Source organism: Notothenia rossii, assembly GCF_949606895.1.
Source record: "Notothenia rossii genome assembly, chromosome: 2".
NCBI lineage: Eukaryota > Metazoa > Chordata > Actinopteri > Perciformes > Nototheniidae > Notothenia > Notothenia rossii.
In genome coordinates, this window is record NC_136904.1 from 15,566,097 (window position 1) to 15,710,275 (window position 144,179).

General features: G+C 41.2%; 2 protein-coding genes across 4 annotated transcripts in view; one reads left to right on the forward strand and one right to left on the reverse strand.

Annotated features, from left to right (window-relative positions):
- The window catches only part of LOC307027978 (E3 SUMO-protein ligase PIAS1-like), a gene marked incomplete at its 3' end in the record, with an annotated part of 3,763 nt that extends 3,149 nt beyond the window's left edge, over nucleotides 1–614 (reverse strand). The window contains exon 1 of the mRNA XM_079662671.1: nucleotides 1–614. This exon is cut by the window's left edge and continues 3,149 nt beyond it.
- Nucleotides 615–25,126: 24,512 nt separating this feature from the next.
- Nucleotides 25,127–99,066, forward strand: mafa (MAF bZIP transcription factor a). Of its 3 annotated transcripts, none has more exons than XM_079666155.1 (3): nucleotides 25,127–26,498; nucleotides 34,095–34,160; nucleotides 91,883–91,912. In XM_079666155.1, the coding sequence occupies exons 1-2, from the start codon at nucleotides 25,531–25,533 to the stop codon at nucleotides 34,120–34,122; spliced, it is 996 nt and encodes a 331-aa protein (XP_079522281.1). In that variant the 5' UTR covers nucleotides 25,127–25,530; the 3' UTR covers nucleotides 34,123–34,160; nucleotides 91,883–91,912. The 3 variants fall into 3 exon arrangements, with proteins under 3 accessions (XP_079522281.1, XP_079522282.1, XP_079522280.1); XM_079666156.1 differs by lacking the exon at nucleotides 91,883–91,912 and adding an exon at nucleotides 44,318–44,334; XM_079666154.1 differs by lacking the exon at nucleotides 91,883–91,912 and adding an exon at nucleotides 96,514–99,066 and having other exon boundaries at nucleotides 25,128–26,498.
- Nucleotides 99,067–144,179: the final 45,113 nt, after the last annotated feature.

The window sequence follows — 144,179 nt, forward strand, 5'->3', positions numbered from 1 at the left end:
GGACTCTTAGCCACGTTGTAGCTAACTCAGCTGGCGTCATTGGCTTCAGTTCGGGGTTTTTCGGCATGAAAACCCTGAAGACCTTTATCAGTTTTGCTGCAAATTGGTGACAGTGAGGAGTTTTGGACAATACCAGAGAGCACGCCGTCGCTGGACACCTTCCCGCCACCGTTGATCGCCATCTGAGACTCAGGGATTTGTACAGCTGCAGTTTGGAGTTGAAGATGTGAGGTATCGCTCTGGCTTTATTGCTCATTTGAGTGAAGAAGACAAGTAGTTTTGACTTTCAACGCTCTCAAGCATCACATCAGGCCTGCAACGTGAGGGGTTTTATTTCATTTATTTGCCGGCTTGTGTGTGTGTGTGTGTTGAGTGAGTGTGGGCCCACTGAGTTAAGTGTGAAATTGTATTCAAAGGTGACCTTATAATATTTTGATATGATTAATAATTTCCAGTTAAAGGGATTATTAATCAGACATTATTGAAGGTACATTCTGACTGTGTATTTCCTGTTTGTTCACAAGTATACAGTAAAATAATTGAGATCTCTATTTCTAAAACTGATTCCAGTGTGATATTTGGTGATTTATATCAAGAGGTATTTAAACTAATGTGTTTAAGGTAAGTGTCATTGCGCTCAACACATTTAAATATACATTTATTTTCACTCAGCTAAATTGTTCAGTGTGTATATGTTATAGTAGACATAATCTAATACTAGCAAAGTTACAGTGCTTAAAGGTGCTTAAAGGGACTCAAGATAACACAAAGGGTACATTGGTAAAATATAAAATGGATAATTTAAGAGAAATAAGACAACATTACCTTATGTATTCTTCATTGTAAATTAGATTTATTGAGTTAACGAACTCAGGGCCCTTCCCTGATTAAATTAGGGAATAACTGGGCTACATAAACATCATTTTTTATTTTAGCCCAATCAGTAAAATAACCAACTAAGTTGTAAAATACACTGCACAGTTTGTGTATTCTTAGGAAAATGTATTTTACACCTCATCCAACTAGAGAGCAAACATTTTGAAGTTATATGTACTTTAATGTCATAAGTCTGTTTATCCAGCTTTGGGTATTTCAATACAAGCTTATAACCAAATAATAGCACAACATTTGAGGCAGTGTTTTTCGTGGTGTTACAGCATATTACAGTAAAACCTGTACGAGTCAAAATTACAGGAACATACAAGTGTCATAGCAAGCTAATGACTCCTGACTTCTGTGACCTTGTACGCTGTGTTTTCTGCCCCAGAACAGAATGTGCCACAGAGGATTGTCGAAGTGTAGGTGCTTATGCTCTGAGAGTGAAGGATATGTGTGCCTGTGGGAGGGGAGAAATCTGCAATGGGATGCAGAAGTGTCCAAATGTGACCCTCTCAGCAGAACCATCCAACTCTAAAGGCTATCTAATTGACTGGCTGGTGTTCTCCTGCCTGCCTCCATCCACCCCCAGTCCCTCTGGAAAGCCATCAGATGGATTGTGTGAACTTGCCCCTAATCAAGACCCATTCTCCACTAATGAGAATACGCTTAATGACCACATAGTGTGTGTGTCTGCATTCGTAGGTCAGTGTGTCAGTAAACCGAGGAACACATACATATTTGGATAAACTTCACTTAACTAAAATATACTAACAGGTAAAAGGCAGATTTCGAAAACAAATCATAATGTTGTTGGAAAGTTCTATAAACGCTAAACCAACACCAATGAGTGTGGTTTTGATAAAACAAACTCCATTGCTAGCATTAGTAGTATCAAGTAATGTGGCTGAACTCAACCAACTGATACATTGATGCATAATGTGTTTTTAACTTCTTGTTCACTCTGATGGATCACATGGAGCCTGATTGAAACCTCTAATGGGTTAGTTTTTTATAGAAACACAATGGGAATGAAAGAAGAAAACATCAACTGGTTGAAACCTGAAACACGTTGTATTCCCAGGTTAAATGGTATGGGAAGTAGTGCCGCCAATATGTAAAAGTTAAGGACGTTTATTTTTCATTTATTTTTTGTGGCTGGTAGAAGCGCAAACCATAGTCCCATAAAGATATCATTAGTGCAAACACAAATGGCCCAATTCTGAAATATTTAACTCATGACAGTTTCAACATACAAATGTTAATGAGCTCGAATGTCTGTGCATGTCTTAAAAAAAAAGGGAGTAAAGGATATCAATCTCTGAACTCAGTCTCCCTTTTCAACACTCCACATCTTCATCTCATTCCAAGACGATCTTTTCCGATCAGTTTGGAAATGTGGAAGTCAGTCTTTGACCAAAACTAGGATAGACTCCCAGGAAGCATCATCTCCGACTCGTCAGTGTGCTAGGTGTCCCCACGAGAGGATGAAACTAGACACCCATTAAAAAGGCCCTGGACGACCATTTGCCATTCTCCGATACCCCTTAAAGAGCACAGGATAGTGTTTTATATGGGCTCCTTCCTGGCTCATGGCATGTCATCTCTGAAGCAGATTAGACAGCAGGCAGTAGGGTCTTTGGTGGAGCAGCATGCTCCCTTCTGCCACAGGAGACACGACTGAGAGGAGTCATCCATCACTGCTTTTGGGAAGCCCTTTCGCAAGGGGATGAGCGGCTAATGACTGCTTTACTGGGGCTGTGGATTGAGCACTGGGGTATATATCTGGGTCTTCTTTTGAGGTACAGACTTAGATTTGGGGACTGGATTTGAATTTGACTGTGATTGGAACTTTAGCTAAATGTTAAGTATTTGGAAACAAAGGGTATCCAAAGATAATATTTGAAAAGTGTGTGAATTGATGAGATCCTTAAGTTTTAGTGACTGTTACTTGTCCAGCAGCACACTACACGGTTAGGCAGAGAGCTGCTCCGGCTGGATTACATTCTCTGCCTCCACACTGCGGGGCCAGGGAGGGGGGGAAGGGAAACAGGAGATTTATGTCCTTCTGTGACACACGCTGCTCTAGGTCTCATGTTAATGGAAAATGAGATGTTTAAGAGTCTGGCAGAGAAATACAGCTCTCTTTAAATCCTCTGCTTGTCAGCCGGTGTAACAGCATTATAACTATAGTCCAGCATAATAATGCTGTTAATGACAGTAATATGTCAGGTTTTCAGCAGACTTTCATACTTCTTTTACTCTGCATCCCAGCGCAGTCTTTAGCTGTTTCTAACGCAGCTTACATGACGCTGCATGGATGGTTTATGTCAGGCCACCGGCTGCATTCATATGGAGGAATTTAGTATGGCCTGAAGAAGGCCAAGAAGTGAAAGAAAAAGTGTTTATGACCAAACTGATCACTATTCAGACAGCAAGTTCATTAACATAGACGCCCAGTTTATCAACATGTCTTCCCACTCTTCTGAAAGGCCTGTCGAGGGAAATGGGTTCACAATGCTTCACCTAAGGTCTGTGGGAAAATAACTTGGTTCATAATTGTGTAATGTTTTCCAAACAAGGAGGGCAATTCCATACTTTCCAGCCATCACAGTTAGCCTTTGTCCATCCAATCAAACATTCCCATTATGCCCACATGTTTCAGATGCCTCCTTCTTCCTTGTTTCTTCAATTCGGTGTCTGTTTACTTTCTAAAGGCCTCTCTCTGCCCTCTGTTCTCAGGCTTGCTGCCTACTGTTCTGTAGGAGAGGAATGGAGACTGTAGTAACTGCTGGACTTCGGTAGGGGCCCTGGGTTAGAAACATTTGTGATGCAATGTCCAGACCTCCTAATCCAGGTCATCCTTTTGAATTTTTCTAACCATTTACTAAAGAGACAAAAAGGACATCTAGATAAACTGCATGTTGAAACCTAAAATGACCTTTAGAAATGTCATATATGATTTTTTTAGGATATGCCCCTAACTCAAAACAATACAATAATCCAGTATGGCATTTTTGTGTAGGCCTTTATAATGTGATGCAAACATATAGTATATATATATATATATATATATATATATATATTTTCTTCCATTTCTAAGAAAATCTGTTTCCGAACACACTGTTGCCTAAATGCATATTGTGTTTGCAGCTGCACCACAAAATACATGTTATCTCATCTGTAATAGCCTCAGTGCCATAATCAAACTTGCAATATGGTTATCACTGCCGGACATCCCTGTTCAACACTTCAACCCCAGCTTACCCTCATCAACCAACCAATCCCTAAAACAACAAAAGAGGAGATAAAAGCAACACTGTCTCAACTATAAGCCTCTCTTCCTCTTGAGCACAAAACCCATGGCCACTGCTTCCCATGTCAGAGATTGCAGCAGGATTTCATCCAGGAAAGGATGAGTATTCTCTTAGCTAATCCTAGTTCTGTGGTGTTGGTGGGATGAACATGACTACGTGGCAAAGGATCACATGGGACGGTTGTGGAAAGAACCACAATGAACAGCAGCTGAAATGGAAACCTGAATTCATTTAGCTTGATAATATGCAGGTTTTCGTATTATGTGTAATTATGTGCACAATTACCAGAGTTTTCTTTTGGTGATTTGATTCATGAAGTGGAACCCAGTAGAATAATGTTTTTCAGATGGCACTTAGTAAGTGATTTGTAACATTATAGTCTACAGATTATGCTGTTCGTACACCACACAAAGCAACCCTATTAAATCTAATCAGACATAACAGCCCATATCATGTCTTCTCTGCCTCACACTCCTCAGAGATACACGCTGCCTCGTCTATCTGGTCTGGACTAGTTCCAAAATCCTCCAGCAAAACCTAAATTTGTGTAACAAGATCTGGACCTTGAGACGCATGCCTGCCACAACAAATTGGCTTCATGCAGCGAGAGAGAGAAAAAAGGGAGGTAGGGGGAGGGCTGCAAAGCTAGTGAGAATGTAAGCTAGCAGAGGGAGGTAATCTTAGAGCCTCCATGGCCTGGAGGGTCCCTGCCCCCTGATGCTCAGCTTTTGGCCCCTGCTCAAATCGTGAGGACAAACATCATGTCTTCTTCAATTAGACACACTTCTCTCTGGGTAGGCAGAACATTGTGAACACAGAGTGGGTTTTATTTAAGATGTGTTTACTTAACTATGGATACTTTCCTATACCCCAGTGACCCTTTTATTTGGGGAATAAGGTCTTTGTAGTCTGGATATTTGGAAATGAGCACCCCGTGAATTGTGGAACTAACTGCACAAATATTTTTAACCATGATTTCAAATGGGAAAATATGTCTGCGAGGTCCTGAATTTTAAACTCACCGATTTAAAATCAAATATCCTCTCAGCACTACCTTTTCTGTGCGACGTTTCTGTCATTGCTCTTTTTCTGTTTTCCTGTTTCTGCCTGGCAGCAGGTGTGAGATGAATGTGTCCCAGTGGTGTGTAGCAAGGCTGGTTGCAAATGTAATGCATATACTTACTAAATCAGAACTTTCTCTTGTCTGACGTCCAATTCCCATTCACTTCCTCTGTATAATGTTTTCATTTCCCTTGTTTTTCTTTCAATGAAGGTGCAAATTAAATCACTCTTCCAACTGCCAAAAATAATTACAGCTGTATAAAGAGCCATACAGGATTGATTTTGTATACGCTTTAGACATACACTTTGTTTATGTTTTACTTCAGATGTATTTGTTTAGTAATTGTGCAGTGTTAATAAGCACCACCTTCCTCTCCTTTTAAAAAACGAATTTTAACCTTTAAAACTTTCATTTGGGAAGAAATTGTGACATAAGAAACTGTCAAAAATGTCATATGGCCTTACTCTACAGTAAACCAGCTAAGAAGTCCAAAGATCAATCAGTGAAGACTTTAGACACCTCACACTGTAAAACCATTGAAACAAGCATCAAACATTAATGTAATAATGAATCTGCCTGGCTCTCAATTTGTCTATTCATCTATTTATAAATTGTTAATTTACTATCAAACATTTAATAATAATAATACATTTTATTTTAGGCGACCCTCATGACACCCAAGGACACCGTACAATTTGTTAAACAAGAGAAAACGCTAATAGGCAACAGAACATGATAAAAACACAAACAGGAAATCATGGAGGAGACAATCAAGTGGACACAAATGAAACATATAATGGGGAGCACTACAGTGAGTAGGCCGATTTGAACAGGTGGGTTTTTAATTGGGATTTGAATATGGTGATTGTGTCTGACTGTCGGATGTGCGGGGGGGGGGGAGTTCCAGAGTCTGGGAGCAGTGCAGCTAAAAGCCTGAGCACCCATGGTGACGAGGCGTGGGGTGGGGACGGTTAGCAGAGGAGGAGCGGAGGGAGCGAGAGGGGGTGTACTCCTGAAAAAGGTCAGCAAGATAGGGGGGGGGCAGGTTATGTAGGGCTTTGTAAGTGAGCAGTAGGTTTTTGAAGTTAATACGGGATTGAACAGGGAGCCAGTGGAGTTGCATGAGGATGGGGGTGATGTGTTCTGAGGCCTTGGTGCCGGTGATGATCCGGGCTGCAGAGTTCTGTATGATTTGTAGTTTATTGATGAGCTTGGTGGGTATGCCTGAGAGGATGGCGTTACAGTAGTCGATGCAGGACGTGACAAATTCATTGACCAGGACTTCAGTGTTTGATTGAGAAAGGGATGGGCGGAGTCTGGAGATGTTGCGTATGTGGAAAAAAGCAGTCCGGGTATTTATGTGAGGTGAAAATGAGAGGGAGCTGTCCAGGATGACACCAAGGCTCTTAACTTGGCCAGAGAAGCGGATGGAGTAGCCATCAAGGATGAGGTTGGAGGCAGGGGAGGATGAGGTTTTGGAGAGGGTGGTTTTGGTGCCAACCAGCAGGGCTTCGGTTTTGCTACCGTTGAGTTTTAGGAAGTTCCTGCTCATCCAGCTCCTGATGTCCTGGAGGCAGTTGGTGAGAGAGGTTGGAGGGAGGGCAGTGTTAGGTTTGCTGGAAATGTAGATCTGGGTATCATCGGCGTAACAGTGGAAATGGACATTATGATGATGGAGGATAGTGCCAAGGGGAAGTAGATAGATAATAAACAGGAGTGGACCCAATACTGATATTTACTATTATGTATCTTCATTAAGTATCTATCTGACAATTATTTCTATATCATTCAACCATTTACGACAGTAGGAATGTGAAACAGATCACATCATATAGCCCAAAAGGTTAAGTTAAAAGTTAAAAGTTAAAAGCATTGTACACAATTTAAACCTATCAATGTCGTTTAATGAACAAAAGTAATCTGGTGTTTTTGAGTTGATGAGTAGTGGAGATATCACTGTCAAATCAATCAGCAGTAAGGAGAATACTTACTTCCGGGTGTATAATTCTCCATTATCCAATGGGAATGGACGCTCACATTGCCTTTAAGAGCTGCCGACATAAATGGATGCGGTGCTTCCATGAGCGTCAAATACCGCCACCGATGGGAATACATTGCAATCAGTTGAAAGCTTTTTGCGTCCGTTTATGAAGCTGAAGGAGCCTCTGCGTGTCCCAACTGCACGCCCACGGGACCAAGCGTCGCTCCTGGACGTTTAGGGAGTGAGAGTGTGTTGTCTTAGCGTATAGTGTAACCTATCTGGATGGTTTCATCAGTGATGTTAGATGGCATCTCTCTGCTGTATGCGGATGATGTCGTCTTTTAGCTACACTGTTTAAAGATCTGTGGGAAAAATGTATAGTTTGTAAATAATATGAGCATTAGAGCTTTAAAGTTCAATGCTTGTGGCCTGATATACCTAAGGCAGAAATGGACAATCAAGCTGCTTTGCCACAAAAAACCGGACCTGATTTGCACAGCTAATACTGCAATCCTGACAAAATATTATCAGAACATGGTGTTAACATTTCAAACTATAACAGTATTCTGATGGAGCTTGGCAATTATGCAAACGTTAGCTGTTCTGTAATTCTGTTTATTAAAACACTAAATTCCTTGTTAATTAGTGATCACACGTGTACTTTACATTATTAGTACTAATAGTAAATCATACAGATGTCCAGCATCTACTGACTCTCACTTCCACTATACAATTATTTTATCAGAAATGTTTTCTGTGTTATTGTCTTCTTGAGTACTAGAGTGGGGGCGGGTTCCAGCTGCAGAAAGCAAAGAAACATCAACTCGTAGATGCAATGGTTACTGTAAAATTAACGCTTCCACTTCTCACTGAAAATATAATTATTGTGACCCTTCGTTGTTAGCTGGAGCTATGGATGTATCCCTCTCTTTAGTTCTTCCAGAATACAATGGGTTAACACAGAGACTTCCTGTCTTGGCAGGAATCCCAGACTAGGACATGCCGCTGCACGTGGAGGTGCAGACTGTGAAACATCTGTGGTAGCCTTGTGACACACATGCACACACACTGACCAACATACACAATGTTTGCAATAATGTATGTGCAAAAAAAAGAGCCCAGAAATATTCTGTCTATTGAATTTTCTCTTATTTAAAGATATGATAACAGCACGAGTTAATTTCAGATCAGATGCAAGAAGAGTAAACCTTTAATTCTGAAAACCTTCCAGTAATGTGAAGTTAGAGACTTGAGAATGTATTTCAAAACAAGCAAGATGCAGTCTTATCATATATAATCAGACTTTAGGATTAGTTACTTTCATGAAATAACTGCAAATTGTATTCACTTACACTACTGAAAAAGGAAATAGCATTACTACAATACACCGCTCAGTTACTAGCCACCATCCTTCAGGAATCCAGGGTGTCCATCATCTCCCTTCCATGCAAGAGTATTATCAATATACACTATATATCAGAATATGCCATTCTGAGTGAAGTTAAAGTACATTCTTAATAATATGAATGAGTGAGGGACAGAACAAGTAACATCAGAGTTTATTACTGAAGCTCATACCTGGTTGTACACACAAAGGGGGGTCGTAAGGCTTTTTGAGGCAACTTTGTGATATCGGGCAATTTAAATAAAATTGCCTTTACTTGGATATTAGTTTGAGTAATCTACTAGCGACACATTGATTTATTTTCCCTCCCTCCCTGCCACTGTTTCTCTTGAATAAAACAAAGGCTTTTTTTTAATTCAATGGCAGAAATGTGGTATGCCACACCAGAGGCGGTACCCTGAAGAAAATCTCAACACTTGAAAGCAGCAAAAGAAACAGCTGTTGTGCGTGAGCTTTGGTGGATTGAAACTGAGAAATCTGAGAGGTAGTTCCCTGGCCTACAACACAGTACATTTGAGAACTATATTATTGTTCCCGCCCACTACATTTCTTACCCGATCTCTGATATATATATATATATATTTTGTATTTCAAACTTGTTGCTGCTCCCTGTTAAAGGCTGTTTTAGAGGAACTGTGCTCCCGGGGGGTCAGAGCACAGGTGAAATTACTAACCTGACTTTGCCACTCCACTCACTCACCTCCGGTTACAGGTGTGTTGTCTGATCTCGTTGTCTGAGGGAGTCAGTTCTCTCTTTGTTCTCTTCCCCCATTATTTTGTAACTCTTCCAGGAAAGGTACACCCTGCACTGCCAGTAAAGCATCATGTACAGATGTCACACCCCCTTCCATGTCACTCACTAAACTGAGGTTAAGGGTTAAGTTACAACAAAAAAAATCTTTATGCCAGATCGACACAATTTAAAGATACGGGCCAAACTAGACAAACAATATTGAAGCATTTAGCAAAAATTATTTACTGCCGATTTGTGCAACTTCATGGCAGTAGCCCCCCAGCTGGTATAGTGAGGTTCAATGTCTTGCTCACTTCAGAAGAGTAAATACTGCACAATGACAGGCTTTTGAACTTGGTTCTTGAACTCCTTACTAGAAACGATACACAGTAACACCAGCACAGGAAGTGTATTTATGTGTAATCATGCTGTTGTATAGGTGAAAGACAAAGAGTGGGGTTCCCCAACTTCACAGGATGTCAGGTTGTCATATACGAACATGCAGCCTCACATCCTGCCTTCCTCTCACTGCTTTACCACATCACATTGAATAAAATGCATATTCCCACACAAAGGATGAGTAGATAAGTGGTTTTCTGTGGTGTTTCAGTTTTGTTTTCTATACTGTTCTTCACCTACTTTCTAGGCTTTTTTATTTACTGCCTGTTTGTAGATTAACCTATTTAACCTCCTTGTGATCTTCTAAGATATCTAACATAAATAATGTGGCGTAATGTATATGTAGAGTCTATTTAGTGTACAGTATAAATTGAACAAGTTGAAAGACTGCTTACCAGGGACGTACCTATTTGCTTACATTGTACAAAAAAAGATGGCAAAACTTGTGAATAACATTACAATGCTTTTTTAAGGGATATTGCAGAATTAAGTGAAAAACAGAATCCCTTAATCCAGATGAAGAGAGAGAGAGAGAGATCTGTTTCACTCTGTATCTGACTCAATGCCCAGTGTGCAATAATGACAGTAGTAAAGCGCACAGCAGTGATCAGTGGGATAAGCTCTCAGACCTTCCATACACCCCTCTTCACTCTAATTGACGAGTTTAATTTGATGGCACTCGTAACAGAGTTAGAAAGCAATTAGCGTCATGGCCCATCGGCACAAACAGGCAGAGAGCCCACCTGTGGGTCACTTTTTAATTTGGTGAAGTGCACAGTGCTTAGCGCAGGACTCTGCCTTTGATATACTCAGTAGATGGTAAATCCTGTTAGCGATAACTCCACAAACTACTCCACAGACCAATATCCATCTAATCCACTGGTTAGGAGCTCACAAAGCCACACAACAAATTATTAGGGTGTCATCTGGCCTAGGATTAAAATCCAGACTCTTTCGCATAAAGAAAGGAGAAAAAGTAGAGATGAAAGGGAGGGGAGGGAATGGGAGGGAATGGGAGGGAATGGGGATGGGGCAATGATGGGGGAGGGTGTTTAATTAAAGCAACTGATCCGTGCTGTTTGTTGAAGGACTAATTGTCTTTCCCCCTGAGGAGGTTGTTTCCTCAAGGAGCTTCTCCAAATTACACTCCAGACGGTAAATCCTTGTTGGTGGTGAATACTATAGCACTAACTGGAAAGGAGAAAATAATTCAAGGAAATAAGTTTATTTAAAAACAATAACAACACACGAGGAGATTCTCTTTGTTCCACTTGCTCTTCGGAGATATGGCTGGTCCCCGACGTCTGTGTTTGTTCTAATTAGGCCAGCACTGTTGATCTTGTCAGACATTGTGCTGTCCTTTTTTCCCCCTGGGGAGTGTGTTTAACATGTATTCCCAAGGCAGGGTACTTGACCCAGAAGGACCTTTGACCTCTCATTAAACCAGATTGGGCGTCCTTTCCTAGCCCTGCACCTCTGGCCCAAATTTCAGATTTCGTTGCCTTTGACTGTTACCCTGCCCTTGAGCAAATACCCTACATGACCCCATAGTGTACTGTATGACACAGTATATACAGTACGTCAGTCAGTACTCAGTATGTTTATGAAGAGCTTTGAAAAATATGACTAGAGCGTGATCACTGTATGGACATGATATAGGCCACTTTGTGAGGATCGTGTCACACAGACAAATGATATTTTGTATAATTGTTAAAGGGTCTCGTTATATTGCCACCTTGGATCTGTATGTGAACATGTCTCATTATCAACTGTGCCATCATTGCTGGAGTAACATGTGTTTTTTAGGAGTGTGTTATTCTGTCTGGAGCTGATGTTGGTGTTCAGAATATACTTACATTTTGATCACATTTTTTCTTGAAAAGAGATTCATGGATTTTGGATGCAGGTACAGTACTGTAGGGTTTCTACTGTTCTGATTCAGAGCAGACCAGATTTCTGGACATGTGAAGACTTAGACTTATTCATTGGCAGTAGTCCTGCCAATGAATTGGACATCATAGCCTTCCCCTTAAGGTCCTTTACTACTTGCATTAGCACATTCTGATTGACACAGGGCGATTAAGCTTCACTCTGGGTAATTGAGTTTTTCATTCAAAGGTTGAGTAATGGAATTGTAACAATATAAAAGGAATTGTGGATAATGAGAAGGGAAATATGTATTCTGGCGTAGGAAACTTAGTAAGGCAAACATCTCTATGGTACTTTTGTCACAGATTAGGCAGACTTTAATACATTCAAAAACAACCAAGTTAACAACAAATAAATACGATTGTAATCCCACCCAGCCACAACAAACAACAACCATCTTACTAAACTCACACTATCAAAGAATCAATAAATTGAAGTATGACTGAACTTTGGTTGTTGGCTTTGCCAATTCAATTATCAGCATGCGTGACATTTATTGGATGTAGGTTGTGTAAATCAAAACCCCAATTCCTGGTCAATCCACAGAACAAAACACAGAATACATAATGTGTACTAAGTCCAGTATCAGTAAATTATTCACCAACTGAACTAGCATTTACAGTACACTGTCCAACAGGCTATGTTTTTGGTCCAAGCACAGCCTCCAATTGGACTACAGCGAAATGTCTCTAGGCAGTTTAAACCCGTCATATTTTCTAAACTCCACCTACATACACAAGCCAACCTCTGGCCCCCCGCTTAACCAAACAAAATAGGAGAGAAAGGAACACGCTGATAGATCCCACAGCGCTGGACAATGACACAGTGTAGATTGGACATGAATGTGAGTGTGCTGAAAGAGAGAAAGCTAACAGAGACGAGGCATGCCTGCTTTAGCTCTCTGTGTTGATCTTGCTGCAACGTCATGCAAGTCTGAGTCACAATCCCACAAGCATACATGCAAAATCGATATCCTACTCCATTGGACATTTAATCACGAACACTTTTATTAAATTAAATATAGTGGTCTTTAATGGATCCCTTCTATGCCATTCTGTAGTTGTGGTTTGTCAGTGAGCCTGTGTGTGGACATGTGAGTCTACCTGGCACCCTTGCAATATTTCCAACCCAGACTAATACATTAAACAGCCAGCTGCAGCTTGAATGGGGCGCAACAGGAAACACATAGCTGTCATCAAAACACACTCTAATGGCCAGGGGTCTTGGTGATAAAAAAGTGTTTAATTTAAGCAGTGATTATGTTTTCATGATCCCAGAGTGGCTGGGGGATTCCTTGTCATAGATAGAGTTGATTTATCGTTTCATTTTATATATTTTTGTGGGAGGGAGAAGGTTTAAAAACATTCCAACGGCAACATCTCCATCTGAATTGTAAGAAAGTGAGCAGTACTGCCTCTCTGCTTCAACTCTGCATGGAGTGGGAGCAGCAGTCACAGATGGTGAACAAATGTTCTTTTGAAGGAGCGTTGCACAAGACTTGGTTCTTGCACAGCCCAGCAGTGAGCTAGCTTTGCTGCAGATGGTTTACAAAGCAGCCTCTAACAAACATGCATATTCCATCAATTTGTGATGCAATGCAACTTGAAAGGTGACAGACATGTTAGCTTTATTGCATTTTTACTTTGTTTGTGGCCAAGCACTTCAAATCAGTTTACTCATTGATCGGGATTGATCAGGGCAGCCAAAAGATGACTGTGTTAATAGTTAACAGTTACGGCTCATTATTTAAACATAACCACACTCAACTCAATTGTGGGAGTCGTTGACCATCCCTGGTCAACACATTTCTCTGGACCCTAAGAAGTACTAATGTTATTTCCATTTCCAAGTGGGATATTTCATTGCACACTGAATTACAAACCAGGTTTGCTCACAAAGTTGCCAAGCAGGCCATTAACACATCATTACATGGGGTGAATAATGGCTGTGTGTATTTATTACAAGCATTTGAATAGCATTTACCTTTTTAGTTTTATGTCTTAAAGAAACAGAATATGTCTGGGAAAGGTAGACATTATCCATGTGCAGATGAACTGGCAAATATATTTTGTTATGATGTTTTTAATGTTCACACGCCCCCTCCCCACCAACTCATGCAAAAGTCACGGAACTGTAGGCACATACTAATAGTTTAATTCTAAAAAAACATATACATTTAATAAAAAAAAAAAGAAACTATAGAGTATTCAATGATAGCACACTGCCATGACCTAACCCGTTGTTATGGTCATTAAATTAATTTGAGAACATGCTATGATTCTTCTAATGAACGGGTTAATAACAAAATTGGACAAGGAGCAGTGGGGAAGAGCAGACAGAAGAATGAAGAGAGTCCAAATAGTGTTTCCCTTGTGTGCAAACAGTGATAGCCATTGTTATTGTGAGGAGGTGTTTTGGTCTGGATCGGTGGGCCCGGTGCTGTAATTGCTGTTTGGAATGTCAGCTTGGTTAAAGGATGCACTCTGACTACTGGGTGTCATTGTCCCGGTGCCCTCCAACGGCAGAAGTCTGGAGTCACGAACCACAATTAAGATTATCAGCTTTTATTAGCCAATTTAGTGCCTATATGTCTCCATGAAAAGTGCATCCAGCACAGAGTCATTTAAGTTTTTAATTGGTCTGAATGAACAACAACCATGTGATGTCTGTCCTGTAAATACATAGTTATCATTGTATACATGCACAGCATACTTGTGTGTGCATGTTTGCCCATTCATGTGTGTGTGTTTCTGTGGGGATAAGGTCAGACCATAGATGCATACGTACTTGTGCTTCTAAGAAATGTAAGATTTTCCAAACATGTCCATCTGCCATACACTACCTGACACACCTACAGTCACATCAAGACCTATCACATGTGACCTAGGATCTTGCTGCAACTGTATTTTCCCCAACAGCTCTTCAGTATTGCACGCAATTGCTTGGATAAATGGCTGTTCAGAACTGTTGTTGGATTTGGTCATTTTTCAATAACGCGTCTAAATACTATGTGTCTTTCAAATATTTGTCATGAGGGCGGCAAGTAATCAAATGTATTTCAGTGGGTACTACTTTCAATTAATTGGTTTTCCCATTGCATTGATGTAGGCCAGCCACTGCAGATTATGCTTTTTAACAATAAGCTACGTTTTACTGCACAGTGTGTGTGTGTAAAGCCATGCGTCACAAGGTAAAGGGTATCAATATGTTCGGAAATACTAATCACTACATTGACTCGTCAAATCGAATTATCATCATGTGTTGTTTGCAATTTAAGAAATGTTAGATTATCCAGTTAGTTGCAAAAGCACACATTGCAGAATGATGATCTCTCTCTATCTCTCTCTCTCTCTCTCTCAGTCGCTGCCCCTATCTGCCTCTGTGTCTCTGTCAGACAAGCTTGGAGACTCATTGTTCTGCAGGAAATGCTCTCACCATACAGACTGCAAGCTTGTATACTCTAGATTTAACCTTATAATAGCGTTACCAGCATTTAACCAACCAGCTTCCGCTTGCTTTAGGATGAAGCACTGTTACAAATACAAAATAGACTTCGACAAATGACAACTAGCTAGGCTCTCTCGGAAAAGCTCAACAGACAGGAGATGAAAGTAAGAAAATAAGAAAGCGCGAAAAATAAAAACTCCTCTCTTGAGGCACTCCTGAAACCGAGAGGGCAACGGGAGGAGCAGCTGCAGCTTCTGCAACTCGTAAACACTGACACATATTTACTTGCATACACATGTGGAGGCACTCAGTGTGTCTATCTACCTCTCAAACACAAATACACACTTGGACGGCAGAGGCAGAAGGGGATCCCAAGTAATGGATGGTGCAGGTGTGAGGATGTTTCCATGTGGGAATTTCCAGAAGCCATGAAATATGCAGGCTATAATGGTAGGGCCAAAGCTTCTCTACACTTAACAACATGTGTCCAGAGGAAGAGGATTTTACTGGACAAGCAGCACCTGCCCTGTAAACATTGTCTCACCCCTTACTCACCCATCTCATATCTCTATCTTTCAGGTATATGTGAAAAACGATATTTCTTCTTTCTACAATAACATATTTACTTAACCTAAACAGCTACCTACATTTTTGAATTGATATGACTTTACACTATATTGTAAATGACTATTGAAGGTCATTATTAAAATACAAGAAATAACTAAAACGTGTGTGCTTAGTTTTCTAAGCACTTTTCAGGATAATTTAGCACTGATGGATTTATTTATTCAGTGGATGCATCTCTGATCTTTTCTTTATCGTACTGTAGGCTGAGAATGGTCCTGACTATCAGCATCTGTGCCGAGCCTTGTCAGTATCTCCCCAGTCTTTCTCATTTCATTAGGAATCACTCAGCACTTCAGAGAAACATTCAATTACGCTCCAATGGTAATTAAATGTTCCACAAATGAGTTCATTTAAATCATTTTCATTTGGGCTTCAGTCGGGGTTTTAATGCAGAGTGCTCAACACAGGGCTCAAATGAACATTAAGTGCCTCACCCACTGGGAGTGTTTGAAGGGCCATGTTCACAATCACAGTCAGATGACATTTTAACCGGTTTAGCAGCATAACAATTGATAAGATATTATTATAAGGAATGAATACAGACTGCAAGATTCAAACACACAAAGGCCTTGGTACTATTGGTAATTGTGTTGGCGGTACAGGGAAGCAAGTGACGAACATTTGCAGGTCAGAAATAGCTCTGATAAAGATGATTCCACAATGTTGCAATTTGAATGTGGCTTTTTGCCATTAGACCAAATGTGACATTCTCCGTAATTACTTAGCTCACTATGTTAGATTCTATCTGATTTGACACGGTTAATAGAAATGATCTGAGAGGGGACAAAATTCATCCACACGTTTCATTGAGACAAAGGTTTTCATTATGACGGTTTAACTCATTCTTAAATGTCATTGCAAATCCTTCAATAAGAAGCATTTGAAATTCAGGACCAGAGATTCAAAGCTGCATGATATCGTGGGAAAGTTGAACATAATTAGCCCGAGAGCACAATAAAACTTTGTGTTCTTTCCTTTAGGTTTTTTTTCACTCGACAGACAATGTGCCATAAATGTAACAGTTTTATTTTATAGTGGCTAATGCAGGCTTTTAAAGCTGTAAAATGTTTTATTTTGATGTTAACTTCTGAGTGGAACATAAGTAAAGTGTATTCATGAAAAGTCAACTTTTAATCGTCGCTATTGTGTTTAAAGGTCCACCTCCTACAACAATGGCCCAACACTGTACGGTCCAACATAATAAATGTAATAATTATGTTTTGGTGAAATAACTGTAAATCATTTAATGACCCTACAAGCCGAGAGTTATTTTTAAAAGGGGATTCATCAATATTCTCCAGGGGAACATGAAGAAAGGTCAGAAAATCTCTCATTAGGCTATGAGCATGCGCATGTGCGTCCCCTTATAAGCATTTGTGTAGCCATGCATGCATTTGGGAGTTGGTTTGTGTCATTGTGTCTGCTTGTGTGTTCCTATTTACTTGTTAACGCATAATGTGAACAATAATTAGAGATATATATAATATGAGAACAAAATGAGGGTCATCAACAGTTTCCTGATCAACCATACACAATGTTCATCCGTCTTCATCAATCTGCTGTCAAACCAACCACAAATGATAGTAATTACTTTTCTAATAATTATGATACTATCTACTCTTTCTTGTATAGGAATAGCATACAGCTTTGGGGCAGATTATGAACCTTGTAAAGAATGCTGAGAGTTTTGTGTGTGTGGTTTGTTTTTGTGCTTATGTGGTTTAGGTAAAAGCCATTGCTCCTGTATGTCTTCACTGTGCCAATGGCCTGCATTGGCTTATTTGACACATATTGTGTCCAATACAATGAAGAGATGGTTTCTGTAAGAGATGTGGAATGAATGACAAAACATCATAGATAAGGGGATATCTTGGAGTTAAAAACAACAATAAATTAATCATTGGCCCTGTGTTCACTATACATGTGGATATACTGTAAGATTGATGTATTATCTTCCCCCACCACCACTATCCAAATACACACAACTTACCACCACTTATTTTTCCTTTTTTCAACACATTTTCATGAGCTCAACTCTAGAAAACAGGGCAATGAGTTTTACAAGGCATTTCTAGGAAGGCTAAAAAGTATTGTGTGATATTTCTATTGGATCTTTCTGTAATTAGCTCACAGACTCTCTGTAATTGTGAAAAAACAGTAGCTCAAGGGCATGGCAGCAGCTGGGGGTGGAGGCTAGAAAGTTGCCAAAGATCTGTGTAGGAGGAGACAACTCCTGCATTGCTGCAATTCCTATTGTAACATTTAAGGAGGTGGACACGATTTTATTAAAGCATCAACACACAATAAATTGCAAGCTAACAGACTATCCCTTACACAAACTCTGCCTTTTTATATTTAATATATTTTTCTTTTTAGCCAGTTTCAAAGAGAAGTGTTGGCTAACATATTAAGTAGCGTTCATACAGATTTGCATTATTGCACAAAAGCATTTTTGAACCAGTTTAGGCCCCGTCCACACGGAGACAAAAAACGAAAACGAACCGAATTCGATATCAAAAAAGTCTTCCGTCCACACGAAATCGGCTCAAGAAACGTGTCCGTCCAAACGAGACCGCTCGACCCGCTGTAGTAGCTACATATCCCGGGCCTGTAAGTGCCGCTGTACTTCTGCCACAAAATACACCAAAAGCAGCAAATAAGACCAATGAAGATTATTATTATTATATTATATAATATTATTATTGTTGCTGATGGTTGTGGTAGAGGAGTTGTACATTTTTGCACTAAAATCTGCATCATGGTCAGTAGCGTGTGGAGCACGAACACAACCCTGTGATCCGCCATTGTTGTTGTTGTTGGCGAAACGCATCAGCAATGACGCGGTGAAGCGGGGGTGAGCAGGAGAGGTGGGGAGAGACGGGGCTATGGCGTCATCATTTTCAGGAAATGATCGGCGTACACACGGAGCCGCAAGCGTTTCGTCCTCAAACCTACCCACTTTGGGAGCCGTTATTAAAGTGTTATAAATCGGATTCGGGCTCCGAATCCGCGTTTCCGTTTCGGCCTCGTGCGGACGAAACGTCTATACCAGCGGTTTTCAAAGTGTGAGGCGCGCCTCCCCTGGGGGGCGCCAGAGAGCTTCAGGGGAAGCGCAACGTGAGACACAAAAGAACGAGAAAAAGACGAGTAAAGTGACACTTGCCCACTTGTGGCTGTCTGTGGAGACCGAGTTCCTCCACCTCGCCAAAAAGTCTGTAAAAGTGCTCATTCCCTTCACCTCCACCTACCTGTGTGAGTGCAGGTTTTCCGCATTGACTTTGATGAAAAGCAAGTACCGGTAAAGGCTGCAGCCAGAGTATGATCTGCGTTTATTCCTGTGTGCATCAAAGACGCAGACTCATTGTTTCCACTAAAGTGTGATATAAGAGTGTAATAAGGAGGCAAAGTTGACGTTCAGTGTGTTGCCGGGAGCATATAAGGATTTATCCATCATGTTGAAAATGTTAAAAAAAATATGTCTTGAGAACACGGCGTGCGGAAATATACGTGCTGCAGCTAGATGTGCCTGTCCTCTGTAAGAAGGTGTCGGCGACTGACATGCAAGGAGGAACGGCTGTCCACAGGCTGTTCCAACTTTAACAACTGTATTAACTTCCAGGGTAGTGAATTGAACATGCAATTGTAATTGGGTGTGTGGTATATTTTCATGCACGGACACGCATGTTCCACAACACACAAACTGAACAACACTCAATTTTCCGATCGCTACCAGTGTCCTTGCGATCTTGTTATAATAACTAGTGCACGTTACTGATGCAATATGGTTGAGACCATTCGGGCTTATTCTAGAGGGGTGAAAGGAATAGTCCAAGTAGTGGGGGAGTTTTATACAATATGTTTAAAACATAAAAATAAAAAGGTTTTAAAAAGTTATTGTTTAGTGTTTTCAGGAGGTGACGCTACTCAGCCAATCAAATCGATGCAGTCAGCACGATAGATTCAAACACACACACAGAGACGAGACAAGAGGAGAGAAACAGTCGGAGTAATTTCAAATGGCGGAAGGTAGACAGCGAAAACGGAGCATTTAATTACATTTTCTCTTACTGGACCTCTTTGAAATGCAATTGAATACCCCTGCATTATAGCAACAACAACAATAATAATAATAATAATAATAATAACAGCAATAATAATTGGGAGGGGGGCGCGGCTGTTCTTATGTTTTCTGAGGGGAGGCTCACCTACCCACACTTTGAAAACCCTTGGTCTACAGTATACGATAGAGAACGTTAGCGGATTCAACTGATATCGTCTCCGTGTGGACGGGGCCTTAGTTTACTACTTAAACACATACAAAACAAATGATGCCATTTAAAAGCTTTACTCTCTCGCAATAATTAAATGTGTCATTATGTAGAGTTGACTAAATCTAGGGAAATAAAATGTGCACTACCACTACAACTCAAATACATAAAAATGCTTGGAAACACTGCCATACACAACTTTAAGGTTTTTATTTTATTTTTTATTTTGGTGGTCTAATGGACAGTGAGGTGGGCTGATGATTGGAAGGTTGTGTGTTCAAATCCCGCCTGGAACACCACCAATAGTGTGCCCCTGAGTAAGGCACTTAGCCCTGAGTTACTCCAGGGAGAATGTCCCTATAATTGGTCATTGTAAGTCGCTTTGGAATAAGGCGTATGCTAAATGCCTAAATTGTAAATTATATTTTTGGGAGAATAAACCCCACAGATCCTCAACTCTCGTGTGTATCACTCATTAACAACGCAACACAGAGCAACAAGAACGTTGTCTACAGTAGCCATGAACTTGCATGTATTTTCTTATTTGAGGGGGGGGGGGGGGGGCCTTTGGCTTTTCTTGCCGGGGGGGTTGCGGTGCCCCCACAAATAGAATCAAATTATGTGGGAAACACTGCACACACAGAGATGAAAGTCTAAGTTGTGTGAAAGCAACGAGGGCGTCCAAAGGAGATAACCCTAGAAAACTATCCAACAGTTATTATACCATTAAACTGCTATACCCATTAACCTTACACATGACAGCAAACCAATACATTATGTTCATGTGAATGTAATTATAGCTAATATGCAAGCCACTCTGCCAATTATTGTGCAATATTGACTAGTCTTCTTCGATTACTCTAAATGTGGTGAACAGAGTAGCCTACATTTACAGGCCTCACAGTATTAATTAGCAACCATGTTATTTAACTTGACAAATATTCAGCTGGAGGGGGAAGTGGAATAAATATGACAGATTAAACCTCAAAACTCTGTGTCACCCCTGGTCATGTGACACTGAGACAGTCTAGAAAACATGTGTGACAAGGCTGTTCACAGCACTGTAACACATTCACTGCTTTACTGCTGGTTCCTCGCCCTCAAGCCACAGAACTGATCCCAGCTCGGGGTTGTACGCTACACTTCTCCAGTCATACAAAGCCCACTAGTTGTAAGCTTCCAAATACTTTCGACCAGTGTCAGAGAGGCCATCCAAAATCCACCTCAGACTACATAACTGCTCTCTCCCTGACCTTGCTTTGTCTGCTCTGTCCTCTGTAGCACCCTTCGCAGCCTCACCCTCCTTCTGACTAATGGATTAAGGTAATTATGACATGGCTGTGCCCACATTCTGTTGGTGGGGTGAAAATTGGTATTCCAGCTTTGTTGTTCTCACTAAACTGTTGATGAAATTGGACTGCCCCCGAGCAATCCAGAGCTCTACACGTTAGAAGAGATTTAAAGCACGGGTATTGTTTCTTTTTTGTTCATCTAAAAGTTAAAAGTAGTGCTCAAATCATGTTTTTTTCATATTTACATTATGTAACTCAATTATTTTACCTGCATTCCCAGTGTGTTTGCATGTGCTATCAACTTTCAGGTATCCAACAATGCAGACATGAATACAGTCAAAAAAAAGGCTCAGGTTAAGGGCTGTTTACAAAAGTGTAGGTATGTAAAAACGCTGATTAGATGGCCTTATCGAGCCCTGACTGGGACTAAGCAACACTCCACCACCACACACTGACACACTTTCACACAAACAGAGAGAGTCTAACAGACATACAGCAAACAACGTCCTGACCTCTGCTCTTTCCACTCAGTTGCCTCTATCACTCACCAGAATGAGACGAGTTAAGACTGATACAACAACTAAGAATCTAAAAGCCACAATTCTTGTTATTGCTGAGTTTAGGTTAAAGGATTACATTTGTTTATGTTTTAAAGTATTTTCTGGGAAGATAACTGAAAGCTAAGGACATCAAAAGTGTACATAAAAAGAAAAGCGAGTTGATCGAAACACTTGCAGATTTCAGAGTGGGACAACCAACAACTGTTAAGACACAAAGATTTATCAGGAGTATTTGTCAAAGAAAGTGAAAGATTTACAGCCCGTGCAATACTGTATACGTGAACGAGCTGACAAGAGGCTGGTTAGATGAATCTAGGACTAAACTAACCCTGTTGACTGACACTGCACCACTCCAAAACTAAACCAGAAGTCATTTTGTAAAGCATTATGGCAAAAACGATTACAAAACACATTATGTAGTCTATTCAAAATAAAATATTATTTTGTCGTTTCAACAAAACATTGAAGGGCCCCTAACATAATCAGCAATCACAATGAGAACACCATCTACAGTACTCAAGCATATTCTTCTGTTTTCCAAAAAATATTCTAGTTTTCCAAAGGACTCAACCTTCATAACAATGAGATTGACCTTTTAGATATAATTGTTTATAACCTGTGTTGATCTTCAACCACATCACTTCTTACTTATGGTTTGAGAGGTTCTCTTCACAGTGCCCCGGTTCCTCTCCATGTAGATCTCTCATCTCTGCATCATCAATAACTTCAAAGGGACAAAAGCAGCTAAATTAGGTTTGCCACTTTCTTCTGTCATGACTAATGAGCTCTCCCTTCGTTTGTGTATTAGTCTCGCTCTGCTGTGGCTGTACCCCAGGGAACGGGCCACTGCTGTGCCTTCCCCTGAACAGGTAGGCCCAAACAGATGACAAAGCAACAGAATGGAAATAGAAACAATAGGGCTCCATTTGAGTTCTGTTGGAGCCACACACATAGTGTTGTGTTAACTTGCAAGTAGATAAATCCATGTACCCCTTTACTGGAAGATGCAGTGACTGGCAATACAACTGAGTGTTTCGTTGATTTCGTTTGTATGTCTTTTATAAACAGTCAACCTTCGTTATGCAGTAGAAAAAGATATCATTCCGTATTTCAAAATGGTGTCATTATTATGATTTTGATGTTATTGTTAACATAATTATTTACAGCATTTTTGCCCTTATTATGACATCGCATATCCACATGAAACAGGAAGACTATCAGAAAGATTTTTTCCACGAAATTTGAAACAGTGGAAACTCATAGCTACAGTTTGGACAAACATAGAGAAAGTGTTTAACTCCCTATGGTTATGAAAATAACTGAAAGAATGGCACGATCATCTTTGAAAGTGTTTGGCAGCAGGGACGTAACTGATTTGGCCTATCATTAAATTGTGTGTACCCAGGAATCTAAAAATACACAAAGTCACATCGCTATGAGATCATACACGTGGAAGGAGAGAGAGACAGACTATGATTATAGGCTTTGGTCACAGGAAATAAATGGTAATTTGTCAGCACCATGTCAAAAGAGGCCACAAAAGAAATCAGCACTAACTGTCCTGCGAGACCAAGCCATAGCTTACATCACTCTTTTCCCAAACAAATGTATTGCATTATTGAATTATTATTGAATTATTAAACTGCCATGTGTCATCACTTGATCAGCAAATACAGTAAGGAACTCAAACCTAAGGGTATGAATCCCAAACTAAAATTATATCATACTTGATGATGGATCTTGGCTAATGGACACAAATTAAATGTCTAAATCAAGCTAAATGCATTAACATTCAATAGTTGTATATCAAAAACTCAATCACAAGTCATACACAGTCATTGCCAGTCTGCCGAGACTGTATGTGTCAGTATCACTTCACACTAGTGTTGAACTGAACTTAGTTTGTTCTACAAATGTATGAGAAAATAATATAACAAGCATCATAAGGGCTCCTGTATCCCCTAGATACAATAATACAAATCTACATAAAAAGATAATGAAGATTTGGATCCATTAAAGCCCCTTATGACCCCCTTACTATACATGACTTACAGTGACATGGAAACTATGGAAACAGCCATACAGCCTTATGTTAATGTTGTACATGAGTCAATTAAAACTAGAAGACCTCTGAACTGAGATAAAGTGCAATGTACCAGAGTGGTTTATATGACTCCACAGCAACGCCCGGGCAAGTGGTTAGATAAAGTTATTTTTATGGGTGTGGGACATAATGTCAGTTTGGATAGAACACCAGGTTCACAGGCATTCACTGCCACTGACATGAATGTATTTGAATGTGTGAGTTTTTTGCAAACATTATGTTTAGTAATCCCTTTTTTTAAACCTGTCTTTTTTATATGTTTGGACTAGTACAGTGATTTAAAGGGGAATCCCATGCACTGGCATGTCCAAAAGGTGGCAGTGTTGAGTTTTATAATGGTGCGCAGAGGAATGGTAAATCTCTTTAATCTACGTTTTATATTTTTGCTCAACTCAAGTCAAAATCATCATCCATATTTGGCACTCGTGTTTAATACATTTTGTTGGTTCTAGTTTTTTTCATTTGGTTATTTATTGTCATTAATAACATAAGGAACGTATTTTTAAACTAAAGACTAAAAATAATGTTAATGCTGGATTAAAAATGAAAATAATATAAAATATAAATGCAGCTTAAACAGGCAAACAGTTAAATGTACCCTTCTTGAATAAACACTTTGTACATAAAAGGCAGATTATAGATATATAAAATATTTGCATGCATGTCTATCTATCCTTATCTATCTATCTATCTATCTATCTATCTATCTATCTATCTATCTATCTATCTATCTATCTATCTATCTATCTATCTATCCATCTATCTATATATCTATCTATAGATCTATCTATCTCCTTGTGTTCTCGCCTCTCTTTGTGCACATTGGGAATCCTATGTGAATGCCTTTAAAGCATGCAAGGTTCACTTAGTTTCGCTTATCATTAACTATGATAAATTGTTGTTCCGTATAAACTTAAAATTAAAGCAAAAGTAGTCAAAGAGTTAAAGTCTGTCCCAGCTGACAGTCAGCTGATGGCTTTTGACAGTTGCGAAAAGTTTTGATTCTGTAGGCTCCCAATATGTTAATTAGCTCGCGGAGTGTGCGACCCTATTGGCTCTTCGTCCGAGTCAATTTCCTATTTCCAGCCTGACGTCAGGGCGGCTACAATGCTTAAACTCATCTGCTGTGTGATCCCTCTAAAAATCGCCCCACCAGTCAGCGCCTTGTAACGTGCGAGGCTGCATTCACTCCCCAACTCTCGGCTCGTCTCCCTCTCCGCCTGCGCAATGTATTAATGAAGAGCCCGTAAAGTGTTAAATGTTTGAAATACAAAACCGCCGAATTTCACATGCTGAAAAAGGACTCCGCTACTCGTGCGCGCGGCACTGGTGTGTCTGTGCAATAGACTGCAAAGAAAAACTACTCTCACACGCCTGCAAGTCCGCGGCTGCAAAAAGGACTCTGAAAAGCTGTTTTTCAGTTTCAAGACAAACGCTTAAAAATCAAACTGGCTCACGTTCTTCCAAACCAACCCAGTTTGACAGCTGCTCTTCACCCCACTTGGAGGACTGTCAGCAGCAGCAAGAGGATGGCATCAGAGCTGGCAATGAGCAACTCCGACCTGCCCACCAGTCCCCTGGCCATGGAATATGTTAATGACTTCGATCTGATGAAGTTTGAAGTGAAAAAGGAGCCGGTGGAGCCCGATCGCAACATCAGCCAGTGCAGTCGCCTTATCGCCGGGGGATCCTTGTCTTCCACCCCGATGAGCACGCCGTGCAGCTCGGTGCCCCCTTCCCCAAGCTTCTCGGCGCCCAGTCCGGGCTCGGGGAGCGAACAGAAGGCACACATAGAGGATTTCTACTGGATGTCCGGTTATCAACAGCAGTTGAATCCAGAGGCGCTGGGCTTCAGCCCCGAAGACGCAGTCGAGGCGCTGATCAACAGCAGTCACCAGCTCCAGTCTTTCGATGGCTATGCCAGGGGCCAGCAGTTTGCTGGCGGAGCCGGAGCAGGAGGCACCATGGCCGGGGAAGAGATGGGGTCCGCCGCAGCGGTGGTTTCGGCAGTTATCGCTGCGGCAGCTGCTCAGAACGGAGTTCCACACCACCACCACCACCATCACCACCACAGCAACAACCATCACCAGTCACCTGGCTCCCAGTCCAACGGCACTTCTGGGTCACTTCACCCACACATGCGCTTGGATGACCGGTTTTCAGACGACCAGCTGGTCAACATGTCAGTGCGAGAGCTCAACCGGCAGCTACGGGGGGTCAGCAAGGAAGAAGTGATCAGATTGAAACAGAAGAGGAGGACTCTAAAGAACAGAGGCTACGCGCAGTCCTGCCGGTACAAGCGGGTCCAGCAGCGGCACGTCCTGGAGGGGGAGAAGTCGCATCTCGTCCAGCAGGTCGATCACCTAAAGCAGGAGATCTCCAGGCTGGTCCGGGAGAGGGACGCGTACAAAGAAAAGTATGAAAAGCTCATCAGCAACGGCTTCAGAGAAAATGGATCCAGCAGCGACAACAACCCTTCATCCCCAGAATTTTTCATGTGAGTCTCGACATTATCGTGAAAAAAAGAATATCAGTTGGGTTACTCACCCCGCTAACAAAAGTTTTCAATATGAAACTTTTTTTTTTGTTGGCGAAAATGCCTAGACCAAGAACTAATTTGTCAACTTTTTATTTTTATTATTTTAAACATACTTTTTTTTGAGGGCTTTGTCACCCATGTTTATTTTTATTTTGGAGAAGCATAGAAAACGTTGATCTACTTTTTGCTATCATACTCAAAATATTATGCATAGCCTGCCTGTCAATATTTTTTTCATCGTTGTTCATAAGATTTTCATTGTTTGAGTAAAATATGATTTTTAAAAGTTGATCCAACTTTATGCTGCAGTATACAACGTGTGCATGCAAGCACTAAGTATAGCTACAGCTTCGAAGTTCTTCAACCTACACTTTTTCATAATTTGACTTTGAATTCAATGTACAGAAAACTGTATCCATCGACAATATGTTTTCGGTCTTTTTTTTACCTTTCTTTTTTTCGTCTGCCAAACTTGGAGGATTGCGAGCCTGCCGTTTGACGCCACCTCATCTCATGCGTTTGCTTGCTTTTGTGTTGAGCAACAAAAGACTATATTCATTACAAACTATTCATTGTTTTTTATTATAATTTTTTTTTAAGAAAATGTAAATTGAACTTTCCTGCATGCTGGACATGTATGGTTTTTATTTTCTTTATGTGCTTGAATATGTCATTTTTGTCAGATGAGCATGGCATTCATACATTCATTTATGACCTCCTCACTTTTTGGGGACAGCAGCAAAAAAGTGACAGGACTTCCTACCCCCCCTTACACAAGTGCATTTCAGCTGTGTTGAAGTGCACCACCAGCGGCTGTCATTAGGCTGCAGTGAATGCGCTATGCATTCCAGATGGAAGTTGATCGGCGGGGATCCTGGTGCGAGGGAAAAAAGAAAATCCACGATCCCTTCCCTGAAAGTTTAGTCTGTTGGCTAAAGCCTATATTGCTATTTAAATATATTCCACTCTGCTTATGACACACTTCGAATAATTGTAATGCGTAATTTAAGTACAGAGTTTTATAGGTTGCAAAAGATAACGTGCTACAGGTTAAAGCACATATATAATAGGATAATAAGGTTGCTGCACAAAAGTATTTTTAACGATGGTTGAGAAAAGTTGGCTCGGCTCCAATTCATAGGCTACAATGAGCAGTATTGTGCAGTGCATAAACAGCGCTTTTGCAGCATGTGTTTGAATCAGAGATGTCAACATTATATTGGTCACCGGCACACATTTCACTACTGTATTTCAAAAAGCCTTGTGGGGAAAAGTAAAAGTAAATTGCCATGCTTTTTGGAAATGAGTGTTTTCACGATCTGACTTATTTTAGACTGAAATGCACACATCATCCTCGCTGTTATCATGTGGGAGTCAAGAAGAAAGTTAGTAGCTATTGTCCACATCTGAACATATACGTTTGGCATTCTATTACGACTTACTCGTAACATTTTGATACTTTATTATCAGATCAGGAGATATTTGTTTTGTCTCTAACGAACTCAATATTTGCAAAGCAATAACAATTATTATATTCAATAATGTCTGGACATTGTTTAGATCGTCAGGGATTGACACCCTGCATGTGCAAAATGAGGGAGTATCATTCGCCAATAAATCTTGAAAATATGTTGATTAATCTTTCCTCTTATAAATAGTATATATATATATATATATATTTTGCTGTGCAAAATTATTTCACTCACTAACCATATGTGATGTTCATATGTGCTCGTTTTTTTCATTTCATACAATTAAATGATATGCAATAAATGTATGTAATTGACTTCAATAAGTTTCTCACTTTTTTTTTTACTTGTCCTGAAAATCTTCTGCTTTTGTGTTTGAAACATAATGAAAAACTAATCAAGACGTAGCGTGATAGAAATTACTGCACTACATATTATCACTGTTCATATTGAGTGTTTATTTTTTTCAATTTAATAACAAGTCACCCTGAACGAATCAGAAACATATTTTTTTAATTGGAAAAACGGTTATTAATACATGTACCCAAACTGATAAAGTACAAAATCGAAAGTAATTCAGGTCAAGGCACTTTTTTCATTTTGACCCGGATGCTGCATTTGAAAACTCTGTTGTTACAGATAACTTGATCAAAACCACAACACAATAGATTAGCATATGCAGTGACCTAGATGTGACTGCATATTTGTTCTGACACGTTATTGTCTTAAACAGGTTCCATATTTTCTTTTTCAAAAGTCCAAATTAACTGTGGGTGAAAAGTCCTTTTGAGAACATAATGATCACACTCAATCTAAATTATCTTTACAAACCACTTTTTCTTATGGTAAATTAAGTATTACCTTATTTAAAATATGTTGGTACATTAATTACATCCTCATCTGTGAATCATTATGGGTTTGTATAGTATAATTACAATATGTTAATTTTATTGCAGAATGTGACCTATGATTATTGTGTGTGTGTGTGTGTGTGTGTGTGTGTGTGTGTGTGTGTGTGTGTGTGTGTGTATACACAGTATATATCTCTATCTCTCTGTGTGTGACCGTGTGTGCATGCATGTGATCCTAAATATGTGTGATTGTGAATTGAGTTTGTTTTTTCTTCAAGGACAGTATGTGAGGATGACATCTCTGTGTGAATTTATTGTGGCTCTGCATTTTCTATATTTGCACCCTGCATTTGCACATTTTAATTTTGCTCGCTTCCTGATCTGTGTATGTGTTGTGTGCCCGCTGCCTGTGTTTTTTGGACGCTGTGTGCTCACTGTCATTAGCCTGTCATCGTTTGGCTTTGCCAATTTCACCCTGCTTTATCCTGTTTGTCAATGGACCTTGGGCAGACATGCTCTCAGAGAGGAAGGTGCAGTGAGGGCAGAAGCCATGTCAGGCATGTGAGGGGGCGCTGGTGTAGGTGCCAATGTAAGTCAGCCGCTGCGGTGGGGAGAAAGAGGCTAAGCGCCGCTGTAACCAATCCGGCATTACAGATGTTTTTTAGACCTTTCGTCGTCTTCAACCTAGCTTTTGCACTGCATTGGTGCACTAACTGAAAAGGCCACTTTTCTGAAACACAAGAGGAAAGTTATTCTTTAAGTTCTGGGACAAGGAATAGCCTTGTGGGCATCTTGTTTCACTGTTCCAGAACAATTTGTTTGTTGAAACAGGAAGACCTATGCGCCAAAATCCACTTTTAAAGAGGGAATAAGGTTTCTGAGAACAGCTTCAGTCTGGATTTCCCAGCTTTTTGAAACGGCTGTGAGTAAAGCTTGCGAGCAAAGGATAAACACAAATGGCACCTTTCATAGAGAATAACCACATTGTCAAAGCACTGAGTGATCAACAGTTATCCTACACTGAGAAGTCTTACAGTACATTTCATACTTGTTAAATTTGTTTTAAAAAAAAGCCATCATATGCCAGGGATGATGTGCTGCACAGCTTGTCAAAAAAAGAAAGGAAAAAAAGAAAAGCCCGTTTTAACCCAACACTTGTATCCCACTCTGTTTTGTGTGATTTCCTCTGAGGTGTGTGCTGCTGCTGTGGGGGCTGATTTGCCCAGAGTGAGGGGAGAGAATGAGACAATAGTCGGGCTTGGGCTGAATTAAATGATTTTGCTGATGATTAATAGTGGTGTGGGCCACTGGCTCCTGCGATGTAGAGATGATAAATCGTGAGTGCAGCTCCGTGCAGCTGTGCCAGTGTTGGGTCTTAGCATGCACACACCATGCACTTTACAGCCAAGCCATTCTCCTTCTTCCTCAATTTATCTAATTACATATATTTGATCTAAGCGTAGCACTGATATATTTTGTTATTTAACATTAGCCACACAAAAATATTGAATGACTTCAGAGAGAATAATTGCTTTTCTTTCCCCCTATAAAGAACATGTCTCGGTAGTTGCCATTTCAAAGAGAGAACATTTTTGTTTTTATTTAGGAGTTAGGCTCCGCTGTCTTTAAGGCTGTTCATTTATGTGTTGGGCTTTTTGATGTGTTTAGGGTGGCATGTAAAACATGTGTTTTCTGTTTAATGCTGCCCTATAAGAATCTTAAGCCTGTTTATTTTTATAGTTTCATTATTGGGGTATATCAGTTAGACTTCCAATGCCTTTGCACTAGAACTGAAAAGTGTTTTTGTATTCTGGAATTGTATATGTTTAAAATTCATAAATGACATTTGCCTGAAAACAGTTCTGAATTCTAAAAGATGTTTCCTGTAATATCCGTGGTACCGGTGCGTAATGGTTATGTAAGCAATACATCTATCGATTTTCCAATGATGCATTCATATGGAACGCTGGCGCTTTGCGGGCTGACGGCATAAGATGCAGCATGATGTTCAAGTAGCAGTACGCCCATTGACAGACCCAAAAATAAGAGCAGGTTGGGGGTCTGCATTCTTTAGATAGTGCCGGGCTGTCGAGGATCTGCTGTGTTGTTGTTTGTGTGTGATTCCGCATCACTTAACTCACGCCGGCCCGTGTGTGAGGTCGATGAGTGTATGTGTGAATAATATGTGTGCTTGCTTGTGTGTGAGTTTGTGTCTAAGAAAACATGTGTGTGTCTCTTGTCTTCTTTTGGAAAAGAGGATGAGCAGAGGTCAGAAGTTAGAGCGCACAAGGCTGCTCTCAAAGTCATTAGAGTAATCCCTGCCCTGGGGAGCTCAAGCTCATTTCCTCTGCGCACAACCCACTGAATAATATGTACATGCACATCCGTCATGGTACAGTACACAGTAAATTCAAGACTTGTCACTGCCACTTTTTTTTTAACCCCATTTCCTGTATTTCAACACTGTGTTTGAGAGTAACACTCTCGCAGCATACTTTGATTTTATAAGTGAAGTAGGTTTCTGAGGATATTAAAGTCCAAAACACAATTTAAACATAAGTATAACTGCATGAAACTGTTTCTTGTTTTGAGGTAATCTGTTCAAACATGTATACAGGAGGTTTAAATAAAGAAAACTCACAACACAAAGCAGCACAAGTGTCACCTACAAATATGTAGAACAGGGCAGACACTTGGCCGAGGCCTGCAGGTTTAGTATCATGCAGCCAACTTTTTCTGTTTTCATTTAACGTAGCTGAACTGAAAACTCGAGTAACTGTCAAGTGGAAATAGTGATGATAAAAGTAAAGCAGTCTTTGAAGTGGTTTAACTAATCATAGTGGTATATGAAGAGCATTGTCCTTTAATGTTTTTGGCAGCCATGATGATCAGGGACAGCGGTTCACTGATTTTCTCACAACCTCATCATTCGAGGATTGTTTTGTGGGTGTTGCAGAGAAACAACAAAACAACCAGTGGTACTAAATCAAAACACATGTTCCTCTTATTTGTATCAACTGAGTCAGACTGGTCCTGCTAAACTGGATTTTCACACTCAATATGGACTTTAATCTGTTATTCAAATTGAACACATGTATTCTTTTTTCATTTTAATCATCTAATATACCCTGTTTAGTATAACTCAGTAGTGTGAATTTATGATAAAACATATTTTGCATGGTTTGGACCCCATTCTATCATTTGAATTTTTTTAATTTCTAAACATGTACTGGTAATATTCACAAACATGTATCAAGCCCGTCATAAGGCCACATTGCCTTGTATAACAAATTAGAACACGCATTGATATCATCACATTTTAGTATTTCATAAAGTCATGATTTTGTAGAACAATTTTTCACAGTGAAAATCTGACATTTTTGCTGATTTATGACTTTGGTTCTGAAAAACAGCAATGCAGAAAAAGGGCATGCTGTATGTATACGCAGGTATTTAACAATAAGAGTAGTCAGGTGTCTTAGCACATCCAGGTGCAGCCACATCTGCGAATGTGACCAGATTCAATGTAGATACAGGGATGAAATACACCAGAGTGTATGAGGCAGCGTCAGGAAACACTCACTCACGTCTTCAATATTAAACAGACATCGGGGATCAATTAAGCTTCTTATTTTATCAGAGTGCGCTTTGCTCTTTCTATTCATTTCTTCCCTTCTTTGTAGCAGAAAGTCTCACCGTGCTTTAAAAAGTCATTAAGCGGAGACGTGCAGTGTCATTAGAGAGTTGTCCTTGAAAGACTGGCTGCAGGTTATGTTGGTAATGAGGTGGTCGGGACTTATTGGGGTAATTTTATATGTCTGTAAATGGACCTAAACAGAGAGGCTGTGAATTAAATAAATGCAACACCATCTTTCAGCAGTCTCATTTCACAAAAGGTGACAGAATTCAAACATAACAAAATGTCTTTCAAAGTAGCATTACCTTTTTTAAATGTATACAAAAGCCAACTTTAAGGAAAGCACCTTCAATCTATGAGAGCATTACAATTGTAAGTATTAGTATTTGCAAAGTGAGCTTTTACTGAAATGTAGAGCTGCAATAGAGCACATACAAACACATCAGATGAGGGTTTACCAATTTAAAGAGGAACCATTATCAAAATGTAGCAATTTGTTGTTGCATGAAGGATTAACTGTATTTTGCTCCTCAGATTTTGTTAGTTCAAAGGCCTTTTTTCCTTTTCCAAAAAAAAAATTCTGCCTTGTCAGCACTGTTTACATAATTTGTTTAAACTGTCACTATAATGACAGTTTAGGGTTAGATGTGATTGTGATTTAGATGCAATGCCTTTCCCCCTGCTGCAGTACTCATATCATCATGCTGCATTGCTGCCGTTTCCCTGCAGGTCCTATATACTACAGAACCGAGTTATATGGCATTTATTTGAAAATCCAATGATTTAAAATTTCCTTCACTGCAGTGTATTTCCACAACTGTCATTTCTACAGCTTTTTAAAGGGACCGTTCTTGGCATCAGTGAAGAGCGAGCCAAGAGCCAAGCTAATGTTTTGGCTTGTGTAGAAACATTTATAGGGAATATGAAAAACAATATTTGGACCAGCCTAGAGCAACGTGCTTACTTGTAGGTGTTTTGTGAGGGGTGCTTATGAAAGTGTCCGTCTTCAAGCAGTAGCAAAGGCATGCATTCACATCCTCCACTGTTTATTTGTCTGCACGATAAATGTCCTCCCTTTTAGAACAATTAATGATGTCATTTAATAAGATGAGCGGGGTTAAAGGACTTGGCATAAGACACCTTTTTCCTGTTTTGCATTGGCAAACAGTATGCTTGGATATTTTAGTTGTGTCTCTTGTGGTTACAGTGTTTTGATGCATGGTTTCTGCCTGTAGAATCTATTTGCATGCACATTTTTACATTTCCCTCCGCATCAAACGCTTACTATGATCCATGTACTGTGCTTCACCATGTGAGAGTGAATCTCGCTTTGAATGGATCTACTTGTTTCTTTGTGATTGTTTGTGTGTGTGTGTGTGTGTGTGTGTGTGTGTGTGTGTGTGTGTGTGTGTGTGTGTGTGTGTGTGTGTGTGCATGTGTGTGTGTATGTGTGTGTGTGTGTGTATGACAGAGTGCCAGAGGGTGAAAGACGCAGTAGAAAAAACCCAGGTAGAAAAGAAGACAAGAAAAGTGTATTTGCCTTGATATTCATTCATCTATTCTTACATGTTTTTTTCAATCTTATCTGCTCATTTAGGTCATCGAGAAAATTCCTCCATCTGTGATTTCACGCCCCTGTCCCCCGTGCCCTTGGCTCTCTGAGGTAAAACACTTTTTTACTTGATATCTTTCTCTTTTTTGTTCTTTACACTGTAAATGCTGCATATCCATGACAGTGAATAAAGTCAGATTTATAAAACAAGCTTAAAAAGATCATCACAGCTGTGCAAATAATATCAAACATAATTATAGTACAGACACTTATAACTAGTATTGTTTCCTATCATACACCTACACAATATAATCAATATTAATTCTTAAATTATATTAGACTTTCATATTAAACAGATAAAGGATAGAGGCATCACTTATGATGTTGAGTGTGTTTTAGCATATTGCACATGTCTGTAAGGCTGGATACATAATGTACCAGAGTTTGTCAATTAAGATACATACTGTAGCTAAATGGTGCACGCCTTATATGTTGCCAACATCTCTCTCTATCACATCTCTGTCTAATGACCTAGTGCCATAACTTTGTTAAAGCATACTGCATTAATTTTACCAACTTATTTAAATATGCAAAGACACACACACTCACACACACACACACACACACAAATATACAATGTTTTCAGTTGTCATGAATCAACAGCAAAACCACTACATAAAAGTCAGTTATTCAAATGTAAATCCCATGTTCAGATTTAGAAAATGCCAGAGACAAACACATGTGTGTTGAACAACAAAAGAGGGGAAGAGTGAAGAATACACTTTGAATCCTGGAATAATTTAACAGAGAGGAAAATGTATAACACACAATTGTTTCTGTAATGGCTTTGCTGATTCTTTTCTATATTACGTGCTCTGATGTGCTTTTTCATGACACAAAAGGATGATAGCAGGTTTACACACCTTGTTGAAGAATGTATATATGCACGTGTGTTTGTGTGTACTTGTACTTCTATCCAATGTTATTTACTTGATTGTGTCTAAGTGGGGCGTGGGATCAGTAGCTGGCCTTTTTCCAGTTCCACTTAACTTCAGGAGGGGAAGCAGGACAAAAGCCATCAGGGAAGACAAGGACAAATCATCTTTAGATGAAGTGTTTTAAGTGCTCTGATTCTCCTCCCACGTCATCACTGTGAATTAGGTGCCCTCTGCTCACTGCTAAGGGGTGTAGAATATAAACAATGCCAAGGGAACGAATGTTAAACGAATGAAAGTGGAAAACCATGAGGGTGTCTATCTTAGTCAGCCTCGTAAATCTCAGTTCCCTCGCCACGCTGCTGCGCTATACTGATGTTGCGCTCTGACAACCTGCCAGCCGAGCTTAGAGGGGCTGCGTGCGGTGTGGTCTGGTCGATCCTGTTCTTAGCAGTTTCAACTAAGGCAGACGTTGCAGGCAGAGCGATGTCTTTGTTTTATGCAAATCCATGCATATGAGGAGGGGGGGGAAGGGCGATGAGCAGTCTGTCCACGTAGCTCCAGGAGGACAGGCTGAGTGATGGAGACGGAGAGCCAGGTCTCCGTGTCCTTGCCTGAGGAAAGAGTGTCCTGACTCCGACCTGCACTGCCTAGCCACCACCAGGACATGGTGTCACTGCACCTCTACCCCACCAATGCAAGAGAAAAATCATTTTCCAGGCTCACCTGTATTTACAGTGTGAGATTTAAGGATGGCATGGAGTTAAAAGAGGTTAACGTTGGTGTGAGGCTGCCAGTGTGACTCACCTGCGAGTGGCATGTGTGTGAGTGTGTGTTATGAAGGCAGGCGCACCACAGGGGTTCGCCATGCAAAGAGACACTGGAGTTCAGAGCCCAGCAGGGAGTTGAAGGACCCAGAATATGCTGACAAAGATAAAACACCAGGTGTGTGTATATGCACAGTAAGTGTGTGAAAGAGGCTGTGAGAAAGGGAGCTAAGTTCAAATATAGACTGGGGAAGCAGGCCTGCGTGTGTTTGTGTCTCTAACTGTGTGCATGTGTGTGTTCAAGCATTCTGTAACAGGTAGGCCAGGCCACCAGCTATGTGTTCGCTGTATGGCGGGGTGGTTTAAGTCAAATGTGCTGAAACAGTGTTACCCAACTAGTCACAACTATCCATTCCCCATGTATTTTGCTTCCTTATATCAGTGTAGTTCATCAGTGCAGTACCTCCTGTGAAGGTTTCCTAAATGGTTTTGTTCCCCCATCCTCTCTCGCTGAACTGCGTTCTAACAGTAACGCTTGGTCGGAGGCTCTGTTATCACAGAGAGCTCTATTTCTGGGTGCCAGGATGTTAGTCTCAGTCATCGAGGGCAGATGAAATCGATCCAGATTGACCTGTCATGTGGAGGAGAAAATTACTGAGACAGAGGAGGGGTGCAGAGGCCACGGAGAGAAAGGGGTCGGCAGCGCAAAGGACCAAAACAACCTCCTGCTCCATATGGGTCAAAAGTCGAGGGATGATTTATTCAACACTGGGTGTTCTCCTTCTTCCGCCCCTCCTCTCTCTGCTCCACCTGCCTCTCGGAAAGGAGTGAGAAACTGGAGACTGCTCAGGAGGAGCTGACTATATTTAGTCCGGGTGACTAAAGACACTGTGGTGTAACTTTAAAGTTAAAAATACAGATATCCATGTACAGTGAGATGGCCACGTGGCACCAAGCACTAGATCTCAGCTGGAACTGAAAGATTGCAAAGCAGCTTGTAGCTTTCACTCTTACTGGTAGCCACATTCATTGAAGTCACCATTAGTACCACACATGATTAAATTGTAATGCATATATATAAAACCCAAGCAATAAACTTACATTTTTCTCCCTAGCGTGAGAATGATGCTTTCTTAGCAAAGAATGAAAGAAAGCTAGACAGGGAAAAGATTTATGGCTGCATTTGTATGTGAAGTGGTACTAGATTTAGCCTAGTGTTTGGGCAGAGCTCCACTTTGCTAATTATTTTCCTGTGACAGAGTTCTCAGCATGGCGCTCCTCTCTCACTCTGAGAAAAGAGGCTCAGCGGTAAGTGCTTAGTCAGCCCTGCTCTGGGTGTGAGATACTGTTGGGTCTCTGGTGGACTGTCAGGGAGGCGAAGCAGCATGGGACTGAGCAATCGCAAGGGCGAAAGCTTTGAGGAGAGGGCAGGCCCATCATCACCCATCAGTGAAAGGAAGGGGAGTAAAATACTACTGTTGGAGACAGAATACGGTCTGTGTTGTATCTGTGTAAATCGTCATCCTAATGTTGCACTGTCCCTGTGAGATCTGGTGGTTTGATGATTGTTTGTGGGAACTGGGTGCCACTTGAAGAGGCCTAGTGTGGCCAACAGTGTGGGAAGGCTGTAGGATCCACTCATTAGAAATGCATGGACTCAAAGATGTATGAATATATCGTCTTTGTATGTATACTGCTTTGATCGCTGTGCCAATCTCAGTGTTTTAGTCCATAAGAAACTGTCTGCCTTCTGTGTCTCTCCTCCCTCTCTATTTATACTCCAATGTCAAACTTGTCTTTCTTTGTATCTCCAGCCCTCTTTTTAGAGTGACACGCAGCTCCGCCTCGTCTGTCTGCCCTGCTATCCTCCAAATGACTCTCCTCCTTCTTCTCCCAAACAAACTTAGCTTCCTTCCCCTCGCCTCTGTACCCACCGTCACCTTCCCTCCCCTCTCTGCCTCACACTGCACCTGCTTCCCCTCCCGCTCCCTCTCCAAGCGTCACTTTCCCCCTCCTCTCCTCCTCCACTCCTATTCTCCCCCTCGTTAGCTTGATGAATGGCTTCACTGCAGGGAAAGTGCTGATTTTCATCCCTCTGTCTGATTTCTGCTGGCTGTTATTAATTTCAAACACTCAGAGAAAAGCAAGTGAGTCAATAAATAAGGAAATGAACACACTTCATGCTGCCATACAGCGGCTCGCGCAGTCATTCACCCAGAATGCGGGTCCTCTGTAGAGGCCGGCCTGCATTTATACCGATAGAGTTCAGCTCCACCTCTTGAATCACAACATGTTTCAGTATTTTTTACAGCGAGCATAAAAGTTGGAACCAGTGCATCATATCAAATGTAACTGGAGTATTTTCAGTATCCTGCTTCACTCAGACAAACAGGACCAGAGGGAGTCGGAAAGTAAATAACTCCAAAGAGACATGCAGTCCTCTCTCATCTTTCACACCAGTGCACCGTTTAAGAAATGTATACAGAGGGTGACAATGGGAAGAGATATAGAGAGGATGCAGGGTTAAAGAGAGGCAATGAGAGGCAGCAGCCTAACAGAGTTATTGCTGCGCATTAAACGATGCTGTCCACACAGTGTAGCTGGGCTCTATGTCTAAGTGCACATTACTTACATTCCAGGCTTAATGCATTGTGCTTGCCCGTTAACATCAAACACAAATAGCCTCTGAGACGATACGATTCTCTTACTTTTTTGCTGTCAGACAGGAGCGCTTGCAGCAAAAGTTGTTATTCTCAATTTTATGTATTTCATTAAAATGAATTAGGGTGTCTAATCAAAACGGGATCACCATAATGCATGCACAGACAAAGGAATTAAAGCCTGAGATATATCGTCACGCTGTTTACAAAGTGTTAAGACAAACAGTCGGATGCAGTATCCTGTCTGAAACAAACACGTATCCACAGTTGTGTGCTCAGCTCTGCAGCGACAAGGCTTATGTTACCCTTCGCAAAGACAATGTAAACAATAGTTGGTATCACATTATGAAATACACATATTGTTATAAAAGGCCAACACTCTCTTAATTTGCTGATATGTCTCTGACACTAATGTCTTAGCTTTTATAGAACTGTGCTAGTGTGAACTGTGTGTGTGTGTGTGTGTGTGTGTGTCTGTGTGTGTGTGTGTGTGTGTATGTGCGTGTGTGTGTGCGCATGTACACTTGACATATGTGTACAAGTGTGGCATGAAAATAAAAGCACGCCCCGGTGAACTTTAAGTTTGAAAATGTCTGGATCTTTAGTTTAGGACCTAAGAGCTAGCATGTTTAGTTTTATTTTGTCAGTATTGCACTGCACTTTATTTTAGAGGGCCTATCCCAAGCATTTGTGCCAAGGTTTTTACAACATTGGCAGGTAATGAATTCCCAGAGGGTTTGCTGCAGCCTCAGTAGACTGAAAATACAGCGTGTGAGAATAAATATTGATAGGAAAGAGAAATATAAATTCATGGTTGGATAGAGTTTTTTACTTGTTCAAGACTTTGTCAAAGACATTGTGTCCAGTGACAAAGAAAATGTAAATCTGACACTGGTATAAAATGTACACTTCTGTAAATATCCCATTGAGTTTCTGTCATTGATCATTTAATCTTTAAATAAATAAATTAACTATCCTGAGAAGTGACTGTCAAAGCACCCAAACTTTGGCTTCATGGAGTGGTAACCTCAAAATAGAGGACAAGCAAGAAATAAGAGGAGATAAGAGGTAAGAAATGGAGAAGAAAGGAGGTGAGATGATATGAGATGAGAGGAGAATAGAGGAAATGAAATTGGGAGAAGAGAGGAGAGGTGAGGAAGGGAGAGGAGAAGAGATGAGGAAGGGAGAGGAGAGGCGAGGAAGGGAGAGGAGAGGAGAAGAGAAGAGAGGAGAGGAGAGGAAGGGAGAGGAGAAGAGAGGTGAGGAGAGGAAGGGAGAGGAGAAGAGAGGAGAGGAGAGGAGAGGAAGGGAGAGGAGAAGAGAGGAGAGGAGAGGAGAGGAGAGGAGAGGAAAGGAGAGGAAAGGAAAGGAAAGGAGAAGAGAGGAGAAGAGAGGAGAGGATAAGAGAGGAGAGGTGAAGAGAGGAGAGGAGAGGAGAGGAAGGGAGAGGAGAAGAGAGGTGAGGAGAGGAAGGGAGAGGAGAAGAGAGGAGAGGAGAGGAAGGGAGAGGAGAAGAGATGAGAGGAGAGGAGAGGAGAGGAGAGGAGAGGAGAGGAGAGGAGAGGAGAGGAGAGGAAAGGAAAGGAAAGGAAAGGAGAGGAGAGGAGAAGAGAGGAGAGGAGAGGATAAGAGAGGAGAGGTGAGGAAGGGAGAGGAGAGGAGAAGAGAGGAGAGAAGAGGAAGGGAGAGGAGAAGAGAGGAGAGGAGAGGAAGGGAGAGGAGAGGAGAGGAAGGGAGAGGAGAAGAGAGGAGAGGTGAGGAAGGGAGATGAGAAGAGAGGAGAGGAGAGGAAGGGAGAGGAGAGGAGAGGAGAGGAGAGGAGAGAAAGGGAGAGGAGAAGAGAGGAGAGGAGAGGTGAGGAAGTGAGAGGAGAAGAGAGGAGAGGAGAGGAAGGGAGAGGAGAGGAGAGGAGAGGAAGGGAGAGGTGAGGAAGGGAGAGGAGAAGAGAGGAGAGGAGACGAAGGGAGAGGAGAAGAGAGGAGAGGTGAGGAAGGGAGAGGAGAGGAGAGGAAAGGAGAGGAGAAGAGAGGAGAGGTGAGGAAGGGAGAGGAGAGGAGAGGAGAGGAGAGGAGAGGAGAGGAGAGGAGAGGAGAGGAGAGGAGAGGAAAGGAAAGGGGAGGAGAGGAGAAGAGAGGAGAGGAGAGGTGAGGAAGGGAGAGGAGAGGAGAGGAGAGGAGAGGAGAGGAGAGGAGAGGAGAGGAGCCTGTATTAGTAGTAGCTCCAGGGGTAGTGGAGCCTGTATGTCTGCTTCATGGCTCTGTGAGCGCAGACATAACTATTGTGTTTACAAGGCTGAGTTGCTCTTACTGTTAAATTATTGGGGTGGGGGCGTGTTAAAGGAGGAGGAACAGAGGGAACGGGCGGAGGGGGTAAATATTTGTCCCTCTCTCTCATAGTTCTGGCTAACCAGGCTCAGGAATGCTCTTTGCGTTTTATAATGACAGAGTTTGGGTAGTGTCACCCTTGGAGAGTACATGGCCTCAGAGGCCTGGCAGACGATGACTTTCTGTAAACACAATGTAGTGACTGGGGCGCAAAGTGTGGGGGATGAGGAGCGGCACACTTCTGCCTGTCACCACTGTACTGTGGAGTCATGTGTGGTGAGGTTACTCTCTGAAGAGTAACACAGACACGCCGGGTCAGACCAAGCCGTGAACTCAGCTGTTCACCTCCCTGTCGTCTTTTTGTTCTTTTACAAGAGTTTGACCCCTGGGAAAGAAAGTTGGAGCAGGGATGAAAAAAGAAATCAAGAGACCCAACGGTCCTGGTTTGCATGAGGAAACTGTCTTTTCTCTTGCAGCCTCTCTGTTACATCATCTTCAGTGCATTGCAATGCTCTTAGGGTTATTTCCCCTCTCTGTGACCTGGCCATTAAAGGAGAGCGATGAGTTCACAGCTGATAGTCTCTGGTTGCGAGGAGCGGAGAGCAGTGTAGGATGACATTATCGGAAGTGGCCGCATATAGATACCAAAAGAAAAAAAAGACACAAACAGAAAGAGAATACTATGGCGCACTTCTCTCAGTATAAACTTCTGTCTGCTTGGATTACACTAATGACCCCTGACAAACCATAATAAGACACATTCATCTTTATGGATACTAGCCATGACCAAAGGAATTGCTCTGTGTTTACTTTGCAATTTGACATTTTGCAGTAACAGACTGGTGTTAGAGAAAACTAAAAGATTATTAGTTTCCTGGTGTGTCCTTAAACCAATAGGTCATGTTAGAAATAACAAGGATACAAGTTAATGCACTCTCAATGTTCAAGAATGCAACAAACTACCATTAGAGAGAAGGATGTTAAAGGAGGGTGATGGAGAGGGACAAAGCTTTCCCTCCATCCCTGCGGCTGAAAGAGAATGGTTGTGGTGACGGGTTGCGACAGCTGAGGGATCAAGAGGGGAATATCACTCCTAAATCCCTGGGAAACAGGGAGTAGGGAAGAGCAATTTAGGATGAAATGCCTGTAGTGTCTCCGAGGCCCTCCATTTCTGATGTCTTTCCCACTTTTGGACATACACACAGAATGTGAAGTCTCTCTCTCTCTCTCTCTCTCTCTCTCTCTCTCTATGAAATACACTCGCTTTTGGTCATAGATATTTACTTTATTAACTCCCTAGTTACTGCATTACCATAATGATTCAGCCAATAAGTATTAATAGTGGCTCCTTGGCTGGATCTCTGGGTCACGATCAGACATTCGTCAAACACATATGCCGTACTGAAATTAGATGCACAAAGGACGAGCACACTGACTCTCATTTTCTTTCCCTGTCTCTTGATAGTATCCCTAATAGACCTCTCTCCCAGTGGCACACTGCTGTTGCAACATTCACCCACTATTGCTTTAATGAGATGTCTGTGCCGTTGTGTGTATGTGTCGGTATGAGCGTTTGTGCTTGTGTCTGTGTGTGCCTGAGAAAGAAAGATGTTAGCGATCCTTGTGGCCCTGTTTATCTCCACCCTTGTGTTGGAGTAGAGGGAGGTCAGAGGCAGGGCTGCCTGTATCCATCTCCATTCCCACGGCTGCTGTCTCACAGGCACAGTGGTCACAGGAGGATGAAAAGACTATGGATTTTTTCTCCTCCTCTCTACACACACCAGAGCAGGAAGATTAGACAGAAGATGAGCACAGCCTGGCCCATTCAAAGCAGCTTTAAGCCCAACACTGGAGTCATCTGACCCGAGCGCTCTGGTTCATGGAGCACAAGTGCACAGTCGACATGCGTGCACTGCACACACATAGAAACACAAACACACACGCATCAAATCAACTAAGACGAGATTTCTTGGTTCACTTTTCTGGTTCAATGCTTGGTCATATAGTTCCTGGGTGTTAAACATCGACCCTATGACCTCTGTACATTAACATGCTCCAAGCACACACTGGCGCACACACACTGACAGAAACAAGCACTCACACTCAATACAGGCAGCCCCAGATGGAGGCTGACAGTTGCATGTGTATAAGTGATATTCTGGGGAAAACTTGATAGACAATGAGGTGATGTGATGGTGATGCGAATGAGGGTAGACATATGGGCGGGATATTGACAGACAGAGCATTTGATGCAGGCAAAGAAAAACAGGGATACAATTCAAAGCTCTGCAGCTCGCACTAGACATTTAAAGAATTGTTATATTATTTCAGAAAGGCTTGACAAGTCTTATCAGTTTCCAGATAAGTTTACTCCACCTTCTTCACCTCCTCAACCAGAATGCATCAGGTCCTTATGACTGAAAACTGACACAGTGTACACTGATAGCTGCGACCATATGGCTGTCACAATTCCATTCACTTGCTCTTGCAAAAACACTTGCAGATGCATGCGCACACACACACACACACACACACACACACACACACACACACACACACACACACACACACACACACACACACACACACACACACACACACACACACACACACACACACACACACACACACACACACAGTTCACACTAGCACAGTGGGCAGTAGACACTTCTTAAAGTGGGCTCGCAAAACTGTTCATCTTTCTTGTCGATTTTCTCAATGTATTTTGGAAAATGTACTGGTTTCTTTGTTTTTAAGTTGTCTTCTCTCGCTCTCTCTATTTCTCACCTCGGCCGAGAAATAGTCGTTAAGCATTTGGCTTGCTAATTGAAACCAGGGATGGAAATTTTGATTAAAAAAACATTAACAGTAAAGGAGGGAGAGGAGAGGGAGCGCACACTAGAGAAAGCGTGGGCGAGCAGTAAAGCAAAACTAAACTACAGCGTCTGAAACTTAAGGTTATGTTATCTCTATTCATTGAGTCTACTTGCTTAACTTAAAATAGCAGTAGATAAAAAAACACACAGGTAGTGGGCATACAAGTAATACAGACATACAGCTATTGGTCAGAGTGACATGATAGGTGAGGCATCTTACACACAGTTAAACTTCTTTTAAAACATCTTGATAATGACACGGGTGTTTTGCTTGGGAACAGCGGGGGCGGACCTGAAAGCGAAGCAGCAACAAGAATCTGTCAATGTGTCACCTGATTATTTGACTTAAGCCTATGTCAAACCGTTCTTGAGTCCTTGTTTGTAAAAGGGTGCTTCCTTTAACAAAGTCTTGTGTGTTAGGCAATGTTACACAGTCGAGATATTTTCACAAAAAGATAAGATAAAGTGAGTATTCCTCTTGAGATACAAAATTCTCACACAAGATGATTACTCCCACTCTCTGATACTTAACAGTAGGCTTTTACACCAAGTACTTTTCCCAGGAATAGTTCCCGGAACTTTTCCCCGGAACTTTTATTTCCTGTAACTATCTAGTAAACCGCGTTCACACCGGAATAAGTCCCTGAGGGAGCCGCTGACGTCACTTCTTCTTCTTCTTCTTCTTCTGCTTTGGGTTTACTGGCAGGCCGCAAACAACTTCACGAAGTCCCCGGCCAGAAGTCCCCGGAGTTGGGAACTGGCTTCTACTTCCAAGAAAATCACCAGAAGCGCCGACACCTCCTCATCACTCCACCACTCCCATGTTTTCTTTTGTGTTGCCATAAGTTAGTCTCTCTCCGTTGGTGCGCTGGGCTAATGCTAATAATGCTAATGCAAGCAAATAAAATGGCGGCTTCACAAAAACTTTTCAGAGGGCGTGGGCGTTTACGGGGCGTGGTTTGCAATTCGCCCAGCCAATCAGAAATTGGAACCTTTTTCTCCCCAGGAAACTAAAAAGGGGTGAAAAGGTTCGCAAAAAAAAGTTCTAGTTCCAGATCTTTTTGGTGTGAATGCAAAATCCCAGGAACTATCGGAACTATTCCTGGGAAAAGTACTCCGGTGTGAAAGCACCTATTAACAATTGAGGCAGGAAATGGTCAGAGACATGTATGAGTGAATGTTTGTTTTTGGTCATGGCGCAGTGTGTCATAGGCTGGTTTAACAGCGCTGGATGAAGTGTAGACTAGTGGTCTGCACCTTTTTTTAAGCAAAGCTCCACCTTTCACCATTGGCATGTAAGTGTGTTAAAGAAATCAAAATATGATGAAAACAAAATAAAAATAAATACAAGGACAGCTATGGTTTTTTCCAAAACGTATGTGCTTGACTAAGACAACATTTAGTGTGTGTTGTTAAAAAGATAATGTAGAGTTGTAACCAAATGATAAAAAACATGATCACACAGTAATGGAATAACTGCTTCTAAGTACTGTGGTGTAAGACTTCTGAATATGTTTACCTGTGTGTGTGTGTGTGTGTGTGTGTGTGTGTGTGTGTGTGTGTGTGTGTGTGTGTGTGTGCGTGTGTGTGTGTGTGTGTGTGTGTGTGTGTGTGTGTGTGTGTGTGTGTGTGTGTGTGTGTGTGTGTGTGTGTGTGTGTGTGCAAATGAAAGGCTTCAGTGGCCATGCCTAGAGCAAGGAGGCAAGGTGGCAGTATGTCTGCGTCATTTGGGAGGTTTGCTTGTTGTCACGGACACATAGAGGGCAGCGTTCCCATGAACAGGAGGTGGGTGCAGTGACATAAGCAGGGCACCGTGCCCTTACCATACAGAAAACTATCATGGCACCTACATATGGACGGGGTCAAGGACGTACACCCATGTCACACACAAACACATTTTCTATTGTGATGCCAAAAACATTCCACAAAATGATAATGACCGGATGTGCCTTTCATTTGATGACTATTCGGCTTCCTTTGGCTGTCATAATGTATGTTTTTCAAAGTGAATACATATTTTTTCCATCTGTGAGAAGGTACAGTAACGCAGAGTGCGTCTGGTTCCATACACTTGGCAGCATCCTGCACACACACTGTGTGCGTGCTGTAAATAGCCAGAGTGTGTCGTGCGTCTCTGCTGTGTTTGGACCTATTTTAGAGCTGACACAGGAAATAGGGCCATTCTGACAGCCACCCTGCCAGCCGGTACTGCACACAGCAGCCCCAGAACCTTCTGTCACATAAACATATACACGTGCATGTGCGCACACACGTACACCACACATACTCAGACAGGACCATGTTAACAACACTGCCTTATCCAACTAATACACGACCAACTTGACGAACCATTTAATTTTCTTTCTAAGTCAACACTCCACTTGTCCCTGTATTCTTTTCCAGTTTTCCTCAAACACTGACTGGAAAGACCTTTAACAAAAGCCCCCTGCTGTGTCACTTGGCAGCCTCATGTCCCTCATCCTGTCTTCAGTATTGTACGTTTCAAACCTTGCAGTGATAATGATAACTCTGGCAGAGGGGAGCTCAATTACCCAAGACACAGGTTTTCGCTTTCAGCTACATGAGACAGCTGGAGACCTGGTGTAGTATACAGAGTTAATTTAGAGTTAATTCATTTTGGTGTTTTTTGTGATTTTTTCATTTGTCCACCAGGGGTGATGTAATTTAATTCAGCATCTTGTAATTTATTCATTTGCTAAATACTTTGAGGGACTCAGTGAGTTTACAACTAAATTAAGTTGCGTCTCAGTAACGCAAGCTCATTTAGAGACGGTATGCATACAGACATAAACGCCTCTTCAAAGGCTGTGGCAGAGTCCCGCTCACCAGCCTCTCATATTTGGGGTGGAAGATAAATTCTGCAGGCTGCTCCTGCCTTCCTATGTAATTATGTGCATGGTGATGTGCTTTTACAGCCTGCCTAACAGTCGGAAATTATCTCTTGGAAATGAAGTCCAATTAATTGTGGCACTTTGGAGGCGTACGTGTGTAGAAACACTGTAATGACACTTACCAGGAAATTGGCTCCTGTTGAAATATTAATAAATAAGTTGCGCCGTGAAACAACCTTGTTTGATACTGACAAACATAGCTTGTTCTTTCTGTTTTTGTACACAGATGCATGAAACCATGATGTCACAGGTTTCCTTTAGCTCTGGCCCATATATTTGTCACTGTTTCGTGACAGCTATTAAATACAAGTAAAACATATGTTTGTGTATAACTGGTTTGACAAAAAAAGGCAGATACAATTAATTTGAACTAAGCACATGTGGTCAAACCTAAAATTGGAAAGTCTATAAAAAGGGAAAAGTAGTATTTTAGGGTCAGTGACATACTGTGTCACGCCACAGCAGCTCTCTATTGTAGGACAAACTCTGTTGAGTCAGCACTTTTTCAGAATAGCACCTTTTGTTTTTTGGCCCTGGTAGTGTGTGCTTTGCCCAGATCTGTCCAGGCAACCCATTCATACATTTCTTTTTTTTGATGGCCTGTAATCTGAAAAGTCACCGTTCATAAAGCAAGGGTCATGTTTGAAACAAGTAAATACAATTCACTTTCTTTCAAAATGTGTGTTGAGTGTGTGTGCGTGTTTGGTTTGTATAAACACCACCACATCTTTATTTATTCTTTCCTATTCATACAAAAATCTACCTTTCCATTACCTTCATTCTGCTGTGATTCGTTATACATAGCAGCTCGCTGGTCAGTATGCGTGGGTGTCTGGCTGTCTGTCTGGCTGTGTGTGTTAGTGCCTACTATAAGCCCATTCGGCTCAGCAGTATGGCACGTAAATGGCAGCGAAGTGGTGTGAGTGTCAGCCGGAACGTGTGCTTGGCAGGCAGTGGCTATGCTATTAGCAAGCGCTAACAGTTTTATTATTAGAAAATAAACGGTGCGCTGCAAAACTCTGAATGTTATTAGCACCTCACCATCTGGGTCTGACAGCTGTGTTCAGCCACCATCATAGCTGAACGGCTAACGGCTATATCTGAAATCTCCACTCTTTATCTGCAGTACTTTCACACTCATCCTGTTTGTACTGCTCTTTCTCCGTCTCGCTATCTTTCTTTCTTTCTTCTTCTTGCAGACAAAGATATACGTGAGTGGATAATAATTCAGCAGAGGCGAACACAAACACCTTCATTTGATGGACGTACATGCACATCGGAATCAAAAGGGCAGTAAAGGCCTGTAAAATAAGCATTTTGTCTTAGAGGAATGTGTTTCATTTTTTATGTTAAACTCATGCAACTCCTGCTTATTGCCTTAATTAGGCTTTTAGAGTAAACAAATGTAAAAGATCCAGCAGCAAAACCACAAAAAGAAATCGCCTTTCAGAGAAACTGGAAAAAAATAATGTTTTACACACCACAGAAAAACAGAAAACCGCCTCTTCCAAGAGTTGTTTATAGGGTTCAAACAATGTTTCAGGGAAAAAAAGAAGCACACAACTTGCAAGTTAACTTCTTAAATGTTTTTGCTTTCATGAAAAAATACATGAGTGATGGATACCTTTTAAAAATAAAACCTGCATGTGTGTTTTTCCTCACCATCACACAGCTTTGTGGGGCTTTATTTAAATAGATAACCTGCTACTAGAAGCCCCCGGCCTCCCCAGAACCCCCTTACTTCTCTTCTTGCCTCACAGTGTTTCACAACACACCCCAATGAAAGGAGGCACCTCCAGAAACGAACACTCTTATTGCAGACACTGCAGAAAAGCTTACCCTGCAGTGCTTCTCTTTCTCCAACAGAAAATACTTTTCTTCTACTATAACAGGCCAACTCCTTCTAGGCGTGCGTCTCCCGTGCTCCACATAATCTACATGCATACTTACCTCCCTTATATTTAGGTATGTCGCTACCAAGCAGCGTGAAGGACACTGGATGGCATAGGAATCTATTTCACATATAGATGCACAGGGCTAGCGTACAGGAATAAGATATAGAACAGGGAAATAGTGTGTTTTCAATTTCACTGACCCTCTTGTGTTTTGTGCCATGATTACCCGCTGTCTAGTTCTATTTATTTAAGTGTTTCTCCGCTGTCTTGTGCAGGGAGCAGTGTAAAAAAAAAGGTTGTTCTCAAAAGCTTTAAGTATGATAAATGCTTGTAGTTTTATTCTGATGACTTTTGTTGATTTAGCCTTAGAAGGCAGAATATACAGCAAGTTTAAATACCAAAGGACGTAGACTATATAGCTTCTAACTAGTCTTACTTTTTCTTTCTTTGATGAAACAGGAGACATTTTTAGATAATCTCTCATCAAAACTAATGCCACATTCTAATATGTATCAGACAATATTCACGAGCAGCCAAACCTGAAGCACTGTTCGTGTCAGGCACCTGGTTATAATCTGAATACGTAGACATCAGGGATAATTGACCATATCTTTAACCTCGAAACATAACTACACACGTGTGTGCAGATTGTTGTCAAAATGTAAGCAAAGCCTAAAACAATGATAGCAATTGTAAATTTAAATTAAATCCCAGTTTAACACGAATATAACCAATTCAGCCACATTAAAAAGAGCCTCTTTTTTTGTAACTGGTTTTAAATGCTTACAAACCATGCACGCACATAAGCCCTCAATAGCAACTACTTTATGTCGTACATGGTGTATATACAAGACTTGTCGGGGACCATTTTTGAAATATGTATGTAAACTTAAGAGTCTTAAATCCTCTGTAATTAGTGTGAATGTGCAAGGATATGGATGACATTTTTAAGCTCAAAGCTTGTTTGTACATGAAACACTAGTCATTGTAAAGTCTGTACAGTGTGATACAAAAAGCATGTGTCCAGTAGATTTTTAAAGAAACCACAATGTTCTTTGACCAATACTTTTGATCTTTGATTAAAATAGATTCATTTAACGCAGAGAATGGCTTTGTTTAGTATTTAGAACTTTGTTTTGATTTGAAATAATTATAAGATTGGCTTTTTGGATGAAAGAAAGGGAGTATTTATTTTAGATATATTTCATAGGCTGGGCAAATTAGTGAAAAATAAAGAAAAACCATTGGGCTCTGGACCTGTTGAAATACATAACACATTAACGGCAGCATAATGGCATTTTCTTCAGCAGTTGATGAATACAGTCTAAACAAACAGTTTCTGAAATGGTATCATAGACCCTGCAGGCAAGCACATTCATTTCACTCCCCCTGATCTTTGCAAAGGGACCATTTCTTTTTGATGGTGTGTGTATTTGTGTTTGTGTTTACACAGCTACATGTGCACATCTGTGTGCTACGTGGTTAATGCACTTGACTTGAGCCTGACCACAAATCAAAGCGATGGCTGGTGAGTACCACATAAGAGAACAGAAATGAAGCACATACTGTAAGTGTCGAGATCAAACAGACCTTCCCCAGTCAAAAGCTCCCCTAGAGGGGCAGGAGGGCTGCAAAGCTGCTCAGTGAACATCTCATTCAGAAGAAGCAGCGCCGCAACCGCTAACGATGTGATAACACGACAGACAATGAATTATTACAGGGAAAAAGATCAGTGATGTCACTTTTCTTTGGTATATCTGTTTGGAGCTGTAAAGCAGTTAATGTCATCTTTTATAATACGTTCTACATGTTCAGTGTGTAAATAGAAAACATGTTTTCAGTAGTTCAGTGGCTGTATTATATGTTAGTCTGAACTGAGATCGGAGCTAAAGTGGTCCAAACACAGCAGATAATGGGACTCTGAGGACAGATGAGGAATGGCATTGATGAGAGTTTTCTGTAACTGACTTGGCTGCGAGCCATAACCTAATGTGGACTGTGGAGTGTTAGAGTTTGACAAAACTGAACACTGTTTGTCTGACAGCCAGCATACTGCTCTGTATCTGAGACCAGATCATAACCAGACCTCTTCAACATTCTTTCCCTTTTTTTTCTTATTCAGTTTTCTCCACTCTTGCTAGACCTTTAGACTTATTTTACAGAGTTTTAAAAAACTATAAATTACATATGTTATCCTGTCTTTCCCTTCATATACACGTCACCCTTACATCCCATATTCCAGCCATGATTGGATACAAAAGATATCCACATATTCTATGAGACTATGAACACAGAAATACAAATTGTTGTGCTGGTGATCTTTAGTATATCTAGTGTCCAGCTATGACAGGCTGAGTGCACAGAAAATCTCTTATTTCCATCAAACGAGTGAGTTGGGACACCTTGAAGTTAAAAGAGAACTCTGACAGTTCTATGATCACAATGCCTTATATGGATTCACAGTTGCAGCCACATATATTCACCACTGTGTGTTTTATATACGGTGAAGTATTTTTGAAACGACTCCCTAAAGCCATCCCATACTGTATGCAAGTACTAAGATGAAGTAGTACTCTGATGGAGCTCTGGGAATAAGTCAAAGAGAAAAGGTTAGGGACCCCTGCCATAGCTTACATTGTACAGCGTTTAGTCAAACATACCACTGTTGGGCTCCCACTTTCTCTAACTGTCCACACTTGTCGTCGCCTCATTCATCTCAGATAGTCGCCATCCGTTCAGGAGCAGTGTTATAGCTGGCTTTATTAATGGCAGTGTGGCAGAACCTAAGACAGCTTTATAACAGTAATTCCTCCCTACTGACAACCAAATTGTTCTGAGCGAGAACTATTGACTTATCTTGTCCACTGTCCCAGCGGTACAAATTCAACCACCAGAGCCATGAATACAATAGCCCATTTCTACACATGAAATAAGGCTTGTATTCTACTTCCTCCCCCTTTGTGATTTGTAAGTGTGATACTCCAAAGTTAGTGAGGTTTCCAAAGACGATAGATTTGACAAGTTACGTCTCAAATGGAGGAAATGTGTAAAGTGAATGGGTAAAAAGGGGGGAGTATGTCTTGCGTACTGCATTGAGAAAATGTTATTACATAAATGGACTATGCAAGACAAAGACTTTGATATTATCATAATTAAAAGTGAGCAGTACCATATGGTGAGGGAGAGGAGCTGCACAAAAACAATCAAATTGAAAGCCTCTGAGTGAACAGAAATACATGAAATGCTCATTTTTCAGCCAGAAGAACTGACAAAATCTAAACATACACGTCTATATAACCTTCTCCTCTCCTCTCCTCGTCCTATGAGTGTCTGCCTGGTCAGTGCCATGGGCCCTGCTGGGGTCTACAGTATGCTCCAGGAATAGTCTGGTCACGTGGCCGCTCTGTGGGATCTGTTCCCCTGGCAGGAAGCTGTTATATGGTTACAGTTATTTTTGTTGTCTGTCTGGGGATAGTTTTTACTGCGCTCCAGAGAATCAATAATTGTCATAAAAAGACTGCGTCACCCGGTTCCCTCTTTGAGCAGGACGCTGTGTAGGTTAGAGAGGCACATGCATTTGTGAGTATTTAGATGTGTGAGCAATTTGTTTACGTGAACATGTGTGTGTTTTTAATTTGTGCGAGTGTGCATATGTTTGCCACGTTCCTTTAGGAAGGTATCATGACGTGTTAGTTGACAAGCAGTGCTAGTGGTTTATTTTAACGATAATGTCAGAGTATGTGAAAAATGTGAATGATGTTATGTGAAAGGAAATGAGTCACAGTCAGTGCAGTGTCTGAGGGTGTGAGGTGTTTTAGATGTGATACAAGACATAATGCAAGCAAGGGTAAATCACAGTGTGTTGTTTATCTTAACTATGGTCATTTTCATTTGTTATAACTACAGCTCTGCTACTTACAGTTACACACTGCCCTTTACTGCTTCGACCTGCTGCATCCGTCTACTCTCCTCTTTGTCCCTTCCTGTCTGGAAGGCCACACACACGTCCCCGTCCATGTCTGCGGAGTATCTGTGTCTCTCTATAGCTTTACTTCTGTATACAGTATATGTGCCACCAAAGCCCTGAAGCTGCAGTCAGCCCTGGGGACTCAGTGAGGAGGTCCTATAACAGCGCAGGCAACGGAAGCTGGCTCCTAGCTAATTGGTTCCTGTGTTAGCGGCAAACACAGAGACGGTGTCAGAGTCAGCACTTTCCCTCCCTCTTCCCACTTTCCCTCTCCTTTTCCTTTTCTCCATCCCTCCCTCCCTGGCTGCCAACCACAGACGCCGCAGGTTTGACACCCCTTCAGGACACACGCCTGAACTAATATTTACATTGCAGGTTGTTTGTGTGTTGACAGAAGATTCGGGCGTGACTCTACCACTGACAGTTTGATCAACAAATACAACAATTATTTTATTAAAAGCAATCTAAATTCTGAATCAGGTTTCTAAATATTGTAATTATCTTTCTTCTTAGTTATTGCGTTGCACTTTCTACTCCTCACTTTCTATCCTTCCATTTACACCTGCATTCCCGTCCGTCATTGTCTTCTTCTGTCTTTTGTATCTGTCTCAACCCACATCCATAGCATACTCCGTATACGGAGCAGATGGAGGTCACTTTGTAACTGTGTTTATGTCAACCCCCCTAAACACACACCACTGACAAGGAAGGGAGATTCTAGTCCAGGTAATCACAGCTTTTAGGTGTCTGCATGTGCTCTAAAAAGAGTGTGAAGATGCTTTGTGTGTGGCTCTTCATACTGCAAGAGTTAAAGACTGTGCAGTGTATCCCACTGAGATGTGGACCTGAAGAGAACAGGCCTTTCCCTGCTCTGATCACAGAGTATGTGTCTGGTCGGCCACAGCCTGGTTCTGTGTGTTTATCATCGCAGGATGCCTTCTCACACACGGCATCAGACTTTCTGAGCCTTGCTTTGACGCTCAATCATAAAGTATTATCCCTTACTTTACCATGTTTCTGCCGCAGGGTAAATACTGTACCTGTGTGCTGTGTTTCAATGGAAGTTCAGGCTGCTGGGAAACAATGTAAAATACAATTCTGCAGTCACATATGATTTGCAGTCAGACCCATTATGTTTTGCATTACGTTGACTGGCACTGCTTTTTCAAACCAGGAAGTGGACCTATGAGGGTCACGTTGATCATCTATGTTTTACACACAAGACCAAGAAACGCGTGCTGTGTCATGTTGAGAACTAGAAATATTGGTTATGTAGGAAATGTAAGCGCGTATGTTAGTTGTTTTGAAACAAGAGGGCCTAGTCCTGATATGTGCTTCAAGTTAGAAAGACCTAAAAATACTTAATCACGACCACAGTTTTTCCTAACCTAAGATTCAAACAATACATATACCTTGATCCTCACTTTGTTTAATGTCCCTACGGACCTGTCCCTCTGAAAACACTCAACCTTTTGGAAGATACATGCTCAGACAGTTAAATCCTTGAATTACCTTACGCTGTATTTAGAATAAATGTTTCTAAAGATGAAAAAAAAGTTCATAGACTTTTTAGACTTTCTAACTAGATGATAATGTGAGTTCAGTATTACGATAGGATCGAAAACATGCATAGGCATTGATCATTTTCCAAATAAATGATTCAGTTTGGCATGTAATCATTAACAAAACAGGTTTCTTCATTCATAACGAAAAACCTTTTTGTGTAGCCATGGTTGACCTGTTGTGGGGAAGCTTTAAAAGAGCTGTATGAACACAGATCAACTCTGAGATGAGACCTCTGTCTACCAATAGATCATTTGTGTGGCAGACCCCGGTCACACTCCTCTAACGTCCCTGCAGTCTCCCCCAGTCTGAAGGCTCCACTGCTGACCTCCTCTACGAGGGGGGCAGCCCGTCTCTGTCCCACTGCATTAAACATTGATGGAGCTGTAAGGGAAGGCTGGAGCCTGTCTCCTACTCTGGTCTGGCCCTTGCCTATAGCAGGTCTCTTCACGGTTGCAACCTGTCTACTTTCATTTTTTTTCGTCTTCCTTTTTGATTAATATCTTGCTAGTGCTGTGGTAACTTGAATGTGATGTGCTGTCTGCAGCGAGACGGAGCGCAGTATAAGACACATACAATCTCAAGAAATGAGAGTGATAAGTGTCTGCTGCCGTCTGTGGCCAGTTCACAGCAGTTAGACGTGACTTCCTGGAAATGACTTTGTGTATTTGATTCCTGTATTTGCGTCTTTGTCTATGTGTGGTGAATTTATGTTATGCATTATAATCTTACCACACAGCACGGCTATACGAAAGGAAGTGGTAGGAGACACAAAACAGCAACACTTCCATTCCTTTAACAGTGTTTGTGTGTGTTACAGTACTGCTACATAACATCTGAGCATCCCTTAGCACCTTGCTATCACTTCATGTTGAAGATCACAAATACCTTCTTCCTTAAAAACACCCTCATTATTGGTTTTAAATTGAAATAAGTGCATACATGCAGCTAGTACGAAACCTGAGTACTAACATTGATATATTAATGTATTCTGTCTTTGCCCCAAAAATCCACTTGGCCAGCTGAACGGCTATTAGTGACAAGTCCAAACACTTACAGATCCAAGAGGGATTTGTTTGCTTCCTTGATCACCCATCCTTTCCCCAAAGAGTCTGGGAGATCTGCCCCACAACCAACAAGTGGTGGAGTTCAGCTGCATACCAGACCTAATACCGAGTCATGTTAAGACTGTAAATGTATTTATAGAGTGCAATGTGAGCCGGGTACGGGTATTAGACTGGGCGAGAGTCAGAGGTTGTAATCTAGCATTTGTGAGAATGGATGTCTGGTATTTGTCTGTTTAAATGTGTGAGATCTCGGGAGAGCAGAAATGTGTGTGTGTGTGTGTGTGTGTGTGTGTGTGTGTGTGTGTGTGTGTGTGTGTGTGTGTGTGTGTGTGTGTGTGTGTGTTTATGCAGTGTGTTTGCATGTATAGCTGTTTATGCATGGCTGTAGAAGCTTGTGTTTTTCAGGATCACGTTTGATTATGTGGCCATAGGGTATGGAAGGGTTATAGAGTGTGCTTTGTGCCAGTAAACTGGTGTGTTGGGTCCTGAGAAAGTCTGCTGGCAGATCTGCACATGTCGCTCTGCCAGTAAGCTGCCATACAGCCCTCCGGCAAACTTCCATACAACACAACCGAGTACAGTAGGGCTATTCTCTCTGTTCGGAATAACACAAAGCAGAGGTGTTACATATCCTTCAAATTCATTTCAACATAGAGGTTGCCATTTTCTGCCATTAAAACAACAATAAAGGACAGAGAAGCAGATCATTGAAGCCACTGCAGGCAGCTTTTCCTGACTAGAAAGATTTGAATGGTAATCGTTCAGGTCTCCTCCTCTCCAAAACAAATACTTGAGTAAAGCTGGTTAAGCACTAAATAAGTGCTCAGCATGTTTCTCTGAAAAACTTAAGATTACAATCCTTCACCTGCTTATACTATTAAGTGAAAAACGACAGATCCAAAAAGTCTCAAATAGTAGTCTGCTCCTAGCAGACTAGTCTGACCACAACACTGACCCATGGCAAAGGGGGACATTTTCATTACAGACAACAAAGCTAAACTAACTATTACCTTAATTATTTAAAACATTTGTTGTTGACGAAAGTACAAAAGGAAAATATATACAACATTGGTGAGTCTAGTGTTTTTTTTTACACATTTCAATGCAGTTACTTATTATATCTGTAACACAAGACAAACTAGATATAAGATAATGGACTGCAAACACAAATGAGATAAAAAGGTTATTTGAATAACATTTGCTTCATTTGATGTTTTGGATTTTTCCACCAACAACTATCAGATGTGATAAAATCATCCGAATTGGCAAAACAAAGCTTAGGATTCTCATTGATTTGAGGAGATCAAACCAGTTGTGTGCAAAAGAAGTGAGAATCACATGAGAATAATCCTAAGTGAAATAATCACAGCTCTGAGCAACAGCAAACGGGGATGAATAAATAAGGCTGACTAAATAAATGATCAGTGATTGTTTGGCTCTAAGTGCCGCTGCTGTAGCTCAGCATCCTGATTTAGTCGAAGCCTTCAGCCATCCCTCAGCGGAGCTATGGTCTTAGCGGAAGAGAAACGGCTAAAAAGCCCCATTCTTCTTCATACCTTCAATATTCAATGAGAGCGCTAATTGCAGTGTGCTGAAAGAAAGAAAAAAAGGAAGGTAGGCGGAGAGGGGAGGTGGGAGATGGGAGGGATCTACTGGCTAATGGTCCGTAGGGGGAAAATAAAGGAGAGGAAAAAAGGGGGATTTAAAAAGTTAGACATATCCTCAGGAGGTTCCTTCCTCTGTGTTTTTACCTGTGCGTCTCTTAGCTATAATGCTAATGCTCATTAGCCAGTCTGTGTGATATCCAGTGATATCAGGGCTACTGTAAGCGACCGCCACCAGGAGCTCTCTGGCGCAGTAAGTGCATGGAGTGGTTATGCACACTTCTCTGTTGGCTGTTCTTTCCCTTTTTCTTCTCCTTAAAAGTAAGTTGGAAAGATATCTTGGAATGTATTCGCTCAAGGTGCACCCATTTATGGAATTGGGGGATGCATATGCATTAAAAAGTATTTGTGTGTATAAAATGCAGACGCAGCACTTTAGCCTTCCCTCATCCTTCCACCCTCGGTTCTCCCTATAATCTGTGGATGAGTTATAATACAATAAGTCCCTATAATCATTGGATCTCCTTCTCTCGACTTACCTAGGATAAATGAATGAGTTTAACAGGAAGGCAGAGAGAAAAGGGAAAAATATTTTACTATCGACTATAAAATAAATCATAGTAAAATATCATTAATGATGAGTTTTGTAATTGAATATTCTCCTTGTGACCACAAGGGGCAGCGTGTACAGAACGGCAGGTGCCAGACTGCAGTGTCTCCTTCTCCTCTCCTCTACAGTCAGCCCTTTCACTGTCCCCTGGTATACGGCAACTAAAATACTGCTGATCGGAAGTTTTCTCATAAATCATACCATCTACCAAACAAAGCAATAAATATGTTTGTTTGCATTATTGAAGGAAAAAGTATTGCCTTAGGTCAGCTTTAAGCAGAGGTGTGTGTGTGTGTGTGTGTGTGTGTGTGTGTGTGTGTGCGTGCGTGCGTGCGTGCGTGCGTGCGTGCGTGCGTACGTGCGTGCGTGTGTGCGTGTGTGTGCATGCACCCATTCTTAAAAATACATGTTTACTTGAGTGTGTGCTTACCAAGTATTTTGTTGCTCTAAAATTATTTTATTATTAGGTTAAGAAAAGCATATTTTGTTGAGTTGACTCTCGTATTTCACACAGTAATAGTATTTTTGATTGCTCGGAAATCAGCTCCCTATGTGTGATTGAGGGAAGTTGGTGGGAGGGGGAAGATTCTAGAAATACATATTTGGCTGCATGTCTGTGCTTGTGAACACAAATTTGTGCTTTTTTGTTGTTGATGGGGATCATTTACAACACTCATTATAGCCCATTTGGTGCTATTTATATTGATCACACAGGCTGCCAGGCTCAGGCCCAGAATACACACTTTTCCTGAATTGAATTCAATCTCTCTTCATCTGCTTTTCTTTAAATCGCCTCATTTTCTTAATGTTTTTGAACATTCATACAGACTCCATTTAAAATAGTTCAAAGTGCTGTGTGGTTCCGATTGCTTAAGAAAATGAGGTGAAATAGAACACCTAGTGATGGGTGTGCAAGGTTATCAAAACAGGCTATTAATGGCGGCTGTGGCTCAGGAGTGGGACATCCTTGAATCACAAGACTGAGGTTAGATCCCCTGGTGTATTAATATATGTGTGTTTGAATTAGTGAATGCGACGCAAATTGTAAACCAGTTTTTCCGGTAGGGTAGAAAAGCAATATGTAAGTGTAGTCCATTTACCATTTATTACAGTGTCCTTAACTGTGTTTTAAGTGCACACATGTGACAAATATGTGCCTTTTTATAACTTCACTCACACCAATATGATATTAAAAATACAAATACAAATCAATGAACCTCTAGCTCGTATGTGTTACAGTAAATGGCCTGTTCTATCTCTTAGTGAGTCACACAGACACCAAGATCAAATCCCACAAATATACAATATGGCATAATGTTATGCCAGACTGTGTGTTTGAATATTTGATAACCTGGCAATAGTCAGGGCCCCCACAGTACCTGTTTAAGATCATTTCCTACTTGCTAATTAAAGAGCAACCCAACCCAGGTCTCTATCAATAGGATCCTCCACCCAGATGGTCAGTCAACAGCATTCCAGCTTAAGCTTGAACCTGGTACGCTCATTAAACCCAAACCCATGTATTCGGTTTGCTCATCAGTGTGTGTGGGTGTGATGAAAGCGTATAGCCTCCACAGTTATGCTGTAACTTAACCTGAGCAAAGGAGTCTGTTCTGGTCTCTTGCTTCTACTCTCATGGCCTTCAAGCATTCAGCACTTCATCAAGCATTCAGCACTTCATCTGAGTTGGTGAGGGGTTTTTGAGTGCTTTGCATGGCCAACACACTCCTTTCTAACCAAGATAGTCCCTAAAAAGGCCAAAGCTTCTCTTGTTACACCCTTGAGAAAGTTAAACACAAATAATGAAGCCTGAGTCCAGCAAGACCAAGACCGAGTAGAACAAGTGACTGGGGGACTCGCAAATAAGAAAGTGAAAGACATTTAAGAAGGTTATTTCCCTTTTTCCGTCTTCCTGCTTTAAATACCTTTTTTATTTGTTTCTATCTCCTTTCCACTCCTCCCTCTCTGTTGCAGAAATGACAAATAGTAAAGGGCTTTCTAGAGGGGTGCTGCAGAGAGAGGGGGTGAGAAACTACCTGCTCTTGTTATCTTAACACCCAGCGGCATGCAAGAGACAACCATCAAACATCCAGCTTCTCACTTGACATGAACAGACTCCGCTGATGTGGAGAGAGCTGGCAGTGACAAGGTTCGTGGAGTGAGAGCACGCTGCATCCTGGGTCTGGCAGCTTTATGAGCCCAGGGGGAACCATAAAGACACAGGCTTCCAGGCCCTCAGCTGCTCCCTGTGTTAGGGTTAGAAAAGCAACAGGGACAGCAGGGACAGGATGCCTGTTTGGTCAGAGTTCATCATTATCTGACATGTGTCTTCCAATTCACAGCAGTGAGAAGAAGTCTATAACTAACTAAAAGTACTATTAAAATGCATTACCACCACACATTTCCCAAAGACACAATTGAAACTGTAGTTACATTGATAGGCAACTATAATGTAATACACACAAGTAGTCATATGCACCAAGGGGAAGATGATTTCCTTTTTCACATACCTGTGACACTGACAGATAGATGGGTCAGTGTTTGTTTTAGCAGCCAGGTCTTTGGTTGACAGGAGGAAGCCCTGGGAAGCTGTATCAGTGTTTGGACAGATACTACTCGGCCTGAAAGACACACACTATCCCAAAGCCTTAAGGACACTGCTCATAGTGCGAGGCAAAGGCTACACAAATATTGCTTGTTGTGCTTAAAGATACCCCGGTCAATTAATTATGCCATAAAATGTGGGAATATTTACCCTGATTGCTGTACTAGATATAGGTAGTTTTACTGTGTCAGGACCATTTTAGTTAGTGTAATTACCAAATTTAGTTTTAAATAAGGCTATAATTTCCTATGCAGCTTAACAAGACTCATTGCACGGGCCGGTGGTAAACCCTGCCCCTTTTATCGCTAACAAATACAATTAGGCACAGGATTGTTATAACATGGCCAATGATTTTTTACTGTGTGTGTTTGCCCTTGTTTTTCAAGCTTTCATTGTGACTGGAGGTGGCCCACTTGGCAGGAAATATAACAGCGTTTTATAGAGTAATCCTCATTGTCCCAAGCTCCTCATGGTAAGGAGTTAATGGGACCAGGTTGAGGAGGAGACGGGGACAAGACGAGGAGCACAGACCGGTTTAGACACAATGGGAACACACACGCAGGCCTTCATGGGCATCTGTTTCTACTGAGATCCCACTGATGGAGAACAGAGAGTTTACCATCTGCAACTCCAAGGCACTGAAATACACACAAATACACACAGTATAATTTAAACAAATACAAATTAACAGAAAACTAGTTTTTAAATACATTTAGTTAAAAAAAATATAAAAACCACAATGCTGTGTATCACTGGTTGTCATGACTAAATGCAACTGGCTGAGCGACAAGGTGGTGGAGATGTGAGTCAAAGCCAGCCACGATGGTGCATCGCACGCTGTTTTTCAGGGCGTGTGAGCGAGTGTTCCCTTTACAACCTCTGACAGTAAAGTGTGAATCATCAGTTGTTTCATCATCATCACACTCTGCCTCCCCCAGGAACACAGTATGGGGGTTGTGACCACTCCAGCCTTGTTTTCTAGTAATGCGTGAGCCGACCAAGTCTCACGCTTTATCCTCCTATCTCAAACCTCCCATCTTCTTTGTCTCTGTCACGTTACTCACGCTCTCTGCTCGGTTGAAAGGTAATACAAGTCATGCAGCTTCATCTTTAAGTAGCCTACATGTAAAAGTAAATCAATCTATTGTTCAGTGATATTTAGTATACATCGGTATACATGTTCTAAGTTTAATTTAGAAGATTAGATTTAAATTCATACACACTATAATCAGGCCCCTCCTTTAAACACTAGCTATATAATGCTTTATATTTAAGATGGTGTGCCCTCAAACAGCGTTTGCACTGGAAATGTTAATGACTGAAATTACCATGTGGAGCAGTGAAGTGTGGTTGGAAATGTTCATCTCAATATTACCCTTAAAAAGAGCGACCACAGCACCCCTATCTTCTTCTAACAGCTCCTGAGGCCAAGGGAGGGGGAGGGGGGGGGGGGTTTCCAAAGAAAACCTGTGGTAAAGGTGGTCACACTGAGGTTCACAGATGTGCAAGTGCTGGATGGTGTCTGTGTGTGCACCTGCAGGCAAAAGCTTACATCCGTGGGGGGGGCAAAACAAAAAAAGAGAGAGGTATAGTTTGTGAATTTTCTGTTGCCACAGATACCATATCATTTCTCACCAACGGAAAAGTCACCGGAATGCGAGACTGCTGCTGCTGCTGCTGCTGCTGCTGCTGCTGCTGCTGCTGCTGCTGCTGCTGCTGCTGCTGCTGCTGCTGCTGCTGCTGCTGCTGCTGCTGCTGCTGCTGCTGCTGCTGCTGCTGCTGCTGCTGCTGCGCAAATGAAAACACTAACGTACTCCGAACATCTAAAATGCCCGCTGACATGTTCCGCTGAGCGAGCTTACATAATGAATGTAGGTTTTCAGAAAACTGTCTTGACGATGAATTACCTGGATTTATTGCAATAGTACATAGTGACCCAGGCTTTCTGCTGTTAGAGACAAAACACTAATGCATCCAGTGTAGGTGTGCTGCCTTTGTTGCTGTGTGTGTTGTGGAATGGTTTGTATTTATAGTTATACTGTTTGACATTTCTAAAAATGTAGTACTTGTGAAACTGGTGTACTGAATCGATTTGGAGGTACTGTTTTCAGGTCCATAAACAAATGTTGAAACATCAGAGTTAGGGGTGTACAGTTTAGTATGTGAGTGCTCCTGTATTGTGCACTTACAGTATGACATAAAACACACTTTTTGTTTTAGCATGGAGATGCACAAGTGTTTGTTACTAAAAGCAGTATTGGAAAAAAACAATTGTAGTAAAAAATGGCCAAGACGCTTCAAAATAAGGTATAAAAAAAGAATGAACACTTAAATAAAACAAATAAAGTATGACCATAGGATTTGCTCTACTCTGTGTCTTAAATCTCAGATTACAGCAAATGTTCAATATTGTCTACAGTCTCTTCTCCGTAACAGGCTGCAGAGAAAAGGAAATCTATGATCAACAATCAAAAGTGTATTTTTATCCATGTTTTTATTCAAGGAAGTATGAGGATGCCTTGCTGTTTGTGAGTCTAGAATGTATACCCCCAAACTGCTTATTTCTCTTTTATTCAGTGACGTGATTGTCCGATATGAGCTGCACCTTCCCAGCATTGCAGAAAGAATGGTATCTATTTCTGTTCCTTCCTGCCATGGCTTAGAGCAGGCATCTGTATCTTACCATAACCCCATCTTAGCTCTCTCTCTAGACCCATATCTCTGTCAGCCTCACAGAGTGAAACACCGCTTCCTGTTTGGCTTGTCCAACCAGAGCCTCTTACTGGCTGCTCTAATGTTCCAATGTCAACTTTGACCCTACTTAACTGAAACCACTGCTATCAGCCCGGTTCGCTCCAGTCACAGGAAGTCATGCTCTGAACTTGTGGCCTTAGAGATGGTTATGAAAACAGGTAAAAAGAGTGAAATGCAAAAGCACTAGGCAGGATATAGTGTGTAGTGTAACAAAGTCACTTGGTAAATGCTTTCAATGGAGGATACTTACACACTGCAGTAAACATAAAAACAACAATAAAAGGTAGTGATATCAGAGGACAAATTGATGTTGGTTTCACTGGGACATATATAATTGATGTTGTGCAATGTGGGTTTGCATGCATTGTAACGTAGTCCTCTTACCATTTAGATTAAACAAACAACTTAAGGTTTCGATCTCTCTGGCGTCTATCTGCGGTACAACCATCATCTTTCATTCAACCTTTCATAGATGTTTTCTATTTGACTGTCTCCTCCATCCTCCTCCTTCATTTCTGGTGTACTCTAAACTGCGACACTCCCACACAGAACGCTGCAGCCCAGCAGCTGAAGGGTGAGACCGACAAGTTCAAAATTGAAAAAGACGTGCCTCTTTTGGCTTAGTTACAGCAGCAGTCACACATGGCTAGTAGGCGCTAAGTATCGCGCTGAGTCTGACGACAGAAGACGTGAGCTCCAGATAAAGCTCAGTCTCCTGAGTTATGATGTTGCATGTCTTTTCTGCTGTTACAAATCCAAAGTTGAATGAACTGACAAAATATCTGCTGGGAATCTTTGATGAGTGAGTAATGTGAAATAAAGTAAAGAGGAGGATGAGGAGTGGCGAGAACTTGCATGTGTGCATCTCTGTGGGAGTGCATAAGGGAGAGTTTGAAAAAGAGATGAAGAGACTGAAGACATGAAGCAGGGACAGACAGCACAGCAGACCAGTGAGTGTCTTAGAAAGTGAGCGTAGCGCAGTATCCATCAGCCTTAATAGAAACACGCACCGGCCCATTATGGAGAGGTGTTTGAGAATAAATCATCTAACAGGCCTCTTTTCAAAGCATTACCCTGTCAAACCTAATCTAACCTACCTCTGTCTGCTCTCCCCTCCCATCCCACGCTGCCCTCCCTCTCCTCTCTCCCTTAGTGAGCAAAGCCGTTTGCCGCCTCAGGCAAGGGCTGGGAACATAAGAGCAAAGTCACAGCAGAGCCTTATATTCGAGTCACCACCACAGTGTCTCCTCTCAGACTGCCTGCTTTGCATCACAGTAAAAAAGGCCCACATTGTGAACCAAACACTTAGGGTTTACTCCATCAATATGTGTTTGGACATCAGTCACGGTATTGAGGCCTCATAAAAAGACACTTTCGTTTTTTAGAAAATGGCATATGTAAAGTATTTTGTTTGCTAATTGTTGAGAATTTTAGATTAAAAATGCTGGAGTCTTTGGAAAACAAAAGGAAAACAAGTTAATAGTCTTTGATGTGACCACTGCTGCAGTGAACATTGATGAGAACTGCCTTCCTCATGTCTCCTCTGTGTCTGTCACACAGTGTGGTTTTCACCACAAGACACATCCCCTATCCTTCTGGGAACCATAAGGCCAACCTCTATGACAGCACGGCAAAGCAACAAATAGACTAGCGCAGAGACTCTGACCGCGAAAAAGGGGTTTTGGAGAAGCATGAAAACTGATTGTATCTTTGCTAAAGGAGGGACTACTATGGAAGCAAGGCTCTTTGAATCAGATTTATAACATTTGAACAATTTGAGTTGCAGCCAGGTTTTTTATTTTAGTTTGAGTGCAAAGCTGTATTTATTTATACTTTTCCCTGCATTTTCTGAAATAACATCGTAATGACTTGGCAGGGTTTCCGATACATGAGAACTGTTTCGCACAGGTTTGCATTTCCGTTCTCACTTAAGGACAAGCCCCATTGATCGGATGGATATGGGGCAATAAGCCTTGTGTGTTTTTCCATTGCTCCCTCCAGTGCTGAAGCAGGCTGATGCTCCAGGCTGCTGTATGTGTGAGACAGCTTGGCCAGTGACTGACAGCCCTGGATAAGGGATAGTGTGTCTGCCCTCAGTGCCAGCACAGCTAGATGTGATAAACACCAGCAACCTGATCCAGAGACAAGAGACGCCTCTGCCTCCGAAAGAGTTCAAACTTAATGCACTTCTATTCTTGTTAGCCAAGTCCAGATTTGCTTGTCTCAACCCATCTGAGCCTGCCATGTCCTGGCCAGGTGGAGGCCAATGGACGCTATTCCAGCAGTTTTTTGACCACTTATTATTTCTTCTTCCCTAGAGCTATCTCGTCCACAGTATGTCAGACCATCACAATTTAATCCGTCTGCTCGTCTGTTTTTAATTCATAGTCTGGTCTTTCAGTCTTCATTATTCCAAAAGCTTCTCCTATTCAATATTCCTATTGCACCATACCGACCTGAGCATTCTTTCTGCTCTGGAATATTTATGGAAAGTTTATTTTATCTGTTTTCATTGCTACTCTTGTGCAAATAGGCCCCCATAGAGTCCCTAGTCCCTGCCCTTGCAGTAATGGCAATGTAAACATGGGAAAGTAATTTGAATTCTAACAAAGTGGAGATTAGCTGGTGACAGTTTGTGGCATGGGCGATTATTTCTAAAATAATCCTGTTTTGATATGCATCTGCGTCCCGGCAGGAATTTTCAATTTGTTTTCCCATTGCCGCATGTAAACAAGCTCTAGTGTCTCCTTATCATGGCGTCGCACGGACAAGGAACAAGTGTATGCCTGCCCCCCCCTCTCTCCTTCCTTCTTCCATCTCACCGCACAACCTGTCTCCTCCATCCTGCATCTGGTTAGAGTCGCTGAGCAGCCGCGCTTGTCTGGGTTTCAACAAGTCTCTTTATCGAGAGCAGGTAGGGGTTTTTATGTGTGTACCTGCAAGTCATTTGCAAACATGAAGTCCTCAAAACGCTCCCCATGAATGTGTTCTGCTTGAGGGGTTCTGCCCATTCCCTGTCTGAATAGGCAAATGTGCAGCATGGCAAAATGGCCCATCCTACCCACAGGCCTGGCGCATGTGATAAATGTTTACACTTGTAATTGTCAACTAGGAGTTATGGAAATAATTCACAATTTATTTGAATTACTTGCAAAAAAATGCTGTTTAATTTAAAGTTACTGACCTCATCCAAAATATGACCCAGTAATGCAATATTATAAAGATTTATTGTTGCAAGTGTGATTTGGCACTGTTGAAGACATTTTCTAGTAAGGAGGTATTCATTCATTTCAAAAGGAGCCTGTAGAGGTTGCAAAGCTGCAGACAGTCCTGAGCAGCGAGATATTAGCTATTTATGTACCGTTCTTTCATGTGGATAGAAAGCCAGGGGGCTATTTATCTCTCACTGATTGATTGCTCCTGCCTGAAGCTAATCAGCATGTAGCTTGTTGTGTCTTAATGTTTATGGGGATTATGCAAGGATAAACATGGTAATCCCCAATGTTGTGCAGGATTTCCAATTATCACGCTGGTTCACCAAAAATAAGGTCACAATAGATTTAACCTATTAAGGCTATAATCCATCCTACATCCCTCTTCTGTTCATTTCACCTAAGTTAAACCTGACTTCAGACCCATCTCTGAATCCACGAGAACCTGGCTGGAAGTCAAAAGTGACTCATCTCCGCTACAGCAGGTTGTGATTGGAGGTGACCAGCCAGGTTAGGCTGTGGTCACTGCCGTGACTGTGGCAGGCTTCCTTACAGATAGAGATAACAGGCAGAGGTGAATGTCTAGTCCATGCTGACAGTCGGGATCGATTAGGGATGGATCACTTACACGCAGCAATCGTTACAACCCCACCCCAGCACTCAGGTGGAGCCATGAAGTGACTCACACCAGCACAGAGAGGTGATGGTCTTGACTGAGTTGTGTCGTTGTCTAAATTGTAGCTGAAACATTTATTTGTATCTGTTTAATTATGCACTTTGTCCCAGTTGTGGAGGTTTCTATAAAGTCAAATGTAAGAGTTATGCACATAACTCTTGTGTGCAACAGTATGCTGCAATATCTGATTGACAAAGACTGCATGATTGATAAACCCCCCCTTTCCATGCCATTAAGGGTGTGTGAGAAAAGAGGATGCAGAGTGGCCTGGCTTTCACTGCGAGCCACCTCCATATCCTCCCCTCATTAATCTACTCTAATACACTCACTGCAAAGAGCTGCTTTCCCAGGGAAGAGCAAGCAGGCCTTAAATTACAATACAGAGGAGTGGAATCATTACTACCTTTAATGTTCCCAATCTAATTGAGGCATTAATTTAAGTAGAGTCTCCAGTGAGGATTATTCATAACTGCTTTTTAATTTAGAAGGGTGATCAGCAGAAATATTCACCAGATCATAGGCAAAACCCCTCCTCTGGTTTATCACTGCTTTTCAAAGCCTCTTGACATTCGCAGGCTGAAGCAAGAGAACACGCACACCAGAAGAGAGACCTGTTATTTTAACAATACACACAAACACTACGGAGCAGCTTCTTGGGCTGTTTTCCTTGCTATGTATTGTATTATGTTTGCAGATTGGTGTGCTGTACTCTGAGCCAAATTGCACACTGGTTGACAATGCACAAACATCTACAACATCACAGAACATTTTACCAAGGGCCTCAGAATCAGCCTGTATTATACTGAACTATACTCACCTTTGGTAAATAAGTTCATGGTATTTAAGATAAATAAAACTGTTTTGGAAACATTTTTGTATAATGCTAGGTACCTGATCACTGCATTTTAAGACATGCCCCCCTGGGATTTTATAATAATGGCGCATTTCCACCACAGGCCTCGCTCGGCCTCGCTCGGTTTGGTTAGGCCTTACTAGGCCCGGCTCACTTTAATGCTGCGCTTCCATTACAGTTTAGGAGCTGGGGCAGTAACTATAGTAACGCAGTGTAGGCGGAGCCGTGATATCATCTTCAATGAGCACCCGTGAGCACCCCAGAAAAAACAACATTGGCCGTTAACTGTTTGCACTCAAGCTCCTCCTATCTGTTCAGAAACTAGACAAAAGTTAAACAAGTACAAACCACTGACTGTCTGCGTCATGGCGAATACAGTCGCTGGTTTATTTATGTCTGTATAGGCCGTTGTGAGTGTGGACGGTCGGAGCATATAGCCTATATTGCGTTAGCTTAGCCGATCTCCATTTAGACAACAAATCAAATCAAGTTTTATTTATATAGCACATTTTTAAACGATTTTTGGTCGAGCCAAAGTGCTGTACATATAATAAAAATACCCTACAGTAAAGACACTTGACAGCAAATACAACAGCACAGTTTGTGCAGAATATCAGTATGAGAAAACGACACCCTCTGTCCTTAGACCCTCACCTCGTACAATGAAAAACCTCCGGAGAAAAACCCACAGTTTAAAGGGGAAAATGGGAGAAACCTCAGGGAGAGCAACAGAGGAGGGATCCCTCTCCCAGGACGGACAGACGTGCAATAGATGCCGTGTGTAAATCGAAGAGTTAATAGATTTTACAGCGTAGGTAGACCAAATGTTTGGAAATGCACATGTGTCTATAATAAGAACATCACGCATTTTAAAAGGTTTTTCGCCTACCGTCTGTCTGCAGACTTGTCAAAGCATTAATTCATGGTTTTTACTAACCGGTATCAGTATGTTGTTACTTCGGCATCATTTTGAAACGTTTATTACAATTAAATCACGGTCAAATATGTTCATCTTGTTGTAGTTTCTGAATGGAGATTGGGTCGACCAGGCTAAGCTAACGTTGTATATGCTCACTCCACACTCATAACAACGGCCTACAGACATAATTAAACCAGCGACTGTATTCGCCATGACACAGACAGTCTGTGGTTTGTACTTGTTTAACTTTTGAACAGTTTCTGAACAGATATGAGGAGCTGTGATCTCTGTGTGCTAACTGCTAACAGCTAATGGCTGATGTTTTCTGGTTGAACGTCAGTAACGGCATGCTGAGATTCTCACCGCTGATTGGCTTCCGCGAGAACGCATCACGTGAATTTGACGCTCGAGTTGAAAAAATTGAACTCTCGCGTTTGACGCTGCACAGTCATACTTGTCAACCCTCCCGATTTTCGCGGGAGACTCCCGGTTTCCTTCCGGGGCCATATTTCTCCCGCATTTCTCCCGATTTCTGACAAAATCAGATTTACTCAGGACTGTTTCCACTCGGACTTTAATACAGCTACACCATTGTTTGGTTTCCATGGTAACACATCTCTTTAGTAGCGCGCGCAACTCAAAGTCTGAGAGGGTGAGGCAGATAGTCACAGAAAATAGAACAAGAATCGACAACTACTCTACTCTCTGCTCACTCCTTTCCTGTAAAATACAGGTCCAGCCCACACATATGCTCCATCAAGGATGGTGCTACAGGCCGCAAGGCATTGCACTTAGAACTACAATAAGCATGTTAATGTTAATCTAACAGCTCCGGAATTGTAGTTACTTTTCACAACAAGTCAGTATTCCTCTGTGTCTGAGAAAAGCTACAACCGTTACAACTGTTACATTACGTCCGTTACGAAACTAACTAACTAGCAAAGCTTAAGATGGAAACATGTACAGTAAGGGATCATGTGCAGCAAGGACTTACTGACCGTTGTTAAGGACGCTCTCAAGAAGTCCGGTCGATTTAACTGTATACAGTTGGGCTGAAAAGCAAACTGCATACAGTTTGCTTTTCAAACTGGGACAAGAAAACAGCGGAGAAGTAACGGGGCAGAAACCCTCCTTTTTACGCAACGGTCCAGACATAGACATCAAATGGCAAAACATATTCAGCTGCCAGTTACTTTTGGCAGGGATATTTAGATACTTTTCCAAGGTTTGACATAATGAATTGTGCTACTTCTAAAGCAAGCAACAATGTTTTCAAATCTGTAATCAAAAAGGTCCGCAAAAACGCTATTGAAGCAGTTGCTACGTAGTTCAAACAGTAACAACGGACTATCTTTGATCTGCCTGTCGGTGTTCTTTTACCCATAATGACCGCCTGGCTGCACATTAACCCTTACTTAACTTCGACCTCAGGGGTGGCCTTACTATGGAGGAGTGGATTGAGCAGTGCCTATCTCCAGAAAAAAAATGCACCTAAACGACGACATGCAGAGTTACATGAAGAGCAGGTAGACCAACTGGAAAAGTACCACCATTCAAAAGCTTTTTGATGCGGGTCTTGAAACAAAGCAGAGAAATTATGACCGTTAGTGGCCACAGGTGCGAAAGCTCTCTCCAGAGCTACTGGAAGCCGAATCTCGGGGACCGGAGAAAGTGGAGCAATATTCCCGCCACGCCAAGCAACAGCCTAGAACAACCTCAACCTATATAAGTAACCACATAAGCCATTCTACTGATGCTGGATAGTTTTTCAGTGGGTGCACAATAAATGGCAACATACAAATGAGTGTAAATAAATAGCAAAATAATGGATCAAAGCTCTCTGTCTAATATGTTCGCTATGCTGTTAGTGTTGTTGCATAGCAAACACCTCACACTATGTTTTGTGCCGAATGCAACGGAGGGACTATTTTATTTTGAACATCATTATTTTACTAATAAAAACTATTTAAATTAGAGTGTGTATTTTTCTTTCATATTTTCACACTTGGTAACCGTTTTATAAAAGCAATAGCTCAGGCTGTGAGCTATTGTTTTAATAAACACTCAATAATCACCTTTCCTTCAAATTAATAAATTCTGACCAAATGGCCTGACGCCCTCGACAGCAAAACGTCACAAATTACCCGCCATGCCTGCCTGTCGAGAGCATGGTCGAGAGCAAAAGTAGCCGACCATGGACCCATAGAGCATGCGCAGTTTAGTTTTCCCCAGAACCCCGCCACCGCTCTCCTGCTCTCGGCTCAGTCAGATGAATGGAAAGAGAAAATAAATAGCTCTGGCTTATAAATGGCTTGGAGCGCATTTAAGACTTTTAGACCCTAATGATTCAAACAAGGGCTATAAAAGTGTTCATACTGGGTATTCGATTAAGCTAAAAAAAATTATCGATCTCTCTATCGAGTATTTTTTTGTCCAGTGACATCATGGACTGACACGGAAGTTGTAGTACTGCCGTTTGGCCACTACGAAAACGTGATTCCACGTCCGATGCACTTCCTGGTGGCTTACACCCAACCCTTTAGGATCTCGGCCCCCTAGGGGGAGTTTGGTCAATAATGATGTGATATTTGCTGCACTTATAATATATGAATGTACTAAAGCCGTAGTATGGACAGACTGGTTTGTTAAAGCAAACTGGGAATAGGTGTCACAGTTTATATATAAAGTTTCCTGTAGTGGTGTTAACAGTTTTCCAGCTGTTCCACTAAGTAACGCGGAATACAAATCAATGAAATTATTAATAATATTTGCAAAAGATGCCAGCCAGATTATTTATTTAATTGACCGACGTGGGAGAGGAGAAGAAAATGTTTTTTTAAAATTGACTATGTATAAGTGAGCTCCAAGAGACAGGTTTCCACAAGCTGTATTTTCCACAGCTAGGCTCAGTGGGGAGGATTATTAATAAAGGAACTCCATGTTGAAACAGGAGCCAAATTTGGCAAAAGGGGAGAGATCAGCAGCCCACGAGACATGGGCATGTGATTGTTGGGAATTTCTAAAATGCACCACCAAACAAGTGAACTGAAGGGACATACTGTACACATACGCTCAGATACATACCCAAACGCATGTGTGTGCGCGCACACACACACACACACACACACACACACACACACACACACACACACACACACACACACACACACACACACACACACACACACACACACACACACACACACACACACACACACACACACACACACACACACACACACACACACACACACACTTGCACGGGGACCAACACCCATGGGACTTGAGTCACACTGATACTGTGGCAGTCCCCCTGTGGCACTAGAACCAGGCACGGCACGGCATGCCATCTGGAGTTCGTGTTTGTCGGAGGGGTGTTGAAACCGAGTGGTACATGCTTCTACCGTGTGGCTAACCATCTGGCTTGGCATACTGTGTATCAGTAACTTTAAACAGTCCTGCAGGAGAGGCGAGGAGGGGAGATGGATTGGCGGAGACAGAGGGGTAGAAAGCTGAAGAGTTAAAAGGGGCCAGAGCTTAGAGGCACCAATTTGATTGATGTGTGCTGTGTACTCTGGCCCTATCTCTCATTCAGTCATTCTATCTTTCTCGCTGGCTTTCTATGTTGCGAAGCAAATTCAGTCCGTTTCCGCTTATGAAATGAATATCTTTGGGATATTTTCACCTTATTTGGATTAACAATGAGTATTACTTTCATTATACATTACTTTTTTGATTGTTTTCTTGATTTCTCCATGATCTATAAAACACCAAAAACATTAAAGTATGTCAATCAAAGTGTACTGTAGTCCAAGTTAATGTGTTCATATTGCTCGGTGTGACTACTAACGTTTTCTAAATGTGTCGTGTTAGCAATTTTAACTCGATACAGATATTAAAATCTGTTACAATACTTGATTTGTGGACCTTAAAAGATAAAACGTACAATCTAATCTAAATCAGTTGTATTTGAAGAAAAGGAACACAACTTAATTTGGGTTAAGATGGAGAATAGGATAAAGGGAAATAACTAGAGGTGGAGCTGGTGTTTGTGGGTGGAGTGACAGAAGAACTTGACCCCCTGCCTGTGGGAACACTACCAACAGTGGACAGACACACTTGAAGTCTATGTAGCTCAAAGCTCTGAGAAGCTTTTCTTACCGCACAGACAGAGCAGACAGAGAGAGAGGATAAATGGAGAAAATGAGGATTTTATCTATGAGCCAATGTGTGGCCTGACTCATGTCCGCATTAAGCCAAGTGAGGTATCCACTTCCCCTTAATATTTTATAGTTTCCTTCAAAGAGAGGTCCCGCTGGCTGCACTAAAGTCGCTGTATGGGTTCAGTGCAAGCATTCTGACTTCCTGGTATCCTAGACCTGTATAATGTTACCCTTCTCTCCTCTACTGATTTCCTTCCTCACACTTTATCTATGCAGATCAGTGACTTCAAACTTTTCCTGAACCCACAAATAGTAGTCCATCTTAAAACAGTGAACGTATAACCCAACTGGTTTTTCACCGATTTTCATTCAAGTTAGAATGATGAGTATACCGACTAGCTGATTCTCACAAGTAGTGTCTCCTCAGACTGGCATTAGCACATGAAGGTCCACCAAGATGTAATGTTTAAATATAGATGTACTGTATTTATTTATGTTGGTGCTTAATTACTGGCCAGTCAACGGGACTGAGGGTTTTTTGAGAGATGGATGCAATCTGGTACTGCTTTAACTTCAAAGCCAGGAAGGGGTATAGAGTTCCTAAACACATCATGAATATTGCAAGATTGTAAAGTCACCCTTTCTGATCTGAAAGAGAAACTTTTGAAGAGATCCACCCCGACTCCTAACCCCCCCCCTCACTTACAGTAGCCAAGCGGATGGGCAGTCCATTAACTATTTAAATGCACACAGAGATGTGAGAAGTAGTGGCCATCATTTTAATGAAAAACAGAGAGCAGATTGGCTCCTGACGGGACCACTCTGTTTCTGATTACCATTACTACAGCTCAGAGTTACATTCATAGGCCTGGATGTGATTAAAGTTACATTGCTATTTTCTTTTCTACTTTTTCTGGGTCTGTATCTCCTTTCCCCTTACCCAGATGCATGGCACATAGCTTCCGTGGCAGCTTCATTTGTATGCCTGCAAGTCAAGGCAGTGACAAAGTGTGCTACTAAATCCAAATAGGTCTGACTCATTGCCAATGTGTCATCTATCCTTCCTATTTCCCATGAGGGAGTTCTCACCTATCCAGTCTCCACGGTCCTATCTTGGGCACTGCGCTAATAAGGAACGGCCTGTATTCAAGCCGGGTGAGGCCCTGTCAAGGACTCTGGTTCATTGCAATGGGTGCCCTACACGGGGCACAATGCCAGTTTGCGAATAGAGACGGAGGTTAGTATATACATATATATCACTCCTTCATTAACTGTTGCTACTTCTAATTATGGTTCCGTGTAGCTACACGGTTGTACATTGCTAAAGCAGTTAGTGTATCTTCATACTATACTGTGCATGTAAAGTCTCAACCTGTCTCCTACAAAATAGAATAATAATTTGGTTTACGATACATTTTGGAGAAAACATAATTTCTACTTGCTTCAATTGTAATTTGTTTTCCTTTTAACCCTCGTAATGTAACAATAAATTGTTTTTTTCCAAATGTAGACTTTTTGTTGGATTTTTTATCATATTTCTTCCGAACTTCATTGTAATCTATATTACTTTTTATATTTCAAAACTCTGAAGCCAGAATGTTACTTACTTCCCAGCTGATTCTGCTTCTCAGAACTGATTCTCATGATGTTTTAAACTCTTTTTTGAAATAATGAAGCACTACTGCACATCATCCATTGTTCTTTACATTTCAAGGATTAAGAATACATCTGAAACACAATTATGTTCTTTATTTTCAAAGTGTCTATGGCTCTTTAGTATTTTTACTCCCGAGACATTGCAACAAGAGCCACTTGAGCTCCCTTGGGCAGGGTGCTAAGTGGCTGAAAGGACTGGTAGAGGCTGTGTAGAAGACTAAAGACATGTCTCTGTAAACACGCATGCATCTTTGCACTGCTCTCACTTCACACACAAGCTCTACTCGGCAGAGTCAATAAGCTGTTTGTTTTAAGTGTCTCTCTCACTTTCATTCACTCGGTGCATCCTTTGCTTAGCTCTCTCTACCCATGATATGAAACGCCTTTTTCTTTCTCTCTCTCTCGTTCTCTCTCTCTCTCTCTCTCTCTCTCTCTCTCTCTCTCTCTCTCTCTCTGCTCTTCTGAAGCAGTGCTCAATCTTGCGCTGCAGCGCAACAGGAAGCCGTTTAGAGTATAGTCCCCACCATTGTTCCAGTCTGTTTCTCTCAAAAAAGCTTTTATCGCTTCTACTAAGCGCTCTGCCAGGGGAGAAACAAAGATTTGTTGATAGTTCGCCGCTGCTAAAATTGCACCCTGGAGGTTCGCACACTTAACATGTGGAACATGTAATAAATTAAAACAACGAGATGCAAACTTGGATGATGGAGGATGTTCCTGTGAGTGATGACAGAAGGGTTGTGTACCGTGGCAGCGACAATGCAGTTTCCTTTCTGTTATCTCAGGGCCCTCACTCGAGCTTTCCTGTTGCTCTCAAATACTGTCTTTCTCTTTTCTTCAATTCAATAGAAACAACTATGCTTGCTATATACTGTGTATACAACTGGGGGATATTGATGCATTATTGCAGACAGAGACAGAGTGTCATTAACTTCACTGTTTGAGCACCAATATGTTGCCCATTTTTTTTGTATTGGTAACACAATCTCAATATATAACTCAAAGTTGATTTGCATGATACAATATGTTGTAATGATCCATTTAAGGCACATGTGTCAAACTCAAGGCCTGGGGGCCAAATCAGGCCCTTGGTGGATTTAATTTCGGCCCGCAGGATAAATTTGAATTAGATCTGGCCCGCCGGTATATTGCACGCACACCTTCACTCAATCCTGAGGGTTTCCTCAGCTCAGAGCCTGACCCCAAACATTGATGAACTTGCACCCAAGATGAGATGCCAAGTATCTGGCTTGAACTAGCATCAGAGCAGCAAACTGAGTATAAATGGATGTTTCCTTCTGCACTTTTTTTCTTGCGACAACAGGGCATTTTTGTTTTTTTCTTTGAGGGAAATTGTTTTTTTTAAGCCTGTGTAAAAATGTAATCATAAGAAATGACTCAGGAAAAGTCGCAGATAGAGCCATAAGACATGAATGCAACTGATTATTTAATGTTTAATGTTGTTTTTATAGGCAATCATTTCAGCTTTGTTAGTTCCAGGTTTAATATGTGTAATAAGTTCATTTCAATAAGTTTTGCAATAAACATTGAACCAGTCCGGCCCTCGACTAGTACCAATTTTTACATTTTGGCCCACTGTGTATTTGAGTTTGACACCCCTGATTTAAGGAGTATATTAATTGCTTTGTGTATTCAGAAAGTTGGAATATTGTTGTAGTTGTGCCGTTATGAACACATGCATCTTATTGTTTTGAGTTGAATTCATAAAAATATTATAATATTACATTCATAATTATACCCTCTGACATACTCATGCTCTTCATAACCTGGAACATTATTTTAGGAAAGCCATTCAGAATTGTATATTAATAAGAAAACAAATACTGTCTATGCAAGTGTGGAGTCATCTATGTACTGTAACTGCATCTCAACCTCAACCCCTGACCTGTCTTCTCCTGTCTTGTTCACTGCTTAGAGTTTAAGTCTGCTCCTTGACCCTTGCTAGTCTAAGCTGCTTTTGGATAATCAATGAGTAAGTTAAAGTTAATTGCAATGTCACAATGTCACAGTCACCACAGTCTCGCCATTGTGTTTGTTTGTGTGTGTGTGTGTGTGTGTGTGTGTGTGTGTGTGTGTGTGTGTGTGTGTGTGTGTGTGTGTGTGTGTGTGTGTGTGTGTGTGTGTGTGTGTGTGTGTGTGTGTGTGTGTGTGTGTGTGGGTGTGGGTGTGGGTGTGGATGTGTGTGGGTGTGTGTGTGTGTGTGTGTGTGGGGGGGGGGGGGGGGGGGGGGGGGGGGCAGTTGTAAGAAGATTAAAGTGACCAGATGTCTGTGTGTTTAGTTTTGGCTTTAGCCCAGACAGTTCAGGTCAGACTGGCCGGGGAAGTTCCCAGAGAAAAATAAATAAAAAAGTACTGAATTCATGTTCCTGAAAATGCTGCATCTTGTTCTATTACAAGCCACAGTGTTCCCAGTAATTAAGGCCATATCATAGCAACGGCTAGAGCATGCATATATCATGGAGGCTTGCAAAATCACCCGGTAACATTAAGAAAATGCTACACTAACAGGGAATCTATTTTCTTTCACATAACATTACACTATAACCTTTATGTAAATAATTTAAAGTGCTTCTTGAATTATTCATCAAAAGTGGCTATAAAGCTAAGGGAGCTCTCAATATGACCATATTCCATTTTTGAATGTTCTTTATTTGAGTGACTTAATGTATTTATTGTAAAATACATTACTGCATTGGTTTGTTGATGCCTGCCTAAATACATAATGTGAATGTACACGGTCTTCTGTATAAAGATAAGGGCTTATAGTGCAGCCACTGTGTCTATGTGGAGGTTACACAATGTACATAGTGTAAAACTGCTTATGTTGGAAGATAGATGATACTATATATACTCTGTGCTTGCTCAGTTACAGGTACAGGTGGAGGATGTTTATGTGCAGATGAAGAACCTCCTCAGGTTTCTGTCATATGTGTCTTCTTTTGGGGAATAGCGGCTCAGATTGATCTGTATCTGCTAACACAGCAGCATGTAGGCCTGTGGCTGTCATACTGGAGACAGGGGAGGGACACAGATAGATGTTAAATGTATACTGTAGGGGAGAGGCCACACAGGATATTACAGATGTGCTCCCTATTTCCAGCTGTCAACTTTGTAACATCCATTACAAAGCTCTCGTGTTCTCTCCATGCTATGAGGGATGAGTCTGAGGAAGGACCTGAGCTGGTAACCGCAAAGGATTTGGGACTAGAGCTACCTCTTCGGGCCTGTACCTGAGGCTGGGGGCATCCGAGTGTAGAAAGCTTTGACACCCTTTCACCATCTCTTTTCTATGACTTATGTCCCCTCAGGCATCTTTGGGGACTCCATTACCCCTGCCTGTATTGTGGGACTCCACAGGACCTCCCTGTGTGGAAAGCATGTGCCTCAGATTGATAGGCAGAGGTCTAACTGTGACCTGGCTGGCTTTCACTGTTACTATAATAGACAGATTTAGATGGTACGTGTATGAGGCTTTTGTGCATTATGGGAGAGGATTGTGAGATCCCTGGATACAAGTTGGAAAAGGGAAAAGGCCTGGATGACTGATTTACAAGCAGGGGCCCCTGAAATGTCTCCAAATGAACTGCTTTTTAAAGTGCACATTGGTGCTCAAAGGATGAGAAAAAACTCAGACTTGTCATGAGATAAAGATTGTGATCATGATCGATACAAATAAAAAAACGATTAAGTTTGGCGTTAAATAGTACGATGAAAATGAAGAGGGTTGTGGGTGATTGTATAAACATGCCTCAACATGAAGGAGCCTCAATCTTTTATGGCAGAGCAGCATTGTTACACTGATGACTTCGGATGTAAAGTTCAACTCAGTGTCCACGATGGAGTGAGGCTATATAGCGTGCACTGAATGTCATCAACTGGATCAATGCAACTAAAAATGTAAAATAACTGTATTTTAGGTTGAGTCTTTTGTGTCTTAATTACTTTGTAATATTTGCTTTCTGTTGCCTACATATCAGCAACTAACCGCTAAATACCGGTTTGAGTTAGCTTTGTCAAATGTTATGTCGGCCTTATAGTTGGTAATGGTTTTACACATAGCCTTGCTTAGGGTAAGAGTTTTCTAGTGTACTGCCAGGGTAAAATATTCACTTTTCCACTTTCCCACTATAGCATATATACCAGTTGTCAGTTCATTGGGTTGATAAAGGGAAGTGTTGTTTTTTCTTTACTCTAGAGAAGCAGTACAGGACCCAGAGCAGTGAGCTGAGGCTTTGTAATCACTGTCCTGTCTCTGCCTCTGCATTTCTCAGTCTGTGTTTTCTGTTAGTATTGGAGCTGACAGCATGTCAGTGGAGGAAGGGCTTTGAACCTGAGGGCTCCTCTCTCTACCAAAGGCTAATCGCTACTTCAGAACAGGGGACTGCCCCTAAACAAACATTTACTGCAGTAAAGACAGGATCGGCCCCTAACGATGTAGGTCAGCGGGGCTTTTTACAGCAAGGCCTTTATGGAGACGGATGCCAGAGATGGACAAATAGCAGGACATTAGCTGTCAGCAGCACCAGCAGGAGCCAGATCTGGCCGCACTTTAATAGCTGTTTGTTGGTGGAGAGGAAGAGGCTCATAAAAGAGGAGACTCTTATCTTCTGTGGACCCTGCGTGTTTGTGTCACAGCCAAGAATGACCACGATGAAACACAACCAGAAGAGTCCAGGCCAGAGATGGTCTGCACTCCTTCTGATAATTGCAGAGCATCCTCCTTTCTACAGTACATGTGCCACAGAGATGAGTATAGCACTAAACTGCCACAGGCACCACCGTACATGATTTGTCAACAAAGTACAAAAAAATACATATTTTCGGGAGAGTGTAATGTAATGCTAAGATTTTTCTGACAGTACATCCAACAAGGTATTATTTGGTGACAGCACTGAGGGTCTTTCTCTGCCTGAGGAGCTACGCTCTCCCACTCCACATGCTCACACCTTTAACGACTTCTTAAATGTCACAGAATGTCAGGCGGAGGGATAAAAGCAGAGGACCTCCTCCTGCTTGCCAGTGATCCTTGGTAGTTTTTACTACGCTACAGTGCTGCCGGGCAGGACACATGCATTCAGGTGTGGCCCAGATTTTTTCCCGGACGGACTAGTGACATGATTTAATGCACTTGCTTCTAAGGAGCCAAGTGAGAAGAGCTCCTTTTCAGTGGAAGAGCTCTGATTCAGCACAGCATGCTCCTACAAATGTATCCTTTGTGCATGCTTCTTAGAAGAAAAGCATCCATCACATGCGGTTGCACACACTATAACACTTCAGATTATAAAGCATGCTCTGTAGCAGGCCAACAAACTCCCTCAAACACCACAATATAGTTTTTCCCTTCATTTCAGAAAGATTTAAAATCAGTGTAAGTTGACTGTGTATTCCCCTGGGAACAGACTACTGCTGTGATGAAATAAGCATCAACTCTGCTCAATTTTCCATTCAGCTAACCAGGCAGCTCATCTCCATTAGTGTTAGTCTAACCAGCTCCGCTCTGGATCTCTTTAGCTGTGATCTCGCCAGAAGCCAGCAGGGTGTTATGTGAGGCTGTGTGTGTCTGTGTGTGCTTGCACATGCTTGTGTGATTTTGTGAGAGCTCAGTACTCTGAGCCCTACAGCTGTGAGAGATCTGAGTGTAAGGCCATGATGGGGCTCCGTTAAGCTCAACAGCGTGAGCCTGTATCAATTACGCTGCAACAGCGATACGAGCACAGCGTGCAGTCTTCAAAGACAAAGACTTATGACCGCCCAGCGTCTCCTCTGTTCCTTTGGCCACAGAGTCAACTGGATAACCTTCAGACAACACTCACTAACTAGAGAGGGGAAAGACACAGAATGACAATTTTGAATTTAATCTCTGATTTTGGCAATGTTGCTTTCATATGAGGAAAGCCAAATGAAAAAATATGTATAGCTTGAAAACGGGATGTCACGGAAACAGATATTAAGGTACCAAGTTGATGCAAAAATTCTTAAAACTTGACGTTACTTGTTATTCTACAGTAGTAATTGTATGTAACATTGTGCCGGGTAAAGTACAAAATTAGGTTGGGAAGAACAAATCTTCTCCGGGCATCCATGGGATGAACACTATTTTGTATTTGATAGTGTGTTTGCATGGTGCAACAACATATCCGTGTGAATATCAGCAGCAGAGCCAGTTAACGATAGCTTTTAGCAGCTTGAAGGTTGTGCAGTCTTGCTTGGCTAAAAACATTTACAGTTTAGTTTACATTTTTGTTCTATAATCTACTGTTGTGTGTACCTTATTTTGTGCGTTTTGCAATTAAATAATTGTATTCAGAGAGAGAATTAGAGAGAGAGTCCCCTCTGAGGGCGATTATCTGGCCCTGTGACCTGCTTCACCTTCTGGTGGAAAATATCTGTGGTCCAGCACTCCTTTGAACGTCTTATGGATCTAGTTCTAGGGCTGGAGACTAGTGGCATAGATGAGCTATAATCCATGTAGTCTATCTCTACTCCCAACCTCCTTTTGAATACCTTTGTACCTCTGTATTCAATACCACTCCAAAGGGAAGCTGATGCCTTTGAGAACTCCCCCAAAGTTTGAGATATTCTGAAGGCAAAACTGTCATGCATAATATGTGTGGTATTTTTCTAGACTCCTGGTTAAAGAAATGACTTCAATATCAACCAGTCAGCTGTGGACTCTAGAGAGTGTGTGTACGGCGCAGTAATGAATGAAGGTAAATGGCAGGGTATGAAGCACTTCCTATCGTAATTTCACACTTGTCAGCTCTTGTGAGGAAACTTCACCTTTACACAAGGATAGCCGAACAGACCAGGCCGTGGAAAACAGAGAGGATATGTCTGAATGTTGTGGGAAAATTCTATATGCAAAGAATTTCCCTTGCAAATGATATATCCAAAGGGAGCTGCTTTGGGGAGATGTAATGAGGGCACTATACTGTGTATATTACAATGCTGTATAGAGACAGGTAAAATAGGGTGAAGCTATCAACACTCGACGCACACAATGAGGGGGATGATATCCACTTAATTTGTAAGGTGGAGACGGGAAGTAAAACACATGAATTGTATTCAAACTACTTCCTAAACAGCACATTTACTTTGATGGAATTCATAATGCCTTTGTGTAAAATAGTTTTTATCTATGATCCTTGAGCATTTATAAGTCAGATCCAGTCAGATGTATTAATCAGATGCGTTATGAAAAGCTGCTATCACCCCAGCCAGGAGGATACATTTGATCTTCTACTATTTCCCTGTTTTGTAAAAAGGTTTTCCAGAGACTGGGGTCAGATTTCCAGCAAATGGAGGAAAACAGACGAAATCAATGAATTTGTCCGTTACCAGTTTTCATTGTTAGTTTATGGTAAATAAGCACCTGTGGAGTATAATATACTGAGTAAAAAAAGTGTAAGCATTGTTTTATGATTTGTTTAGTATCGGCCAGTATAAACATTTATACTCAGCATAAATTTTAGCTGCCGTCTGTTCAAAACCTAACATCATCCTCAGATGTCTTATATCCACAAACACATAGTGCTTACTCAAAGCTTTGAATCAAATGTCATGCCAAATGGCTGCTTTTTCAGAATGCGCATTTCACATCTGATTCTCTCTTTGTTTGTACAGCACCACGACTGTGTTTATCTGTTTCCTTTTGAAGGAAAGCAAACTTCAGTAATTATACAATCATTGGCTCATCTTCATCACTAAACCTACATTCATATAAAATACAAACTAAAGATAATAAATAAGGATTGTGTTAAACAACACAAATGTATGTAAGATAATGATTAACTTACACATCGAGCTTATCTTATTATTTCAAAGTGAGGGAGTGTGAAAGTGGCACTGCTATTGTGTTTGTGTGTGAGCATGAGAGACAGAGCATGGAAAAGGCAGGGGTGAGGGAGGATATGAGAGCCTTCTCGGGGGACCTTAAACAAACTGACTAAAGTGGTCCTGTTTTCTGATCAGGCACAGAGAGGAGAACACTTAGCACTGCTGGAGACACTCTAAACAGCCACTGAGGAATTAGCCTGTTACTGGGAAACTTCACAGCTCCTGCACTGGGCCGTGTCCCCGACTAAGTAATACAGAAAATAGAACAGGCAATAAACAGCAACAAACAAATGCATGTATGCGCACACTCATCCATCCTCCACCCACACAGGTGCATAAGGACACACTGTATGTATGCCAATACGCAAACCGCTCACAGTAGCTGTCTCAAAACAGCACAAATAAACACAAAAACACACACAGAAACACAAGATACCATATGCGCCACAGTCCCTCTGAGGAAAAGCAGTAGATAATGAATGGGCCCCTCACACACTCCAGAAAAGTGTCGAGAATGACTCACCAAGGAAAAGCAATGACCTTATTCCTTCTCTGTGTTCATTTACAGTATTCTTTTAGCTGCATCGCCAGGTTTAGCCAAACAAAGATGAGCTTAAATTTAGGCCCCATGATGTCAACACAAACACAGGATTGAAAGTTCATGTTTAATTAGGTGTTCCCCCTTTTTCTAAAGTTCATTTCAATTAGTCCCACCTCGGCCCCTCTTTCAGGTCTTAGTGATTTGTCAATGCCTCAACTTCTATGTAGCGCAGTGTGGTCACAGTGCAGCATGTGAATGTGTGTGTGTGTGTGTGTGTGTGCTTGTGTATATGTTTTTGAATGTGTGTTACTGTTTATGTTTTGCATGTGACCTCAACAAGAAAGGGACTCCTGTGCCCTTGACATTTTCTTCTTGTTGTTATGATGAATTACAGGGGTTATTTACTAGTACATACTTTAGGAGGGATTCACAGATGACGGTTTTGTTCCAAATGAATACAGAAACATCTATAAAAAAAAATATCCAGAAATGTTACACAAGTATAAATAACATTTAGATTAGTTTTTAATTGATATTCAATTTTGTATGCATATCTCCCTTTTTTTCAAGAAGAGACCATGTATTAAATGAAGAATAATTATGTCTACAGCTGGTACGTCATTAGTTTTGATAAAATAATTGAAAATAATTTGAACAAGTAAAGCACATTAAGCAGTTATTGTATTAACATTCATTAGTTAATGTTTGAAGTGTCGGTTTGAATGTTAGTACTTCCACTATTTCTACATTTTAATTACAGCACATTCAGGGTTAGCATTTTAATTTCTAACTATAACATGTCTACGTTCAATAGCAAATATTTCAGAAACCTGCCGACATATCATTCAGATCTATCATACATCACAAGCCTACTGTATATAGGTGCTGTGGTTAGATGGCCTATGTGTCCTATAGGATCCTGAAGGTGTACAATGTCTAGCCCTGTCCTTTTTGTGACACCCTCACAAAGGCCGATCAATCAGCTGTAATGAAACCCATCAGGTCACCTTTGAAATTTATCATTTTTTTTGTGTGCGTAAAATGAAACGCCCCATGATGGTATGGAAGCTAAATTTAGATTACCTATATGCTAACATAGCTCTACCCCTCCTCCCCTGAAAAAGAAAGGGAAAAAAGGGTTTATGATTTATGCTGAGATGCAGAGTATATAGGGTAGTGTTCTTGTGAAGTGAAATATCAAAGCCTGATCATTTGACTTTGTCTTCTTTCGTCCCCGGTCATATCGTGTTTGTATTAGTGTTACATGTTGTCCTTTAATTCAAGTACATATCCTCAAGAGTTAAAACAGAAAATCGGAAAGTTTTAAAAAGGTAAACATAATGTTGTTTTGTTGATCATCAGCGAAAAAAACTGAGCAATCACCTGACTGTTTGACTTATCTCTTCTACCCTGTGGTGCGTTTCTCAGTGTGTGTTTCTGTCGCTTGCAGAGGTTTGAGGTGCTTAGCATCTCTTGTTTGCACACAATCCGTCTGTGATTATTGCCCGCTCCAGGCTTCATGCACAGTGATGCGTCTTTTCACAAAGCAGCTTCATTTGCATAGATTTTGCCAAGAACCTCTCGAATCTTAAGGAGTGTGCTTAAAGAGGAGTTAAAGATGAGCAATCATGACGACAGATCGCCTTGTTTGTGTTAAAAGCAGGCCATATCATTATCAGCTGAGTCACACACACTAAATTGTCTCTTCAAGTCAAAGACGGCAGAGAAAAATACTTTTAGGGAATTTGTTTTGATGCGGATGCAAGGATTTTGAACCCGTTCCACAACAGTTTGGGCTTTTTTGAATAGTCAGGACAAACCTGTATAACTGCAATCAAGGTCCGGTTACACGGTTCATTTTCTGCAGATGGCACACAAAAAAAGTCCCTATTAAGCATTTGCAAAGAAATAAGCTTTTCTTATGTGTTTGTTGATTTCTTTATTTTTGTTGTTGTCATTTTTTTTCTGCTGAGCACAGCTGCTTGGGCCCCACCATGCAGAAAGGCCCAATATGGCTCTGTCTGTAAATCGGAGTCCGGGGGCCTCAAGACGGAAAACAGGGGAGAACCACCCGGCGAAATTTAGCGCACGATGGCTCCCAGCGGGCATCATTTGGGAACCAGAGAGACTTTTTCCCTCCTTCTCTTTTTCCTCTTTCCTGCTTGGTGAGCAGGTTGGAAAGCTCAACCCTAACATTGATGCTGACACAACCACTCAGGGACGGCTGTAACAGCTCTCTTAGCATGGCACCTGTTATTGAGCCGTCAGTGAAAAAGAGAAAGAGAAAGAGAAAGAGAAAGAGAAAGAGAGCGTGGAGAGGGAGGGAAAAGCGGGAAAGAGTAAAACTCAATTGTAATTTCAGGGCTGTCACAGTTCTGAGAGCCGGTAGTTCTGCTGCCGTATCAGTGAGCATACACACTCGAATGCCTCTCCGTGCTGAGACTGATCTCTTCCTTCATCGTCCAGTCTACATATATTTATACATTCATCACGACACAGAATAAACAAACAAATTATAATTATATCAGGCTACTTTGTAAACAGAGCAAAGAGAATGTGTCTAGACTCTTGTTTTTCTATTTCTTTCTTGTGTTTCTCTTGTTAAACACATTTGATTTATACTGTCTCTGTTTTAATGCAAATGAAAAACAAAAGTAGGCCTTTTATGCTAGTCAATTTCATTTGTCTTCTTCCACTAAATGCAATTGGTGATTCATAATGCTTTCATCAAGCTGATAATGATTATAGAGACTCCCCATGTCTCAAGTCTTACCAAGATAAATGACTTACAATATACTAAAAGAGGAGTTTAAATTGGAAGATGCAATGTTTCAGTATCATGTTTTTAATTTCTATTTAGAATAAAGAGGATGGAGAAATATTAAAAGATACACATACTTTGAAACAAATACGAGGGGACAGAAGAAAGAAGCTTTATTTATTTTCTCTCTAAGCCAATCATCAGAGGTACACGGCTGTCCATTCAAGCAGAGCAGTGGCATTCCTCTGCAGAGCAATCAAAATGGATTAAACCAACCACGCTCCAGCTGCCTCCACGGAAATCAGATATGCCTGTGATGATGATAATCAATCCATAATAAAATAACACAACATAAATCTGATAGTGTTGTTCCAACAATTTTAATAACATAGATTTAAATATTGCCATGTGCACTGGAGTGATTTATTGATGAAAAAGTGCTATCAAGCTTATATACACCCCGTTTCTGGTGGCTCGCCAATAATACCATTAACTGCATTGTTCAAACTCATTATGTGATGAGAAACACAATAATAATCGCAGGACTACAAACGCACAATTTCTCCCATTGAGCTAATCACTTTTGCTAGCATTATTAGTCTCCCTTCCTCTCTCCCGCTCTCGCTTCTTGCTCTCTTGCTCAGTTCGCCATAAATCCTGGGAGAGGCTGTGTATAAATCCCTAGTGCTGAATTAGTATTGTAATTTGTGGTATCCATGCATGCTTTGCTAGCGCAGACCTCAGAGTTATTAATCTGGGGGGACAGGTGCCACAGAAACAATATGCTGAGCGGTTGGCCTGGATACCGGGCCGACCCCACCCGTACCAAAGCCCTCAGCCTGCATTCAATTACAATTACAAGGAATGGACTGAAGCCCAGGTTTAGTGAACATCTGAAACCCAAGGGATTGTATGTTTCATAATCACATGTTTAAATTGTGTTTTATTTTATTCATAACATATATGTTGTTGTACCACATAAGTATAAAATGTAAGTAACCGAAGAATGGCCATATTGGCAACTCAGTTGTTTTTGGAGTCCCATAACGCGTGATATCATGTGGTTTACCACCTCTCTGATATAAAAGCTGTTACACCGCACATATGGCCCACTGACAAACATGACAGATGAAACACTTTGTTTGCTTTTGTTTAAGCACCGGCTCCTCTCCTAATACAAGCCTTTTAAGTGATCAAAAAGGCCTGGCGATATTTGATGTTGTCTGTGGAGAGAGGGGGGGGAGAAGAGGAAGTGTCATCTAGTGATATACAGCTCCAGTCCTCTGTCATACAGCGCAGTGTCTGCTGGGAAATAATCTGACATCTTGTGCTCGACACATCCAGGCGATGAGTAGAGACGGGGAAGGGGAGGGGGAGAGAAGACATAGAAAGGAAGAGAGAGATGGGACAAAAAGGCAAGGGAGAAGAGTGAGGCCGAGGGGGAGTGGGAGTGTAAGCGGGAGAGTGAAAGGAGAGAGAGGAGACAATCAATTCAGCAGCCCCGTCTCCATCATGTCATCGCCTGTCAGCATAGATTTAAGAATAAAGCTTTTGAGAGACCTTCCAGAGCTACAGTGTGATCGATGCTTTGGCATCGTTGGCCCAGATGTCATGACACGCATCACACGGCCGCTCAAAACACAACCCAACCGTGACTGCAACTACCAGAGACCCATGTCCTACGTTTATAGTGGGACACGACACACTTTTCAAAGGCCACAGTTCAGACTCAACTGTTGCCATTCACATGCATTCTCCACACACCTAAGTATCCTAGACACAGCTATATACCAATCGGGATGGAAAGTGCATATGGGCAAGACCATTAGAGAAAACACTCAAAACAGAGAGGCAGAGAGGAAGATATAGTGACGGAGTGAATAAATCGAGTCATTAAGCATGTGTTTGTGGGAGCCTGGCTCCCATATGACGGTGCGGGGTGGCAAGATGCTTCTGCTGCCATTCCCCGTAAACAGACAAACAGATTGGCTCGTTTGCTTCTCTCCTCTGGGCAGCCTTTGCCTCCTGCTTTCTGAGGATCGCTTAGGACTTTCCTCCCCTGGGTCTCGGGAGACACTACAGCTTGTGCTGTAATTTCAATTTGTAGCATGGCTTCTTTTAATTAATCTACAGCACTGTCAAGTGTCAAACTAATGTTGAAAGCAGATCCCAACCCATTAAGTCCATAAGTAGATGACATTTTACTGAGTTAATTATAACATTCACAGATCAAATTTTTGATTTAATATTTGTTTTTCGTTCCTAAGAAATTGCAAATGTTCCTGCAGCACAGTTTTGTAGGCTGTGAGATGGAAATGATAAATCCACATTCAAAATGTCCACTGTCAAACCAATAGCTACTAAAATGATAGAGTGAGCATGAGCTATATTCAATATTTTTTCAATAACTAAAACAGCAATATTTTTGGAAAGAGAGGCGAAGATCTTTTTTAAATCAAAGAAAAGAAAGGTTACGGCAATTCAAACTACATTTTCCTAAAACCATCAGGTCATATATATTCCCCAATTAGCTCAGATGTAAGTACAACTCCAGTCTCAAATGTGCATACTTGTGGTTTCCTGCTGACCCAGCTGTCTAGGACATGTGCCGTCAGTTCTGACAGTTTCCCGTCACTGTCTGAGGTCATCCAACAGGTGGAAAAAAGCCATTGAAATGAAATGGTAAGATGCATATATGTGGATATGACATGTGCTATCTTACTGTATTTGCATATACAAAAAGGTTGCAGAGAACATCTGGGTCAAAAGAGTATCCTTTTGTTTACTTTTACATTTCTATCAAAGTTTTTAACCAGTAACCGTTAAAAAGCACATCATTGTTTTAACATGGATTATACTGATGTTTAAAACATACAAGATGATTTAGCGGTTTGAAAATAATCATTTTGAAAATCGTTTAAATGTAATGGCCTTATGATAATAATCCAGGACATAATGAAGTGTTAACTATCAGGTTTGCCGGCAGAGTGAAAAAAACTCTTCTACGGCCAGTGGAAAAAAAGAAAACCACAGTGATTCCATTTCAGCAGCAGAGAGGAAAATCTACCTCTGAGTTAAAAACCATACGAAGACCTTGAGGAAAATAAACTACACAGTTTCGTAGATGAAACACAGATAACGTTGTTTTTGTTCCCTCTCACTTTCTCTGTTAGACACACCCATTGTTTTTACTCAACTGCCTCTTTACCTCTGTTTCTTCAATCACTCCGTCTTGTCTTCTGATTTCAGTGTGTAGGGCAATCGTTACGTGAGTGATGGTACCCATCAGTGTAGTGCATGTGTTGTAAAACTGTCAGCCATTGACAGATTGACTGACATGGCCAACCCTTCAATCACCACCACAGAGAGGGCAGGGTTACAGGGAGAACGATACAGAGTGGAACATGCAGAGAAACTGGAAACAGGTGCATTTAGAAAGTCATGTTTTATTTTAATTGCTCTGTGAACACTGATCAAATATGACACTAAACTAAAACCATAAAACAAACGTGGCTGGTTTTAAAAGGAGTGCAAAAAGAAAGGACTGATATCTAGAGAAGAAGTGTTTCCGTGTAATTTCCAACAGCTGTTGATTCAAAGGGAAAAACTTTATTTGGTCCAGATGGTCTCAGTCAGTGGCAGAATGAGAGAGCTGACTTCATTGGCTCCAGCCATGTGTTTTTCCTCCTGATAGAAATTAAAATGGTCGTTCGTTTGTCACCGCTCACTACACAGCTTAAAATGTAGCAATGAAACGTTACTTGGCGATAATGCACCATAATTACTCATACGCCTGTTCTTTATCTGCAGCAGAGGGAGGACAGAAGGAACATTTTTCTCAGACGTTTTTTTTTTTAAACACTCAGAGCTTTCAAAAGATGAAGAAAACAGTCAAAAGTATTGCTGTTTTTGAGCAGGGGAGAGACAAAAGTCTGTCATCTTCTTTCTAAATGTCATTTAAACAACCTTTGTGTTGTATGACCTTTTTTTTAAAAACAGAAACATGTGTTTGACGGCAGTTTCTTTAGCTGGTGGCTGAACCTCTGTATCTCTGCCTCCCATCGGATGTAACATGCTGTAGTGTCGTGGCGTAGCGAGTTGTGTGATAAATGTATTTATTTGAGTGGTCTGATGGATATTGATCTCTTCAGCGGCTCCTCCACAGGGTAACATTATGGGACCCTGGAACGGAAGAGAGTGGGCGGCTTTCTACTAGCACACATCTCACACCTCACAAATGAGGTGAAAAACACACTGCTGCGGAGGTGTGGAAAGGTTAACAGTGGACTCTTACTGCCAGTTAAACATAAAATCAGTCATTTATCGGAAATAAAAGTAAGAGCATCTCAGGAGTCACTCTTATGGAGATGAAAGACCGAATCATGACAGGAGTTGAGTCACCGGAGACACGAAACTGACACAGAGCAGAAAAATATAGCCACATGCTGTTTGTTAAAGTCTGTGCCGCACGTACGATGCTCAAACCTCACAAAACGTCCTTCTCTCTGTAGCATCGCAAAAAACCTGATGTTCGATTGTGAGTGGCCTGAGGCCAGGCATAATGCTACGTAATAAATACCACAGACCCACGTTTTTCAGCTCAGTTTCACTTCTGATTTTCTTTATCTCCATTCGTGTCTTTGTCAACCTCTTTCAACCTGTCTGCGTTCAAATGTTGAGAGATGATTCATTGAGCTTGTTTTCAGTGCCTGCAGGAAATGTAACTGCTGATGTTTATGGAGTATGTCTCTTTTCCTTTCAATAATTAAAGCATTTTCAAAAAGAAATGCCACCCAATATGGTCAGAAATGTCCTGTAATTTATTTTTTTAACAAAATAGTGATGAATCTATGAATCTGAACCCCACAACGTGTATTTGGAAAAACATATGTAGAATGTTTATTTGATATGGAACAATTTATTAGCTAATATATAACAATTTAGATTTTAAATTTAAGATTGCAAAGAAGTGATTTTCTGTTAAATCAAAAGCATTTGTTTAAAACTTTTCCATATGAAACAATGAAAAAAGATTTTGGCAGATGAGAAAGAAAATAACATGGAGACACTATAGTTAAAAAATAAATCAAAAACATGTATTTTCTTATTTGAAGTATATATGTTTAATTAAATATGGATTTATGTTAAAAACAATCCTATTAGAAAATGAGCTGAAAATGAAAGGGAACATTATTAGTCTCCTCCGAGCTGTTCCACAATTGCTGAAAGACGTTACCTTCACAGTGTGTGACTGTGCAGAGGCAGCTAAATGGCTGCAGATTGCGAAACACTAAATGAGTGCAGTGCTGCTCTCATTGTGGCTTAGTCTATAAACACAGGATCTGATTGGGTAATCGGAGTCTCCACTATAGTCTCTTTAACCTTAAATATACCCCACTGAACTGGAAAGGGCTCTCCAGAAAAAAAAATCACTCAAAAAGATCCACAGAGAAAAGGGCTGAGGCTTTGACTCGCAGGAATTTCATATAGAAGCTACACTGTCCAATATGATAAGTAATAATATATCTACTGATGTTGAATTGTGAATCATGTGTGTGAGTATGAGTGTGTTTGATTAGAGTTTCTGCTACAATGCGCTTCACCTTGAGGGGAAAAGAGGGATGGAGACCTTAAAGAATGATGACTAACAGAGTCAGTCAGGCAAGCTACAGTACACTCCTCCCTGCAGCGTTGCAGAGTCACACTTGACCCTACAGACTACAACACGGTGCTATCCAACTCCAAAATAAGGACACCCTCCACCTCTCTCATCGTCTGAGGACATAAATAACACAACAGTAAATGTGTGTATATATCCATTTGTGAACTACAGTGAAAGTGGTGTACTAAAAAAGAAGAAAACAATGTGGGAAAACAACCACTGTCTGTTGTCAGTGAAATACATTTAGAAGTTTATAAAAATGTATGATCTAAAATAAAAAAGGAATAACAATATAGCTGTGGACTAATATGACCCGTGCATTTGGCACCAGACACTGAACTTGAACAGTCTTTTTTCAGTAGAAGGATCAATGGAAAGACTTATCTACTTACATAGCCTTGCCTGAGACCAGCGTTTTGTTCACTTTGCAGACAATTTCAAACCAATTCTTAATATGTTTCTCTTTTTAATTTATAATTTATGTTGGTTTTGGTTAAGCATTTGCAAAAACTATTACAAAAGCAAATGAATTATCTTTTTTTTCTTGCTCTTGCGCATGCTTTTGATAAGAATAGTTATCTGCGACGCAGTCAAGGGCAAAAAATAGGATGTAGAAAGGCCATGAGCAGAAGAACCACAAGCATTTGCATCTCAGGAAGTGCAGCAGCCACACGGGACAGTCCCACGAACAGGAGCTTTACTGCTTTAATGCCCTAATGCATACAAATACTATAGCACACAGTGTTCAGACAGGCTGTTGAGAAATGTTGGCATCACATTTTCGAGGTAGAAAATGCATTGTCTCAATTTTGTAAATGACATTTCAGGGATCTTCAGAATAAATTGCTCAAACAACAGACAGTCTCTACGTCCTGTCTCAAAACCACACCAGTCTTTTTTCCATTATGTTACTCAGTGTTATGTTATCTGTTTTCCTCTTCCCGTAATATTGCATTAGATTTCCAATATTCATGGTGTGTTTTTCCATCTTTCACAGATCAAGACTTCATGGGCTTTCTAGATGAACAATTATCAATACAAGATGAAGCATCAGCAAAAAAGCAGTGACACATTGCCAACATGCTCTTGTTCCCGGTGCCAGCATCAATAATGCAGCCACTAGCTCATAACTTTATTTTCAATGCATAATTGAGGCCAACCAATGTTTTCTTTAGCCATTTATACGGCGAGCAATTTTTAAACAATAGGAGGAGTGGTCCATTAAGCTTTTAACATCTCTTTTCCACACTCCAGTAGATGGCTGGAAAGTGTGGACAGTGAGGCCTGTTTCACTCTCTTTGTGCTCAGCAATGTGAGAGAGGGGGCGGGCTTTCAGGTGTTTTCTATCTGCAGTAGCTATTGCAAGCATGAAAGTCTTAAAACTATAACTGTGGGAAAGCTGTGGTTACTAAATGTAAAAAGTGTAGACTCCACATTTGAAAAGTGTGGTTTGGAAAGGAAGGGGGTCCTGGGGTGAGGTGAGGTTTCTGTACCTGCATTTGTGAATGTGAATGTGCTTGTGCTTGTGCGTCTGTGTGTGTGTGTGTGTGTGCGTGTGTGTGTGTGTGTGTATGTGTGTGTGTGTGTGTGTGTGTGTGTGTGTGTGTGTGTGTGTGTGTGTGTGTGTCAAGTGATTTACAGTATGTCAGTATTTAATTAAGGTAATTTTGTATATTTAAATTCCCTGTTGGTATATATCCCCGCACTGTGGAATGCTTCTTTAAAAAGGACCATCCACCATCCACTTTATCATTATGTGACCTGATTCTATTCCCCTTTTGTTCTTTATTACTGCTTAATAAATATTGATTTATTATTTTAATTACACGTTAGTCTCAAAACGCAAAAGGTGCCATGGTTATGACTCTCTCAAGTCATACTGCAAATTTCCTGTTTGCAAATATGTATTGAGGATGGCATCCTGAGAGGGCTATAACAGTGAATAATAATCATTAAACAGAGACTAGCAGTCTACAATATCTGGACAAGTGTCAATATCAGGAACACAGGTCAACCAAACTAATCAATTAATCAGCATAGCAATAAATTGTTGGAGAATCACATTTTTCAATATTTAACTCTATGTGCATTTAACTGCTGCCTGAAAAGAGCAATTGCATTACATATTTTACAAGCTTTCTAACATAACAGATATACTTGTTTATCCCATTTTATTCAGCCAATTAGACACTAAAATATGATGGTCAAAACAGACTTTGGAAAAATGTTTAAATTACTACCATTCTAGCACGACTGTCGATCAAACAATTATTAAATCAAAGATTAAATGGTAAACATAAAGGTTTATTATGTTTGAATACTTACCAGGTTAGAGGCCTGTTACAGAGGTTATAAATCCATAACTCTTTTAGTCTGGTGATTTAAAAAAAGGAGTCTCAAAGAATCCTAAATTGTTCTTTACAGGTTATATAGAAACGTTATGACTACCTTTCATAAAATGCAATCTCAGGTTGAGGTTAACACTTTGACTCTTAATCGACATTGATTTTTGGATGAAGCTTATTAAAATGTATGATTATTAATTGAACTAAGATAACTATTATCTACATTCTATGGCTCTTGTGAAGTGCCTGCTATCGCAATACTTAATTATTTCCCAAACTGATTGCTTTGTGAAGCGTAACTTACCAATACACCGGAGGGAATTTGTCAGACTTCTAAGGAAATCGAGCCCAACAGTGTTAAAAAGGGGGCAAATAATGGAGCATATCACTTGAGCTATTTTCTTCTTTTTCCAAATTGCTTTATAATTATCATAAGTAACAGCAGTGTAATAATATAGCATCATACACTTACTGTTGGGCACCAGCTAAAAAGGTGACTGGAGAGAGTTCTGTTTTCTTATTTTCTGTTCTGCACAACAGGGTTAACATGTAATCTGTCAAAAGATGTCCACAGGTACAGTAGGTAACCAAGCACTCTTGAAACCAGAAGAGTTATTTGTGATCTTTTCATTGAAAGCCATGAACTACAGGAAGAGACTGCATTGTTTTTTTACTTCACTTAGTTGTCACAGTCATAATTAATCGCAAAAAATACGTTAATAGTTGTTTAGTATGAAGTACATGTTCACACTATTACATTTTTTTAATTGCCTAGTTCTGAGTCTTTGGACATATTAATTGCTCCTGTAACAAACAAATAAGCAAACATTTGAAAAATAAAACTCTTTTAAAGCATACATGCAATATATTTTCATTAAAATGATATTATTTGGTGTTTCTTTACAATGACTGTCATTGATCATAGTTGCCTGCTATAAGGTTGCATTTAAATAATGCACCTTAAGAGTCCGCATGCATTATGCCCCCTCCTTTCCTTCAGCCTTACTCCCTCCCTCCATTACCCTGCTTCTTCACTTTCACTTAAAATCCCTCCATCACAAAGACTTATTGAAAATGAGAATGCATTACATTGATTAGGTGATATACTGAAATATTATGTGGAAATACCAACCTTTATTGAAGGTAACATCTGTAAATACTGAACAGTAAACAATATAATTTGAATCTCTGGATAAACAGAATGGGCAGTGTGTGAAATATTTACTTTAGATAGGAGTGTGTGTTTGGGAGTAATCCATGCAGCTTGTAGTGTTTGCACGGTTTGTTCCTGACATCAAGGTTGCTGGTTTAATTGAGCATGTACTGGACCCAGGGCTGAGAGAGCAGGCAGAGGAGCATCGATAAACTATGAAATGGTTCCAATATGGCCAATCGATGAGGCTTTGTGAGCAGCTCCCTAGGGGCTTTGATTTTCCTCTCAAACAACAATCCAGGATCTCTGCTCTTCAAAGGCAAACTCCATCTTTGCTGTTATTGTTGTTGTTCCTTCCCCCATGTTTGAGTGATGTCGCTGAGGTCGATTTTATCCATGTCCATAAAGGCTCTCCCACACTTGAATCACCCGGGAGACGGCTTCTGTTGGTCTGTGCAATGGTAACAACAACCAATAAAGGTCAATCTCCCATGGTAATGGCCAATTGGGTTTGTTCCCATTATTGGCCCTCTGATCCGTGGTCAACAGATGGAGAGCTGGCACCACTGACACAAGTTACACTCCAACCTTAAAGAGGCTCAGCTCTGTCTCCAAGCACTGGTGTGTGATTCCTCTCCTTCTCCCTCAGCTTGTGTTGGCCAGTACATCACTCCATCATGAGCAGCTCCTGCATAAGGAGACCCGTCGCAGTAGCGTCACAGGAGCGCTGCCAGTGAGAGCTAACCGTCTAACCATTTCAGCTAATTGCCTCATTAATGATTCACCGGTGTTAGGCGGCTCTAGCACTTCGCTGTGGGGAGCAAATTGTTCTGATTGGTTTGCCTCCGTCAATTATTGATGAGGCAGTGAGCTGAAGTGCTAACACCTGGCTTTGGAGGTCCAAATGGCCCTGCATTCCCATCACATACTCAGTTATCACACACCATGGGACCACATTCAGTCTTGACGGGCTGGAGTCTTGACTGTTGCTGTTGTCTGAGAGTGGATGTAGCACGCCCCGGGGCAACGGCTGTGATCTCAGTTGTGAGGATATTAGCTCATAGAACATGGCTCACTGCTGCGCAATAGGTGGACAAAACACAGACATATAGCTTGCAGGGATGTGTGCTGTTGGAAGGCACACATGAGACAATGTCACATGGAGGCGTCCACCGAGAAATGACTGTGTGATGATACATAATACAAATGCAGTAGTAAAATAAATGTAGTCATAACTCTGTCTTTTATTAAAAGATGTTAGATCGCGAGGTCTTTTGGGAATACTAAAATTGTGTCAGTGAATATAAAAATAAATCTTATGGCTAATAAATAACATCATCTTTGGACAAATTGAATGTATACGATAATAACTTCAGATTTTACAGGCCCGAGTGGATCTGTAACTGTATGCACCGAAATGTCAATACTTGCTTTGTTTATGGTGATTTATAACGGGTGCAGGCTAGGCACCTTTACAGTAGGGTCATGTAATTGGATCTCCAGTAGATAGTAGCTGAATTCCACTATAGTCTCTGTGTCTAATGGTCAACCCACAAAGAGCTCATTCCGACTACATGAATCACCCTTACGCAGAGCACAAGCTGGTGAGGGGTCTCACCATACTTTGTGTATTACAAAGAACAAAAACAGAACAACAGAAGTAAAAGAAACTGAATAATATAAGAGTGTAGCATGGAGTACACTCATCCACATTGAATTTGCTCGTCACTACTTGGCCTTAATTGAAGTTGATTAAAGAGTCACCCCCCCATGCTGTAGCCACTGTCACTCTGAATCTCAGCCAAGTGGGATTGCCATGTACACTCACAGGGTGGTCACTCTGCCTTTGTCTTACACTGGCACCAGTGGCACCACTGACAGAAGAGAGCCAACCCCACCCCCCAAATACAGTGTCTGTCTCACTTTGAGTCACCGTAAACCCTCGACTGGGGAACAGAGTTTAGACAAGGGTCTTGTGTAGCTCACACTGTGTACTTCATTGTGTGTGCTTGTGTGAAAGCAACACACAAGTCTGCAAGAGGATTGTGGTCTGAGTCACACTAATAACTTTTTTTTCTCTTTTTTTTTCCTTTTCTTGTCTTGCCTCCGCCTTTCCTTTCCTGCTAACAGATAACCGAAACGACGAAGCAGCGATGACATCAGAGTGGCTGACCAATCGCACAAAGACACCTACAAAGCACAACATTCAAATGACTTCACTGAAGAGAAAAGACAAGACCTGCTAAATTTCCCTCGAAATTCCTAGAGTGAAATTATTGAAAGCCTCTCACAACTCCTGATTCCCTTCCTAATATTTTACCTCCAGCTTTTTTCTAAAAAATACAGAAAACAAAAAAAACAAACAGAAAGACTCATGAGACGGTTGACAATGTCGGATCGATACATTGGAAGGACTATTTTCTCTTTGGTGGGAAGAGCATTGATGCATGCCTCTGTAAATAGATCATAATAAAACCCTATTGTTATTCCTAATATAGGAAACATACCAAGTCACTCCCACCAACTTCTTAAACCTTCATGATTGTGGATAGAGTACTCATGGTTCAATATTTTCCTTATAGAGTCAGTATTCTTCTTACCTTGTCAGAGACCATGCATTTATCATTTTGAACATAATATCTCAACTCTTAGGAGTTATTTGGACTGTAAACTGTACTTCTTATTCTTCTGATTCTCTTTACATAGCTAGTCTTCCTCTCCAATATCCACACTAGTACATGTAAATAGAGATAAATGAAGACAACAGCATGGAACATACTTTAGTGTATATTTACCATTACCCTAGTAGTTCCCAAATATCAGTATGTTGATATTTCAGACAAGCTTTTTAAAAATCTAAAAATACTTAAACTTGTTTTCTGATAGTTTAAAAGGAAGTACCAGGTATCTGGATAATTGTATGTGTATTTAAATATACACAAAAACACACTAGCTACTGTATAGGTAATATCATTATTTGAATATCTTATTAGGATTATAAGACAGCAGTTTCTTTATCATTCATCAGTTCCATCAGGAGACAAACGGTGAAACTGAAGAAAAAGGCTATTAAAAAAAAGTCTACTTTGGCACTACTTAATGTTTATATTTTATGTTTTTTAATTTATTATTTAAACTCCCCCTGTGTACCTAGTAATTTATTATTTTCCATCGCAATAACTGACCATGTGTTGGTTGTAACTGCTGTGTGGAAACTGCCGACAGCCGGAGAGAGCCACTTTTTTCTTTGCAATGTTTCAAACAGTGGTCCAATCTTGAGACTCACAGAAGGAAAGATAAGACCTCATTGTTTGGATGGTAGACATGAGAACTCTGATCTCTGTCTTCAATGGACTACGACGATAACCAAATGGACTGAAAGAAAAATTTCAAGCCAATGAAGAGACAACATCATAGGTTACCCCATCGCTGGTGAAGACTAAACATCTTTGCATGGACAACAGGGACATCACTAGGTTGTTGAACACCTCACATCCACCATTGTGCATCCTCTACCTCTCAGTGTTTATGCTCCTAGGAAATCAACTTATCAGTGACGCCCTCCCCTGTTTTCCCCACAGTTTTCTTCTCCTCTGCATGGCCCCAAAGCCTCCTGACGAAAGTGTCCATTCTACTGATGGACACACATAGCAATCGGGAGAAAACAAGACACTAGTTCACTTCGACACAAACACACTAACACATATGAGCGCATGCATACAGATGCACAATCATACACTGCACCACTCAAATATTTTGCTGTATATATGTACAGTATATCCACTATGTATAGTCGCTGATGCTGTTCTTTGCATGTTGACTTGTAGATGGATTGTTATTCATAGAAGAGGTTATGCCGGTAGGCCTAGTCACTGGATTACATCCGCTTACTTTGATTTGAGAAAAAGTATTGTAACATGACAGAAATTAGTTTTACTAACCCCGGTCCTTTTGTAAAAGGTCCTCTTCAGCTGAACAGTAGCGCTGATAGATTTTAAACTCTTTGAAGAGACACATAACCTCGCCTTTGATGTCAGACAGAACCTGGCTACTGTGAAAGAGGGTAGGAAAAGAGGAGGGAAGGCAAACTGGGGCGCTCCAATTAAGTGGCAGCACACAAAGTGGCATGGGGCATCGGGCCAGCAACTGTCTATTCATCCTATGTCAAAGGGATTTGCACATCTCAATGAATCTACGCACTGCCAGAGAAGTCCGAGAGCAGAGCAGAGAAAGGAAGTGAGGCTTTGGAGAAAGCGTAGGGGAGGAAAATAAATATTTCTGACCAAAATATAAGGTTGTACTGAACTCATGTTCAAGTACTCTCCTGGTCTGTCCACCTAAAGAATATTCTTCTTTGAGAGTTCAATAACCCCTTTACCTCAAAGTGTTACTCCGCAATGCAGCTCTCTGGGGTGTCATGACCTCACGTCCTGTCTGAGGTTAACTTTGTGTTAATGAGCATGGCCCTCAGCTCAACCAGATGTTTAGCCCTGTGGATGAATACTTCTATCCCAGTGGTTCTTCAAAGCCTGCCTACAACAGCTGTACTGTTTCTCCGACACAGCTCCACTAACAACGTTTGACTCCAACTCTGTTTAACAGGTGTCTTTCAATGAATGAAATCATACTAATTAAAATCCATTCAATGCACACTAAATTGTCGTTTTAGCAATATACAGGTGTCATTTATATGAGGGAATCTTAATTCAAATACTATCAAAGCACACTGAATAACATAAGGGTATTTACAGTCAACATGTAAACAAACTTCAAATTAGGACTTATGACCAAGCAGTGATTAGTTAAAGAAGATTTAAAATACAGGAAGGATGAAGATGTCACTCAAACATGAGACGTTGTATGTGGTAGGAAACAAGACATTGAGCAAGTGTTGATCTTCTCTGAGCCGCAAGGCTTTCCATTTTCTGAGAAATCAAACAAACCTGCATTTATGCGCAGCTGCAGGCAATGTTTGACAGGTTGATTTGCTTTTCTCTGCTTTTGAATACTGCGTTGTTTTTACCCTGATAATAAGGCAGCATGTAACTTTTATCTGGCAATGACCGGGGTCAGCACATGCACATAAACATGAAGAGATGTGCGTTCACTGGCAGAATGTGTAAAAGTGCATAGAAACGCATAGAGCAACGCCTTGCCTTTTTCCACACACACTAACACACACACACACACCATACTAATCTAAACAGCAAGGCTGTATGTAAACAGATCGTGGACATAATGGGATTGTTCAGTGTGCAAACAATAAGCTGTTAGCGTAATCACAGGTCAAAGATATATTACCCAGAGGGCCACGCTGTAGGTATATTAACATGATGGATATGTGAAAGTGAGGAGGGGGGCAGGGATATGAAAGATATAGAGCGCTACCGACACAGATATACCCCCTATTGGGCCCCGTCCGCTGCCTTTCCCTCCTCTACCTCCTTCGTACGGGCCCCAGTTAATCAGCCTTGCTCATTCTCTTCTTGCTCCTTCCCCCATTCAACCACCTTCTTCTTGGACACTAGCTTTCTACCTTTATTTAACACTTCTCTGCTATAACCCTTGCATTTTCTACCTTCATTCTGTCCATCCTCTTTTTCTAGATAGATATAAGCAAATATTCACTTAACCATGCCGAAAGTAACTTGCTTGTGCGTCTGAAGGAGTAGCATGCAGGTGCCATGTCAGCCAAGATAAACCCTGTGTAGCTTACTCCATTGCACATACAGCTTATTAACTTATCTCCGCTTTATTTGATTACCATCTAGCCCATTCTCTCAACTGGTTAATAAGTCTATGTACTCCTGACTAAACACTCCATTAGTGTCATCACTGGCTAGCTTGTGTGTGTATTGCAAATGTCTGTGGACCACTGAGACAGATACGCATTAGGGCCAAGTAATAGAGTAAACACAGAAGCAGAACACTGGGGAGAAAAAACAAGCTGAAAGACAGACAATAGGAACAGAAGTGGCCAGTCTGATGATGACAATCAAAACCCTCTGCCTCGTTGATGTGTGTCTTAAGATGTGGGTAAAGGATTTTGTATGGACAACCAATGCTAAATACAATAATTTCTAATTTCACCAAGTAAACATTTCAATTTACCTTTGACTATTAAGTGAGTCACTTTGAAAAGTTGAAATACTCAAATAGATTAACTTCACATTATAAACTAGAGTTGGTAGGAGCTGTTTCAAAGTCTTGTCCATGTATTCACACACACAACGTTATGTGACTTTCAGTTTGAATGCCCTGGTGTGGACATGAAACTCTCCTCCTTTGATCAAAAAAAGTAGAAGCCAATGTACATAAAATCTTAAAGGGAGATGTTAACTTTGACTATGTGCCTTTCAGCAAAAGACATCCAATCACCAAGCCTAACATTCTGCCACATGCACTGCTAAGTGGAAACAACTTTAGTTGACTGTCTTCCAAAAGCTGAAATTACAATACTGCGTGAATAAAGCTCAAACCCTTGATGAGTAAGACCCTGGATATTGTAAAAAGGAAAATTCCAACCAGCGGCTCCTCCTACTTATCATCTCTATTGTGTAGAAACATACATGCACACACACATCCATGCTCTTTATCTCACGGTCACAAAAATGCCCCCACACACAGACACACTCTGGTGGGGTGTCATGATTAACAGTGACCTCAAGTCAGACATGGTCGGGGTACTGGGAGTGGGGTCAAAGGGGATTACAGTGAGGCAACCAGTGTCAACTGCTCTGCTTTAATCCTGAACTCTTGAAAAATTATTCATTTGAATGAACTCGAAATATTGTGTGTACATCCTGAAATTACTAATAGAATCATAGAATTCTTTGGGTATTTTGACTCTAAATAACTTGCAAAAACGCTTGAAATGTAGCATTTAATGCAGCATGGATTTGGATGTCAGAGATAGAGTGGATGAGGGTTGTTCTAATAGCCAGACAGCAGCAAAGACGGAGCAGACCTCCTTATGTCACACAGCTAATGACAGGGATGAATAATAGAGTCCTTAAAGCCCTAACTCCCACCTCATTGTGGCCCGCGCATAAGCTTGTGCTCTGGGTGAGCAGTTAGCCATCAAGCCCCTCACTGAGATGAGATGGGCTCCCAAGAAGATTTGTAGGGGGTTTGCAGAGAATCGGATTAACCAAAATGCCTCAATTTGAGTATGCTCTGGGCTGGCCTCAGTGTAATACCATTGATAAATGCTTTAAACCAAATCTTAAACATCTGATTAGGTAATGGATGGAAACCCATCCTTTTAGCAACCATTAGCTGTGGTGAAAAAGCCCATACCTTCACAAAAGGGTTTGTGTGAAATAAACAGAACACATTTGTCATAAGCAGTAGGGACTTTTACAAATATCTAGTTGCCACTTTGGAAATAAATAAACAGGGAAATAATAAATCGCCAGAAGCTGTGGACAGGTGGCATTTCAGCCTGTGCACCGTTTAGCTGTGCAGTCTGGTTTCTGACAGCTTGATTTAGTCTCCTGCACCTGAGCCAGAAAAGAAAGAAAATTAACGGCAGGAAAAACAACTTAACTAGATTCCAATTTATCTACTTCGAAAATACAATGGATGAAAATAATGTGTATGGAAAACACAGAGTGGACTTTCTGATAGCTGTACCAGGCTTATTGTGATTGTGCCAAGTATACTTATTGAGGGTCAGGTACACAGGGATGTAAGAAAGACAATAGCATTGATTTGATTTAAGCTTACCCTGCCATCTGAGCCTGGTTATGCTTTGGGGGGACATTATGGTTTGTCTTTGGGGTGTAAAAAGGAGATTAAAGTGGCTCAAGGGGAGATGCTAGGATGCATGCTGTTCCCCCTGCTGCGAACAGGGTGTAATCCTTCAGTTTCAGAGAAGTGAAAAGTTTGCAGAGTCCAGAAAGTTACACATACATCCCTTCTGGGCCCCCTACAGAGCAGAGAGTGTGAGACAGCAGGGGATAGCCATATGCTATCAAAGTGTTCTTCAAAGCTCCTGTCTTTTGTCCACTAAATTATACAGTATCATCACATATACCTGACAAAAATAGAAGAAACATAATAATGCAGCTCAACACACAAACAGAAAAAAGGCAATGCATTCTATAGAAATAAGTTTTAGGATATGTGTTGCCTTTGAACTCTCTAAATGGGCATTTTTTAAAAGTAATTCCTTGAATCACTTTGTTCAAAATATAGCCATGTCCCAACCAGCTCATGATTTTGTGTTTACACACTTTTAAAACACTGCTGATTAGTGGACAATAATACAATGTATGATTCCTATTACAATCAACCCCTTCTCTCTGACCAGAGGTTTATTTGTGCTAGCCCCTCATTTCAATTGTACTGTATTAAATGTCCACATTATTTCCCACATGGGCCTGGATGAGGGGTTTGATCACCAAGGTAGGCCTTGGTTGGCTCTGTTATTGTCAGAGGGATCGTAACCTTCAGTAATGGCTTCTGGGGTCTTATTGCTATGGCGATCAGCCTCTTGCTACTTGGCCTCTGTGACCCCAGTCAGAGATAAGCTTTATGGGAAAGCACATTAACATGCTCCTGCGGTCACCTCCCCCTTTATCAACGGCAGTTCTGTGAAATCAAGTGTTTATGGACCCCCAGTGAGGGTATAGTGCTGCTGATTGCCTTTATTAGAGGTTGAGTGTAAATGAGCTGGATGTGGACAAAGGACCTGTAGTAGTTGGGGAAATTGAGGTTGCAATAATAATGTTAATCTCAATAAATGAGCAATATCTTTAATGATGGCAACTAAATTAAAAATACTGTCTGAGGTCTAAATATATCCATGTCTTCCATTCTTTCTACAAAAACCAACACTAACGTAACGGATCTCAAATATGCAGATATTATGTAGCATTTTATATGGGGAGTTTTTTTTTAGCTCTGTTAGCTCTACTGTGTTAGTTAAAGAAATGTCTTCCTCTCTGCGTTACACTGATCCTGTTTACTAAGTTGTCCAATGGATGTTTTATTTTGTTTTTTTCTTGCAAATGTGTTATGTTGATATGGGCATTTTCCTTTGGCTATGAATGACACTACGATAAAAATAAACATAAAAATACTGAGGTGTCAGTAGTGTGCGCCTGCTTACAGCCTGATCACTGGTGAAAGATCCTTTCAGTATGTCTGCAATGATGGATGGTGATAGCCCTGTGTCTTTGTACACATCAGGGGGCCCTACTGTTGTCAGTGGACAGATAGAGGGAGCGAGGAAGAGAGAGATGTAGCCGCAGCTTAATGTCCTTCTCTGGTGCTGTGCATGCTCTTTCCTATTTGCTTTTCCCTTCACGGGACGGTTAACATCGTAAATTAACCTTTCCAAGCCCCCTGTGCTCAGAGACTAGTGCGCAATATAGACAAAAGAAAAAAATCTGTGTTATGCAATGCACAGTATCACTGGTCAGAAACATAGCCTGTTACAGAATTGAGCTGTTTTTTTTTCTGTGGGAGAGAATAAAACAACACACTTTGTTCGGTCAAGCAAACATTCTATTTTATGTGCATGTCCTGTGTACTCTGCAAATCAGTATGAGGCTGCTTTTTGTTCTCCATCCAAGAAATGTAAATGAAACACATGAAAGAAATGTATTGTAGGCCCTTTTCTTCTTCGTCTGTAAATAGGATGTATATAACAAACAGCTATGCATGCTAATATACAAGCAATTTGTTCAGGTACTTTTGTAATCCAGACTTCTCATATGGCATGTAATGATGAAAAAATCAAACATGGAAAAACATAACGAATTGTGAACACGGATATGGTTTGTAAACAACTGGAAAATATTTGTCTTTGCTGTTAATGTTTTCTTACTGATAACTAATGCATTGGCCTGCCATTTACTACAGTGCTCTGCTTATGTTGTTTTTTTATGTTTCATAAGGTAGGGCTGAGGCAAAAAGGACCATAAATCCCTGATTTGTGGAATAGTCTGGTTGCGGAATAAGTGATGAGGGGAAGGATGGCAGTCTGACCATTATCTTTGTAGTTTTTTCATTGCCATTGCACGTTCACATGCATACACTTAATGATTAATTACATATCCTTAGTGTCTAACACAACCAATAAAATGCCATGGCAAAAACATTGCTTAAAAGCAGTAGAAAATGGGCTGCCATTTCAGTAACCTCACCAGCTTTAAAGTATGCCATTATTTCAAATTGGCATACATTTGTTTCTAATAAATAATGCAAAACCATTAAACAAACTATGAAGCTGGTACAACAGGAAATGTTGACTCATTCCAAATTCTCAAAGTCATGATATGCAAGGGATAGACAAAACATTTGTTTTCCTTCCTATTTCTAAAACCATGTAAAGTCAAAACGATTATGCCAAATTTGCCTCTGCCCTAGCAACTCTAATGTGGCATTTGTGAAGATATTAATGGAGAAAGTGAGGAGAAATCTGTTGGTTTCTGAGAGTGTTTATTTTCAACCATGTTAGAACCATGTCAAATCCCAAGGCGCTTATGGTAGATGGAAGTGTCTAATTTTTAACCTGTGCTAAAGATATTTTAAATTTAATAAATAATTATTGTAACAAGAAAACATGTTGTGTCCAGTTCCAAACTATCTTCTCAACGTTTGCATATTTCCTATGAAGACATTGTACAGACTGAATATGATACAATTAATGACGACAAGAGAGACAAAAGAGAAACTGAAGAGAATGAAAGAGTTTAGTTATAAATCGCTTTAGGGGCATTTGTGCCCTGGTAAAGTGCTCTCTTCTATGTGGGAAGTGAAGTGCTGGGTTTTTTTCACTCATTATATCCATGATGAAATACAAAGAAACCACAGTTTCAGAAAAAATGACCTTTGACCTCTGGCTCCCAGCTTTCAAAGACGGAGCAGGGAGGTTAAGTTTAACCTTGGACAGACCGTCTTAACCACCACCAACGACACACTGTAGATGATCTGCCTAACATCAGAAGTGAATTGTGTGACATGTGTTGATGCATTCTCTTGTTTATCTATGAGATGACTCCTTGTCTGCAACAACAGCCATGGCTAATAGTGTTGTGAAGGTTATCAGACTCAGTCTTCAACTAATTAAAAGCTACCCCCACGTAGCGTAGAGCGAGGAAAGATGCAACCAATTGTGTTTTGTACGTTTCAACCAATTGTTTACAAGAGGACACATTCAATTAGTTATTTCATTATCGCCTTAGGTGTAATCAATTGACAATGCCGATAACAAAGCTACATCAATTTGTGAGCCGACTCCAGCACATTTCTCTAAATGATTGAAGAGCACTTCTATTTTAGGCCCTCATGAGTTCTCTGGCGTTTCAGCAGAAACCCCTTTAATTAACTCTATCATCATGAACACCATGAGAACCCTGTCCGTCTTTACCGTTGAAAAGTAGTTTTAGTCCCTAGTCGTGTCCCAAAAATTCCATATGTAGACTTTGTCTATTGTTGGGAGTTAGGTTATGTCTTTTTCTTTTCTCACCCCACCATTTCCCCTTGAGTGATATATGGCAAAGAAAGAAGCACTTGCTTTCTCTCTGTCATTCGCCTCTCTCCCTCTTGTAGCGTAGATAAACAATGCGAGTGACAGTCTCTCATCACTCAAGAGGCTGAATCTCTGGCCCTGACCCGATAACATCAAGTGTGTGTGTCACCTGTCAAGTGGCTTCTGTCACACTTCAGTGGGAACTCAAAAACAAGACTGTGTGTTTGTGTGTGTGTGTGTGTGTGTGTGTGTGTGTGTGTGTGTGTGTGTGTGTGTGTGTGTGTGCGTGTGTGTGTGTGTGTGTGTGTGTGTGTGTGTGTGGTGTGTGTGTGTGTGTGTGTGTGTGTGTGTGTGTGTGTGTGTGTGTGTGTGTGTGTGTGTGTGTGTGTGTGTGCACGTGCAGTCGATTGGGGGATGGTGTTGTGGGTTTAAGAGTGCCTGTTGGCATGCAAGCACAGGCCTCTCTAGGCATGAGTGGAGTCGAGAGTGGCAAAGAGGGGGGAGGGGGGGGGAGGTTGTGGCGCTTGTGAAGGTATACCAGGAAACTGAGAAAGAAGGAGGGGGAGGCGTAACGACCCAAAAGAGAAGGACTTGTGCAGACACTGTGAAACTATCTCATTTTGTAGGCTCCGCTAGTCTCATTCTCATGTTCTGAATGGGCAGGGTGATCTGGGAACGCAATTATTTTCACCTATAAAAGGCAACATATGCCAAGATCATAAAAGTTCTTATTGGACAGTAATTTATTAAAGCAAGTCATAGAAATAGAGAGAGGTAGGGCACAAGCCATAATAGGAAGGTGTCGTTCTGCTTCTCATTAAGAGTGTCAGTGAAATCCAATACCCCAGGTGGCTGACAGAGGAGGGATAGATGAGCTAAACAGAAGACACACACTCTTTATAAGATCCTGGGGAAATGGGAACATTTACTGCGGCCACATCATGTCCAAGTTCCATTCTTAATTCATTTTCTACGTTTCACTGTAAACCTATATGTATTGGAGTGTATAATTAAGCTCACTATTATCTCATTTCACAGGCATCCTTGGTGTATTTTCGATGTGTCTTTCAGTCCATCATGCAGTTGTTCAAAGGTATGTACTGTAGAGCTTTGAGACGAACAATGATCTACACCCTCCAAGCAGCACGCAGCTGCTACTAAGCAGAACTGGCATCCTCTTAAATGGATGAGTGATCTGAGACAGTGCGTTTGCTCCTATATTGCAAATGTTTAAATCATTGTTGAGCTCTGAATGAGCAATAATAAACCATCATTGTGATCCTCACAATACCGAATGATGTGGATTAGCCAATGGGGAGCAGATTGTGTTGAGGAACTTATCAGCATCTCTCATTATCTAAAACGCAAAGTGCAGGGGGAGATGATTACGTCTGTGGCACATTTTACCCAGAACAATGGGTGCGTGTGTACCTCTGTTCATTTGTTGCTCGAAATGAACGAGGCGGATATACGCTATTGTCTGAGGTTATTGTAATGGTAAAATACATTTTTTGTTAATGTAAATGATTGTAAATGACTCCGCTTTCAGACAAGAGCGAGGTTTTTGTATCCTTTACCGAGATAAATACCATCACAAATGAGGCTGGACAAAACAAAAGCACAACAGAGAGAAACAGGCAACTGCGACGGAGAGAGAGAGGGTTTTGTGCACGCCTATTGTGTAATGCCTGGCAACGTGCTCACATGTTTGTTGTTGTCTTTCATACTGACAACCGGGTTCTGACAACAGTCACACTCAACACAAGCGGAAACACACACACACACACAAACAGACCCGCGCACACACAATAATGTTACAGGCCTAGAATATTCTGAACAGTATACCTATAAATATGTATCATTTTGCATGCTGCAACATTGCATAAAGGCACACGTTATATCTTTGTACAACTCTTAATTCATGTTATACGAGATAGATATGTTAAAGCATCATTACATGTAATTGATCAATTATCAATATATAAAAAGTTATCTTCATAAAATGTTAAAATCAAACGTATAATCAGACACAGATTTGACGTGAGAACGGCACATTTTTTAATCATTACAAATTAAGGAAAATAATGGAGCCAAGTCAGCACTGATTTGCATTGCAACTTCTTATACTTAACATTATTATTTCAGCAGAGTTTATCATATCATGAACCACCCAAATAGTACAAGTCTAACAACTACGCCAAACTCCAAAGTGTTTTGACATGGTGTAAAAAGATGGTCTTATTTTTGTAACTTCTAACTCTATATTTTCCCATAACCTCTGTGTTCTGTTCAATCACATATTGATGTAAACTTGGTCAAGGTTGTTACGGGCCAGCTGGTCAGCCTGTCGAACATGTCCGCATCATGTCTGCTGAACTGTCCAGAGAACACAGGAAGCTCTAATCCCTTGTTTGTATTGGAATCAATGCCATATTGATCACAGACTAATTATATCATCATACTATTATTAATATCAGATGGGATTGATTTCTAGATTCTCATTTGTAATATTAAATAACTGTATTTGTCCTTGTGAAGGAGCTCTCATTCTAAGGTAAACACATTGAAAGTATTGTCATTGATCCCACTTTCACCCTGTGTCTTTCTGGTTTACCGACAAGTAATATATGCACATTTTCAAAAGACCACATGAAGGAGGTAATTTGAAGTCCAGCAATGAACTGCATTTGTCACAGGCATGCACTCTTGAACATATATCGAACATGCACGTGCAGCACACACTTATATATGGACACGCACTTGCACATATTCACGCATGCATTCAGCCCCTTGGACATGTCTCATTAAATTCAGGTGAGCAGATTAATTAAAATGATATTTAAATCCCTCAGGACTGTAAGCTGCACTACTCGTGTGCGTGACACACACACACACACACACACACACACACACACCCACACACACCCACACACACACACACACACACACACACACACACACACACACACACATACACACACACACACACACACACACACACACACACACACACACACACACACACACACACACACACACAGACACACACACACACACACACACACACACACACACACACACAGCTTTGGCAGCAAACACTTTAAAGGAATGGGTGGCAGGAGCAAGATGAGTAATTTGCAGGTAAGCAGAAACATTTATGTGACCTGTAAGCGCAAGCAAGGACATCAGGGAGCTACCGGAGTTCCTATCACATCTTCTTAGAGTTCTGAGACAAAGAGCGCTGAGTACAATTTAAACTCAAATTAAAAGTATTTATTGTGAAGAGCTTTTCAGTGTAAAGCTTTTCAGGTTGAGCTGATTTCACCTTGTGTGTCCCTCCTCAAACCCCCATCCACTCAGCCTGCTCATCCACAGCACTGACCTTAACTGCAGCTGTGATTGGTGGACCAGAGGTACGCTTTGTTAGCCTTCTGTAAATTATGTAATAACTTCACCAATTGCCAGGCACTCTTCAATTTTGAAAGGCTCTGTTGATAAATCGGAAAGGGAATAGGAGAAAAGGCTCATAATATCCGTGCCTAGATGAAATGATACCGGAAAATGTTTAATCTGGAGACGTCATCAAACTAAGAGTCAAAATTAAATATCGACATGCGAGTCTTCCAATTTCATTTGCATTCATTTAAACCACTTAAACCTACGTTAGTGCGTGGTGAAACATGTGGTTCCTAAAAGCTTGAAATCAGGAGGTTAGCTGACAGTAAATGTGTCGAAATTCTCATGGGATGTTTATATACATTATATGATATCTAGACATGTCACTGCATACTAAACACAAAGGAAATAGGTGTTGTGTAGGAGGTGTGTATCACATTTTCTTTCCTACTTTCTCATCAATCAAATCAAGATAAGGAGGAAACTGAAACCATGTGTGTACGTGTCTTTTATCAAAAGAGAAATGATGGCAGGAAGTTTTTGGTATTCATAACATGTATGTATTTTTATTCATCCGGTTTTGCATTCTCAAAGCATATTGCATAATGGAGAACGATTTGGAGCGAAAAAATGACATGAGAATTTGAGAAGGAAAAAAAAGCAAGAAAAGGAAGCCATCAGAGAGACCCTCTCCTGACCTTCACCTGCCGGAGAAGCAAATTGCATTAGCAAATGACATGTCATTCATCTGGGCCGTACTTGGAGGATCATTTAGCTAATTTAATGATTAATAAGTTTAACACCTCTTAATAATTTCATTTGGCCCTGTGATTGAAATCCTGGCGAGCGGGGCTGAGCGCAGTGGGAGGCAGATGAGGATGTCTGAGACTGTCTGTCTGGGCCTGAGCAGAAGGAGAGGGAGTAAGGGAGAGAGAAGGAGAGAGACAAATCTCCCCGAGGACTACACATCAGTCTATTACCACCATGACCTTTTCCCTCCACTGGATGTGCCATTAGCGAGGGAATCTGAAAGTAAAGCCTTGATTAACACAGTTATCCAACATGTTGAAAGAAAAATGGAAAAGGAAAAATATGTTCCTTCATTAGGAAAATGTTCTGCATTATTAATGTTAGTGAAGCCAGGGTAAGTGGACCTTTGAGCATTACAGATTTGTGGTTTAACCAGAGGTGATCACTGTAGAGAGTCACAGAGTCTATACAGTACAACATGGTTCCACAACAGTGTGACTGAAGGATGTACTGGAGAGCTTCGGACTAATGAATCTGCAACGATTCAACTGTAAGCCCCGGTGGGAAAAAAAGAAAAACCTTGACATTTAGTCCAGTTTGATATTTCATTATGACCTTTTAACTGCTTCCTGATCATATCCAAAAACATTTAAATACAGTAGGAAAAACTGAGGATCGTTACTTTAACAAATACAAAAAAAAAGATTTGCTCTGAACGTTGCATGTTACATCTTTGCTATAAGGTTCAAGGTTCTTTATTTTGTCATACGAACATAGCTACAGTGTAACTATGACGATGAAAATCTTAGGTCACAGGCTCCTCCAACAGTGCAACACAATAAAACATACATCCTATACATGCATGTTCATTTTTCTAGCACATTTGTCCATCTTTGACACGCCACGGAAGTTATGTGTAATAACAGCATTTCAGTTGTCATGATCTTGCAGCTCTCACAAAGGTCATTAGTATTTTCTTTCACATAGATAATAGTGCTCTCCACTGAAACTCCTGACAACGTTCCGGGCGTTGATGTGAGCGTAGTGTGCTACGAGTTGTGGTAAGATCACAGTCAGACCTGTTCCCAGTGCAGCGAAATATACTTTGTAGGTGGTTAGACTTCAGCGCTAGCCAAATGCACACACACACATTCATTTTACACACAAACAATCCAGCTCAAGTAACGCACGCCTCCTGTTGCAGTTTCACCTCAAAAGTCACATCTCCACATTTCTCAGTTCTCACAGAATCGGCCGACAGCAGAACAACGGTCACAAGCTAAAACCCTATGATATCACTGAAGCCTGCATGCCTGAGGGAAGCAGCCACTCAATATACTTGTTAGATCTTAGAAATCCTGCGTCCTGACGGAGTAGCTATTAAAAGGCACCTTGCTCTCTTGTTATTTCAGATCAGATCACAAGAAAACACTCACAGAATGCTTTGAGGTGCAACATGGGAAAGAATCATGTTCACCATAGCATTAAATTCAGATTGGATTTAAATGGGACTTTGCCCCTTCTCACCTTGGTGTCTACATCTCCTGATAAGCCCATTTACTGTGGTCCATGTCAACTCACTAAACAGCCTCCTCCTGCCCATTGGAAAACACTGTGACCTTGTCCTGTTCTGCTATGGACCACGCTCTCTACCGCCTTCCCATCTCACTCCTCATGACCCAGGCCACACAAGGTCATGCCAGATCCTCCCATGTTCCCTTCCTTCTCCTCAGAGAAGCAAGCTCTGTGGCGTTTGTGTGAACACAGAGCTAAACACAAGGACCTCCAGACAACCTTGGAGAGCCTGTTCCAATCTATAGAGCCAGCAGGTGATGCTTATCTCCAGCGTGGCAGGAAAGAGTCTTCTGTAATTGTGTGAAGCCACATATTGTCATGGTGGACAAAGAGAGTCTATTAGGGGTATGATATAAGGTCCAGGTGAGTAAACCAAGGACTGTGTCAAAACCTAGCCGGCTGCCATCCGTGGTCTAAGTGTGTGTGCAGACACTTGCGCAAGATGAATGTAACAAAAACAGTGTCTTGAAATGTCTCCAACGATACCATAATTTTTTTCTTACATTGCTCACACGGAATCACAAAGAAAATCATCTTACTTACAAATTGAGTTGAACAAAGCCCAACAGTGTGAAAACTGGACCATTTTTTCTTTCTTGTAAAAGCTCTTTACAACATCCCACAAAATTCCTGGCCAGCAAAGTTAGTCTTTTCTTCAAAATAAACTGGTGTGTCTAAAACATGCAGAGGTCTGTGGAGGGACATGCAGAGAGGAAATGGCTATGATTTCTGTGATGATTTTGGTTGGATGCCGGCACACATCGTGTGTGTGCTTGAAAAGCATCGGTGAAACTCAAACCTTCTGAAAAACTACTCAGGAAAATAAACAAAGCCCCCATTCCAAATAAATCTCTGTTTGAATTGAAATGTTGGACCAATATTTTGGCTTTAGTTATACCCAGAGAAGGAATGAAAAACATTTTGTAAATTGACTTTTCTTAGAAGTGGAAGCTCGGGGGATTCTCACTTTGAGGGTGGTTCAGATCAAAGGTTATGCACTGCCTGTTTGTTAGGGCAGACTACCAACAGCCACATAACTCTGGCAACAGCACCCCTTCTCAACAGGGTGCACCTGGAGAACACTGAGGCCAGTGTTTTGGCTAAAGAAGTCTAAAGTTTTGCTTTCAACACCTTCAATCCCCCTTTTCTGCAGAATGCATTTGCATGCACCAATGGACAATTCATAATATGTGTGCATAGGCAAGAACACACAGAAACACACATACACTCTTGCTGATTTGCGTTTACTGCCATTTGGTTGGGGTAATCAGTGCTACTTTTCAACTGAGTACTGTTGAAGTGAGGCCAAGGGGGTTAATAAGTATTACATTTAGCAATTATTATTATTCTATGAGCAGCTTTTCCTCTTCTGATTGGTGTTTATTGGCGATTTACTTAAGTTGGTGTGGCTGCCCTGGGTGTTTTTAGTTACTCATTTCTGTTTTAATTGCCTGCTTCCACCTGTAGAGAGAGGAGTGGAGAGGTTTTCCCCTCTCACTGATGAACACAGTAGGCTTTGAGATGTCAGCCGCTCTCTTTAAGAGGCCAATGACAGTTTCCTCCTGTCACAACTCTGACTTCCTGTACAAACATAACCTCATTAAAACTGCCACCCTGGTCTGTGGGCGGGCCTCCTGGTCCTCCCCTCCAATTAAGAGCAGTAAGGGCTGTCGCACTGACAACTCCCACTTTGAGTTAAAATATGGGCGCTCTAGGGGCTAACGCCATGTGTCAAAACATAATTATGATCTCACCCATACCTCTGTCCAAAAGAGAAGAGGGAGTATGAGAGAGAAAGAGTAAGAGCGAGTGAATGAGAGAAAGGAGGAGGGGAGGTGGAGAGAGGGAAGGAGAGAGCGGGCTTTGGGTCGGCGAATGGAAGCAGTGGAGGGAATAATGAACTGAGAGGGATAATGAGAATATTTGACCATGGTACTTTTTATTACCCCTCCCCCATGTGGCTGTGTCTTCAAAAATAAAGTGCATTATTTAGTCTTTGTACATCTGGACCGAGCAAGGGCATGTTCATCACATGTCTGTTGATGCTGTTTTTTTCCAGCAGCGAGGGGTTCAGTTCAAAGGTGGAGCAGTCACAGCCTGCTCATGTAAAGCATTTCTGAAGATGACAGAGCATGATAGCACCTATTCACCCTGTTATCCTTTTACACTCACAATTCACAAACACACAAATTCACAACAATACACTTGCATGTGTGTGCTATGCAATCAATCCACTCCCTCTAAACTGTTTTGCCAGCATGAAATTTGAGATTTTGTTTTGCATGCCAGGTCTTCCAGCTGATACAATTTACCCCCGTTTTATCCCGGAGGACAGGAGGCCAAGATGAGGAGGGTGAGGAGAGGCAAGGATGCAAAGGGGAGGTCACAGAAGAATGTGACACTAAAGGCCACCCCCTGTCTGCAGCGCACAGCGTCCCAGCAAGGCCTCAGTGACCCAGTAACAGGACACTGCAGGGGCCAACACACTGCAAGCTGTGCCCACTGTCACAGCTGCCAGTCAGCCAGGTTTGATAGCTGACAAATGATGTTACTTATGTACCCCACCATGTGAACCACACACTGATAAATACTCGGTAATTAAACCTCCAGTTCAGCAAATTAACAATGCAATTGTCGATTGTCATTTACCATGTGTTGAGATGTTTTTGGCTCCAACCACATGTGAGGATTTACTCTCATTTAAATGTTTCACAACCCCTCCCCCGGTTTTGTCCTTTCCCTCGCCCGTCCTAAATGATGGGGGCGAGGTGGGGTTGGAGACTGAAACAGACAGGTGTTCAGGTGTGTGATGTTTGACATGTTCACACAGCATGCGTTCATCACAGGGAGGAGACGTGTTTGACAGCAGTGACTCCCTGACCATGATTACATTATCTCTTGGTGTGCAGCTGAAGGTCAGGGGAGAGCCCCGGATAGTGAGCAAAACCAAACACTTGTGAGACAGTGGAACCAAAAGACTGACAAAGAAACCTAAAAAAAGTGCTGTGTTTTCATATCTCTCATCATATGACTATCGTATTTATAACATTTCCTTCTTAAAAGTCACACACTGTTAAGAATAATGATTCATATGTGACATTTGCATATATAAATAATCAGTTCTGTTAACATGTGTACGATGTACTGTTAAAATGGGGATGCACAAAGGCTACTGTCAAGCAAAAATGATACAGAAAATTGTCAAAATGTGGACAACTTGTATAGACTAACATCCCCTGTAATGATATCAAACAATCTGCATGACAGATGGAGTGAGGTTATGTTTATCTTTAAGTGTTTATTTGCCCTGATGCATTCCATAATTGCATATCAGCTTGCTCTTTAAGGGCAATTGATGATAGGACATCAAGTGAAACGTATCTGTAATTTAAGAAAGAGTAAAATAACAGAACTTCACACAACAAAGAAATGAACATGGAAACAACTTATACAAAACAAATTTTTCTAACTAAGTCTGCTGAGATGAGGCAATCAATGCTTAAATGTTATCAAATTGGCAAATGTGTATAAAATAACACATGATTTAAGCCAAGCTACAGAGACAAAAGACATCTAAGTATTCAACCTAATATTGAAATGCCAGTCAGAGATAAATTACATAATAAAGTAACTCCGTCATCTCCCTTGTATTAACACAGTCTAATTTCACTGGAAATGGAAGACTACTCAGATGAAATATGAAATAATTGTCTGACATCCATGAATTATACAAAGCTTGGCACAATTAAACAATTGTCTATTTGTTTTATTTTTTCTTGAGTGCTGTTCATTTTTTGTAAAATATCAACAAACCAAGCAGAGCAAAACAATAAACATTAGCTGAATAGAGACGTCAGTTACAGTGGCTTCAGAGCTATTATGTAGCATTCCCCCTGGGGTGGCAGTGTGACTGGAGAGGGGAGGCGGAGGGGCACTGGGATAAATGGGCCCAGTGTTTGTAATGGAGAGGAGTGTGGCTGCTGGCCAGGGATTTGAGTTAGCGGGCCTTGTCCTGGAGAGGAACACTTCACACGCTGCCAACTGGGGCTGCCCGCGCAGGGAATGGCATGGGGAGACCTCTCTTTTCTACCATCTCCTTATTCCTGTGTGTATGGTATTCGTGCATGTTCATTCCGGTGCAGGAGTGTGTGCGTGTGTTTAGGGGAGAGAGATTAAGGAGAGTCTTCTGGAGCACGCTACTCGGTCCTCCTCCCCTCTGCAGGCTGACAAAGAAAGCACTGCTCTGGCCTGTTCGCAGCATTTCCAGCTTGAGCTGCGGGGTAGCCACGGTGAACTCGTGTTGAAATGCCACATAGTGGGAGCTGCTATATCTCTTTAGAGAAGGTCTTCATTGGACTTTAAACAATCAATTTTAACCCGTTGTTTTCAGAAACAGGGAGGCCAGTTGGATTTTATCTTTACGCACACATGCAAGCACCACAGAAACACAAACACACACGCAGTGTAATTGCTGTAAGTGAGTGAGTGTTTGGAGCGGGTGGACAGGTCTGGCTGAGTGGACGGTTTCACGCGTTCATGCACTGCTGCTCCAGCGGCATAATGAGGTGTGACGCATCAGACTAAGTGGCTAATGGGGTGTGAAGTCATTAGAACACTGCCTGTATCCCTCTGGCCCTCCCTGTCTCTAACTCATACAACTCTATCTCATTTGATTTCAGTATCACTATACTGCCCTGCCATCTATTTTATTTTGCAAACTCTTTAGTTGTGCCATGCCAATCAGTTTTGTCTATATTTTCATCAAGCGCTACAGTGTGTCTTCATATGATGTCACAATCTTGTTTTGACTAACTTGCATGTTACTTAACGTTTCTTCTATTTTTTCTCCACCACATTCCACTTGCTGTGAGCGTACACAGTAAACGATCTGTGAGGAAGCCATTTTTATAGTACCCCAATAAGCTAAACGACGTTTGAGCCGAAACAGAATAGTGTTTGATTCCAAAGTTTTTGACTTTAGAAAAGTACATATAGTAAAAGTACCCACTCAAAGATGCAGACACGCATGATCATTTTTGAACATGCATGGGAAAATTGTTATCTACATGAAAAAAATAAAAACAGTGAGGGGGGAAACTACCATCTGTTCCCTGGGATCAGACATAGTTGTAAACAGCTATAAGAATAGAGAACAGACTGAAGACAGTGAAACTTAATATCTGAGTCCTGCTGTCATTTCTGTATGTCGGCTCTTTCTAATCCTCCGTTCACTCCTTCCCACCAGGGCACATACATCACTATGTGCCCTGTGACCTGCTGCTGCAGACGTCAGGCAAAAACACGTCACGAAACATATGGTCTGCAATCTCATAGAAGAAACTTTGCTTTATTTTCAACACTATCTTTGTCTTGCTGTTTAAATGTATTCTTGATTTAATAAATAAGTGGAATGTGAGTGGAACTCTTTGATGTGACACTCTGCTCACACGGAAATACATACTGTCCTTGAAAATATCTGAAAGCTGAACCATCAGACAAGGTGCATAGGAAGAGAGAGCTGAAAGTAAAAGGAGACAATGATCAATGCTTTCATAACGTGAATATAAAAAGTGAACATGGGCATATCCAGAAGTCCAGCAAACCTCTGCCTATCAACATCTGTCAGTCTGGTTAATTGTGTAACCAGTTAGATTAGATGTGCAGATTTTGCAGTCTGCAAAGGCAATTGTACCGAGTTCATTTTGCAACCAAGTAACTCAGCGTTTCTGGTTTTCCACTGTCTCTGTTAAGTGTGCCTGTTTGTGAGAGAGCACACCTGCAGCTGTGGTACCAGCCCTCTGCGTAATTTCATTAACCTTTATACAGAACAGTGCATGTACAGATCCTCCCCAGCGGATTATAAGCAGAGAGTCCTCCCACACATCTAGTGAAAAGATACATCAGCACTGTGTTCAGGTTTAAGATGGTAATCGAGATCGTTCTTGTTTTCCTAGATGTAAGGGGCAGCTTCGGTGATAATCATCACTGCTCTGATATGTTTCCCAAATTGCTAAAAAATTTCAACAGAAAGTAAAATAAGCTACATCATTGTTTAACATTATAATTTGTATAGGATGCTTTTCGCATAACAAAATGCAACTCTTAAAGGTGGGGTAGGTCAATTTGAGAAACCGCCTTGAGATACACTTTGTGTTATATTCCATGGAATGCTCTTAACATCCCGGTAGCAATGAATATTTTAAGTGCTTTGACAAAAAATCCATAAAAAAATGTCATCTGTGGAAGCCGTAGTACTGTAAAAAGCACGACCAATCATTTTAGCCGGCCCGACTAAAGTAACTGGATGGCCTACCTGCCTGTCAGCCTTCCATCTGTGCACAAACTTATCTCGTGCCCTCATTGGTCATGAGCACGTTCGTGTGTGTTGGAGGAGGGGCTCTGTAAGGAAGTGGCAGATTTTTTCCGGCTGTGTATTTTCAAATTCCAGCGCACTCGAGCTGGTTTCTCCAAAATTACCTACACCACTTTTAATGTGGGTGTGAAGAGGACAAAATGTTAACATTTTTAAAGATGAATTACTATTGTAAGGAGAACATTGTCAATATAGTCAAGTGATTGCAGACAATGTAATCTACTTTCCCTTACTTTTAACCTCCCATATCACTGTCTCACACTAAACTGCAATTGTGAATGTGTTGTGCTCTTGAATGAGCAAAAAAAGGGAAGATATTCAATAGAACATTTGTATTTAAAGTGCACATACATGTGAATTTCCTGAAAACTACTAAAAGATCTACTGTGTAAGCGGTTAAAGCTTTAGAAAACTAGAAAGCTTTAGTGTGTGTGCACATGCGAGCAGAAGTGTGAGGAGAGAGAAGTCTGAGAACGCGGTGAAACATCATATTCCCTCGACAAAGGCAGACACTGTCCCCAGGCACTGATCCAGGTTAACTTTCACTTTCTATCATATAACAGTGAGGTCAGGGACTTTGATAGGAGAATCTGATTTCACAGCAGCCTATGGTGATAGCCCTTCCCATGGAGCATGTCTCCTCCCACCAGGGAGAAGGAGATAACACTGACAGGCCTGGAGCTCTCAGGCTAGAGGAATCAACCGTTTCAACTTCTCAGGACTCCCCTCAGACCTCATCAGCAGTGGTTTTGCATGTATTCATATATACTGTAAATCACAGAAATCACTGCTATGTTTAAGAAAGCAGTTCTTGTTTCATACCAGGTGTCTATTAGCTCTCATTCATGTATATACATGAAATACTACGCTGCCAAACAAGTTAACAATTAGCCTCTCACATGAAAGATGCTGGACTGTCTATAAGAACAACGTGGGTTTTAAGCTCTTTCCTACTTCTTTAAGAGGTAAAATGGTGTAGATTTATCAAATAAACTGACGTATACAGCTGCCCTTCTTACCAACAATTTAACTTTTTTACCCAAGAAAGTTGTAAACATGTGCTAATCTTTCGTTATACCATAGAGTATAACTGTAAATGATGCATTGGAAAAGGTAGAATGTTGATGTCATACACTGCCCCCTATATTTTACTAATTGTACATTTCAGAGAAAACTATATATTAAAATACATGCAGGCTTTGCTTTACTTTCAGTTGGGTGTTGAGTGAAATATACTGTATACTAGTTCAGTGTTACTTGAGTTAAGTAACAAGAATGTATTTTTGCTTTCATTATAAACCTTAACTTTACCAACGCTTTTGTATTTGGACTTTTTCAGTCTTATACTTTTTCCGACAGTTTTTTACAACTGCCCCTCTTTTTCCTGGTACCAGAGATGTTCCCTACTAAGATAATTACAAGTGGAAACACATCTACAAATGATCACATAACAGGATCACTTATCACATAATCTGAAACTGAAAGTTTTTCAAAATACTCTTATCTAGATGTATGTGTTTTGTCCTCTTGCTCTGAACAAACACTGTTGTTAAGATAATACTTTGAGCTTTGCCTCTATGCATTATTCTTGCTCAGCTATTATATCAACCATCTATTTTTCAACACCACAGCTGTGGTATTCCTGTGAGCCAGCCGAGTTGGGGTACATATTTGTCTAAAAATGATTCACTTACATAAGCATAAAACTGCATTTCCTAACAAAATAAACAAAACCAATTACATTTCCAGTCCAGTGCACCATCTACTACCAAGGGCACAAAATATGCAATGCACAGAAAAACATCCCTATGTTTTTTGTATGGCTGAGGACATTTGAATCCATGTTGGCTTACTAGTATCTGAACCGATTTCAACTGAGAAACATTTGGCACTAGTTTCACCATTGTCTCTATGACACTTAACACTTGACTTGACTATATAAATCTATGCTTAGAATTTCAATAATTCACACTTATTACACCATACTAATACATAAATGCATAAGGGAAAAACATGTGAAGATAAAAAATATAGCACCACATTTTAAATAAATACCAAACATGGACTCAGCCACACATTGAGTATTACAACAGGACTGCCTGACGTATCAACATGGGCTGGGTGCAACAAGCTGAACACATTTAATTTCCAGCACTCTCCAGAGCAATCCATGTGTAATTAGATCAATACTCTCATTTGACTATTTAGCTTTTAATATGAAAAGATTAGAGGTGTCCCCAAAAGGATTAAATGTTCATTTGAGGACCAATGGTGTGTAGCCATTACTCTTGAAAGGATTAAGTAAACTAATTAGGCAGAATTTGCATCTGGAGCTAATTAGGTGTACACATTTAGAAAATTGGAGAGATTCAGAAGGTCAGGGTTTTAGTTTTATCCTCCTTATTTATTATTCCGATGGATTAAAATTGTAATCTTTGAATTTTGGTCCAACATAGCCAGAAAAATTGGCTTATGACATCAGGTTACAAACCAGATGAGACCAAATAATCATAGCTGGAACACAAACATAATGGATAATTATGGAGATAATGGATACCATTGTGGATGATGCAAGAAGTGCATCAGTGGATACAAGAGAAATATACAGATTATTTGGTATGAAATAAAAAAAAATACAATGCTGATACTGGCTACTGGATACTGGTCATCTGTGAATAGCCACTGCTGTGGAGCAGGTGTGTAGCCATATGCACACAGCTTTGAAAGTGTAGCCTGGGAATGAGAAAGACAGGAAACTGGGGCCTCATTAAACTGCTTCTAACACAGGTACACAGCAGTGCTCATAAGGCAGCACCATCAGGGGGCCATTTTGAGCCAAAATATTGAAAACCAAAGAAATGCATTTCAACAATGTCACCAATTTTGACAGACAAGAAAACATTTATCAAACTACACACTCACCGTCTCTTTAACCTCACATTCCTTTAGCTCTAACTACCAATAGATAGCAGTAATGGCGAATGACTCGCTCTGGCAGTTCCATTATACCAATGGTTCCCCCTTCTATTGCGTGTCATTCGGTGATGTTCATGGTCATAAAAGGCAGAGCGAAATTCACTTGCCATAACAGTCTTACTGTAGTCCATATGTCAGGCTCTATGGCCTAGAGACGTTGCAGAGGGGTCAATCTCTCAACCCTAATGGCTCTCTTTGGGTCATGTGACTCCCAAGTGCTCTGGAACACTCGTTACAGCAGATAGGAGCAGGAAATGATTATCAGGAGGTCAATTTATGAAAGGGAGAAGTAGAATGACAAAGTGAGAGGTCAGAGCTCGCCCATATCTCTAGGCATTAAAGATTGACATGCAGAATCTGAGAAGGCCCCCACGCTGCCTCACTCTTCACCACACACACGCACTTCTCCATTTAAATATCTGACAGACGATGAAAGTGCAGCCATTAAAATGTCCGCCGAGCGCTTCAGGAATGAAATGGGGGAGATAAAAGAATTCCCCTGGGTAATCAACTGGGCTATGAATTAACCGTGAGTTTTAGATTGGGCGTTTGAAGGGGTGGTTGCTTGTTTAACTCATTTGTTGTTCAAATCTTCTGAAAACATCAGTCCAGAAAGGAAGCTACATGTAGGCAACTTTATGCTCTTTAACCTTTGGTTGGTAATCTCAACCAAAGGCATAGGGAAATATATGAATCCCATTTACTATGCACCTAAATAATTTCTACACCTCACACAGTTTATATATATATGTATATATATATATTTAGTTGTATTGTTAATTCAATTACCTGGACAAAAGTGTAGAGTTAAATGTAGTCTGTTAGATTTATAATACTATGAAGATTCATATTAGGTTCCATAGAAATCCTCTGTCAAAGCCTTGTTACATTTCCTGTATTTTCCTGTGTATGCTCAGCTCCAAGCTTTGCCACACCTTTTCCTTGCTCTAACCATAGAGCAAGGAGAGACTAAACAGCTTTGGGGAATTCCTTGCATCGTTTCTTCTAAAGTCGATATTACTGACTGTATTACCCAATACATCTTTTTCTCTGCCCTGGAAGTTGCTTTGCCGAGAGCAACTGCTCCTGGTTAGATCTCCTATGGTAAATGTATTCTCGGTGCAGTTTAGACAATGAGCAATTTGAAGAACATTATGAAGAGAAAAGAGCTACCTTGCCCAGTAAAGGGGAACAAGGCCTACTTCCATAGCCAGACTTGAAATCTAATGGCGCATTTCCACTGCAGTGGGTAGCCTCGTTTAAGCGTCCTTAATCGTCCTCAAGCGGCCAGGCCAGTTTTTGGTGGCCTTTCTATATAGCGTAGCACCGGCTAGCGGGTACTTTTTCCGGCCCCATAAAATCGTGGTTCTATCAGGCCAGGGCCAGGGCTGAACTAGTGACGTCAACACTCTCGACTGCCGATTGGTGAGAGAGAATCGTCACAAGATCGCGCGCGAGATCATCCCTAGCGTCGCATATATATCTAGAAGAAAGCTTGCAGCAATTTTATACACAGCATTTTTGTAAACGGAGGAGCTACAAAAATGGCAACGTCAAAGAAAAGCACACCGTGGTCGACCGAGGAGGTGACGACGTTCCTACATTTCATAAAATCCAGCGGGAGCTCGACGGAACAACTCGAAATGTGAAGAAAACAAAAAGCTGATCGCCCCGCCTACACTGCGTTGCTACCCCAGGTCCTAAACTGTAATGGAAATGCGCCACTGCCTCGGACGGCCAGCGAGGCAGCCCGAGGCCTGAGCGAGGACGCTTAGGGACGCTTAAACGGGGCTACCCCGCTGCAGTGGAAATGTGCATTTAGTGCAGACGAATGCTTAGTGTCTTCGCTTGACAAGTACCGGTACATGCAATGTCAGCCAAGGGTGGCGGCTCTCACTAAGAAAGAAGAAAATGGCAAGGTGTGTTGTAATCAAACACTGCTCATCTTCTTCTGAAAGCTACGGGATTTCCTGTAATCTCATTCAAGAAAATAACTTTCTTACGGTTACTCTTTTGATATTGGAGGGGGGGTCACACAATTTGCCCATCCAGTTGTCTTGTGTCTCTGGGTTTTCCCAAAAGAGTTAGTTTGTCATTTGATGTATGCTTCAAATGTTTTTAATTGGCATCTCCAAATGTAGCTTTGTTTAGACTCAGTTTGTTGTTTGAAAGGATGACCAGTTAAAGCAGATGGTGGTCATGGGCTTGCATAGTATGTTCTAATGTTAATTTATCTTTAGCTTTATCAGGTGTTTAACTCTACTTCACAACGGGGAAGTATGAAGGCACGTGTTAAGCTGTTAGGATGAGTGTCAGCACTTTTAATCTGAGGCCATACTAGAAACTCTGCTGAATAAACAGTGGAGTGTCCTTCCTCCTTGGAAATCAGTTGCGGCCTCGAGTGAAGAGATAGAAGGATCTTTGGAATCTTAGTACTACATTTGGGCTAATAAAAAGTCTTAACTTTACAACATCAATGGAGTTCCTGCGTTTCTTGTAACTAGGGAATGTAGACTGTATGTAGATGCATATACTGTAGCAGAGTATGTATGGTAATACATGTTTTTTTTTTTAGGGTTGAACAAGGCTAATGATCCCAGTTGAATTGCAGTGAAAGTACATCGAATTGTGTTTGGTATAACAGCATTTTGATTAGAATGTGAATGTCCCTATTGTGAACATCGGAAGAAAGAGACATAGATGAGCCATACAGCAGAATTGGTCACATTGAAGTTTTTTTTTTAGTGAGGCCTTATCAGGTTTTAACAACATCTTTCTATTGTTATGCAAAGAGGAACCATACTACCATCAGATAAAACTGACAGCAAGGCAATTTAAACCAGACGTGATATCATTCAGCTGTCCAAGAATGTCCACATTTCCTTCATGGAGATGTTGCACAGAGACATTCTGTGGCTTAGTTGTATCAGAGGTATAGGACAAGAGAAAACGCAATGTATTCCTGCTGTTTATCATAAAATGAGATTAACATTAGACTGTGACATGTGATTTAAATGCATCAGCCTATGCATTTGGGCCAAATGTGAAGGTATTCCATGCATTGGCTTCATGGTCATTGAAAGGACATTTTCCATAGCCTTAGTTGGTTGTGTTGGCTACTCAATGGTTAAACGCAGCCCTATGAATCTCCATTAACGCCTTTACTAAGTTGCAACGTTCTCAACAGCTATAAATAGAGATATCATTTAATTTACCAAAGTGAGAAAATAAACGCTATTCCATATCGTAATTGCCAGAGATGCATGATAACCACCCAGTGGAATAAATAGGACGCTTATATGCTGAAGTCAATGGTACTGTATATTACACTTTATATATTTGCAAAGAAACTGAGCTTTTAAAAAGGCCAATAAAAAGGTTAGCGATGCTTCATTGAAGGTGCTTATGCCACAGAGGGTGGTCTCAATATGTATCTGCAGTTTGAACAAAAAAAACACTGACTACTCTCCCATAACACTAACAGACACACATATAGTACATATACACAACCTGAAACAATTAAAATACATCTTTAATGTATAACAAACTGAGAAATGAATATGTCCCTACATTTGATATAGACACTACCCAAGACTTTCTTGTGACCTTTGAGAATGCAGAACTGGATTTTTTAAAAGTTTTATTATATCAACAGCCCAAAAACCTTACTGATGTTTTTGTTCCCCTCATAAATGTGCTATTGTTTAAATGTCCATGTAAAGAATAGTTACTCACATGCAATGTATTTGCACTTTCCGAACCAGCAGCTAAGGTGTTAACGATGGAGCTTGTCTCTGGGGTGGGCTGGTCTGATGCTGGCTGTAGAGAATGACTGAGGTGAAGGGGTTAGGAGAGGAGCGAGCACAGCTACAAGGGCCTCTGTCCCAGGCCAGGCTGTGAGCTGCAGCCCTGTGCTGATAAGACTGTAATAGTCCTCCTTAGAGGACCCAGGGCTCCGCTCCCCTTATTAGTCATTTATCACACCTGGCAGCCTCACTGAACCATAATTACTCTTCCCTTATCCCCCCACACTGTCATGTCCATGAGAGCGAGTGGGGCAGAGGGGGAGGGAGAGGAATAGCTGTGAGAAACAGTGTTCAGAGAGTGGACTGAGAGAAGGACAGAGGAGTTATAAGGCAAAGGAGAAAGAGAAAGTGCTGGTGAAGAACGGTCATGAAAGGACAAAGTTTAAAGTAGACATTTGAAGAGTATGAAGTACATACAGCAGTGCATCAAACAATACTTTTTACACAAGGAGAACGCTATGTTGGGGCACTAACCTTTTAAAGTCTCTCTTTTTATACACCATATGCATGCACTGATGGAAAGGAATGTAATCTCACAAATACACCCGTTGCAAACAAACCAGTCTTTGTGCTAAATGAGAACCAGTTGTTCTGACCACAGCTCTCTAAATAAATGTTTGACAAGACAGGAATTAGGAGAGTCTGCTGGCCAGTTCAGGCAAAAACAACACTCTGTAACATTCAGGTGACACCAATTAACACTTAGTGACTTTGTGATAACATGAGAAGTAGCTTTATGTCCACAGGACCTTTTGTTGTTTATTTAGAAGATGTTCCTAAACATGTAAATTGAATTGCAGAACAAGACTGTTTAAAATAGTGTGGTGGATGAAAGAGTGATAGAAATAAAATCGGTTATGGAAATGTAAATAATGGCACCTCGTTCTCTCCAAAATGCCAACAGTTGTTAGAGAGAGGAGAGGTTGTGCAAAGTTTGTTATAAAAACAATGCTACATTAAACTTGTCAAATTGCTTGCCACACTAACATTTCTTTCACGGATGAGTTGCAGTGACATTTTCTCAGTGAAGGGTTTACTTTGTTGCCACGTGCCTGGCTGTCACGAAAGCACCCTCCTTGACACTGTAAGCAGATCCAGATGTGAGCCACATGCTTCCAATCCCAAGTGGAGACTTACTACACCCCAAACCACCTAACCCCTAACAGTTGTAGTCAAGTCTCACACTCAGTCTGTGGTGTTTCATTAGCGACAGAGTTTAACCTTTTACAAGAAAAACAAACATGCAAATATGTAGTCATTTGGCTCTCCAACTGACTTTCTATTTTGTTTAGTTTGTAACTTTTACATTTCGCTCCTGAAATTGTTTGCGTTTCAACTACCAAGATCCAGTTATTGCACTCTAATTGATTATGTACAGTATATAAGTGATAAACATTTTTTACATGTTTTGTTTCTCTCAGTTTCAATCACAAGGATTTCAGTCATTCTAAATACCAGAAGAACAGACTATCAGATGAATGTAGACAGAAAAATAAATTCTCACGAAGGAGCCGTTATAATGCACAGATCCCAGGATGCCCTGCCATATCCTGGGTACAGCTAGTAAAAACCCCGCCAACAGTTGTGTCGTCCTTCACAGATGGAGACCACACCAGATCTCACACAGTTAAGTCCAGATGTGTGAAAAAGAGGAAGAACAGAGGGACTGCAGCAGGAGGGAGAGTAGAGAAAGTGGGAAGAGAAATGGGATTGCATGAATTTAGCTGTCATTAAAAAGCCAACAGATGTGTGAGTCCCAAAGGAAAGACATCTGGGTGCTCTCTATCGGTCTCTGTCTCTCTTTTTCTGTCACACACACGCACACTTGCACACACACACTTTTCATCAGCTGGGTAAGGTGAGAAAATGGAGAATGCTCTTGGCTTTTTAAGATCCGTATTGCTGCCTTCCTCCATTTTAACAGGCGTTTTATGGAGCAGCTTCCTTAATAGCCACTCACTTATAAAACAAAGCTGTAATGACATGCAAATGACTCACAGGGAAACACTGTAAAGAGGATATGATGTATGGGCCGTCTGTGCACCACAAACACACAAAACAGTTACACACAGACAACAAAGAAACAGCCCAACACAGCAAAACCTACTGAAAAAGTTCCCTGTTTTCTCCTAAATGTACCATTATAAATTACATGATGTTTGATACTGTAAAATATATTACATTTTTGCTGTCCATGAATTGTACTTATAATATATTGTACAATAAGCTAACGTAATTTATATTTCCTTTTAAAGACGTTCCTTGCGAGGAATGGGTTTGATTGTAGTGTAAAACAATAAATCAAGATACTAAACAGACATTCACACAATGCACACACAAATGAATCCATACACAGCATACAAATACTGTATATAGAGAATCTCTACACGGGAAAAGCATGGAGCAGATCTCTGCACCAGTTTTGACAAAGCTACAGGCTTAACAGCTACGAATAAACAAGACAAAAAGAATAAAGGAGTATTTCCTCTTGTGTACAATAGAGCTGTGTATTACACAAATGGCATTAAAAGGTCACTGTGACCTATCAGCTTTCACATTCATAAACAAGGAGTTGTTGTGCCAGAGGTATCTCTCTGTCTTGGTTTGCAGGACTGTGGTTTGAAACCCCAGATGGGTCAGTATGAAAAACTGCTGAGAATTTCACTGAACGGAAAATCAAACATTTCTTGCAGGTCATACTTCAAGCATTAGATGGCATAATATAGACATTTTTAAATATATATATATATATAAATGGCTAAAATATCAAACAAAAAGCCATTACTTCCCAAAAAGTGTGTGTCTGTGTGAGCGTGTGTTTATCATTGCCAGCTATTGTGTTAAACACCCTGGATTAGGGCCTAAGTGGGACAGATGATAGGTAGGCTAGTTATGGCTTTATTGGACACATAGGGGCAGTAGCCTCCTCATCATTATGATAAAGAGGTTATCTGATGGTGAAACCCTTTTTCAGTGTGGCGTTAAGGAGCCAACTGTCTCTTTGAGCTGTGAGCCTGGAGACAGGGGATCATTACCGGGCTTAGCCCATTTTGAAGGCTGCTCAAGGTGAACTGGTTTCCTCTTCATCCCACATGAAAAATCTGAACTCACATTTACTTAACTGATTTGCAAGAGATTTATTTGCGCCACTGGCTATACTGTAGTATGTATTTGTATGATTATGGATCTTCCTGGAAAGCCATTTGGTTTGAAAGATTGACAAAAGTTGAGTTTACCCGTGTTGTATGCAGGGGAAAATCTTAGCTAATGTAAACAAAAACAGATCCTATTCTTCAATATCCAAATATTATTTTACTTTTCCTTCTACACTGACTTCCCTCTATCCTCTGTATTGATGCATCTCAAAAAGAAGGTATGTGTACTGCTCTTGAGCTGCCAGAGCATCTGCATCCTGACTCCAATTAGGAGAACAAACCACAGGGAGGCATACCTATCATCAACAGTTCAAAGGTCAGCTGACAGGAAGGAAACAGAAAAAGCAGCGAGACAGACAGTAAGTACAGTAAATACAGCCTTCTCTCACAGTAAACCTGACACCAGTCAACTTATCTCTGTCTGCCTCTCTCTCTCTCTTTCGCTCTGCACGTCCCTGTCACCTCTTCAGTCTGTTTCCTCTTCCCCGCTCTCTTCCTTGGTTTTGTTCTATTTATGACTTCCTCTGAAATCTCGGCGTCTCTTGCACACTTATGTGGGCCATAAATCAGCCATTGAAAAGGACAGTGGACGGGGGAGAGAGATGGAAAATCGGAGGGAGGCCTGTGCCGTCATCTGAACAACTGTTTAAAGGCCCACCTGAGAGCTGTAAAAGTGAAACCTGCTGGAAATATTATCCAACACAGGCAGACAGGAGGTCCAGCATTAGAAAAACGGTGTTGGGACAAGCCATCAATGTCAACTCTGCTTTGTGACGTTACATCACAAACACGAGTGAGTTATGCATTCTTTTCCAGTTGTTTCTTCTTTATAACGAAATGCTTTGTTCGCTGCCTCCAGTGTAAACGAGCTTGGCCAGAGCAGTTCAGCAGATGCATGCCAGAGACTTGTATGGGACTCTGGGGTGATTAATTTTTGAAGTGTGTTGTAAAGAGCTATGAGATCCATAAACAGGAGAGTACACAAGAGGCAATCCCTGGATAGTGATGGTCACAACACAGCTCACAAAGCACTATGGTCACATATAGCCACAGCCAAGTGTAATATCTGAAGCTTACCTTCAAAGTCAATAGCGTCTTTAACATATCCGTACACTTCTGACAGCTAAGGTGATTAGATCAAGGGATCAGTGTTCTTTACCTTTTCCAAGTATTTAATGGTGACATCTTTAATGGCTATGATAATCTTGATTTCACTGATGGAAGTTACAGGTGCTACTTTTTCTCTCTTGTACATCTTCCTCAAACACTACACTGACATGTTCCACCAGGGTCTCCTTTAAAACAACACAGCGCTCCTTCAAACAATACCCTGCTAATTTCAGGAAGAAAAAGGAAAGCCTTGAAAGAAAGGGAGAGGGGCACTGTTGTTTCATGAATATACCCCTGAGAGTACGGTGGCAGTAGCAGTAGAATGAGGGGGGTTATCAGCCCTCATCTGTGAGGAAAGCTCCCCCTTCCCTCGTCTCTCACTAGACTGTGCGTCCATCAGGCCTCATTACTCTAATGGTAGTGGCAGTGATTAAGGCTTCCTGGCTGCAGACCCCTTTGTTTGTTCGCTTGTGTTTCCCCTCCATAAAGACAGTCTTCAGGATGCCTGTGACCCAGCTCCCCCTTCTCCTTCAGGGATGCAGTGCTCCCAGACCCCCTTGGACCTTGGAGTTATCACAGGAGGGGGTTGGGACAGGTTATCGCCATTTAAGAAAGAGAAAGCCAGGAACTGCTGGGTTCCTGCACACACACTGATACTATGGTTAGTGAAGGTATTCAGCTGCAACAATGCGCTTATTGGTCTCTCTCTCTCTTTTCCAGTTGCCTATAAATATAGACATACTGTACGGACTCGGGCACTGTGTAACGTTGGCTACAATACATGCACACAGCTGCCTATTAACAGTGCAGTATACAACAATACTCCACAAACATGTGCATGCAGACATACTGTATATGTAGACACAAATCAATTTGGACAAAACACAGCTGCCTATTTAATGCAAATCATATGAATGCAAAAAATGCCAACATCCTGACCTTTGCTCAATGTGCCCTCCTCTGTTTTGGGATAAAACCATAAAACGTTGACATCTGTTCAAGTTCAGACGAGGACATCTGTTGCAGGTCACCCTACCCCCTCTTCTATTTCTTTCCTCATTGTATCCTGTAAACTATTCAAAATGCCTACAGTAAACATAATTTTTGTTATACATTTTGTATAACACAATCATCATATAAACATGAAAATAAATCAGTCAGCGGTGCAACAGGAACCAGGACTGTCTGACCCCGTAGCCATGCACTACAGAAGCGGAAAGTGTAGACATTCATTGTTCTTTGTACGACATTACTAAAGCCATCCTGTCTCTGGTCTCGGTCAAGTGTGCTGTGATGTGAGGCACTCTGCCTGGTCTTCTTCAGTTTCACTCAATTCAGGCTTCTTTCTCGCTGCTTCATTCATAATGGATAGCTCTTTGGGTTTCTGTCAACAAGAGTCTATCAATGACTGAAAAAACAGCTTTAGAGCTCAGAGACAGCTGCAGTCACTTACAGACATCAGATGCGATTGTTCTAGTGTTCACTATGATGGCAAATTAAGTTTAAAACTCAAACTTTTGGTTTTGGTTTTTGTAAACAAAAAGTGTACCTTATAATAACGAAGAGAAAACAGCAGCAGCACATTTAGGATACGGATACCAGATTAGTTTTCAACAGTATGTTCTGGCTGTAACGCTGAATTCAACTAAATTGAGAAAATAGAAAGGAATAAACAAGAATGAATGAACATGTATTTGTAATTAGCTTAGATCCTAGGTACACGCATCACAGGCCCCAAACATCAGGTGCAGCCTTACCCAAAAAGAGGCCTCAAAATGTAACAGTCTCCTAAAAAAATGCTCATTGTGGCGTGCACACAGAACACCTCAGGAGGGCCATCAGCTGCCAGACGCCCAAACTTCAAAAAATGATGACCATGCAGAACAATGGCTGTCATGGGAGACCATCAAAAAACAACACGTACACAGAAAGCAAGTAAACAGGAACAATACGTAGACAACGACCATGTGTAAACAAAGATCGGTATCTGTTTGTCCCACATCTGAGCTGCGAGCGGCAGAGCTGAGGACCTGTGCACAGCTGTTCTCCCTGTGCTGTCAGTGGGCTTCACCGGGCTGGGCCTGTCCCAAAGGCCTTCACTGGGAGGCCTGGGCACAGTCTGACATCTGGACTACACAGGAGGGAGGGATCATCCCCATTCTTGTATTTTTTCTGTTTTTAAATCTTACTGCCTTTCTGTCTATCTGGCTCCATCTATCTCTGTCTGAGTTTGTAAGTCCCACTCTCTCTCCCCCCTCTATCCTTCCATCGAAGGGTCCACAGGCCATGGTCACTGGGGAAAGGATGATGAACTGCTCTACAACTGAGCCAGCTGACTCCTTAGCAGCAGGACTGTCACCTTGTTCCCTTCCTATTCCTCACTTTTTTTTCCTCATCTCCTCATTTCACCTCTCCCTCATTTTGATCTCAGTGAGTGAGGAAGCTGAGGCGCACATGTGCGTCCTCAGAGGAGAGTTGCAGTGAACATTGACACATCACAACAACCTTCAGGTCATTAATCAGTGCTTGGTGTCACACTGTGTTAATTTCATGAATGAAAAACACCATTGACTCCACTCAGAAATATAGCAATTTGTGTTAGTCTTTGTTGGGATGTAATAAAGTAGATATAAGTATGAACTTATATTAAAACGAGAGCACCTTCCAATAGAACTTCAGAGCTACATCATAGCATGGATGCTCTTTGTGGAGGCAAAGACATGATTAATGATATTCAGATATTTGTCCTTTAGTGACCTCTTTGTAAAGGTGCACAGTCCTCCGCCTACATCTTGGCTTCACCTAATGAGCTCAGCATCACTGGCTACACTGACTTTCTTTTCACTCTTATAAGAGGCAAAACTTATGCCTAAGCCTCTGAAATGCTTTAAAGAGCTGCCATAACCTTCTGTTATTCTTCTTGTTCTTTGTTCTTGTCTCTTGCTTGATAAGGCATGCCAGCCGCCAAGGTCATTGAGACAGAAGAGAGGAGAAGAAGGGGGGTTGGGGGTATTTCTCTGGTGTAAATGAATAGTTATATCTCTCTCTAGATGAAGAGCAAGAACCTCATCAAAATGTTGTCTCTTCTCTTCACAAAACGAGACCACATTCAAGTCAGATGAATGAGAATTGTCACGCACAAAATCATAATTACAAGCCCGCATATTCCCTCCAGCACTGGGGAACGACTTTATCAGGCACCCATTGGTCTGTTCTTCTATGTTAGCTATGGGAGGATCCTCTAAGCCCTTCTCTTGTCTGCAATCTGCGATTGTTGTATTCCAAGGGGGGTATCAGGGCTGAAAGGACCGAATTTAACAAACCTAATTATCATGCCTTAATTAGTATCAGGGGTAAACCTCGGTGGGACACCTGCAGACTTAATTTATATCCTGACAAGCCAGGAACAAGTGTTAATGTGCTGTATTTATGATAATGCCCCAAAGTGTGCAGGAGGAGCAGGTGGAAGCTCACCTCAACTCTTCCAGAACAATGTGAGAGGCAGGTAATTACAGGGAAGGGGTCTGAAGGGCTCAGGGATCAGCCCAGTCCCAATGTTGATACACAGCAATACAATAACAGCACATGTTGTCTATGGCATAGGGATGACTTAATAACTGCGCCTCAAGTTGTGGTATCTTAGGAGATTACATGAAGGAAGATACACCCTTTAATTGTACAGATTTAAATGTATGCCTATTAAAGATGAATACAATTAATTATATAAAAGCATGAATATTAAAATATGTCAATAACATTGTCTTTTTAATTTGTTATGCAATTATTAAAGGCCTCATAAGACCTCAACTGAGAAATGCTGGCCTTCACAGAAAATTCTGCTACCACAAATAAATGGGACAATTGTTGTCCTATTAGTCAAAAATAGATGTGCCGTTTGTCTGTTGCACTACCACAAGCATACCTTTGCGATCGAAAAAATAGGTTAGCGGGGCGGGGAAGAAACCTGGAAAATTGTGCGTGTTGTGTATCGTGGCACTTTACACTGTTGCAAACCGCTACAGACTTCCGCCTGACCTCGTCGACACATTCAGCAAAGATGAAATGCGGAGGACATATTTCCGCTGATCGACTATAGAGGTCATGCAAAACTGTGTTGAGATGTGCTTTATATCACATAATGCGTGAAAAAAGTATTAAAATACATTTTTAATTGATTCATGATCTAGCATAAAGCTTACTTTAAAAAACATTGAGTACACATGTTCTGGCACACAAGTCAAGAATAACCCTTTTTCTCTTTCTGTCTTGTAAAATACTGAAATTGTGATGTTGTGCTTTGACAGAATCAAGGGACAAAAGGAATTAGGACAGATCACCAATATGTTATAAGTAGGTGATGCTGTGGTGTCATTATTATTCATCTTGAGATTTCTGATTACTACTTAATGAGAGGAGGGTTCTGAGAATGTTAGAGGGTGTTTTCCCTTTAACTCTAAGTCACCTTTTTGGTGAGCTAACAAAGATTTGTCATCATTTTATCTAAATGAATTCATCGCTTTCTTCTCATCACGTTTAAAGAGATGTGGGTGAGATGATGCCTCACCCTTTGACTTTACCACATTAAAGGAGTTTTGTATAATTTTTTCGATATATACCGTGGGTGGACTTGCCAATCACATGTTTAAAAATCACGGAAATAAATACACATGCAAATTATTCAATGCATGTGTGGAAATACCAAAGTCAGTTTTGTTATTTTTCATTATTTTCAGTAAGTAATGACGCATTACTTACTGATGCAAGGGATTGAATTTAACAATGCAGCACAGTCACTGATTGGTCATTTTAGTTCTTTGAATGAAATCCAAGAAGATTCTCAGTCCTAACAAAGTCGTACAGCTGGGCCTAACTGTCCTAGCTCAAAGCTGGTGTCTCTTTTCCTGGACAGGAAAATAGATGCCCTGGGACTGTGGATGATCCATCATACAATGAAAGCAGAGGTCATCAAAGGAATGATCACAAGTTAGTGTGTGTGGTGTGGTTTGGTATGTGTGTGGGAAGTGTATGTGAAGGGTTGGGAGTTGGTGGCAGAGAGGGGATGGCATTTTTCTTTCTACATTGCGGCAGGAATAAATTATATGTTATTACTAAGCATCAAAACGACAGAAATTCTAAACAAAATCTAAATCCTAACAGTAATACTCTCGCCTTGAGTATTGTTTTTTAAACTAGGTTTTGTATATCCAAAATAAATCTTCTGAAATGACTGCGCTAAGCACTGCAATTGTGCAGGTAATGAAACAACGGTGAATCATTATGGATGTTTTCTCAAAAGATTGATGTGTTTCATATTTGAATGACTGCAGCTATCTAACAGACTGCCACTGAGATGTTCAGCCTTTTATTGCAGGTTGTTGAAACAGCGTGTGTCTCTGTCAGTGACTTAAAGGATTAATAATTATTCAGTTGTTGGCATTATTAAAATCAGCTATGAGATTAATGATTTTGTACTTTTGTTTTTCAATTAGCTGAGCTCATTTTTTTCATTTCAAATGGGCTTTCAGCAAAACTAAAAAAACTAAAATAAGCATTAAATTAATTAAAGTTAAACATGTAAAACATGTTACTGTACAGCTGATGGGAGTTTGGGGTTGCACTTAAAATCACTGAAACAATGCCTCTGATACCTGCCTGGTGGTATACTAAAGGTGGTCCATTAAGGTGTTTTTTATTTTAATGTAAAATGTCTTATTTTTCCATTTCCTTCACAGTTTGATTATTGTACAACTGTAAGCTGTGTGTCAATACTGAAAGTGTACTGGTTTGACTGAATACAACGACTGACCTCATAGCCTTTTCTATTCAGCTGCTTGGTTTGAGGTTGTTTAGACCTGAAGGTGTTGCCACATGAGATTACATTTCCTGTAACCTTCCGTGCACCATCTTTGTGGAGCAGCGGTTTTTATGCCAGTACCAGGTATTGACAGGTAGCTGTGAGGCCCAGCCCGGGGAGCTCTTTGGGCAGATTGTGAACAACAGAAAAGCTGGATTGAGTAATCAGGCAGTTGGCAGGCAGACAGAAACCCTCCAGTCCAGCTGAACTGCTTTAAAGCCCTATCCGCTGTTGTTCCCCCTGCGCTGGCAGCTTATCACCCAGACAGATTTAAGAGGCCTTGAACCGTGCAGAGAGTCCATCCACGTGTGAGAAAGCCCAGGCTCTCTCTCAGACAATATGACCCCCTGCCTGGGAGAGATAGAGATAACTCAGCCCACGTCACCGTGAGAAAAACAAAACCTCACCAACTCCCGGCTTCTGTTAGTGTCATCCACATGTCTTGGAGACGCAGGGAAGATTGTCTCTCCAAACAGAAGTGAGGGAGTTTACATTCTCTGCCTGCGGCTGTTAGAGATGAGCCCTCAGGGAACAGAGCCAAGATCATGATCGCTCCTCCACATGACTGGTTCTATGTCAATAGTATACAGACACGAGTTTGCGCACATCCACAGAATTTATTTCTATATATATTTTATTTATTTTTTCTCTCACAAACACACACACACACACAACATACATGTGCTCTCAACACCTGCCCTCTGAAGGTGCTCTCAGTTAATCTCGACATTAATTATTGACTCTGAGTTTAATTTGAAAGTCAGACGCACTGTAAGCCAAGGGACACTGCTTTAAATAATGTATACGGCCCATTCAGAGGTAATCATATTGTCATTGATTAATATACATTGGTGCCGTGGAGCATACCTGATGTGTGTGGGAGCTAGGCCCTGGGTATGATAAAACTTGGCGCTGAGAGCTGGTGTCAGGCCGGGAGCATCTCTAGGGCCCCGTCCTCCTTGTCTGATGTTTCAATCACAGCTTAGGAGCAGTGATGCATAGAGGCATACACTATCAACTGACTGGATAACATGAGGAGCCCCAGAGAATCGCCACTGCCAGAGAAAAGGTTAGAGAGAAAAATGAAATGCAATTGGGCACACAGAGAGAACAAATATATCAAAGCAAGAGAATGGAAATGTGGGGAAAGTGTCAGAATAAATCAGATACATATTTTTATAAGAGACAAAATCAATCTGTTGTGAATAGAGTAGCTAGTGAAAACCATCCCGCCCATTAGGGAAAGAATTGAAGGGATATTGAGCAACAAAACAATGTGCTAGCTACTATACACACAGGATGAGCTGCATCGAGTAAACCAAGCCGACACACTGAGGCTGGAGTATGGCGGCGGTAATGAATTCCCACACTCTCACACCTCTGTTGACACCCAGATGCAGATGCCATGTCACCCTAAGTTTAGTTCAGACAAACACGGATCTGCCCGCTGAGTAGTGAGGAGCGGCGGTTGCTTCCAGCAATGAAAAATTCATACACCGTTGTTACATAGATGCCATTCAGAGAGCACAGAGTTCAAAAACATGAGCCAATTACAGTCTAAAAATGAATCCGTCTGGACACAACACATGCATGTTGATAGACGTACCCTTAGACACACTCAAACCAAGAAAAATAAGTCATGATACACTCTCTCTCACACAAACACACACAAACACACAATCTCAATGGGATAGGTAAACAAATCCTGTCCAAGACTCTCCTCCTTCAAGAGATTGTGAAAGCTTTGGCAAGCTTGAGTGAATATGTTGTTTTTGTTAATACATAAAGATTAGGGAAACAGTCTCTAGACTCCTCTCTCTCTCTCCCCCTTCTTCTTTCATCCTCCCCCATCTTCTCTCCGAGTCTGGCAGGAGAGGTGGTCTTGTCAGACAGCTTCTCTCCCACGTTCCACGGAGCTCTGAGAGGTGTGGAGCAAACAGGCTGAATGCTGGGAGGCTTCTGTCTCTCTTTCTTAAAACCTTTTGGCTGCTGGAAAATACTCTCTGACAGCAGGCCTATGTGTTCGCTGTATGTTTGACAGGAGAGGAAGAACAGCCTGCACCAGATACAAAATAGCACCACAGGCGGATGCTTAGGCAATCTAAGAAAGCCTCTTGGATTGAGTAAGAAACAATATTCTACAACTGCAGAGGGGCAGTCAGTTATATGTGGTTTATGCGAGACTGTTTACGGGGCTTTTTCTACTTCCCAACCATAGTGATATGATACTGAGTAAGTAATGGGGAAATGGTGACCTAACCGAAGAGGGTGGTTAAAAGAATGCTCTCTTATCTCTATCTTGTGGTATTGCTAGAGTGGAGGTGTGTGTAAGAAGCAGCACGTAAATGTAGAGCATTGAAGAGGAAGCCTTATTTCTCTACATCAGATATATTCTCTAGAGATGCAGCGACAGCTACAACCTTAGATAAGAACTGACTCACTCAATAAAAAGGACAAAACTAAAAACTTTATTTGACCTGGTCTGTCCATTTCCTGATTTTCTTCTTTCAAATAGTACTTTTGCAAAGAAGACCAGAGTGTGATTTTCAGAACATCAGAAAGCTTTTCAAAAAGCCAGGCGCTGGTAGCACTGACATGAGTTAAACATCATTATTAGCAAATACCACCCACTTTGCAAAGATACAGCTGGGTGAAAACCATCAGAGTTTCCATTTCACTTCACCTGTAGCCGCAGTCTTTCCGTTTTCCATCTCTCAACAGACCTATGAGCCACTCCAGTCAGCCCCTGAAGGAAAGCTTTTTATCATCCAAATTGAGGAGGAGAGAAAGGCCAAATCACATCAGAGGCAACACCAGCTGCACATAAAGAAGTTCGCCATTGAACAATGGAGCTGCCATGAGCACCACCTCTGTCTCCCAGCTGAGCCACACAGCCAGAGCTTAACCAATCATTGGGGTCAGAGCAGCCGCATGGATGACCAAAGTGCAGCCACCATAATCTAATTGTCATTGTATTGCCTTCCAATGTAAAAGGCATCTCTTCTCAGTATCATAGAGGGATTGGAGTGTAGATGAATAGGTCTGAGGCTTGTGTAGGCTACTTTAAACTGATTTAAAGGAGTCGAGTATAGCATTAAGATGCACTTTGGAGTAGTGGTGTTATTCAGGCTTCACAATAGAGCTCTGTTGGAATGATGCACCAGAGTAATTAAGGCCCAACATCTCCATCTAATCACAATACAACCGTTTCGTTAAACCAATTGACACAATGCCAGGAATATGCTTGAAAAATAAATCTGAATCCAAAATGTACATACTGTACTAGGAAAATGTGAAAACTAGATGAAGTAATTCCCTTCATGGCAAAGCAAGTTTTATCTGCATACAAAATGCAGAAAACATGAGAAAAATGAATTAAAAAAAAAAATGAACAAAACATAATAAAGCACCAAAGAAAAAAGAAAGAGGACAAATGAAAAAGACAGAAGGTGAGAGACAAAGAGAAACACCAAAGTATCTAAATTAATATCAGGTCATGATTCAAGGTCATTTGGAGAAGGAGACGTATCTCTTTCTCTCTGTTCTTTCCGCCTATCCTTGGGCTGTTTTAAAACTGAGGTTCTCTTTGTCTCTTTCTAAATGCAGGGTGTGATTGGCCACTCTCCTTCTGTGCAGATTAATCAGATCCAGCATGGCACATAGTAAACCCTCTCCATAATTACATATGAAAAGCAGAACATTCCTTAAGCTAATTTAAACATGATGACTTCTTTAGACAATCTGAATTAATTAAATATTTCATTATATTCAATTTGTCTTGACGACATCGATAGGTCAAACAAAGCCAAAGCACTTTCTGACAGGTCATCGTAAACGGTAAATACTTTTTGGAAATTCATAATCATGATGAGTCCACTAGTGAATTTAGTTTTGGTCCGCTGGACACTCCATCCATACAATTATTCCATCTTTCCCTCATTGGATTCCTCCTCTACCTCTTTTATTTATGCAGATGGTTATTGTTTTATTTACAAGTCAGTATAGTGCAGTCACATCTTGGACAAAGCAAAAGTGTCAGTCTACTCTAATATCTCTCAGAAATATGCACACATATTTATAACACTCGCAACAGTGATGCCAGCATCCATCTACACTTAGCCGCAGCCTCCTCCTTCATTAGCCAATGGCACCTTTAGCTTATGGTCAGAGCAGCAGCGGTGTCTATAGTGTAATGAAATTTACGAAGAAGAGCCACTTGGTATGCCAGCGATGCGGCAGCAGGTCCCCATGCTCAGTGAAAACCACACGCTTGCTTTTATAGATTGCATAATGGCTTGCATGAAAATGGTTTCACACTAACATAAATCAAATGTCAAAATACAACCGGAGCAAGACAATTCCCGTGGTGCACACATGGACACACACATACACACACACACACACACATACACACACAACTCTGCACACACACACACACTAACGGCAGAAGCACACGCTCAGAAGAGTCACCCATCCAAAGAGCTCACAGTCCTGCTTATGCAGATGCATGTAGTGCTTAATAGCATACATAATAATTTATTAAGAAATGTTAAATATTCATCAATATTAAATTAATCATTTATAGAAGATCTTTAAATTAAAGGGTGTCCTTGAAGTTTTAGATGTGAGAAGTGTCTTTAGCAAAGAGATCCCCTGTGGACATTTTGAATCTCTGATGTGCAACACAAGGACTGCTCTATTGTATAATGACTATCCCACTTTGATATCTTCTTTCAAACAGAGAAAACACACAAACGTCCCTGTAAAAGTCATTAATTGCTAGTGCCATGATTAATGTTATCCCCATGTCTAGGGAGTGGAAAACACTAATAATCCTGGAAAGCTTTGGGGCAGAAAATCGGGCAGGAACAGTTTTCCTGGGTAACTAGGCTCTTATATGTTGCAAAATGTGACGGTAATGTCCTGGAAAATAGAACTACGATTGTCACTTTGTAAGCTGGAGTTAAAACAATTAGTCACTAAAACAATTAGTGAATCTACAGAAAAATGATTTCCATATAATTTTGTGATTTTGTGATTTATTAAGAAAACATATGTTTCACATTCTCTAGTCCAGCTTCTGGACCTGGAGGATTTGCTGCTTGGTCATATATCATAAAAAAAAACTATTCTTTAACTTTGGGCCGACATCACACGCCTCTCTCAACAATGTAAAAATGTAAAGATGAATTTGTGCAATCTTGATCACTACCCCTGTCAGAGTATATTTAATTACACACAGCTTGTGAGAATTAAGTCATCACTGTATATACTTCTGTGGCCATGAGGGCAGAAGAGGGGAAGGACGCGGCTCCTTGCCAGGGCGCACCGGCTGGTGAGACTGCATGGGACACGCTGTTACACAGCAGCTCTGTGCCAACCACACCTGTGCCCACAAAGGCACCACACTCTCCAGGGCTCTGCGAGGTCACCTGGGTCCTCTGCCAGCCACACCTGTCCTTCTCCTCACCCTCTTACCTTCCTTGTGGAACCCCTTCCCCAGATGGAGCAACATACTGTACAGGATACATGCATGATCGACTGGTCTACGAAGGGCAGTCGATGTAAAGACCGTAAAGTCAAAGTCAGTGTTAGAAGAAAAGGATTTTCTACCCTTTGTAATTCCACTGCATACAGTAGTAGTAGTATTCCCGCTCAACCTTTCCACACTATTCCGCTTATCAGTTCAGTAGTGCCCTCAGGCAGGAGAGCAGCGAGTCATGTCGCCCCATCAGTATGGGTAAAAGCAGGGTTTGGCACAGGGTTAGGCAAAATGGAAGCTTATAAAAGATTATACTTCCATGATAGCAAATAATCAGTCGCTAATTCATTGTGTAGCCGTCTCTCATTGCTCCTTAAGCCTCGTTATTAGGCGGCTTACATCTACATTTGCAGCACATGAGGGTGCTTCTCCTCTTTTACATTTTTACAGTGAGTACCAGATAGGGACGGCACACTAATATCAGATTTGGCCCTCACCTCTCCACTACTTGTAATAGTTGTGGATGATACAGTCAGATATATGTGCTTAATCCAGCACCTAAAGGATTGAAAGGGTTTTTGTGAAAGGCACAGATATCTGAGTGTTTCATCTAGATCTGATTATTTTACTGATAGCAGCTATGGGTGGCATGTCCTGAGATAAAAGGCTTAGGCATGATTCATTTGCCGTGTGCAAATCCTTCCTCTCAGCACAGATCATATTTATTTTGAGTTGAAGTGCATCTCTTTTATTTTGTCATACAAATGACAATTGTGTCCAGCTCTAATTAGTTCTTTTTTTCATTTCAATGATTCATTTTGAATTGTGTGCTTGGGAATTTGCATTATAGCCATACATATATCATAACAGCAGGAGAACCCTCATCTTTGTAGCCCAGGCTTCACCATAAATCAGGCTAAATTCCCTAGAAAGAAGAATGCAGGAGGATACTGCACCCAGCACTAAAATAGTATCACCCAGGGCTACTTCTGATTGAATGTTTTATCACAGACAATCCTGAGTGGCGTAAAAAAAGAAACTAATTCATTCATCCTGCTCAAGTAAAGAACTGTAACAACCATGTAATTCCTCTGAGATTTTGCCGTTTCAGAGCACTTTGATTTGTCATGTTATTCATGTCTTTTCATCCTTCTTTCTTCCTGCACTCGGCTCTACAGTGCGGTGGGTATCGTGTGCTGTAATTCAGCTTTTTATAACCCCCTCGCTCATTCACCTATTGAGTATCTGCCACTGTAGTACCAGGGCCACATGAGTTCATCACTCCGCCTCAGTAAAAGGATACAATAAGTATGTGTCCAGGGCAGCTTAGGAAGGGCACGGATATCCATCAGCACTACATATGATGGATCATGGTGGTGTCTAGGATGAATAGACATGCAACAAAAAATACAGGGAGGCCAAAACGAGCAGGAATATACATTACATCCATTTAATCATCCGCGCGTGATAGGAAGGCAGACGGGCCTTGCTTTCTCTATTCCTGCCGCCTTCAAAAGCTTTGCTTAGATTGATTATGTACGGAAAGGCAGCGAGCATAGCCGCAAAACACCTGCCAAAAAGAGTACGCAGCAAGCTTTTTCACTGATACACAAAGAGCATGCGAGGAGACAATGAGAAAAGAAAGAATGGATGACTGCTTAGCTACCCAGATAAATAGCTCTAAGTATAAAAAGTACTGATGGAAATCTAGTTTCCTAGCACAGTGACACAACATGCACCACTCCAAGTCCAAAGTTGGTTTCCCTTATGATTTGTCCACACGTTGACACACAGACCTAACCTTGACACAACAGTTTATGAAGCCTTTTAAAGGCAAAAGTTCTTCAGAGAATTGAGGTGAAATGTCAGAGGATATCACAGTTTTCACAGCTGTGAGTTCCAGGATCCTGGATTACTATCCTGTAGAAGGAAGCAGGTCATTAGAAGGGAATACCAAAACATGGAAAACTGATAAGGTGTTCAGTGGCTTTAAAATCTCATCATTATTTCCGAGCACATCTCCGTCTCGATGCCCTAGGCCTTATTTAACCTCAGAGTTAAAATACTCAGCCTTTTACGCCCATATGAAACTGGGCCATTAAGGTCATCCTGGATAAATGTATTCATGAAGTGTGATCTGCATGAATGGAAGAAAAAAAAAAAAGCTGCTGCTGTCTCCGTGGTGATGATGTGATTGATGATGATTAGAGATCTTGTCTTAAATCGATTTTACAGGACATGTCATCTGCATTTCATTTACAGAATGAGGAGCTGCTCTCAGTACTAAAATGTAAACGCGTCTCTTGTCCTTAATTCAAAGAGAGCATTATGACATGTCAAGCCTTTAGCAGCACAGAACACTCAGCACACAGAAAGCCATCTAGCTCTAACCAAACTGCTCCATGTCTTTAGTGAGGGTTTCAAAGGAATCAGGAGAGAAAAACAATGCAATGGGAAGGGGAGAACACAGGAGGCAATTTTGTAACACTTGAAAAAAGACTTTAGATAAAGCACAGCTCCTTTTATGTTTTCACAATATACATGAGAGGTTGAACCGCTCTTTCATCCAAATTCAATGACACTCATGGATATAGATAAGAGACATGTTATTAAAAAAATATGCCGACATTTTCTTGTTTTACTTGACTCTGTTCAAAGAGAAATGCTCGGCAAATAAGTGTGTACTTGATATGCTAAAATGTAAACACAATTGATTTATCATTGCTGCTCAGAACCTGCGTCACAAATATCTTGAGTAAATGTGTAAAATATGTTCTTATGTACGAACTGTACCAGGCTTTCTTCTTTAGCTAAAGGTATTTTGAGTGGTATGGCAGTGGACTGTCAGAGGCAGACAAGAGAGCCCTTCTCACCTTTGTCTCAACTGGGACGCCCCGGGGTTGGACTGAGGGAGGAACGAAGGCTGAAGGCAGAGCCGGATGAAAAACGAGGGTGTCACAGCATTGTTGCAAGGTTAGCACACCCCGCTAATGGAGCTGTGCTGGGGCCAGGGCGCCCTGAGGATCGACCCCACCAAGGGGGGCATGTACAAGCCCAAGATAAACTACTGTAGGGGGCATGGCACTGCCCCAAGCCCCTCTACTGCTCGCTAAGCACTCACACACTCACACTCATACACATAGACACACAAACCATCAACATTTATAGCTGACCATCAGATGCAATACTGAGAGGTCCCCACTGCTCCTCATAAAGCATTGTGTTTGACACAGCACTATTCAATGTTTATAAAAAGCTGAGTAACAGTGTAACTTTGCTCTGACAGACCAGGCTTGGAACGGAACACTTGGCCACGTTGGTTCAAACAACTTCACTTTGCACTCTCCATTCACAAATGATGACATTTATTGGCAAAGTGCTTCGACAGCACAGACATCGATATTATTTTAATTCCATGCAGTGATATGCGTCTATCCAACCCAAACCAATCCCTTCCCACCAAAAGTAAATGTCTCCCGTAAAAGGGGAAAAGAAAATTGAAAGTGCAGATCCTGAGTGTGGAGGGAGCACTCTGTGGTTCATGTTTCGTAATAATCTGCCAAGCCACGATGCTCTTGAGACAATTCAAATAGATGACATGGAATCATGCTTGTCTTCCGTCTTTTCAGCAGCATTAATGGTTTTAACACAAGAAGGTAAATCCTTGCTATCCCAAGAGCTCAGAGGGCACTGCAGACAGCGAAGAGAAAAATGAGAAAAAGTTACAAATGAGACATATAGTATGGCTGACATACTCCTGCTGTGCGGGGTTGCACCGCTGAGCGGTCAAGGGTGGAGAGTTCGAGACAGAGAGGACATGAAGAATGACATGCCCTG

What these genes read in the sequence shown, in the direction of transcription:
- mafa (XM_079666155.1), top strand. Translation starts at nt 25,531, where the DNA reads ATGGCATCAGAGCTGGCAATGAGCAACTCCGACCTGCCCACCAGTCCC. An exon ending in TCATCCCCAGAATTTTTCAT is followed by an intron (nt 26,499 to 34,094) that starts GTGAGTCTCGAC and finishes CTGCTCATTTAG; the next exon opens with GTCATCGAGAAAATTCCTCC.